General features: G+C 37.8%; 12 protein-coding genes and 3 long non-coding RNA genes across 23 annotated transcripts; 8 read left to right on the forward strand and 7 right to left on the reverse strand.

The window, feature by feature from the left end:
• Positions 1-2,837: 2,837 nt before the first annotated feature.
• Positions 2,838-3,707, reverse strand: LOC112171963 (putative F-box protein At5g55150). The gene has a single exon (XM_024309095.1). It carries the CDS (start codon positions 3,705-3,707, stop codon positions 2,838-2,840), a length of 870 nt encoding a protein of 289 aa, XP_024164863.1.
• A 5,030-nt stretch (positions 3,708-8,737) lies between these two features.
• LOC112181551 lies at positions 8,738-9,944 on the forward strand. Its single transcript, XR_002928946.2, has 3 exons — positions 8,738-9,161; positions 9,477-9,690; positions 9,867-9,944. It is a non-coding gene; the product is annotated as an uncharacterized LOC112181551 (long non-coding RNA).
• An 11,246-nt stretch (positions 9,945-21,190) lies between these two features.
• Positions 21,191-23,895, forward strand: LOC112172968. 3 transcript variants are annotated; one of them, XR_005804614.1, is made up of 5 exons: positions 21,191-21,977; positions 22,077-22,288; positions 22,820-22,883; positions 22,993-23,091; positions 23,818-23,895. It is a non-coding gene; the product is annotated as an uncharacterized LOC112172968 (long non-coding RNA). The 3 variants fall into 3 exon arrangements; XR_005804623.1 differs by having other exon boundaries at positions 22,077-22,199; XR_005804615.1 differs by lacking the exon at positions 23,818-23,895 and adding an exon at positions 23,296-23,369.
• Positions 23,896-25,080: 1,185 nt separating this feature from the next.
• Positions 25,081-26,334, reverse strand: LOC112181451 (carboxylesterase 1-like). Its single transcript, XM_024319788.2, is given in 3 exon segments — positions 25,081-25,439; positions 25,441-25,814; positions 25,817-26,334. Coding segments are annotated over 3 exon segments (966 nt in total). The 5' UTR covers positions 26,105-26,334; the 3' UTR covers positions 25,081-25,135.
• Positions 26,335-31,108: 4,774 nt separating this feature from the next.
• On the reverse strand, positions 31,109-32,363 carry LOC112173117 (dehydration-responsive element-binding protein 1B). Its single transcript, XM_024310711.2, has one exon. It carries the CDS (start codon positions 32,156-32,158, stop codon positions 31,463-31,465), a length of 696 nt encoding a protein of 231 aa, XP_024166479.1. The 5' UTR covers positions 32,159-32,363; the 3' UTR covers positions 31,109-31,462.
• A 15,051-nt stretch (positions 32,364-47,414) lies between these two features.
• On the reverse strand, positions 47,415-48,618 carry LOC112197223 (ethylene-responsive transcription factor ERF027). The gene has a single exon (XM_024337829.2). The coding sequence runs from the start codon at positions 48,494-48,496 to the stop codon at positions 47,795-47,797; it is 702 nt and encodes a 233-aa protein (XP_024193597.1). The 5' UTR covers positions 48,497-48,618; the 3' UTR covers positions 47,415-47,794.
• Positions 48,619-65,300: 16,682 nt separating this feature from the next.
• LOC121051823 lies at positions 65,301-66,112 on the reverse strand. Its single transcript, XR_005807121.1, has 3 exons — positions 65,903-66,112; positions 65,667-65,765; positions 65,301-65,549 (listed from the first exon to the last, which is right to left on the reverse strand). It is a non-coding gene; the product is annotated as an uncharacterized LOC121051823 (long non-coding RNA).
• A 934-nt stretch (positions 66,113-67,046) lies between these two features.
• Positions 67,047-69,456, forward strand: LOC112173461 (traB domain-containing protein). 3 transcript variants are annotated; one of them, XM_024311126.2, is made up of 7 exons: positions 67,049-67,532; positions 67,739-67,854; positions 68,073-68,161; positions 68,308-68,382; positions 68,543-68,650; positions 68,803-68,898; positions 69,046-69,456. In XM_024311126.2, the coding sequence occupies exons 1-7, from the start codon at positions 67,153-67,155 to the stop codon at positions 69,325-69,327; spliced, it is 1,146 nt and encodes a 381-aa protein (XP_024166894.1). In that variant the 5' UTR covers positions 67,049-67,152; the 3' UTR covers positions 69,328-69,456. The 3 variants fall into 3 exon arrangements, with proteins under 3 accessions (XP_024166961.1, XP_024166894.1, XP_024167103.1); XM_024311335.2 differs by having other exon boundaries at positions 67,358-67,532; positions 67,726-67,854; XM_024311193.2 differs by lacking the exon at positions 68,308-68,382 and having other exon boundaries at positions 67,047-67,532.
• Positions 69,457-78,353: 8,897 nt separating this feature from the next.
• Positions 78,354-79,763, forward strand: LOC112171982 (LOB domain-containing protein 27-like). Its single transcript, XM_024309131.1, has 4 exons — positions 78,354-78,506; positions 78,728-78,959; positions 79,045-79,427; positions 79,611-79,763. The coding sequence occupies exons 1-4, from the start codon at positions 78,354-78,356 to the stop codon at positions 79,761-79,763; spliced, it is 921 nt and encodes a 306-aa protein (XP_024164899.1).
• A 1,314-nt stretch (positions 79,764-81,077) lies between these two features.
• LOC112171990 (LOB domain-containing protein 24-like) lies at positions 81,078-81,613 on the forward strand. The gene is made up of 2 exons (XM_024309144.1): positions 81,078-81,227; positions 81,365-81,613. Exons 1-2 carry the CDS (start codon positions 81,078-81,080, stop codon positions 81,611-81,613), a joined length of 399 nt encoding a protein of 132 aa, XP_024164912.1.
• A 1,174-nt stretch (positions 81,614-82,787) lies between these two features.
• LOC112173862 (serine/arginine-rich splicing factor RS41) lies at positions 82,788-86,729 on the forward strand. Of its 3 annotated transcripts, XM_024311641.2 has the most exons (7): positions 82,898-82,923; positions 83,628-83,736; positions 84,471-84,811; positions 85,034-85,155; positions 85,247-85,482; positions 85,667-86,308; positions 86,415-86,729. In XM_024311641.2, the coding sequence occupies exons 4-7, from the start codon at positions 85,051-85,053 to the stop codon at positions 86,440-86,442; spliced, it is 1,011 nt and encodes a 336-aa protein (XP_024167409.1). In that variant the 5' UTR covers positions 82,898-82,923; positions 83,628-83,736; positions 84,471-84,811; positions 85,034-85,050; the 3' UTR covers positions 86,443-86,729. The 3 variants fall into 3 exon arrangements, with proteins under 3 accessions (XP_024167347.1, XP_024167409.1, XP_040368306.1); XM_024311579.2 differs by lacking the exon at positions 84,471-84,811 and having other exon boundaries at positions 82,788-82,923; XM_040512372.1 differs by lacking the exon at positions 82,898-82,923 and having other exon boundaries at positions 83,720-83,736; positions 84,180-84,811.
• A 4,115-nt stretch (positions 86,730-90,844) lies between these two features.
• On the forward strand, positions 90,845-92,910 carry LOC112174017 (protein DETOXIFICATION 49). Its single transcript, XM_024311738.2, has one exon. It carries the CDS (start codon positions 90,943-90,945, stop codon positions 92,608-92,610), a length of 1,668 nt encoding a protein of 555 aa, XP_024167506.1. The 5' UTR covers positions 90,845-90,942; the 3' UTR covers positions 92,611-92,910.
• Positions 92,911-118,613: 25,703 nt separating this feature from the next.
• LOC112174206 (BAG family molecular chaperone regulator 1) lies at positions 118,614-120,752 on the reverse strand. The gene is made up of 4 exons (XM_024311974.2): positions 119,903-120,752; positions 119,559-119,815; positions 119,319-119,465; positions 118,614-119,227 (listed from the first exon to the last, which is right to left on the reverse strand). The coding sequence occupies exons 1-4, from the start codon at positions 120,132-120,134 to the stop codon at positions 118,838-118,840; spliced, it is 1,026 nt and encodes a 341-aa protein (XP_024167742.1). The 5' UTR covers positions 120,135-120,752; the 3' UTR covers positions 118,614-118,837.
• A 14,379-nt stretch (positions 120,753-135,131) lies between these two features.
• Positions 135,132-137,396, forward strand: LOC112174378 (dihydrodipicolinate reductase-like protein CRR1, chloroplastic). The gene is made up of 9 exons (XM_024312174.2): positions 135,132-135,317; positions 135,409-135,606; positions 135,701-135,766; positions 135,887-135,982; positions 136,128-136,244; positions 136,555-136,647; positions 136,725-136,826; positions 136,976-137,062; positions 137,160-137,396. The coding sequence occupies exons 1-9, from the start codon at positions 135,207-135,209 to the stop codon at positions 137,190-137,192; spliced, it is 903 nt and encodes a 300-aa protein (XP_024167942.1). The 5' UTR covers positions 135,132-135,206; the 3' UTR covers positions 137,193-137,396.
• On the reverse strand, positions 136,425-140,233 carry LOC112174465 (protein COFACTOR ASSEMBLY OF COMPLEX C SUBUNIT B CCB2, chloroplastic). Of its 3 annotated transcripts, none has more exons than XM_040512433.1 (7): positions 139,914-140,233; positions 139,734-139,846; positions 139,570-139,641; positions 139,118-139,261; positions 138,759-138,912; positions 138,042-138,174; positions 136,425-136,886 (listed from the first exon to the last, which is right to left on the reverse strand). In XM_040512433.1, the coding sequence occupies exons 1-7, from the start codon at positions 140,080-140,082 to the stop codon at positions 136,841-136,843; spliced, it is 831 nt and encodes a 276-aa protein (XP_040368367.1). In that variant the 5' UTR covers positions 140,083-140,233; the 3' UTR covers positions 136,425-136,840. The 3 variants fall into 3 exon arrangements, with proteins under 3 accessions (XP_040368367.1, XP_040368366.1, XP_024168042.1); XM_040512432.1 differs by lacking the exon at positions 136,425-136,886 and adding an exon at positions 137,362-137,493; XM_024312274.2 differs by lacking the exon at positions 136,425-136,886 and having other exon boundaries at positions 137,776-138,174.
• Positions 140,234-143,521: the final 3,288 nt, after the last annotated feature.

Raw genomic sequence — 143,521 nt, forward strand, 5'->3', positions numbered from 1 at the left:
CCCCAGCATTTTAGTAAAACCTTGTAAAATAGAGAAAGCAAATTCAGTTTCTCTGTGTGGGTTATTGAGCTCTTACTAGTTTATGTGTTCCATTTCAGAACCCAGGTATGAAATCCTGACTACCCACTTCATTTCTCTTTGAATACCATTTACCTCTGTGTTTTCTCATTCATATTTCAATGTGTTCTTCAAAATATAAGTTCAGGAAGAAATTTGTGCTGAAGATTAGCTAGATACTATATACTGTGTTTGGGTAACTTTGTCTACCTCATCGGTTTGATAAATTTTCAACGGTTGAGCTGTTAATGCTAGAAAATATGAAGAATTAAATAACCCCTTTTGCGTTGAGTTCAAATATGATTTTTCATGTCTTATCTAGACCCTTGGAACTTCATTTTTCTGGTACATGTATCGGTCTTCTGTTCTTTTAAGTTGTTTATTAATCACCTTGTCTTTCTAAATCAAGATGAATTTGAGAGAGAACTTATAACAGGTCAAGGCTTTGCTATCTAATTCAGTAATTCTTATGGGTTAGATTTGCCAAAAAAATTCTTATGGGTTAGTAAATTTAGTAGAAGAACTGTAGAATTAGTTGTGTTTGCTGATGAGGCATCTATGTCCCGGCCACTTTATCTATGGTCATAGTATAAACCTTTGTTAGGGTCTTTTTGCTTATCAATGCCGAAGCGCAGCCCTTCGATTTTATAGGTAGACTGTAGGATGTTCGTAACTTGATAGCTCCCCATGTGTCGATGAGTTCTGTGCATATGATAGACAGACATACATTTATATGCATACAAATGCACTGACGAATTTTGATCATCATTGAGTGGTACATTGGGTATTTATTTTACTAATTTTGATTCAAGGGTGTGTCTATCCTTGGTTCTTTACCATTTTAGTTTGTAGTTAGGCTTAAGAGTGTTATTTATGACTCTGGACTGATTGTTACATTTAATATGTGACTTCCTGTTGTTTGGTATTTTTGTGCATGGTTTTTTCTGAATACTGTTCCTTTAAAGATTGAAACTGGAGATGAGGCAGCAGGTCTTGTGGGTGGATCGGCCACCTAGTTTCTACAACTCATCTAGTTTATGGTCATATTGTGTCATATAAAAGCTATTATTGTATCTGGTTTCTTTCTTCTGAATCCGATGGTATTTTCGGGAGAAGATTCTGAGCAAAATGCATGCTTCAATTGCAACTGATCGATCCGATGGGGATCGGGACCTTTTGTGTACTGTGCTTGAGGTAGGCGCTGTAAATATTCATTTAGTTAGTGCCCTTTGCATCAGTTCTTTTAAGTCTCAAGAAGATGTGCCATTGATGACATTTTGATCTCCATTGCAGCTTCAGATCAATGATTTGTGCTTTACGGATGCAGAAGAAATGGAGCAGGACAATGACAGTTTATGGCCTTGATCTTCTTTCTCCTATCAATATTTCATCATCAAAACTTTGGCCCCATTTATGGGATACTGTATGTTTCTCTTCTTGTGGTTCTCTACACATCTGCTCTTATGCATGTTTTCCTGATAATCTTCTCATATATTACCTTCAAAAGGCCATAGTATTTATAGCGCACTCAGGTCGCTAGGTAATCTTAAATTTTAGTAGTCATTCATCTAATAATCCTCTTGTGAGATTCGTAGCAGTGTTATGACTTCCATTTAATTCATTTGCCTCATGCTGAAAGTCTATGCAAGTCATACAATAATGAATTCTGATATGAAGTTCCATTTAATTATTTATCAACAATTACCACATGCATACAGGTAGAAGAAGTTCCAGAAATTCAAATTTCCCACAGTAAGAAGTAATAAGATCGATCGCTATATATAAGCAAGAGTTTTGAGTGAAAAATAGAAGAAGAAACTACCGATTGATTAGATCGATCAAACACATCCACATATTAAGAAAAATCACTTTGTGTGCTTGTCCTTCACATGTTGCTCTAGATCCTCTTCCGTGTGGAACAACCTCGCATCTGGAAGGCACTCAGAGCAATGATATAGCTTCCTGCTATGCTGATTTGCTGTGAAATCCTTGCTCTTCCTCTCATGAATGACCTGTATGTGTCCGATCTTATCTCCAAACTTTTTCTGACAGTCTTTGCACCAGTACATTTCATTCTTCTTCACTGTGACCTGATACACAGAGGGAGAAACAAATCCGAAATTGAATGCAAATTAAACTGAGGAATTCGAAATTGAGACAGAAATTCGAGATCTGAGGGTGAAATTGTGAAAGATAATCACCTCAGAGATCTGATTCTGCTTCTGATTCTGCCTCCTGTTCTTCGCCATAGCTCTCTCTCTCCTCTGCTCTGTTTTGGCTCTCTCTCTCTCTCTCCTCTCCTCTGTTTTGGCTCTCTCTCTCTCTCTCTAGATTTCTATCTCTATCTCTATCTCTATCTACTACTTTCTGAATCAAGGAAGGGGTAGTGGAGAGGTCTATATATAGACCGGCGAGGTGAGGGGCTGTTTGGGAACGGCATTGGCGCCTTCCCGTTTTTTTTTGAAATTATGAGACCTTGTTCGCTCTCTCCGGTGAAAAATGTGTTTTTTTTTAAACCGGACCAAACAGTATGCGATCCTTCGGGGGTCCCACGCGTCTAGTAAGAAATTTTGTACTTTTTAACACGCTTTTGCCTGAGCTCATGGGATACGAAGTAGAACTTAGTTACCAAGGCTTTCAATTTAATGATCCATGCTTACAAACTAACTAGCAAAATTATTTACTAACCATAAAACTAAGGAAAAAATAGCATCGGAGCCTCTCAAGTTAGAGATTGATAAAGGAAAAATGAGTAAAACAAAAAATTAAAAGCTAAACTTTTATAATTCAATGTTGGCCGTAGCCCAAATTGGTGTTCGATTGCTCATCTTTATCAGGTTTGCAGCTGCGGTGCCAATCCGTGAAAAGCGTTGAGTTTTGAGGTTATACACGCCGAAATTACGAGGTCCACGACTTCCATAGCCAGGTCTTTGACGATCCCAATCATGTACGAAGTATATGCAATCTGCTTGACATCCAAGAAAATCTGAAGCCAACACCGATACTACAGAGTCCCCCACAAAAATAGCAACATCACCTATAGTTTTTATCTCTGTCCACTCATGCTTATCAGCATTAATTTTGAAAACTTGGAATTTTGTTGTCTTACGTCGGCCAATTAGATGACCTCGATTAGGTTCAAAATCCATATACCTCTTAACCATCACTAGTTCTTTGTGATCATTTAACTCTACCAGATATCTCCTAATTAAGTCATCTTCTACAACAGCTCCTACTGCACTATCTACATCTCTCGACTTGAATTGGGTGGTGGTAACGGAAAAATACCAAAGCTGGTTCAGATCATCGACGGCGTAGAATTTATCTTCAAAATAAACAACATCTTCAACATTTCTAATCCCTGCATGAATATAAGTCCATGTTGTGTCTTTATCGAGTCTAATAAAAGCCATTTGACACGATCCTTCGTAAATGACCAAAACAATGCAATCCTTTACATTTGAAATTGGGTCCGCTGACATTGTAGCTTTGAAGACATAAAGGTCACATTGTCTAGACCATTGAGCCCTGGCTCGATCATCCTTTGGAGGGTTCAATGCAGGAAGGCCTATGACTGAATTTTCTTTCGCTTTCCTCCCTTTAACTTTGGATAATGGATTTATAAGCGTTACTACGAAATTCTCATCCATAGTTATTAACCATCCTTTTGAAAACCCACAAAATCGTCTGACTGGCAATTCCAATTCCACATCTAGAACCTTGTCATTGCTGATGTCGCATAAACTCCATCTCTCTTCTTTGCCTGTGTAAGCCAATAAGAGTGGATGACTTGTTAGCCTACTGCGTGTGTTTATGAATTCTTTTGCTACATAATTCCATGACATACAAGCAAGACTGAAACGCACATAATCTGCCGGTGTCGGTAATCTCTCTAAAACTAAGTCTAATACATCCTTAGGCAGCTTTGCCCAATCCAAGGAGTCCATAATTTGGAAACCTTGAAGAAAAACTTGATCGAATAATCTCAAATTGTTAAATCCGAGATTAGCTTTTTCTTCTTGGCTTTTAGAGTTTTGGATTGATGTGAAGCAAATTCCTCCCTCTCTATATTTATATAGACGTCCTTTACTAGTAGTCCCACGACTCCCACTCCTTCGAGGACTAGGATAGCTGTCAAATTTTTTAGGAAACCAAATCCCATTGGGAAAACTTGTCTCCCAATAAGCAGTGCCGGCCCTGAGACTAGGCGAAGCAGGCCCAGGCCTAGGGCCTCAGATTTTAGGGGCCTCAAAAAAAAAAATTTATATAGGCTTGCAGCTTCTTCATTTTCACTGGATCCCCAGTGCTTCATCTCAATCTATCCACTTGGAAACACAAAAAAGCCTAAAACTTGAAACTACCCAATTGAAATTTACTTGCTGGAAATTGGGAAACAGAGAGAAAAGTTGATACCTTGAATTGCAATTTCATCTAGACAGTTGCTGATTAAGCCCTAAACCCAACAATTGATACCCAAACCCTAAAAATCATCAGAAAAGGAATTTGGGGGAATTTGGGGGGAGACAGAGAGAGAGAAAGAGAATGAGCGCGGTGTCAGTGTGGCGGTATTTTCTTTTTTGCTTTGGTTTTTCTAATTTTTTGGTTTGCTTTGAGTCAGCTTTTCCTGTGGACCGTCCATTTAATCCAATGGTTACAAATAGTTATTCTTTTTCTTAAACCTTGGTTCTCTCTCTCTCATCTTCTTCTTGTTGATGAGATAGCAGCAGCAGCCCCCAAAAACTAAGAAGTGAAATTCTTCTTCTTCCAGTTGTGATTATGAATGGAATTACAAGAAAGTTAACCCTCTGCTTATTATTAAGTAATTTCTCCTACTCTCTCTCTTTCTTTCCAACTAGTTATTTTATTCAGTAATTTCTCCTACTCTCTCTCTAAAAACAGTGTCGTTGGTGCTGCTAGATCACTATCAGGAAAACTATAGATCTGTTGTTTTTTATCTAGATGAAGATTTAGTGGGCATTTCTGAATACTCTAAGAAGAGAACTATTTTTAGTGCTCCTAGCCCCGCAAAGAAAACGAGGCATATGATAGAACTGATGACTACCAGTGAGGACCAAGAACGGGGATCAGTTTCAAACACATTTAGGGATTGAAGAGTTGATTTTATCTTCCAAAAAGCAAAAAGGTAAGATCTTTGAAGCCTTTTGTTTTGTGTTTTGAAGAAATTTTGGCTTTTTTCTTCTCTATTTGTGTTTTTTTCATCCCTGTTTCATTCATTCTCTGTTGAAAATTTGCTATATGCCTGTGGCTTTCTATATGATATTCTTTAGGGATTCAAATCATTCAATTGTTGAATTTGTTGGATTGTTGGTTGGGTTTGAAGTTGTTATCACTGACGCTTTATTTTGGGGCCTCGAATTTTTTTTGCGCCTTGAGCCTCCAATAAGAACTCCTGTTCCCCATTCCCAATAGGTGGGTAGTGCCAGTCCATTTGATCTTCCGAAAGGAGATTTCTCCTTTTTTTAATTGGGTAAGACATCTCTACTATGTGATGCGTGGCTTACGTGTAGATTAAAGTCATTTTCTAAATGTCTAATTTTTTTCAATTTTTCACTGGCATGGTTTTTGGCTATTTCTCTCTTTGGCTGCTTTTCTCCATTCCACCGCAGCGATCTTAGAAGCTATTCAAGGCAATCTTCCTGGATATTCTCCTTTGTATTTTTTTGCTTTCCCTTCTCCTTTTTAGGGGCGTGAGTAAATTTTTCAATGTGATGAAATTCATAATGATGGAAAGTGCAGCTTAAACTTATATTTAGGCCTTGTGGGTAGTTAACCAAGACTAGAACATGTAAAAGGTGGAAGCTGGTCTTGCTCTACGGGGTAGTTAACCAAGAACGTAAACTTCATTAGGAATTTCTGTAACTTTTAGTCTTTTACAATAAGGAAACTTCAGCAGCTAAATGCTTATTGGAGTACCAGAATATACGGCTGTGGGATTTAAGGTATACGCAGGGGCATCTTCACTATCTTGAATGGGGTTTTGCCAGAAAGAGCATATTATATAGCCCGCAATGGGTCGACTCCAACTGAAACAACCTAACAGCCCAATAAAGTACCTACATGGGTACATATACATATATGGATCCAAAACTGGAGACCCAATGCATATGACCTTCATGAACGTACCACGAGGTCTTTACTGACACACCAAACCATATAAACAACGGATTCTTTGCCTCCCGCCAGGTGGCCTACATATAACAAAACGGCGTCGCTGCATGTCGATCCCAAAAAGCTATAAAGGAGTAGTTCGTCACCGATCAAAAGTCCCAAGGAGAACCAAAAGGTCGCAAGTACGTAATTCTTTTATAAACAGCTCAATTTTTGAGTTGAATTCCTAAATTTCTCTATGTATTTATTGGTCCCCATTAGCTGATTCACTGTTTGGCACGGCATTAATTTAGACCGAGATAATGTATAATTGATTCTAATCACCTCTAGTTGATGATGATTTTGGACTAATCGAATGATGATCAAAGAAGTCCGGCGATGAGCCCCATAAAAATGTGTTGATCCGAAATGCAATGGTGACCAAGAAGTTGTATACTTTTAAAAAATATTTAGTATAACCTCATTTAGACCCATAAATATTTAACATGTTGTTTGTTAAGTGTTTGGATATTTGGTCGAGCAATTTAGAACATGCTCGTAAAATCTATATTAAGTAACCAAATTTTCCACATAATAATTCATTGATTAATTAATACATGAAAGTTAAAATAAAAAATAAAAATAAAAACGTAACTCTAATTAACTAGATGAAAATGTTACGATAATCATTTTAATCATGAATGATGCTCGACCTTATTAAGGCCTTTATAGTTTAACTTCCCGTTAGAGGGATCATCGCTTGTTACATCAATTATTACGTATTGTTAGTGAGAGATCCAATTACCTCTGAACAATGGTATCAGTAGCTAGTATGGCCACGAACTGATTTTTCGAATGCAAACCTCTGCTCTTGCAGTTACAACGCTCGTGTGGAAGATATTGTCCCGTATCATCCAAGATAAGGATCGAGACCTGTGATCTTGAGGTGTACCCCGAAAAGCTATTGAATGACTCGACTTGAACTAGCTAGATAACGACTTAACTTCCAGTTCTTGGGTTTGAATGTGAAGACCATAACAGAGGCTTGCTCCAGGGATTATCATTTAGAGAAACACATTTTGTTGCCAATGCTTGCGCTACTCTATACTACTATGAAGACGTTGGAATGATTTGACTTCGTCAATTCACTCCCTTCGCAGGAGAGCTTTTTAGTATGCAACACTAGACAAATTCAGTTTGTAATTTGTTTTAATTCAGTGATTTTCACAAAAGATGATCTTCAAAATGAATTTCAAATTCAATAAGCATTGTGGAAACACCACTAGTGTGCTAATGTTGTAATCCAAAAACTGTGGGGGTAATCAACGATTTTGTCCTACCATTGTGACGGTTCACCTTCACCATAAGTATGCGGGTAATGACGATCGTAAATACAGCGTTAACTACAGTTGTTAATGCCACACCGAAGAAAGATATTAAGCCCGGACATAATAACATGGCATGATGGCGTTATAACGCGGAGTAATGGAGTTATTCAATAACACCGGAGTAATGACGCCAATGAATAACGCCATAACGCCATAATGTGGAGTGATGGTGATGATGAATAACGCCGGAGTAATGACGCCAATGAATAACGCCATAACGCCATAATGCCATAACGCCATAATGCCATAACGCCATAATGTGGAGTGATGGTGATGATGAATAACGCCGGAGTAATGACGCCAATGAATAACGTCATAACGCCGCGATAAGGAGCAATTGCGCTATTGAATAGCAAGTAGCGCCACAATGCGGGGCGATGGCGCTATTAGATAACGCCATAACGCCACGATACGGAGGATGGCGTTAATGAATAGCGCCATAAACGCGGAATGATTGTGATCATAAGAACAGTTATCAAAATGGAATTTAAAACCACTTACGGTGTAATTTCTCATTCACCTATATAAGGGAGGCTCAACGTCCAGGTAATGCATCTGATTCAGACTTGTTTTACTCCACAACTAAGAAACATACTGACTTAGGCATCGGAGGGTTTTCTGCAGGTACCCCCCTTCTCCTCTAGCGGACGGTCAAACTCTAAGTCAACGCTCGAAGGAAGCTTCTCGATTGTTCCCGGTTAGCTCCCGCTCCAGTCCGCATTAATTGTTGGGTCAAACTCCTCAACGGAATTTTTCACCTCCAACAAAAACCCTCTAAGATGAGGAAAGCTAGGGAACTACGTATGCCATTGAAATTGTCCCTGGTTATAGCTTCATAAGAGTGACCAAGTCCTCAACAATTTATTTATTTATTTATTTATTTTTCACAATTTTCAAAGTTAAAAACACATAAATTTCATTAAAAAACTTTGTCCTAGATTTCAATGTTCCATCAATTGGAACACATTTTAAAAGTTATGATCTATGAATTGTAAGTTTATGGTAAAATATCATTACAAAAAAGAATTCCAATGGCTACACTAATTTGCGTCGGCGTATAATTGCCGTCGCTAAAACCTACTATTTTGCTACGGAAAAAGCAGTTGCCGTCACAATTGTGTGAAATATTTGCGACCGTATTAATTACCGTGGCCACTAGTCGTGGTCAGCCATTGTTAGTCTACTTCAGCGAGAATAGCGGTAGCAAAATTTTAACAGTTTGCCACTGCAAAGTAGCTGCCGTCGTGTTAGGGTGGTTTATATGTTTCATTTCTCATACTTTGTATTCTTTTAAGATTTAACAACATCTGAACGATTTTATCTCTTGGAATCCCTCTTCTTTCTTTCTCTGCTCCGCCCTTTTTCTTCTTCAAATCCATGACTCCGTCTCGAACCGATACCGATAAGTACTTTCAGATTTCCTCCTCTTTCCATCACCTCCTTCAGCTATTTTCCACTCTCGATCTGTCTAATTCACGGCGGAATGCAACGCCCTCCAAAGGCGCCAATTTAGGTCAAATCCGGAAAGTTATCATAAGATCTACTAACCAATCGTTCATCAAAAGCGTCCTCTAGAAAACCCAACAAAAGTGTGAGAAAAAGGAAAAGGTTAGGGTTTTGATTTGATTGGGTTCGTTTTAAGTTTCTGTTAATTTGATTGGGTTTTTATATTATGTGAACATTCACATAATCTAATATCAAATTCTGGATAAGATAGGTTAGGTTTTTGTCTAATTTTGCTGATCGAAAGAACTATGAGCTCCCTTTGTAACTCTACTTTACTTTTTGCCAATACATGTGGGCTTTACTCTACATCCTCATCGCTCTGGACTTCTTCAATCATCAATATTTATGTTCTTCCTGATTAATTCCAGTTGTTTTCTTTTTTGAGTTGGAGTTAATCTGAGTATTCTGGGTATGCAGGGATTTTGGGCAAGTTGATTTCGATGCCTTGGAGCAGTTTGAGAATCCCAATTTTCATAGACTCGCTCCACACCATCAATCTCTGCAACAGAATCAAGCAAGTCCTGGCCTTAGTCAATTGCCCTCACAATTTTTCCCTTAAAGATCTCCTCAGACCCGACTGCAATCGCACTGAGTATTTTCTTAGTGCAATTATCAATTACCATCTTTATAGGTAATATTATTTTCTCTAATTCTTCTTCTTCTGTGGGAACTATGGTTTTTCCTCTTTTCAGTTTTAGGGGTAAGTGAACATGTTCATAGATGAGAAACTTGATGTTAACTTTTTACTTTTCATTATCAGAGAAACAAAAGTAAATCTACTCACCGAACTTATGAATCCATTAACAGATATTGAGGAGCGGCACGAATTGTTACAAGTATATCATATATATCTTGTAACAAACTAAAGGGTTCACTATATTCCAGTTACAGATTCCATTTAATGTTTGGTGTCTGAAGCTTGGTAATTGTATTTTACTAGGAGAAGAGATTTGTAGATGCAAAATGAGTTCAACGTAATGGTGGTCAGAAGTTGGAGCTGCACGATTTTGTACGATGGTGGGTTGTTTCTTTTTCTGCAATCTATATCTAGAATTGTAATAATATTGGTGCATATATATTTTAGTCAACAATTCATGTTAAAAGTTCAGTGTCTGAAGCTTGACATATTTTTTTTGGTAGAAGCTACAGGCTCTATAGTAAGAAACCTTACATGTCAACTATCAACATATGCATTCCTCCAACCACTAGTCTGTAGGTAAGCTAGTCATCAAATATAGACATATACATAATTAAATGCAAACAAATTTTTAAAACTTTATGTAATGTCACTTTGGCTTGGCTTGTGTTGGTATACCTTTGGGTTGAGCATGAATTAAATGCAATCAATTTTTAAAGTTTCTGTAAGGTCAAGTTTGCTTGGCTTGTGTTAGTTTGTCACTAGCTATCACTGCATTTCTCACAGTTCTCTAGTGTCTAATGAAACTAAAAATGACTTAAACTTGCAAGAATTAATGATACGTTATCAAGCTATGCTCATCTTAATGTGCATCTCGGTGACAGTATTAGGTGTTTATCAGTTGATGGTAACAATCATGAAGATTTGGATATCTATAGTTGTAGTATATACCTTTTACCCAGAACCTTGTTTCTCTTTATACGCTTATGACTGTGCAAACAATAATAGGATGATGATGCAAAATATCACAGCAAGAAAACCACAGCACACGAACACAGAATTTTATAGAGGTTCGACAAAAACTTTGCCTACGTCCTCTGTGTGATCTCTCTTGAGAATCACTAGCACTATAGAGAATAACAACTTGATTACAAGTACTTATTGAAATCCCTATGCTAATCCCTAACCTCTTTGCTAGATCTCTCTATCACCCTTGGCTCTCCCTGCCCCTGTGTTTGTATGTTAACTGAGATCTCTCTTTGATCTCTTCTCTGATCTGAGGACACATTATATGAGCTCCCTGCAGCCCTATTTATAGATTATAGGTTCTGGTTACAAACATGTCACATTAGGATTCCTAAAACTATTAGAACAAGGAAAGAGAGCTAGCTTTCCTATTCCTAACTAGAATAGAACTTACTTTCCAGGTCTAAATCTATAGGAATAATTCTTCCTATTCCAAAAACCATTAGGATACTAGAAGAATTCCTGTGCGCACTAATCTTCATTTACCCATCTGGTTTTGCCTTGAATCCTAATCAATTTAGGCATATCAATGAGCCAAATTCACAACAATCTCCACCTTGGTGAGTTGATACCAAACTGATTGCTGCAACCTCCCGGATATCTTGTACTTCTTGAAGTAATCCTGGAACCTTCAAGAACCTTCACCTTGGCAAAAGTCTATTTGCCTCAACACACCTCAAGTGAGGAGGTGCTCCACCTCAATCTCAACATGCTGTAAGAATGAGCAAGTTCAAGTAACACTTGAACTCCTCCATGGCAATGATCCTGGTCAAACAATCTGAGACATTCTCCCTTGAATGAACTTTCTCAGTTGTTATCTTCCTTGTGATGACCCAATCTTCGCTGCGATGATCATGAACATCAACATGTTTCGTCCCTGCTTGAAACACTTGATTCCTTGTCAAATTGATGACCATATTCTTCACCACAACTTCTTGTTGAATTCCAAACTCACTTATTAATCCATTAAGCCATAATGCCTCTGCGGAAGCTTCTGTTAGTACCATGCAATCTACTTCAGTGGTAGACAACGTCGTAGCCGATTCCATAGTTGTTCTACAGCTCACTAAACCTTCACCACAAGTAAAAACATAACTTGTTGCAGGTCTTGTCTTGTCTATGTCTCCTGCCAAATCTGAACCCTCAGGACCAGCAATGCATGCTTGATCTTGTTGTCTTTCAAACACAGATTCATGCTCCTTGGTGTCTCTCAAGTAATACATAATCCACTTCACTGCTTGCCAGTGTCGTCTACCCGGATTCACCATATACTTGGACATAATGCTCAATGCTTGAGCTAAACCTGGTCTTGTGCAGATTCTAGCGTACATAAGACATTCCACTACTCTTGCATAAGACACATTCATCATCTCATCTAACTCCTTCATAGATGATCTCTGCACACTCAACTGGAAGTGTGCTACTGGTGGAGTAGACATGGGTTCAAATAATAGCCCTATTTTTCCCGCTTCTCTGTCCCTCCTTATCTTCACTCCTAGGATCTGTTGTGCAGCTTCTAGATCCTTTATGTCAAATTCCTTCCCTAGTTGTGTCTTTAACTTCGGAATTCTAGACATATCCTGACATGTAGTCAACACGTCACCCAAATAAAGTAGCAATAGTAAAACCATACTATCCTTGAACACATGATGATAAACGCAGCTATCCACTGGTGAGATTTGGTCATAATCGACCTTTACTTTCTGCGAATACTCCTTGGCCAATACCTGAGCTTTGAATCTCATGGCTTCCTCATCATGCATTCCTTCCTTTTTCCTATAAACCCACTTACAGCCAACCTGATTTCTTTCTATGGGCTTAGGAACCGACTGCTGAACCAAGTCCTTCTGTATGGACTTCTTCATCTGTTCTAACATAGCTCCCCTCCAACTTTCCCGTACATCATTTGCTATAGCTTCCTGATACGTGGTTGGATCTTCTGGACTGAAACTTAGAGCATACTTGTCCAATGCTATGCTTCTCTGGAACTCCTGCCCAAGTGACTGACGAACCGAGTCGTAGGTTCGCAGTGCTAATTGCTCCACCTGAGCTTGTATTAATGACTGTTTTTGTTGCTCTAAGACTTCTTCCTCGATAACCCTTTTATCATGCTCCACCTGCTCAATTTGCTCCACCTAAGCTGGAGTTTCTTCCATGATCCCTTTGGTTAGAGGAACTTTGGTTGCTTTCTCTACAACATCAGTCTTCTTTTTCACCTCACTTGTCTTGACTTCATTGAACGGCATTGTCTCCTCATCAAAAATGACATGTCTACTTAGAACCCTTTTCTTGCTGACAATATCCCATAACTTGTAGCCCTCTACTCCTTTCTCGATACCGAGAAATATGCACTTGCGTGACTTTGGCCTGAGTTTGGTTCGCTCATTGTTGGAAATATGAGCATATGCACTACTACCAAACACCCTTAAGTTAGATTAGTCAACTGGTTCTCCAGACCATACCTCCTCTGCACACTTGAAGTCCAAGACTTTTGATGGTGACCGATTAACCAAGTAACACGCATGGTTAACTGCATCTGCCCAAAACGTGTCCGGTAATCCTGCATGCAACCGCATGCTTCTTTCTCTCTTCAAGAGAGTTTTATTCATCCTTCTAGCAGCCCCGTTTTGTTGGAGATTCTCTTTCACCGTGAAGTGTCTTGTGATTCCTTGATCCTTGCAAAATTGTAAGATCCTTTTCATTCTATATTCACTGCCACCGTTACTTCTCAAATACTTGATTTTTCTGCCTATTAGATTTTCTACCTCTGTTTTCCACTCCTTAAACTTGGTGAAAACCTCGGATTTCTCCCTCATAAAGTAGACCCAAATCTTCCTCGAAAAATCATCTAAAAAAGTAACAAAGTACTTGAAGCCTGTCATAGCCCTTACTGGTGCCGGGCCCCATACATCTAAGTGAATATAATCCAGCAATCCTTTGCTTTTGTTCTCACAATTTGCTAACTTGAATGCCACCTTTTGCTTCCCAAGAATACAATCCTTGCAAAAGTTCAGTTTGCAAACACTGATACCTTCTAGCATACGTTTCTTGTGGAGTTCTTGCATTCCTCTTTGACTCATGTGCCCAAGGCGATGATGCCATAGCTCAGTCTTGTCTTTTACCTCAGTAGACATTGCAACTCCACCTATTATTGTAGTCCCTTGAAGCTTGTATAAGTTGTTAGGTTGAATGTCGCCCTTCATCACAACAAGTGATCCCTTGAGAACTTTGAGTCTTCCCTCTTCAGAGCGATACCTATATCCGGCCTTGTCCAAAGTACCCAAAGATATCAAGTTCTTCCTTAACTTAGGAATATATCTGACATTCTCCAGCGTTCTAACAACTCCGTCATGCATATTGATTTTCATTGATCCAATACCTAGGATCCTACACGATGAGTCATCTCCCCTAAAAACGTGTCCACTGCTACTGTGCTCAAATGTGTCAAACCATTCTCGGATTGCACACATGTGGAATGTACAACCGGTATCCAAAATCCAATTTTTGAAAGCATTTGAGCTAGCTGCTACCACAAGGAGTTCACCGTCATCTTTATCTTGTTTGATGACTATATTGGCTGTGTTTGAATTCCCTGCCATCGCCTCTGCTCTCATCTTCCCTTCTCTGCAGTTTCTTTTCAAGTGGTCGGTAGCACCACATTTGAAGCAACCTTTCTTGTATTTTTGTTTGGATTTTGATGTACCCTTGTTACCAAATTTATCCTTCTTACTCGTCAACTGACCTGTCTCATTGCCTTTGACATGAAGGCCTCCTTGAGAGCTTTTGGTCTCCCTACTCATCTTAAAATAAGATTGAATAGCTTTGGTAATCTCATCGTACTTGAGAGAATCCTAACAGGAAACGAGTCTGGTGATGAAGTGCTTGAATGAAGCTGGTAAAGATCTTAGCAGCATAAGTACTTTCTCCTCATCTTTATACCTCACATCCACCTTTGATAAATTGGCAACACAAATCTGAAATTTATTCAGATGATCCTGCAGATCCCCGCCTTCTTCCATCCGAAGACTATAGAGTTCGTCTTTCAAGAAGAGTTTATCCGCGTCAACCTCTTTGACATTGTCCAATGTCTTACTGCTGTCCATATTCTCACCAATTTGAACCTTACCTGCGTAAACCTTCTCGAGATAATCCCAGGTCTCTTTGCTATTCATATTCTCACCGGCACTAGCCAATACATGAACCAATACATGATCAGCAAGATGTAGCTCTATAAAGCTCCTTGCCTTCTTGTCCATCTTCTGCCAAACCTTGTCTGCCATATCAGCTGCCTTATTCTCTATCCCGAGAATAGCCTCATACAAACCTTGTAGAATCAGGACACTTCTCATCTTCCTCTGCCATAATGTGAAGTTATCCTTCCCATTCAACATAATGGGCATCACATTGCTGCCTGCGTCTGCCTTGTCATCTGCCATCTCAGAAACACCTTGAGCCTAAGCTCTGATACCACTTTGTAGTAAATATGCACCTTTTACCCAGAACCTTGTTTCTCTTTATACGCTTATGACTGTGCAAACAATAATAGGATGATGATGCAAAATATCACAACAAGAAAACCACAGCACACGAACACTGAATTTTATAGAGGTTCGACAAAAACTTTGCCTACGTCCTCTGTGTGATCTCTCTTGAGAATCACTAGCACTATAGAGAATAACAACTTGATTACAAGTACTTATTGAAATCCCTATTCTAATCCCCAACCTCTTTGCTAGATCTCTCTATCACCCTTGGCTCTCCCTGCCCCTGTGTTTGTATGTTAACTGAGAACTCTCTGAGATCTCTCTTTGATTTCTTCTCTGATCTGAGGACACATTATATGAGCTCCCTGCAGCCCTATTTATAGATTATAGGTGCTGGTTACAAACATGTCACATTAGGATTCCTAAAACTATTAGAACAAGGAAAGAGAGCTAGATTTCCTATTCCTAACTAGAATGGAACTTACTTTCCAGGTCTAAATCTATAGGAATAACTCTTCCTATTCCAAAAACCATTAGGATACTAGAAGAATTCCTGTGCGCACTAATCTGCATTTACTCAGCTGGTTTTGCCTTGAATCCTAATCAATTTAGGCATATCAACGAGCCAAATTCACAACAATAGTAACACTGAGGAGACGTCTAGGCATTCACTTTATAGCAAATACTTATAAAAAGAAGGAACAAAAGAAAAGAAAATGTTGTGCTCAAATAAACAAAAATAACTGTGACAGTAAAGGCTTTCAAAGTTTAAAGGTTCACCAATCATCATCCAAAATGTCATACCATTGTACTTGATTATTGGACAGTAGAGGGAGGGATTGTGCTTGATGAGAGATTTGCTTCAGGGATTTAGTGACTGGGTCTAAACTTGATTTCAACTAGTTGATAAAAAAGTAGTACATGTTTCTTAGTTTTCTCTTTGATTTTTGCCCTTCCATTTCATTATCAGTCGGCCTTTTTAGCGGTTTTTCTTTTAGGTTTTCTATCTGATAAAAGAAAATCATAACTGATGTCTTGTGATGCTTCTATACAGATATTTCGTAAGGAGCCATTCTTCTATGGACATGATAACTACGATCAGCTTGTGAAACTAGAAAAGGTATGTATGCCGTTCACGAATCTGTCTTGTATATTTGCCTTTATTTATCTTATATGATCAATCTACTGCCTCTGTCCTGTTCAATTGCTTCCTATGCCATCACTCTCCTAGCAGCAATCAGAGTTTAGTTGATTTATGAAGGCATAGCAATAAGACCAGCTAGTGAACTACTCACACTTGCAGAATGCTGACTCAAAAATTAAAAAGTAACTAAGAGTTTGATTATATGCATTTATATGCGTGTAATTATATCTAAAACACTATAAATAAGCAAATCTCCATGTCAATTAATATGTAATTAATCCATTTTTATTTACTTTGTAGAAAATAAGCGGAATTGCGAAAACGATATAAAATTGTGTGAAATTGGAGCAAATTGGAGTTTCCGACAAAAGGACTAAATAGTCAATGCGGGTCAACTGTGGTCAGCACCATTAAAGGAGCGGAATCCAATTATCTCTGATAATATGTGTGGAAGTGTATTGAGAAAAGAGAAGAAAGAAATAATGGGGAAACCGGAAAAGAAAGAAAGAAGAAAGGTGAAGAAAAGAAGAAAGAAAAATAATAATAAAAAATAATAATAAAAATTCTGCTGTGCTACATCATAATGACATCAGCATTGGCATCATATCTCCATCTCTTTTCTTCTCCCCCACGTGCTACCTCTTCTTCTTTCTTTGTTTTTTCTTTTTCTTTTCTTTTTCCTCCCTCCTATCCCATGCTGCCACATGTCCCTCTCTATTCTTCCTTCCTCTCACACCAGCCACACACTCAATTAAACCTAATCATCCACACCCATATATATGCCCTATCCTCTCACCTCTCTCTCCGAACCCCTCTCTTACCCAACAGTGCCCCACCAAAAACAGGGCAGCCCCTTTGGGCTGCTCTTATTCTCTCATCCTTCTCTATTATTTCCTTCTCTATTATTTCCAGATTTTTGTTAATTTTATTTTGAGATTTGAAGGATTTACTCACCCAAAGCTTTAAGGATTTATTAAAGGGCTCAACCTCTACAATATTCAATATTTGGGTATTTTGTGGGAGTTGTAATTCAAGACTAGTCATACTAGCTTTTTAGCTATTTGTGATTATTCTTGTTTTCTCCTACACTTCTCTACTCTTTGCTATTTAAATTTTGTAATCTTGATGTCTATACTTATGGGTTGTGAGTAATTTTCTTGTTGGGTTTTAGGGTTGTGTCCCTAATCCAAATTTTGTGTAAAAGATGTTTAATTTAATGTAATGATGCAATTTTCATATGATGGATGCTTATATCTATTTTTGTTGGGTTAGAATGCATGTCTAGGAGCCTAGTCAACTCTAGGGTGTGTATTTTGAGCATGTCTAGGACGGAGTTAGCGGCTTGACCCCCTCTAATTCCTAAGCTAGAAACCTTCAATTTCATATTCGAGGGGTTATAAGCATGGTGATTTACACCCGTTGCGTGATTGCACGGGCGGGTCGCTTAGTAGTCTAATTCCTCGATCTCTACGCCTCTTGATGTGAATTAGTGACTCTTGAACCGGCTCTAATTCATGCCAAGTGAGTCCCTACGGCCCTTGAACCGGAGTAGGAATACCATGAAAGGGAATTTAGGTCCTTGAGCCTTGAACCGCCTTGGATACGACTACCGCCAAAATAGGAAATATGCATCTACATTAGATTAGCTTTCGACACATGAGATTTGGGTGAAGGAATCTCCCTAGCACCCGACATTCCCATTTATTTGGTTACACTTTTATTAATTTATTTTCATTTTTATTAATTGCTTTACATTCTGTTAATCTAAAATCATCTCTCAAAATATTGAATTTCGACTCATTGTAGATAATCATCACTAGGTTCTTAGTTTTGATTAGGTTTTGGTGAAAATCAAAGCCGAGCATTGCTAGGGCTTGGTGCCTTAGATTAACATTTTTATTTATTTTCCTTTTCTTTTCTTTGTTTGCTAAGTGTCTTTATTTCCGATTACCCAAGGATTGTGGGTTAGCCACTAATCCCCGTGGTACGATAAACTTTGGGCATAATATTTCCCTATTTTGACAATAATACGTACGCTTGCGTAAATGTGTATCAAGTCAGAGTTCGAGTGAAATATTGAATTTACAGGTATGAACAATATCTGTGTCATGTACATCTCCCATTGATTTTCTAGCTTTTTTTTTCCTTCTTTAATGAATGCTTGAAGATTTCTAACTTTCTTTTATAGGAGGCTAGCAACAACACTAGAATAATTGGTACGTGAATTACATAGATCGAAGAAGATTCCTACAAAGTTTATCTTGAAGTAGAGGAAAATAACTAACTTAAAAAATTTAATTATCTTGTAAACTTTGGTAGAAGCTTCATTCCTTTTTGTATAGCTTTTATCCATAAAAAAGAAAAAGAAAAATGGCATGTAAATGCTTCATTCCTTTTTGTATAGCTTCTTATCCAACAATAAATAAATAAAATAAAATAAAATTGGCATACAGATCTGCATGCCAATTTTTTTTTTAATTTAAAAATACTACCTTTGCGACGGCATTTTTGCCGTAGCAAATTTCTTTTGGCGATGGCAAAAAACTTGAGTAGCGATTGGTGTAGTCGTCATTGGTATTTGCGACAGCATTTTTCAGTCGCAAAATTCTTACGACGGCAAATGGTTTGCCGTCGCTAATAATCTTGTCACGGTGCATTTGCCGTCACAAATACTATTGGGGACACCACCAATTGCGTCTGAAGCATTGCCGTAGCCAATGCTCTTTTGTGACGGCAAAAGAGGCTTTGGCCACGGCATGACGCTGTGGCACAAAAGAGGCTTTGGCCACTGCATGACGCCGTGGCTGTTGCAATTTTTTTTTGTAGTGTATAGTTTCAAGAAAATATACTGTTAACAAAGTTTAACATGTTTCAATATGATCTTTAGAATGTCATTAAGAAATTTTTGACGAACTTTTTTAATGATTTTTAAAAATCGAGAAACTATCAAATTTAAGTGTAAGTTCGATACAAGTTTTGACTAAGAAGAAACACCTCGAAAACTAATCTGGACTCTTCCCCATGTAATCTAACCAGAATCCCTTATGAAATTGTTGAATTGAGTTTGGAGGGAATTTTATTTTACCCGACCCGGCTAAGTATCGGTTTAGCCCGGGTAGAAGCAATTAAAGCCTAAATTGAGTTTTATACCTCCAATTTTATTTTACCCGACCGGGGTAAGTTAGAAGCAATTATACATATACTAAAGTTAGTCGCACTGTTCATAAGACAGTGAAGTGGCGGTTTTACCCCGACTTTTGACTAAAATTACAATTATATCTTCTTTTTTTTTACATTTCTGCCATATCCTTTCAATATATATATATATATATATATATATATATATTTTATAGGAGAACAATTTTGTTTTGTATTTGTAAATTTCTACAAATCATGGAAAAAGTTTATTGTTATTATTAACAACAAAACAAATCATATTCTAAGTACCGCCGATGTTTTTTAGATTACGAGTATTCATCTATTATGTATGAAACTTAGAATTCAACCCGCAACATCACGTGGGTCAATTTGCTAGTAATTAAAGCCTAAAGCCCAAAAGGCCCACAGTGAGAGTGTTTTTCTCATTCATATTTCAATGTGTTCTTCAAAATATAAGTTCAGGAAGAAATTTGTGCTGAAAATTAGCTAGATACTATATACTGTGTTTGGGTAACTTTGTCTACCCCATCGGTTGGATAAATTTTCAACGGTTGAGCTGTTAATGCTAGAAAATATGAAGAATTAAATAACCCCTTTTGGGTTGAGTTCAAATATGATTTTTCATGTCTTATCTAGACCCTTGAAACTTCATTTTTCTGGTACATGCATCGGTCTTCTGTTCTTTTAAGTTGTTTATTAATCACCTTGTCTTTCTGTATCAAGATGAATTTGAGAGAGAACTTATAACAGGTCAAGGCTTTGCTATCTAATTCAGTAATTCTTATGGGTTAGATTTGCCAAAAAAAAAAAATCTTATGGGTTAGTAAATTTAGTAGAAGAACTGTAGAATTAGTTGTGTTTGCTGATGTGACATCTATATATGTCCCTCTTTATCTATGGTTATAGTATAAACCTTTGTTAGGGTCTTTTTGCTTATCAATGCCGAAGCGCAGCCCTTCGATTTTATAAGTAGACTGTAGGGTGTTCGTAACTTGATAGCTCCCCATGTGTTGATGAGTTTTGTGCATATGATAAACAGACATACATTTATATGCATTGAAGAATTTTGATCATCATTGAGTGGTACATTGGGTATTTATTTTACTAATTTTGATTCAAGGGTGTGTATCCTTGGTTCTTTACCATTTTAGTTTGTAGCTAGGCTTAAGAGTGTTATTTATGACTCTTGACTGATTGTTACATTTAATATGTGACTTCCTGTTGTTTGGTATTTTTGAGCATGGTTTTTTCTGAACTGTTCCTTTAAAGATTGAAACTGGAGATGAGGCAGCAGGTCTTGGGTGGATCGGCCACCTAGTTTCTACGACTCATCAAGTTTATGGTCTCATTGTGTCATATAAAACCTATTATTGTATCTGGTTTCGTTCTTCTGAATCCGATGGTATTTTCAGGAGAAGATTCTGAGCAAAATGCTTCAATTGCAACTGATCGATCCAATGGGGATCGGGACCTATTGTGTACCGTGCTTGAGGTAGGCTGTAAATATTCATTTAGTTAGTGCCCTTTGCATCAGTTCTTTTAAGTCTCAAGAAGATGTGCCATTGATGACATTTTGATCTCCATTGCAGCTTCAGATCAATGATATGTGCTTTACGGATGCCGAAGAAATGGAGCAGGACAATGACAGTTTATGGCCTTTGTCTTCTTTCTCCTATGCAATTTTTTTTCCCCCGAATGACTGTTTCCTACAAGTTGATTTGCTAGAGAGATGATAGGTTTTGCTTCATGATGTAGATTTGCCTATGCTGTGTTTTAAAAAAAAACGCATGAATGTAAAACATTAGAAAAGAAAAATTATAGTTGCATGTAAACTTTCGATGAGAAAGAGGCAAAGATCATATGGTATAATTAATAAAAATTTAACACACTGAGTATAACAAAACAAATACTATGTATTACTAAACCATCCTTTATGACATAAAGTTGACCTCATCTTAAAAGTATAGAAAGAACTCTTTACCTGAAGAACTCTGCAAAAGTCCTCAAGGTTGTTAAAAGCATTGGAAATAGAATTTCCGATCTTTAAAAATTAGGAACCGAGAAATTGCGTCCACAAGGACGTTGAGCCTTTAGAGCAGTGGATTGTAGCTGCCCATGAGGGGCGCGGTGCAGTGAATTTGCATAAACTGTTATAGAAATGTTGGCAACAGAAGCGTCAAATGGTTTAGAATTTCTTGAATTTGGGTGGCACAGTCAGTGAATATATAACTGTCAATCTGTTCATACTATTCCATCTGATTTTTAATGTTTGGGATGACCTTTGGAATCATTTTATCTAGATTTTTTTAACTTATATATCTTTCAGTTTTTTGTTTTCATTGTAATAACATAACATTGTCTGCATTTGCTAGGGGTTTCAATAAACAGGAACGGTAGGTGGCAGTATTGCTTCGATCATTAGGTTCTGTTGTTTTCTGTTTCCTTGATGCAGTTGCCCTTCTCTTGAGGTAGAATTGGTTATAACTCTTGCCTCTAGCCCTTTTTACTTTGGATGGTTATTTACTGTTGGACCTTTTGCTATGTATTTATACCTGTCTTATTTGCAGGAACAACGTTGACAAAGGGGAGGCATTAGATAACTTGGATATCATATATCATATTTGTTCCTTTATTTGAAGGGTGAGTGGATTCTAAATAATGACAAATGGTTATGGGAAGTTCTTTGTTAGGTCATTAGATTAGCCACCGCGAAGTTGGAATCTGTTTCGCATTTAGATTGAGGCTAACCTGTAATCTTTATTTGCAGAAATTTCTTTTGGTATGAGGCATGCTTTTTGGGATCGTTGAGTCCTTTGAGTTTTTGGGTTTCCTATGTTTGCATTAGGAGATGATACCAAGGCTTTTTTTGCACTTGATGGATATTGACTAATTTGAATGTTGATGAATATTAATTTGGTGTTATGAGTTTCTGTTTTGTTATAACACACACTTGATGTATATTTACTAATTTGAATGTCTGTTCTTGGATGCATATTATATTTTTATTAACTTCATAAACTTGGTACATTCACTTTGATACTTAGAAAAAATATGTGTGATTTCTGAATTCCTTGGCTTGGTCAGACTGAAGGGAGCCATGTTGGCATAGGTAGGCTTTGGGTTTAGTCTGTCCAAGAGGTGTGTTATCTTCTGTATCGTTTTATAGTAGGATTTACTATTATTTAAAATACCATATTCTTAACATACTAGAAACTAACATGTGTTTTTCTTGATTGGTTCTGCATGTTTCTCTATTTGTTAGCGTTTTGGAGTCTTCTTTTTTGTCTTCTAAGTCACTGTTTTGTTGCAGTTGAACAAAGATGTAAATGGAACTAGGAGCACTGGAATAATTGGTGATAGAGGATCCAGAGAAAGTGAGTGCTCATGTTGCATATCTCTTTTTGTGCTCATGTTTCTGTTTGATCAAAATCTAAATTCGCAACCGTCAATCAGATTAATGTCCCAATCTCCTTTGATTTACAGGTCAGGTTTCAGTCAATCACCCCAATCTCCTTTTCAAGCACAGTTGCTGCCCTGTTTTGGCATAAGTCGAGTGCAATAGAGCCTATACTTAATATCCAGGTAACCTTCAGATTCCATCAAAAACTAATTTGATGAACTTTGCATATGCTTTTTGGCAAAACCGGAAGGAGTTTGCTGACTTTAACCCTATATGTACTATCATCAATTGTGATCTTTTGTGTAAAGGGTGATATTCGATATATTAATGCAAACATATATCAAGAGTAAATTGGATGTGCTTTATTTGTTTGAATGTTTCTCTAGGTTGCAGTTATTGTGGTGTAAATGATGTTATATACAGCAAGACAAGCATGTGATATACATATATATATGGGGAGTAAACATATAGATATATGTATAGTCTGCTATTGCAGAGGGAGATGGATAGCTTTGACAATTGTACAAAACGACTTCAATCACTGGATTACAAAAGTGCATGTAGAAATTGTTCCCCACGCATCCCACTTCAATTTTCACCTTTTTGTACTACTGTCTTATTAATTTTCACGTGCTTTAGTTCTGTTTGAATCAATTTTATGCATCTCTGATTACTGGAAAGTGGAAACATTAAAATTGAAGATGTATAAACCATATCTTCTACAATTTCAGCAATCAAAAGAAGCATTAGTTTTTTTTTTAATCAAATTTTAATTGAGATAGAACAACTAAAGTAGAAATTGATATCGCTTCAAATATTGTTTATCTATCAAAACATACAAACATCAAATTACTCTTGGTTGGAACAACTTAACAAGTAGTTGATATTACTTCTAATGTTCATGTCAGGGATTCAAGGGAGGTTCCATTGAAATCAAAATTCCTCTGTCTCTTTCTGGATAAAGGTCTTTGCTTCCTCAAACTAAGTTATTTCAGTTGAAATTTGCATTTTTTTTTTTACTTTTTAAAAAAGATGATCAAAGAATTTTACTCCTACCCCCATAGTGATTCGAACATTTGACTTCGTCATTAGGTAGTGGGTGCTCTAACCACTGAACTAACACCACTTATAAGTTAACTTATAATAGCAGGCACATAAAGGCTATTATCAAGATCCACGTATTTTGATTAACTGATATACAAATTTTATCTCCAATGTGTTAACTTATTTAATTGTATCCGTTTTTGGTGTACACGACTTAATCAAAAATATGTGGGTCTTGGAGATAAAAATTTTGAATGTCATAATTGTCATGCGTTATTTTGGCAAAAATATGGGCATAACAATAATTCTCTATGCATTATTCCGAATTTTTTCACCAATATAAATCATATGTTCTCTGTCATTCATTAAAATCATTGCTGTCCAGCTAATGGATTAATTTTTTTTTTTGGTGAAAAATTCCCGTGATGCAAGGGTTTATGATTGTTATATTGGATTTGTCATAAACAAGGAGAAGGAAGGTGATTTTTGGAATTGCATTGAGGGAAGCAGGAGAGCTGCAGGTTGGATACTCCTTCCTACATTATCTTCCCCTGTTTTGGTTTCTGAAATTGGTTCAATTTGCGTATGAGTTAGACCTCACCTTAAGTATTCAAGCGATACTGCAAGCTGAAGCGGCAAATGATTAGGATACAGTAAGCGAGTATACTCATGAATTGAAATAAATTTTCAATGACTAACATGATAGAATTATGAAGAAAATATACACAGGCATTTTTTGAACTACTATATCTTAGTGTGATGTCAAAGATTACCACTGTTTTCTTTTGTGTAAGTTTTTAAGAAGCTCTAGATAATAAACTCAAACATATATTTCACAACACTTTTTGTGTAAGTAGGACTGGAGGAAGCAACTTTTTGGATAACCTCTACCACTGATCATCACTAAGCTAACAACTTCTCAGTGTGCATATATGTTGATGGACATCACCACTTATTTTTTGACAAGTAGATCAGGCAGTTGTTGTAACTAAATTAGCCTATAAGTAGGACAACCTATTTTTGGCTAAATTTCAGTAAAACATGATGTATGAGTTCTTAACGAGATGCTCTATCCTCCTAGACTTTCAGATTTCATTCCCACAGCAACACGCGGGCATCCATGCTAGTGTGTACTATATTTTTGATATCATAGCATTATTGGAAAAGAACAAAAGTTACAAATTAAGGAAATATGAAATGTTTAACAAGCACAAACACATCCTTGGCTTTGGAGGGTTCAACCTCTTGAGCCCCATGATAACCTCCTTCGATAAATTGACTCACCACTTGTACACCTTTTGCCTCCAACATCTTCACCAGCTCAATCTGACGATCGATCAGCGGGTCTCCATCGGAGCCACTCACCAAAATTTTCCACCCAAGTGCTTTCACTTGATCAAAGCCATTAGAATCGCCACCCGCCACTGGATTGCAATACACGTGATCACGGTCAGCCCCGATAGGCAACGACAAGTCCCACATGAGACGTCAACTCTGAACTAGTCCTTCGATTCCCCCCGAAATACGGTTGCACCAATATCAGCTCTCTAATCTTCAACGGGTGGAGAAGGTCAATGCCCTCAGCAGCTGCACGAAGTCCTGCATTGTAGGCTATGTTACCCCCAGCACTGGATCCCATAAGGAAACTATTGGAGAGGTCAGCGTAGTCTCTCAACCAATCATCTTGGCAGGTTTTGATCCAGTGAAGCGCCTCCACTGCATCATCATAAGCCGCCGGCAGCCGGTGCTCAGGAGCCAACCTGTACTCGACAGATGCGACGATCACGGGGACGCCGGCTGAAAAGTTGAAACAGAAATCATGGAAAATGGTTGAGGCTGCCCTAAGTAATATGAAGCCTCCAGTCCTCCACCATGGTAATAAACGACGAGAGGGAGCTTGGTAGTTGGTGAGATTTGGTCCAGTACATGGCGGGGGAGGAACAGTCGAAGCCAGGTGTTATTTGATTGGTTGATGGGGATGTCTTTGGTGAGAACTGGAGTGGGAAGCTTGGGATCAGATGAGGGCGGGGCGTCTGGGCATTTGAACAAGCGCGTGATGCTGCCGTCGGGATTGCGTGCTATCTGGAGGCGCTGGTAAGGATCAACGCCGGAGTTGGGATCGGAATCCGCTGCTGCCCTTTCATTTGACATTGTTGATTAACCTCTATCTTGTGCTTTCCTGATTGATTGGATGAAAATTTTATGAAACATGGTCTCACTGCGCATAATTATATAGTGGTCTCCTCATCGATCTCTCACCAAAGCTAGAATAAACAATTTAAAGCTGTTGATTATTGGTAGAATAGCAATCACTGACTCAGAGGCGCCCCATCATAGCTAAGAGTCAGACCTACCATACTCCTTCACGAGTGTTATATAGTGATTTACGTAGGTATTAATTAGTATTAACACATATTGTAATCACCCTGCAATTAATTCTAATTGTAGGTGAGTTGTAACATGTTAGTTATCTAGAATAATGGACATCATGGAATTTACAAGTTCAAATCTCATTACCATCAGTTCAGGGGTAAGGTGGGGTGAAAAAATAATAATAATCATAATTGATACATGTAGCACAAACAACGGTCTACTGACTCAATGCCGGCCAATACCACGAGACAAAATGTAGATGCAAGAGCCCTTCACTCATTGACCTTGCTTATTAGTTTCTCAATCCTCGCTTTAGAATGAAGTGATGAACTTGGTTGATACTTCAAAAAATGGTTTCTTACTTTCAAAGTTTTGGTGATTGATAATCTTCATTTGAAATAGCAATATATCATTGCCTACAAAAAGAAAAAGAGTAGGCATGGATTTCATTGCTTTGGTACAATTTTTCATCGAGTATTTTGCCCATTGATATATGCCCTAAAAATACAACATTTTTTTGTAATTATGTTCGAATCCTCATTTTCTTTCTTTATAATATACACACATATTTCCAATCTTTATTTTTTGTTGGATACACATCAATCTTTCACATTCATGCATTGTTATTGACACACAAGTTGTCATGGTTTAGAAATAACTGACCCGTCCAAACCTCCGGCTTTATTTGTCATCATGAAAAATTTCATATACTTAGTGGAGAAACAATGTACATTTTAAACTAAGTGGCTGCTCGTGGGCTCCACGCGTCACCGGCAAATCCCCTAATTGGGTTATGAAACCTATGCCAAAATATTCGCCACAACAAGCCTAACAACTTCTTCAACTATCACAAAGTCCAATTTTAACTATAGAAGCCGGAATTTACCTCGAAAGAAAATGGGCTAATTGAAACCCTAGAATTTCAAATCCTCGATTCGACCTCCACACTTTAAATTGCTTCATGATGCTTGGAGGGATTCATGTACGTCTCAACAAGCTTCAAAAGCCCTTAAGAATCGGCGCCGGAGGTGGCCGAAAACATGAAAACTCTCGATGGGTCGGAGGTCGCGTTGCCACCACCTTCTACGGATCAAATCATGCAACCAAACCACCAGAGACTTGAAGAGGGGGATGACAGCTTTCCAACGATACTTAAGGCGCTCCAATCAGTGGTCGAATGATGAAGATATCGCCGGCGAAAGAAAATGGGTTGGGTTTAGCTCTAGGAGAGAGAGGAAGGGTCAGGGTTTCCAAATTTGGAAACCTAGGTTTTTCTGATATTTTTTTTCCAATTTTTTCTGTTTGTCTAAAAATGGCAACTTTTTCAGTTGGCCATAACTTCTTCATACGAACTCCGATTTTTGCGTTCTGACTGTCCACAAATTCGTATTGACACGCTCTACAATTTTTGGGAAAGAAGTTTTCGGAGAAACTCAATGAATAAAAAATCAACCCTTTGACCCCTCGAAAATAAAACGTTTCGAGTAATTATTCGTCCGAAACATTCCCGCTTCACATTCAAACCACGAAATCGTACTAACGAACATTATATTAATTCCAAAAAATTAATAACGAATTTTCGGGGTATTACGGGAAAAATAGTTCAATCTGTATCTGCTGGTGCTATAGAACATCTTTCAGTTTAATACCTGAAAATGAAATTATTTTGATAAAGGAAACAAATCATTTTTAGCCTAATTTGTGATCTCAACTAAACAAGTGATCATCATAGAAAAAGAGATAAAAGTATGATCTCAGTGGAATTTCTCATACAGCTGACAAATTTGCTATATTGGAGTAGGGTAGTAAAATATTAAGAAGTTCTAGTATAGACAACAAAGTGACAAGCCTGATACATATCTTCAAACAAAGCGTACATGTTCACATGACCATTTTGATAGGTATAGACAACTTTTCGCTCTTAGGCCTCGTTTGGTTCGCTGAAAGTAAGCATTAGGAAAAGAAAATTGTTCCTTTCCTGCATTTGGAATGCAAAGGGAAAGGAAATACTTTCCTGAAATAAAGGAAAATAGGGGAAACGTGGTTCATTCCATACTCCAAATGAATCACTTTCTCCCCTTCTTTCCTTGGAGTTATTATTCACAACATATTATTCTATTGCATTAATTACAAACATTTTAACAACTTTCCGGAGGACTTTCCTTATGTTACCAAACATTGAAATGGAAAGTTTTTCTGAAATTTCATTTCCCTTCCCATGGGAAAGACAAAGGAATTACTTTCCCTTCCACGAACCAAACGAAGCCTTAATAATTGCCTATAATATTCCATAGGTAACATAAGGGCTTTGAGAAATGTTCAACATGTCTAAATGAGTTACAAAGCTCTTTTGACTTTTCACCTCTATCAATATAAGCAAGAGTTTCAATAAAAATAGAATAAGATATTATAAGAACGTTGATGGCAAGTTTGGCGAGAGATTATAAGTAAATAAAATTTACTAAATACCAAATTCTATGTTCATATATATTACAGCACTAAGCCACTAAGCGTGGCCATTACCAAAGTGAACATTGAAGAGTCATGATGGTCGTTCGCCAGTTATGCATAGTAAAGGAATTTTATTTTTAGAATTCAATTTGTAATTAATCGGGTCTTAACAATTAAAGCTGAGATTGTATATATTTCATTATCTTTATTATGTAATATAAAAAGGGTGTAGACATCTTTGTTAAAAGGTCCATGACCAAAAACACAACAGCTCAATACAAATTCAACATTCTCAAATTTTCCATCGCATCTCTACTCTCTATCAATCTACAATATCTCTCGTGAATTATTTTTCTTACTAGTATTGTTCTTGTCTTTCCTGCAATTTATATTCTTGTAATTATTTTGTCGTTCTTTATTTCTCTTGCTTGTTATTATGCCGGCACTCAATTTCTTTGTATCTACTTTTCTACATTTACTTTTTTACAAATCAAATTAAAAAAATCATAAAAACTTTCTTAAGGATAGGTGTAAGCCAAGAAGCTCTCAGCCGAGTGACACGTAGCTGTGACTATTTTTGAGCGAACACCTTATCAAACTATAACTAGTTCTGATTCACATATCCCCATAACAAATTTAAACCAACCTTATCACACCATAGCTAGCTCCGATCATATATCCACATACTAACATATCTAATTAGTGAAATTAGTACACATAGAAAGTGTGACAACAACAATAGAGAGAGTCTGCAATTACATTTTTCTTGATTCAAAGCACACTTGTGATCTTGTCAATCCGGTGCTGCTGGTTGAGAGCCTCTTGAGTTACAAACACCCTGGCAAGAGGCACACACTCTGTACACACAAACACCTTGAGTTTACCGTTGGCATCAAGCTCTTTTGGAAGTCCAACTACATGAGCAATCCAAATGTGAGCCTCCAAAGAATCCACGTCGAATAGAGAGAGAGAGAGGCTCATCTGGTCAGTAGTTTGCTTATCTTCTTCTTCTTCACCATTTTGGTTGAGCTCTTTCTTGTTTTATGACTGGAAAACCTTAGAGAGAGGAGAGAGAGAGAGAAAGATAGATTTCAAAATTTGAAATGAAGTGTGAGAGAGGGGTTCGTTTAAATAGTAAGGTCTCATGACGATGTTACTATGATGCCAGATTCGTTCGGCCACAAAACATAAAACGTAAAGTTTAGATTCTGTTACTCCACGTTGCCAGTCATTTTGCCTTTTGGTTCAAAACAGCATGTCGTCCTAGTACCCCGCCTTCTTCTTCTTCATATTCACAGCCCTAACTAGTCACTCTAAATGGAGAAAACCAGAAATGGGGTGAGAGGGGAGAGAGAGAACGTGAGAGAGATGTGTTTTATGTGACTGATTGTGTGGCAGAGAGTCACTAAATGAAACGGGGCGGATCGGATTAAAAAAAAAAAAAAAAAAGGTCAGCAATCCGAAAAAGTAAGTGCTACTATCTATTAAAACTTAAGTCTAGTTTTCTTGCTATGGTTCTTGTCTTGGTTTTTGATTCTCGAATTTGGTAAGTTGTAATTTGAGTGAGGCTTTATAATGGAAGTAAGGATGAGACTATGAGACTATGGGATAACTATTCGAACGTGAACGGCATCACGTTCTTTATAAAGTCCAACTACATGAACAATCCGAACATGTGCCTCCAAAGAATCCACATCGAACACACGGTTGCAATCCAGACACTTCTTCTTCATCTAATCAAATGAATCTCAATCTAATAGGTGCCTATCAGGTTCCAGACATCTTCACCTTCCAAAATCGCATTCACAACCGCTTGTGCATCCATTTCTAAATGTGTTGAAAGCCAAGTCCCAATACCAATTGTAACATTTTTTCACTTTTCACACATCATTTTGCAACTCAAATATATCCAAACAGAAATACTCCTTTTCTCTGCTCATATATCATTACAACTTTGACTGATACACATAGCTAGTTAAGCTAAGCTTCCTTCATAACTTTCACGCCCCAACCCACTCCTTGATCATTCCTGAAAACACCACCATAATATCCAACACATAAACCTCTTCACCAAGCACCATCAATATTAACCTTCACCCATCTGGAAGGGAGGAGGGTGCCAACTAACCTCAAGAACTCTAGGAGCTCTACAAGAATTACAACTTGCCCCAAAACACTTAAAGACTCGAAGATCAATAATAGAGTTATGCATGATTCGAGTAACAAAGCGACTAGAAGCTTGAATATGCCCTACAATAACACACTTCATTAGCTACTACTTAAACTGCTTAAGCAATAGGTTTTCACACATCGTTTTGCAACTCAAATATATCCAAACACAAAAACACTTTTTTCTCTATTCAAATATCACAGCAACTTTGACTGATACACATAATTTCTTTTTATTACATGACAACTACGGATACTAGTCACGATCTCCTATTTACCGAAAAAAAAATCTTATGCCACTAGATTCAAACAGTACTAGACTTCCTATACACATAACTAAGCTAACTAGCTAAGCTAAGCTTTCTTCATAACTTACACTCCCCAACCCACTTTTTTTTATTTTTTATCTATTTTTCTCATATATGCAATCCGTACTTCTCAAAAGAAGTTATAAGTACGGTGAAAATTTGACTTTTTCTAAATCAAATTCTCCAAAAAAATCCAATACTAGTAAAGCTAAATGGAGTAACTCCACAGTGACACGTCAGCATAACCTTCCATGTCATCGCCGCCGTAGCCATTGTAATGAGGAGGTGACAGCAGCATCCCTTCCGCCATGTTTGCCAGCAACCCCGGCATCCCAAACACATCCTCCTCGTCCATACAAAACACCGGTTCCGATTCCGCTTCCGTCGCCGCGACCGATCCCGAAACAACTTCCGATTCCTCCCCGGTCGGCCGGAACGCCTCGGCCGCCTGAGCAGCCGCCGTCTGTATGTCCTTAGCACTAGTAGAAGCCGGCACCGGCAGCCGCCACGCCGAGTCCGCGAAATTCAAGCAAGCAGACCGCCCCCTCAAGGAAATCGCCGCCACGTCGTGAGCACGCGCCGCCATTTCTGCAGTGGGGAAAGTCCCGAGCCAGATTCTCGTCTTCTTATTCGGCTCACGAACCTCGCAAACCCACTTCCCGGAGTTCCTCCTCCTTACGCCGCGGTACACCGGGTGCCTCGTCTCCTTGAACTTCTTCCTTCCCGCCCTCTTCTTCGGGTACGTCGCCGCCAGCATGACCTCCTCGTCCGACAAGTTCATCCTACCAACGCCATTACCGCTGTTGTTGTCAGAATGAGACGATGATTCCGGCAAATCCGAACCAAATGGGTACTGCGTGTTATGATCATAGTACTGAGGGAAAGCTGAAAATCCACCATCCATTGCTGTTGAACTGAGCTGAAGATAGAAGCTGAAGACTTAAAGTACCTGACTGAAATTAATGAGTAGCAGCTTTTGAAACTTAAAATTAAGTAGAAGTTGTTCTGAGATTCTATTTATGTACTTAATGGATTCGTGTGTGTATATATATGTATATATTTAAGTGTGCTTTTCAGGTTTTCTTCCTGCGAAAAAACGCGAACACGGAATGGGTGATAAGCTGCCAGCTATGGCGGATGGGTTAAGAAACAGCTGGCTTACTTAACTAGGCCAGGTGGCTTATTATGGGTTTGGGGGTTTTTGGCTGTGTCTGTTTTGTGTGGGTTCAGTGTTTTGACTGGTGGATATTATTGTACTATGCTAAGGAAAGTGAATCTCCAGGGAGGATCGAGGAGACGTCATGGTCAAGTGGTCGGTCTCCATCACTCGTGAGTCGTGACTTGGTCTAGTTCTTTAACATTATTTTTGCAAGCCCAAACTTTATATCGTTATCTATTTGACTACTTCTACCTCCTAGTTGTACACTTGTTCTACTTGGAGGAGACATGTATTACTCGTCGATTCTTATATTTTGTAGTATTGTGTGTTCTAGTTGCTTCTAAATCGTGTTTTGATTTGTCTTCCTACCTGCTACTTGTCATGTAACTCATATAGGAACGAGCAAATATCAAAACGTAGTTTGTTGAAGTGTGTCCACAAACTAAATCATATACAGTTGTATATTGCAATTGTCTGTATAGTTTTGACTCATTTTTTGGTCTTCGTTCACAAAAATTGTGTATTTCAGGTAATAATTGAATGAAATTTGAGGTTACACTCTAAGAATTAAGAATTAAGAATTAAGAATTAAGAATTAAGTTATAATTAACTAAAGCTTTGTGTTGACGACCATGATCACTTTTGATTGTTAATTAATTGTATTAACTGAAAAACTTATAAGAGTAAAAATTGATAAACAAACTCGTGCACATGTATTTTCATTACTTTTTTTAGTTCACCTCTCGCCAGTGATGCTAATTGATCCATTAATAATATGATTAGGCCTCAAATATAATTATACATAAAATAATCATAACACAAATGAGATTCATACAAAATCGAGAAAATATCAAAAAGTAGCTTATCAAATCATGTACGCAAATTGAATCATTATAATTTGTTGCATACTATAACAGTCTGTAAAGTTTTGACTCATCGTTTGTCTTAGTTGATGGAAATAGTCTATTCAAGACATGATGAAATTCTAGGTTACATTCCAAAAATTAAGCGATGAAATTATTAACCAAAATTTTATGTTGACGAGTTCTCTTTCAACTAACTATCTATCATATATATTAAGAGAGCAAATTGTAACACTAAAAATACATGCTCTCGCCACCCGTGATAATCTAGTTGTTAATAATATCATTGGACCTCAATACATAAATTAATCATGACACAGTATTATAATTAGAAGGTGATGAAACACAAGCTTGAATTCCTTTCACACATAAATACTCAATAAGTTAAAATAACACATTAAACCAGTCTCTCAATGATTTCTAATTTTCTAGTGACAAAGAAATATAACCAAGAGTGTGAACATATCTTTGTAAAGAGAATGGGGGAGGGTTGACCGCCGAGGAAATGAAAAGATCGGGAAAGTAGGGGAGACTGGGTGAGGGAGCGTGCAACGAGCGTCTGAGAAGGTCGTTGGAAACTACGGCGGGAATGGGGCGGTGGTGACGTGGCGAAAAGTACAAGCAATCCTTTTGGCAAATGAATCTAAAATAACTACCATCCACACACGGTTTTGGCAGTTAATAACTGCCTTTGGATTACAGTACCAATCCAGTTGGGATTTCATTTCATTTTTCCGTAAACGCGTGAACCACGTGCTTTATTGAATGTTTCATCCAACATTACTGGGTCCTCACCCAGATTTCCCATTTCCCTTATCGTCCTCTTGTTGGGCCCTACCCATTCCTAGTTTGGGACTTGGTTGGAAAGTTCAAGGGAAAGTGGGAGTGTCAATGTCTTCACTCTATTGGCGACTTTGATGAAGAATTCAATCCTTATCCTAATAGATAGATCATAGATAGACGGATAGATAAATATATATATATATATATATACACACACATACGATTATAATATTTAACACAGAAAATTATTTTATACACAGTCGGTGTAAGTGAACCAACAAATTTAGTAGATGTCAGCTTTAGATATTTATAGGTACACTTTTTTTTTATAATAAAAACATATATTTGATGTTATCCAACCGTCAATTCTTCTTAGTGCAAGTGCACGTCGGTGCATTAAATATTCTCTCAGTAAACAGAACATCTCCAAGAGTAAAAATTATTTTCTTAATTAATTTGTCTAAAAGTTCAATATAGCTAGCGATTTTTTTGTTTTTACTTTAGCAATCTAACTTTTTGTTACTTTCTCTCTCCTTTTCAGTTTAATTTAATTTTTACATGTGTATTCTGTTGGAGACTTGGAGTAGTAAATAAACTAAAATTAGTCAAATTTCTAATCTTTTGTTAAAATAGCTAGTTTTGTTAGGTCAGGAATATTATGTAATTGACTAGTCCTTGATTCTTTATCCATAAGAATGAAGACGATGGCTTATGGCCTTATGGGTCATCGCGTCTGGTGTTGATGGGGATACATGACGAGGATGATGATGTGGAACTCAGTGGAAGCGTCAAAGGTTCACATTTGCTAAATTGGGCTGTTGGAGAATCCGTTCAAAGCCCAATATTTGATTCTGGGCTGATGACTGGGACTTTACAGGTTTGGTGAAACTACAGAGCTGGCCTTCTACAACTATTGGGCTTAGGACATGCCTATTAGACTTTGCCTAAAGCTCGAAAAGAAAGAGATCATTAGAAAAGCACACCCATGCTACCTACTTCAACTAAATGTGCATCAAAGTTGGGGCACCGAAGACCTAAGAACCCCTAGCTCGACCAAGGCAATAACGCTTCCAATATCCAGTCTTTGCAGCCACCTACATTTTTTTTCACCCAATCAGTCCACGGAAGGGGGGGGAGGTTTGATGATATTTTAGCATTTTATCATTCATTATATTGTCCAATCACGCCCTTCAAATAAGTCGGCATAGAAAAATTAGCCCAAAAATTGGTGTCATTATTGCACTAAGGTCACCATCCATGGTCTCTGTTCTTTTCTATCTTTTCTAGCAAAGTCATCATAAGCCTCAAAACCAAATGTGTCAAACACGGCCTACTTCAAGTTCATGATCATTCGTTTGAGCTCGGGTTTGGCAAAATCATTCGCGTAGACTTTTTGAATTGGAGAAAAATGAAAACCATTCAAGATTGAAATTAACACTTAATTTTTTTGTTTTCTTTACGAAGAGTGACTTTTATGAGCCACCAATCCCCCAACCCTCTATCTTTTGAAACTTTCAATCCGATCTCGATCATTTTAGTCCCTTGAGCCAGGAAAAATCATTGGTGAGTTAATGTCACTGGTTCAAGTAAGGAATTAGAGGTTATAAATTTTTTTGTGTTGGGCAGGTAGATGGAAAGAAGCTAGTTGTTAGCCTCAACTCCCGGACAAGTTGTCCTCAAAACATCTTCATCTTCAACACAAAAAGGGTTTTTGTCATAGGTAGGGTCTAAACTTTTACGGACCGGACAGAATAGTACCTAAACTTTCAAAGTGATCAAATAGGTACCTGGACTTCCAAAATCACATCAATAAGGTGCTTTCATTTATTTTCCGTTATCCCTCTATTAAGTGCAAGGACAATTCAGAATACTTTATTGTTTAATCACCTTTTTATTTTGTTCCTTAATTTTACTTCATAAAAATTAATTGCAATTTTAGGTTAATTTTTGAAGAACAATAAAAATTATTTAAGAAAACATGATGTTGAAATGTTGGATATTGTTATTATTTATCGACGACAGTAATTTGAGGTAAAATTTGATGGAAAGTTTCACATGAATAGTGTTGGGGGGAAGAGTCAATTTTTTATGAGGGAACGTAAGAAATGGAGGAGGAAAATGTGTTTATCCCATGTCATATGAGGTTATGACTGTCATTTTAGCGGAGGAATAACCGAAAATAGATTGAAGCACCTTATTGATATGATTTTGAAAGTCCAGATACTTATTCATTCACTGTGAAAGTTCAATTATTATAAAGCTTTTTGTCTTTTTCCCTATCGTCCTTTGTTTTGTTTTGCTGTTATGTTTTCCGTCCACTGAATTGTCCTCCAGATATAGCTTATTGGCCGCTATAGCAATAGTGGGGCTGCACTGATGAAAAGAAAAGCAGAGACAGTGACCAGAGACCCAATTGTAATAGTTTCTAAGATTCGACAAAATTTGGAAAGCATGATGCGTTAGTCGGCGTAAAGCTTCTGGCCCCTACACGACCAATGCCACTACTCGTCTACTCCTAACATTTAACCTGGTTGAACATTGGACCCCATCTTCTTCTCGTACCCTAGGTTTTGGCCAATTTTCTCGAGTTTTCATGGAAATGTTTTTCCCTAGAAATTTAATAATGAGTGCCATCTATTAAAAGCATATATAGTGTGAGAGGACAACACATTTCGTATAGATTCCTTTGTTGTAGGACATGTTTGATCTCGTTCTTTTTAAGAAATTATCTTTTCGTATAGCTTTGCTGTAGATATATAATTCAAAGCGAATTATTATTTTTGGATTGCAAAGTTGTAGGATATATAACTCAAAGCGAATTATTACTTTGGCAGAGTAGTCATATGGATACTATGCGGGAAGTAGGGAAAATAAATTGAACCGACAATTCTCGCATGACATAAAATTTAACCGACAATCTTCTTATCACTTATATCGAGTGACATTACTTACATGCAACATATAGATAATATGTCACTCTATATAATGTATGTCAAGTGATCAACAACTACTTTGGATCTTTACTGGGAAAATAATTTATCAACCACCGCGGAAATATCTTATAGAATTCACCCTATGAGCAGTGAGAGAATGAATAGATCAATCAACATGCAATTATTACAGAAGTTACAATTTGAGATTTTGGGGTCAAGCAACACACAATTCAATCATAATATACCAAGACAGTTAGCTGCCCGTTTTATTTTTTGTTTATTTTTTGTTTTTGAAAGGGGGCTGGTGCGGCTGCCCTCAAGTCTTAATTAATGAAACTGTAGAATACAATGGGGGACGTAAAGCATGAACCCCATATTACAATAAACATCAAGAGAATATCCTGAAATAATATCAAGTGTCTTCACTAAATCTATGTATTCTAACAAACACCAATTAGCAAAGAGTGCACATAGGGCTGCCATTTGGTTTGGTAAATACCGAACCGACAGAATATTTGAGGTTTGGTAAACCGAATCTTGGTAACCGAAATCGAAATAACCGAAATCGAAAAATACCGAAAAAGTTGGTTTGGTTTTGGTAAATACCGAATTTACCGAAATGCTAGGGTTATATATATATATATATATATAATTATGTAGTCATTTATTTTAATATGTATGAATATGATACATTGATATGGAAGATATATTTAATTTGACAAAGTATGTATTTAGTTTTATAATGAAAGATTATTATCTGTTTTGTGATATATTGCTATCATATGATTTATTTAATTTGTCAGTTTTAATTTTAATAAACTACATTTCTTAGTAAGATTTTTAATTTTTTAGTTAATTGAAATTAAATCACATACATTTTATTTATATTTTTAATTGATTTAGACGTTTATATCATTTTAAGTTACTGTGTTTCTAAGGGTAACCAAACTGCAATGATTTTTCTCCCCCAAATTTTCTACCCAGGTAAACGTATATTGATCCCATGAGAGGGTAGGGGTGAACCTTGTCCTTGGTAGGATTTGTGATAGATTGACTACTGGTATTTTAGTTGTAAAGGTAATAACGCCATTACAATTGACCATGTGGATCGAGGTTAATACGAAGATGAAATCGGCTTATATTTTTACCATAGGCGTATCTTATCCCATTCTTTATATCCACCAGTCGGTTATCCAATGTATTGATTTTTTTCACTTGTTGGTTTTGATAGGTATACATTTCTTCATAACCGATGAATATGGTAGACAACACTAGTAGACATATAAACATTTCGTGCGAGCTGATAAATAAAAAAAGTCTGATGGTAAATCTGACTTCATCCACGTATTCATAGCATAGTAATAGACATGATATGAAATAATCGGTCTCGTTTGTCGTCGTTTAGGTCTCGGTCAATGCAGTCAATCTTCTTTTATAGTCATTTACCAAAATATCCTTTTCGCAAATTTGGCCTTAATAATTCTTTCTCAAATCCGATTTTTGTGCCCTTTGAAACCACAGGCTCATATAGACGAGCTCCATCTACCAATGTGAAAAGTTGCAACTCAAAATCTTGTTTCAGTGTGGTTACCCTTTAAGAACTCTAATTAATAACTATATGGACAAAAACGACTATTGTTAGTGATCATATGGATTGAAGTCGAAATGAGAACAAAAATGATCAAATTTTTAACTGTATGTTTAAAATATTTAATCATCAAATCCAATCAACGTAGGAAATTAGCATAAATTAGCATTTTTGTACCTTGGAGGTAGCTTTTGTTTATATCAGAAAGAACCATGGATGCTCATATTTAGAAAGAACTTAGCATCCTCATTTCAGCAGCAGAAGCTGATCCTTTTGTATTTTGGAAAGTAAAGTTGCACAAAGATCTCTAGCTATGTATTTAAGGACAATATCTTTTGTATATGTCAGTTATGAGACTCTAGATATAAGAGTGTTATTCAGTTCGGTAAAGTCGTATTGTTTGATTCTAATTTATATTTTGAAAATATATTTGTTGTAAAGTTTGGTAATACCGAAAACCGAAATACCGAATTTGGTAAAAATAATTAATAACCGAAAGTTTTGGTTGGTAATTGGTAAGTCAATTTCAAAACCGAAAGCTTTGGTTTTGAAGTTGGTAATGCCCATAACCGATTCGAACCGACCGAGTGGCAGGCCTAAGTGCACAACTAGCTACTCCATTTGCTTTAACAAAGCGGTGACATAACAAAAAGATTACTCTATTTCAAATAGCATAGTTTTCCTATTATGCTGCCGCATGAAAACAAATCCGGCAATACTCAATTTCATCCTACCACTAGAAAGTTGCGTCCATTTGATCAAGTAAACAGCTCACCGCCTCACTAGACCAGACAAGGCACAGTGAGTATGCATACCGGGACCAAGCCCATACCACGTCACTCTACCATAGAGTAATAGAGACTTATTGCCGGCATAAATCCACATCTTACTAAAATAGAAAGTAATAAAACATAAAAGAAAAAAGAAATTGAAACAAGAGCCCAAGTACAAGCTCAGGCCCATGAACCACCTTCCACACAAAAAGGGCCCATCTGTTTAATCCAAGCCCAAGTTTCATCTACCATTGCAGAGAAATCCAAGCCCACTAGCCCAGCCCAACTCCATCCTCCTCGCACACACACTACGGCCGCACTCCCTTACCACCGGACTCCACCCATCTATTTCCCACCACCGTTAGTGAATCCTTCCTCAAATCAGGCCGACCAAGCAATACCCAACTTGTGGCTCTCTTCACCAACAAAGACCATACCATATCTGCTTAGATCCAGAACTTGTAACTAATAGATGAAACTAGACTTGTAAATTGACTGGATTTTGATCCAGATCCGTGACTATTAGACAGGTTTGGATCGAAAATTTTGATTCATTGATCCGTTAAATAATCTGAATCCATTAACCATTTATTTAACGGATCAAATACGGATTTAGGTCAATCCGATCCGATAATGATCTGACTCGTTTTTGTAATAATAAAATAATATTTTTATTAACATATTATTATTTTAAAAAATATAAAATATAAAATATGAAGAATTTCTAATACAAATTGTTTGTAGAAATCAAAGCGATAGTCCATCACCCAAGATTCCAAGAAGCATTAAGAATTTTGATAATGTAATTCTACTTTTAGCAAACAGATTTGGATTGAGGTCGATCTGGTCCAATTTACAGGTCTAGATGAAACCTATTGATAACACCAGATCCGGCCACCCCATTGCCTCCCTCTTACAGGCCAAGTATCATCCCGTCCATGCGGTTGAACCCGATCCACCCATCACCACCATCAAACCAAACCGTCCTCGCAGCCTCTCAATCCACCAGAATCTCCCATGACACCATCCTAGATTATAATGAGGACTTAAATCAGCCAACAACTGACCCAAGAGAGTTTGAGGAGCTGCGACCAACGAAGAGCCCGTCCAAAGATAGAGCGTAGGGGATGTTCCGTCGGACAGGGCAAGGGTTTGCGGCAAAGCACTCAATCGGGTTCTGTTAAGGGTTTAGGCTAGAGAAAAGCTTCTTTAAGTTTGATCCTGACCCCTTTTTTTTTTTTTTTTTTTTTTGACAAGTTATTCACTTACTTGTTCTTAGTTGGTTATTGAGAATTTGACTGATCGAATTTTGAAATGGAGCAGAATAAAGAAACTAATTAACTCTAGGAAGAGGAATGCTTGCAACCATACCTACCTTCTCTTCTAACCTTCCCAATTCATTGTCTGCCAAGTGTACTCTAACTTCACTCAAAACTATAAATTCAATGTTGTGAAAGTCAATTTTGTTTTCTTTCGCATTTACCCATAATTAATGCAATTTATCTTTTACAATTAGGCCTCGTTTGTTTCACAGATTTGAGGACTTGGGAAATGAAAGTTATTCATTTCCTTTGTTTGGTAACCACAAAGTCCATAGATGCTTTCCTGACATAGGGGAAAGTTGGAGGTAAACTCATTCCACTCAAACTTCAGGGGATTGAGTTTCCCATCTCATTTCCCAGCATTAATTGTAATAATTTTGGGCAATAACATCCCAGCATTAATTGCTTGAGTACCCTTGGTAGTGTTGAAAATTCATTATAGGTTGTTTTTATTTTAAAATAGAAGGATATTATTGAAACATTGATATATTTTTATTTTCCTTTCCTGCACCAACCAAACATTGGAAGGGAAATTAAATGGTATTTCCTGAATGCTTTCCCTACTTTACCAAACATAGGAAAAGAAATCTGACAGGAACTTTAGATTCCCTTCTCCACGGGAAAGACAAGGGAATTGATTTCCCTTCCGTGAACCAAACAATGCCTCAATGAAAACATCTTAACTTTTACACTTTTCTTTTCCATTCGTTTTCTCTTCTTCTCAAATTTTGTCCCTCTTACCATTTTTTTTATTTCAACCTTTATATAATGAAGCATAATTATAATCTCTCCCAAAATTTAAGCTAATTGTTGCCATTGTTGTTCTGGAATGGAAAAAATCTACTACGTTCCTATTCTAGTGACTCTACATTTGTTTTTCAAAACTCAATTTTTTTTAGAAATCTTAGAGATCAAATCATTGCTAAATTAAGATTAAAATTATTAGTCAAACCCAATTCTGTCATCTTATATGTATCTCAATCGAAGTGATTGTTAGTCTGCCTTTATTATTCATCAATTCTCTTTTCTTGTTCTTTTAAAAAAAATGAAAATGAATTTCAATATGGATGCTAGAGAAATACAAAGAGATAAAAATTTGAGAGAGAGGAAAGGAAGGTAGTGGGGAAGTTTGATCTAGATGAACTCAAGAAGAAGAAAAAATCCCAACCCAGATCCTAAAATAAGAATTAAAAATGCCAAATTAATTAAGAAAAAAGAAATGTAAAATTATCAAACATCTTATGGAAAAAAATCTAAAAGAAAGAAAGAAAAAAATATAGGACATTTATTAGAAGGGCAGACATGGAAAAAATAGAAAATATTTTTCAATGTTATAAATATTGAGTTTTATATTGTAGTGGAATCCATGTGTTATTTGTTAAGTGAGAAAATGTGAAAGAGAAAGGTAAAATAGGAAGGTAGCTAGCATTCCTCCTCCAAGAATTACCAACCCGTTGCAGCACACTATATTTGTTTCAGTTAATTACCAAATACATTGTTCTGTTTAATAACTGTTGAACTACCCAAAAAAGACAAATTAATTCGAACATACATATTTGGGGTCGCAGGAACAACCCAGAAGCGCATAGTTTCTTAACATACATGATACATTTTAGGAAGTGATCAGCTGTTAACAGAGTCGAATACGGCAGGCTGGTAGCAGCGTGTTTCTCTAGCTCAATCTTATGAGTGAAATCCAAACTGTAGCGAGCTAGTACCGATTATCTTGTTTGTTGTTTCTAGCTTTGGTGAATATATATTGGAGTTGTAACCAAAAAAAAAAATATATATATATTGGAGTTGGATTCCAACAGTACGTACACATGATCGTGATGATTGAAGAAATGGAGCGATCTGTTGATTCTTTAGGAGGATATGCACTGATGGGGAACGACAAGGTTGTCAGCGACAATCATGGTCCGCCACCAACGTTTGCTTAATGAGTGACCCTGTACCTCCGCACTGCAAGTCTGCATCTACCTGGTCCGGTTTGTTCATCGTCCAGCTTGCTGCTTGGTTATTAGTTCTGTCAAAAGACTCGAAATTAGTAACCAAATAATACCCCTATGTGGTTCTGGGGTTGAAAGCTCTGCAACATAGAGGACTAATTTATCTTCTTCTAGCATAAAGTCACAACAAGAAATATAATTAATACACAGTTCTGCTCTCTACTAAACCCTTGTGACCCTTATTCATCGATCTATTTCTCCCTTTTTCCGAAGATTGAACAATTGAATCAAAGCAACAGTGACTAGCTTGTAAAGTGAATTGGGGGCATGAAATCATGGGATGCCCTTAATCATGGGCACAAAATTTGCGTCTAAATGTCTGAAGACTTTACTCAGTAGTCGGTACTCTTACCTTATACCTACGACCGGACCGGAGGACCGAAAGGTCATGAGCAAGGTGCTATTATAGGTGTAATTGAAAAACAAAATTAAAATTAATTAATAATTAAGAATTAAATGAAATCATTCAGCAGAGATCTAGATTTGGTTGTCGATCATTGTTTAAAAAAAAAAAAAGTTGGTTATCCATCTGACTCTCAGTTAATTAAACTACTCCAAAGAATCAATACTTTACACCCTACCCAATCTGATGAAGAGATTTAAAGATCGCCACTTTAATAAAATAGGCAAAAACCCGAGTCACTTGAACAGATCAGCAGCAAAATTTATCAGCTTACCATGAATTTCCTATCTACGATAATAGACCCTCTAAAATCTAAATACAAAAAAAAAAAAACAAAAGCAAAAGAAAGCATGGTTATGAATGTGGCGACTATTGGTACGTATGTTCAGTCGGGCGGCGGGTGGCCGCCTATTTTGAGTAACGAAACACAAGGCCAGAACGTGCATGTGTGCCGCCATATATATATATATACATAGTAAACTGAGGGTATGATCTGAGTAGGGTCACCTATTATCAATGGGTTTCTGAACTAATTTTAGGAGTGCATGCATGCAGGAGTCAACTGAGGGAATGATCTGAGTGAGGGTGGTGTCACATATTTTCAAGTTGATCTAGTCACCACCTCGTAGCTATAATTATAATGATGCACTTTCTAGAAAAACAAAAAGGGCATGGTAACATATATACACAGTGAACTGAGGGTACGATCTGAGTGTGGTCAACTCTGATTTGGATGTTTTGAATTAATCGTAGGACAACATACGTACAATAGTCTATCTACAGTATTTCTTTTGCAGCTGCTTTTTTAATATTTCAAAACAGCTGCAAAAATTAAAATAAAAATTAAGAAAAAATTTATTTAGAGCAGCTGAATATTGCAAATAGACTACCGTACGTATGTTGTCTTACGATTAATCCAAAACATGCAGATTAGAGCTCATCACTATCAGATCATACCTTCAGTTCACTACATATATACCTTAACATGCCTTTTTTGCCTTTTCTTTTCTCGAGAACAATTGAATGATATGATGGAAAGTGAAGGAGCAACCTTGAAGAAAAAGGTGAAGCTCATTTCAAGTTTCAATCCATGGCTGCCCTATTTATATACGCTCTCGTCTGCACGTTATTTCCTTATATATATCTATAAAATTGATGGCGGTAGCCGCTTTAGCAACAGTAGTTGTCGATCGACCTCAAAACTAATGGATGAAATTCAAATCTACGTATCCATATCTCATTCATTGGCTATTATTCGATCCGATAGCTGACAGCATTTGGAATTGAAATTGGAGCTGAGCTTTTTTCTTTTTTTCCTTTATTAATTTTATATCATTTCAGTACCCAAATGCGTCTTTTTTTTTTTTTTTGTCAACTTACCGAATGTGTCTTTGGACCACCATTCTTCCATTCTTCCATTCTCATATCCTCCTCTTCTAGCAAGACAAGTTCGACCAGAAAAAATAAATAAATAAATAAATAACTAAACCTAATTTTCAACAAGTTGATGATCGATCCAGACATGCAACTTCTTTCTGCCTACTCAAGAAACAGTTAAGATAGACAAGACAAGTCGTCTTTTACCTTGAAAAAGAATTAATCATGATCCTGGCGAAGTCCCTCCATATCTTTTTTACTGTTTTTCTGAACAGAGAAAGCTAATGAATGCTTATAGCATAAGCTGAAATAAAGCAGGGCAGCCGTACTAATAATGCAGTAAATTTTTCCTTTTCCCCCTTGGAGTGATTCCTTGATAATATTGTACAACATGGTCGGTTAGCTCTCATTATTCGATCTCGTAAGATATTTTCTGCATCATACAATCATGTCATACCATCGAACATGTATAATTCAAGCAATTTTAATACTCGTCTGACTAATTATTTATATATGTGGTCCTTCATCTGAACTCTTGTGAGGCAAGTTGGGGCAACAGAATTATTAAGAGCCCTCAAACTCTAGCTAGCTAGAAACAGATCGATTTTCGATCAGGTTTACCAATTACCACCAGATCCGGCCATCATCATGAGAGGAAGGGCTTCAGTGTCGTTAGATCGAAACAACTGAAATCATTGTCGGTACAAAATGTTAGACGAAAGCTTGTGTTAGTAGTACCTTTATGATGACCGATAAAACGCAGTTTCTTAGCTAGAGAAATTATTGAAAGTGTATTCATCCTTTAAAACTTTTTTCTTCAGACAAAAAAAGCAAGAAGAGAGAGATATGGCATATGTCTGTATGCAATTGAAATTTGTTGGCTTCGGGAATTAGATTAGTTATTGCGGAGAGAAAGCGAAAGATGAAACTACCTTTAGCTTTAATTGTTGACTGTCATCCTGGCTCTCGCTCGTTAACCGAGAAAGTAACTTTTCCGGCCTCTGCCTCTGTGCATTTTTGTTCTTCGGGCCTTCGGGTCTTGGGGGTCTATATGCTATATATACTCTCATACACGTGCATATTCTGCTCTTAACATAGTTTTAGTCAATTATACGAGTCTCTGTGTTGCTTCAATGTATAGATGATGATTGTGGTAGTCCACTCTAACTTGTTTGTAACCACAAATTAATTTTAATAAAACCAAGCAGACAGTGGATGAATCACGTATGTATAAATTTTGTGACGTTATGTTCAACATCCCATGATTTTAAAGATTTTATTTTTAAAATTTACATCTCAAATTTGTAATTTTAATTTATTATTACGAACTGTCTAATTAGCCTACACTCGAAATTAGTTTAATTATTGAAAGTACAGGTATACATTATTGCATCTTTCATAACTAAATCCGAAGTGAGACTCCTTACCTCATACTAGTCTGGCGGTAAATTAGATCATTCACCAGTAATCAAAGATTGGAATCGCATCTCCTCAAACCAAATCCAAAGGCTCTGGCCTCAATGAACCATGTTTCATTGTTTTTAAGTGCAATTTTAAGATTTATTTTTACAATATGAAGTATAGAGTTTGAAATTTTGGCACTGGAAACGTCTCCTAGCATCGATTTTATCGCCTAGAATTTGTAGCATGCTTAAATACAACGACTAGAAAATATCTACTCCAGAAGTAGAGCTTGGAAGCTTGCCAAATTTGGATGGCTGTGGGAGAACGACAAAGCCACACTCAGATTGTCAGTCAGCGGACCCCTCCACACACGCAGCAGTATGTTGTATTTTTGTGAGATTTCACATGGCAGCATGATGTTCTTGTACATATATATACCAGCCTCTACTAGCACTGCAACTACTGAAACCGACTACCATGTTAACACACTGCTTATCATCACCTAGGTCTAGGTCTAGTAACACTGTTTATACACTTACGTACGGCACTAGCACCAGGCCCCTAACCTCTTCTAGCTGTATCCATCACCTGCATATCTTCTTCTCCAAGTTGTTCGAGACAAGTCAAAAACCCACCCACTTCTCGATGAATAGAGATATTCATATCGATCATGAGAATTTCTAGATCTGTTTTTTACAAACTTAATCTAATTGGTATACGTTACATGTTAACCATCAATTTTTCATTTAATAATCGGTTATTTGTTATAAGAAGAAACAAACAATAGAAAGAAAGGAACTCATAATCGTGAATACACAATAAGTATATATCCGTAATTTTGATATCTCTATTTCACTAAACTCAATGAAAGTTATTTCTGATTATCTGATGACACTTAGACGGTTCAAAACACTTTCAAGTTGACTCACCTTATTTGCATCTCAATAGCGTGCGGTTAAAATTGAACTGAATTTCCTCTTTCAGACAGTTCAATTATGCTGAATTTCATCTTTCAGACAGTTCAATTATGTTTTTGTCGTAGCACACTAGCCCCCTAGCTAATTCACACATGAAGATGCTAGCTAAATGTATCATCTTTGTTTGACACAGTGTTAACCTTCAGATGCTATGTATGTTTCTGTGTGAGTAAATATCTACTAACATGTGGACTGCTGTACACTTTCAGTTATTCAGTGTTCCCATCTCTTTCACAGGTGATCAACAAGTCCAAGCGGACCAACAATTATATATACATATATCTATATCCACCATGTATGCCCTAAATCCTGGGCACAAAATTTGCCTCCTGTCCGGAAACTTTGACTTCTTCAGTTCTTCCTAGCTATATTGAAGGAAATATAAGATCAAAAGGAGCAAATTTGGTCTGAATTAAGGCATTTGGTCAAGAGAATTAAGCAGCAAAGCACATACAATCAACTAATAAAACAACAGCGAGCAAAAGATAAATATATGCATATCATATATAGTCATGATAATTGATAAGGTAGTAGCAGATAGTATGGAAGCTGCTGCAAATAATAAGAGATAGCAGCAAAAGCAGAAGCAGTGACCAATAATTTCTGGCTAGTTCTACACGCAATAGTACAAATTAATCAGCTGCAGAAAAAAGCAGTATACATATATAGCTAGGCAGCAGCTGACTGCAGATCGATTTCAGACCCATAATTATCGGTCATCGATCCGGCCACCAAAGAACACACAGAAAGAGACTCAGACTCAGACACATTTACATCCAGCCAAAGCCAAAATGAAACTATGAAGTCTGCACACACCAGTACTCAATTAGCTAATAGCTACTTATTAGTAATGCAAATCAATCATATGTATCATCACAATACATACCCTTAATTTTGATCCAGAATGATGTTGATTACTTGAACTGTGAGATGAGCTATGGCCAATTGATTAATAGCTCCACAGACTTTCTCCGTCCGAATTTCCCGGCGAATCATCAGCCGGATCTCTCGGCGGACTCACCAGCATTCCCTCCGCCATGTCCGCCAGCAAATTAGGCATATTCAGCAGCGCTTCCTCGTCCATAAACTCCTGACAGCCGCCACCGTCATCTGACGTCACTCCAGTACCACGACCACCACCTGACCTATGCACATTTTCAACCCGACCCGCCGCACCACCGGATGAGCTCTCTCCCGGCTTAATGTTCTCCGCCCTAGACGCGGCTGCCCTAGCTGCCGCAGCCCTTATGTCACTGGCCGCCGAAGAAGCCGGGATCGGATAAGTAATTAGGGCGTTGGGGAAATTCAGGGCAGTATCAGGCCCTTTAAGGGCTATGGCCGCCACGTCATAAGCCGCGGCCGCCATCTCGGGCTTGGCATACGTGCCCAGCCATATGCGGTTGGACTTACGTGGCTCTCGAATCTCCGACACCCATTTCCCGCTCCGGCACCGGATCCCTCGGTAAAGCGGGTGTCTCCCTGGCGAAGAAATGGAGCCACCGGTCGGAGAGCGGAGGCCCAAGAGGTCGTGATGCTGTTGATCATTGACATCGGAGGAGCTGCTGGTTGGAGGAAGTTGAATAAAGAAAGGTGGGTTGGAGTTGGATGGCTGGTCGTCACTTTTGGGCACGTTGCCATACGGATCCGCCATAAAAATTCACCTATCACGTACGTACTTATATAAAATATGAGTCAATTTTCAAATTGACTGGCGCAGATTATATAAAAATGGATCTGTGGGAGGGTTAGGTTAAAACTTAAAAATGATGCAATATATATACTGATATACATATACGTTAACGGGGTTGGAAGGGCTATGGGGAAGAAGCGTGGGAAAGTCGCGGGAGCTAGGCGAGCTTTATATTTTGCCTTGGTTCTTATTAAACATGATTTGTACTTTTTGATGTGATAAATGAGGCTACAAAACGCACACGTATTAACCGCTGGGAGGAAGAAAAAGCAAAGCAATTAGCTAGTGTCTGCTGTATTGCCACCAAGATCACTGTTTGTTTCCATTTTTAATTCTGGTTCTTTGCTAGTTGCAATGGTTGAGGATGATGCTGTTTTGCCAAATGGGGCATTTTGATCATAGTTTAATTAGATGGATCATGCTCGCCACTTAGCTACTTGTATTTGTTTTGGTTGACTGTACAGATATTGTGTTCTAAACCATGCCAAGAGAGATTTATGCACATGCTATGATCTCTTACACTCCCATTCAGAGAGAATCTCTTATTTTAGTTCAAATGTTACTAATTCTAGTAACTTCAATTTTTTATCTTTGATTTTGATCATTATAAGATCAATTGATACGGCGGTTGCTTTGCAATCGTACCTTCGAGCATTAGTCATTTGATTCTCCGATCCAAATATTTAGAGCCTCGATTTTATGATTTAACAATTTATATTCTAAGAATATTACTTTTATTTCACCAATTTAGTAAAACATCAATTTCTTGAGTTTTACATACTCGACTTTAGTTTGTTTGTTAGAAATGAGTGAGCTATTGCGTCCCTTAATTTTTTCTTAGAGTTCCATTTTCTTTAAATTAGAGTTTTAAGAGAAAAAAAATTTCCTACAGTAAAACCGTACATGTCTTTAGTGTTACCTTATGAAACTAGCAACGTGTAATTTTCCAATGCCAACTGCTTTATTCTGGACTTTTACCCATAGAGGGTAACAAATGAATACATGCACTATGCGCGTTGAAGTAATGGGATGTAAATTAAATCAATAAACTGTAATTTTCCACATACAATTGAATAACAAAATAATAATAATTCCTATATTTAATGAATACAATGGCGGCGTTGGTAATCCAGCTACGTTATGACTTATGACATGTAATGTCTAAATATGGCCTATGTAGTTTAATGCCACCAATTGTAAAGGTTCCACTGTATCAAAAAAGAAAAAGTTTGTAAAGATTCCCACTTGTTCTATACTAGCTACTAATTTGTCATTACTGGAGAGTGGATTTAGTGCTCCAATTACATGTACAGTATACATTAAATTTGATATGTCTTGCATAATATCTTTAATTAAAATTAATCAAATAGTAATGAAAAAACAAGTAAATAGTCAAACAAAATAAAATTAGATTATGACATATAATCAATGATCGTTTAATAATAAAAAAATATAATTAACGAATATGGTTCTCACTATTCTCACTTTTTTTTAGAAGAGGTTAGCCATTTTATTCAATAAGAAAAAATAATATTAAACAATGACATGCCCTAGCGGGTCAGTCAGAAAGCGACACCGCTAAACGCAATATCACTTCACCTATTTCACCTATTGAGTGAAGCTTAGGGAGAGTAAACTAATAAAAAACTAAAGAAAAAGTTTTTATGCAACACCCATCAACAGAGCTGTAAAGAATTTCTGACCAATAAGTAGGGGTAGGCAAAAAACCGATTTGGACTAAAAAACCGGCGGATAGGAATTCTTGTTCAGTAACGGAACCGCTTGCCAAAAACACTAAAAACTGCATTTATCGAACTGAACCGAACCGGATCTTTCCGGTTTTGTCACTAAAACAGACCGGAGAAAATCGAACCGCCTGGATTAAAAATATATGTATATTTTTTTAATGTGCTATCGAATTTTTAGTGGGTAAGGCTTATTTCTAATGCACCTTACCACACACGATCTTAACACCTATTATAAAAGCTAACAACCTTGGAAGTTGTTGAGTCACAAATTACTTATGCAATTGTGCCTTATAATTATGAAAAATGATTTATCTTCCATGCTATTTTGCCCTTTTTAATCTATTTCCTTTTATTTATAGGAAATCTTGCATTGAGAATAAAATGAACATTTGAGGCTTGAAATGCGGAGATTTGAAGCTAGGGGAAGAAGACACGGAGATTGGAAGAAAATTGCATATCGACTTTTCAAACGATTTTTCCAGCAAACTTTTATGGCGAGCCGCCACTCATGGAGGGTCTTTTCTCCAGCAAAGGAGAACCATGGTGGTGAGAATCTCCTATCACTTGAAATTCAAATATCTCCCTACACCTTGTCTTTTTGTCACCTTGCCAATTTGGGACCATTGGGGGGACAATGGTGTAAGAGCATCTCTTGCACACTTTGGGACCAAAGAGTACACACATAGCTGATCAAAGAGAGGCCAAAGACTAATTATTCAGCATTCTTGACTCCATTCAATCATCTTCATCCTATCCAAGATCTATTTTTCTCTCTAGAGAAGACACCACAATTTCCACCACTAAAACCACCATTTCCACCACTACAACCTCCATTTCCTCCACCACTCAACATCACAACTCACCTTAGAGATCCCAAATTTCACTATTCTTACCAATATTAAGAGCTTGGAGCAACGAGAATGAGGTGACTACCACCACATCATGTTCTTGGAGACCCATCTCCACCACCTCTTCCGGCATCATCAATAGTCACTCTTTACTCTCTATCTCTTTATGTATTTGATGTTTAATAGAATGTTGAAGCTTGGGTATCTAGCAATGTGAGAGTAGTGAACTAGTTGGGGCTAGGGCTAGCCAAACTTACTTGTATTGATGCTTTTGTTTATAAATTGATGCAAATTCATGTTGTCATTCTCACATGCTAAGTCAATAGTTGAATGCATCACTTAGACCTAATCAATTTGAGTTATGTGTTTGCCATGACATGAAGTTTTTCCTAGAGATTGATTACCTTTAGGCAAAAAGGGAGCATGAAAGCACACCATGTGTGCATGTGAGGGTAGTGAGCTAAAATCACCTAGAGATAGGATTGGTTCGCTTGCTTGGTCATCTAAACTCTAAGCTTTATGTATTTAGGGGCAAAGGATTGAGACCTATCCGGTAATCAAATTTGTCTTTAGATAGTTAGCTCTAGACTTATCCGGTTAGAGTTAATAAAATGAAAGGGGTTTAAGCCTTAGTAGTCCTATCCGTATGCTAAGTGGGTAGTTGGACAATTAGCTTTGCATCATTCATATTCAATTGCTTTAATACTTGCAAGGGAGGAAAAATGTGAAACCCGATGCCCTAACTCCCATCTATTTGATAACAACTTGTTTAGTTTAGCTTAGTTTATATTACTTTCTTTCATTGTTTCAATTTGAATAGAAACCAATCTCAAAATCAAAATCAAATCTCTACACACCATCTTGCACATACTCACCATGAACTTTGGTTCACTTGTGAGCGTTTATTTGTGATTGTACATTTGCATATTCTTCTAGTTTTTCCTTAGGTTTTCCCTAGCTATGAAAGGATTTACCAATCCTCATGGGTTCGACATCCTTACTTAATCTCCTATTCTATAAGTTGTACCTCTTTCACTTGAGGGTGGCTTCAATGCTAACAAGTTTTTGGCACCGTTGTCGGGGATTGGTGTGAAATTCAATCCCTAGCTAAGGTAGCCTTAGGGATTAGCTAGAAATTTCCCTTGTTTTTATTTTATCTCTGTTTACCGACCAGTCGTTTGTGCTCATTTCGTGTGATTTTTGTTTCGCCGACCAGTCGTCATAAATTTCCGATTAGTCTGCAAGTGTCGTTTTAGGGGGTTAGAAGCTCACCGACCAGTCGGCAAGTGCCACCGACCGGTCGTTTCCCCTGTTTTCAGCAATTTTTAATTTCTTGTTTTTGGTTTCTTTTTGTATCTTAACTTATGTTCTTACCTTTGTTTTGAAATAATATAGTTGTTTATGTCTCACGAATCACCTACAAGTATCCCAAGGATCAATTCAACATATTCTACTCCATCATCTCTAAGCACACCAAGTGGAGACAACATATCTGTTGATCAAATCCTTGAAGATAGTGGTGAAAAAACTCGGATACCGCAAGAAACTATTGATCTCATAAAGAAATTGGCGGAAGAGTTGCAAGCTAAAATAGTTTGGATACCCACAATGGATAAACCACACCCCATGAAGGAGTACACTTTGCCAACAATCTCCAATCATCCAAGTTGCATCATGCTTCCACCATGTGCCGTTGCTTTTGACATAAAACCAAGGACTATTGCAAACTTAGCCCTTTTCTTTGGCTTGTCAAGTAATGAGCCATACTTGCACCTCCAAGAATTCAATGAAGCATGCTTAACTGTTCAACTTTTGGTTATTGATGAAGGCAACTTGCGTCTTTGAGTCTTTCCTTTTTCATTGAAGGACAAATCCAAGAAATGGTTATACAAGTTACCCCCAAGTAGTATCCACACTGGGAAAGAGATGCAAAGGGTATTCCTCAAATTCTATTTCCCTCCTCACAAGTCCAATTCATTGAGGAATGAGTTGATGAACTTTTGAGAGCTACCAAATGAGTCATTCTATGAAACATGAGAGAGATTCAAGGATATAGAAGATGGTGTTCTCAATCATTGCCTCTTTAAGGCAGTGGTTCTAAGTGCCTTCTACACCGGGCTTTTACAAGACACAAGGAGGAGAGTTGACAATGCTTGTGGGGATGTTTCATGAACAAGACTGAAGATGAAGCTATGAAGATCCTAGATGAAATGAATGAATCTTCTCAACTCTATGATAGTACCTTGGATAGAAAGCCAATGATGATGAACAGTGCACAAGTACCTATGAGGGAGCAAGAGCAAAGGAGATGCATGTATACTGTTGACATTTCAAGTGTTCAAATGCAATAAGAGTTGAGGCAGATAGAAGGAAACATGCAAAAGAAGCTTGACATGATTCTACAAGCTCAAGGAAGACCCCTCAATCTAATGGCATCACCAAGCCGAATTCGGGAGCCAAGTTTGGGAGTCAAAGCCATGGAGCAAGCTTGTTTGATTTGTGAAAGTGTGTATCATAGCACAATGGAGTGTTCACAAAGCGATATGTATCCAGGCTTGATAGAGCAATGCAATCTCCTTGACTACCAAAAAAGCCAAATAATGATCCTTATAGCAACACATATAATCCTGGGTGGAGGAATCACCCTAATTTTGGTTGGGGTGGAATCAAAACTGTGAACAAGGTCAAGGTTACCAAAGGCAAGGAGGTGGATATCAAGGTGCAAGTAGCTCACATTTCAACAATCACCCTAATTTCAACAATCACCCTAATTTCAACAATCAAGGTATAATCCTGGATTCCTCCACCCAGGATTATAGCAACACATATAATCCTGGGTGGAGGAATCACCCTAATTTTGGTTGGGGTGGAATCAAAACTGTGAACAAGGTCAAGGTTACCAAAGGCAAGGAGGTGGATATCAAGGTGCAAGTAGCTCACATTTCAACAATCAAGGAGCAAACAATACTTATCATGCTCCTAGACCACCTTATCAAGCACCATCTCAACAACCTCTACCTCTACAACAACCCCAAGTACCAATACAAGAAGCAAGAAAGACACCTACCTTTGAAGAAATGATGACGGCCTTTGTGAACAATCAAACAAAGCAAGATGAGAAGATCAATGTCATCTAACAAAGTGTGAGCAAGCTTGAGGTACAAATGGGGCAACTAGCACATAAGTTGAGCCAAAGGAAGAAAGGCGTGTTTCCAAGTCAAGTGGTCAACAATCCAAGGCATGAAGCCAAGGCTATCACTATTTTGAGAATTAGAAGGCAAGTTATGAACAATGTGTACATGCCCACTAATGAAGAAGTTGTAACTCCAAGAGAGCCACCGGGTTTTGAAAGAAGATAAAGTATGAGTAAATTGTGTTGGATTACAATGAAGGACAAGATGAGGACTTGAAAAACAACTCAAATTCCAAGGCCAACCATGAAAAAGAAGTGTCCAATGATTATCCAATCGATAGACCATTCCAAAGAGGTATCACTTTCAATCTTCATTTGAAGATTGTGCAAGAAAAAGAAGTGTCTCTCCCTTACCCTCAAGCTATATGGCAACAAGAGAAAAAACTCAAGAAAGAGAGCCAATTGAAGGAGATGATTGATTTGTTCAAGAAGGTTCATATAAACATTCCACTCCTTGAAGCCGTGAAGATAATCCCATCTTATGCTAAGTTCTTGAAGGATATGTGCATGAAAAAGAAAAAGTTCAAAGAACATGAGCAAGTGGCTCTTTGTGAAGAAGTGAGTGATATCATTCAAAGAAAGCTTCCACCAAAGCTCAAAGAACCGGGAAGTTTCACTATTCCAAGCAAGATTAGAGAAACTACTTTTGACAATTGCTTTATGGATCTTGGGTAAGTATCAATTTAATGCCCTATTCTGCTTTAAAGAAGCTTGGTCTTGAAGGAGCTTTGAAACCAACTTCAATCACTCTCCAATTGGCGGATAGAAGCGTGAGGCATCCTAGAGGAATCTTGGAGAATGTGTTTGTCAATGTTGTAAGGTTTGTGATGCCGGTGGATTTTATAGTCCTAGACATGGAGGAAGCCCCCATGGTTGACACTTGACAATGAGTTTTCTATCATCTTTGGAAGAGCTTTCATGGCCATTGCCGGTGTCAAGATTAATGTGAAGAAAGGCACCATGAGCATGAAGGTACTTGGAGACAAAATCAAGTTCCAAATCTTTCATTCCCTTCAAATTCTGGATGACATGAATGAATGCTACTTTTTCGGTTACTATAGAGAGGCAAGAGTAAGGGGAGATGAGAAAAATAAGAAAGAAGTTTAGGCACCTCTTCCAGTCTTACCATGTTCACAAGGCTTTGAGTTACTCCTCACCCCCATCAAGAAGAAGAAACAAATTGGAGGATTGCTTAAGGGAGCACTTGTTGACATGGGAGCTTGCCTTGGAAGTTCAAAGAAGTTACACAAGGGAGATGATTGTCTCAATAAGCCCCCTTGAGTGAATGAAGAATCAATGGACATGCAAAATGTCCTTAAAGCAAATCCCTAATTGAAGGTAGTCAAGCTCATAATGCAAGTGAAGGAGGAGGAAAACCCTTAGAACCATTCTTGAAGAAATGACACATTAAAGTTTAGCTTGGAAGGCAAGGGCTTAAAGCCTTGCATGTTGGTGATTGTTGGTGAATTGAATGAACTTCATGGTCTACAAGGGGGGAGCATTCTTAAACCTTTTTCTTGCTTTATGTACTTCATTGTGATTAAATTCGGTCACTTATTTGTTTTTGTGACAGTTTGCATGCTCCTTCTTACCATGCTTGACTCTTTCATTGCAAAACTTAAAAAAAAAAAAACACTTTTTAACATTGAGGACAATGTTAAGTTCAAGTGTGGGGGGAAAGTCTAGTTTAAATTCAATAAATTCAAATTGTTAGAAAAAAAAGAAGAAGAAGTTGTTTTTAGCTTTTAGTTGTTTCTAGTTTTTGTGTGTTTTGTTTGTGTTTAGTTCCTTCCAACTCCTATGATGAAACTTGAACTTGATGTGTAAAGGGATAGAAATCATGTCTATGTCTTGTGAACTCATTTTTTCAAATAAAGGTTACGGGACTTATGTTTAACTTCATTGTTACTTGTGATTATCAAGTTGATGCATTGAGATATGGTTGGCATAATGAGATTTGTGAGAACTATTTGCACCACAAATGTGAGTTGAGTTTTGAGCCTAATGAAAGTGCATCTAATACCTCTTAGCACTTTATTCTTCATGTGTGATCAATTTTTTGTGAATTGTATCTCTAGAACTTGCTTTATATCTCTCAAAAATTTTGTCAAGCATGAATACATCGTAGAAATGATTGAGGCAATAGGAATTCCATCATGGCCAAACAAGCTCCTGTCCTAAAAAGATAATTATCCTTAGATTGCCAATTTGTGCCTTTTGTTAGCCTTTCATTTATTTGCACTACAAATGTCTTACCTTCTAGCTTAAACACTTGCCTTGGAAGTTCAAAGAAGTTACACAAGGGAGATGATTGTCTCAATAAGCCCCCTTGAGTGAATGAAGAATCAATGAACATGCAAAATGTCCTTAAAGCAAAGCCCTACTTGGAGGTAGTCAAGCTCATAATGCAAGTGAAGGAGGGGGAAAACCCTTAGAACCATTCTTGAAGAAATGACACATTAAAATTTAGCTTGGAAGGCAAGGGCTTAAAGCCTTGCATGTTGGTGATTGTTGGTGAATTGAATGAACTTCATGGTCTACAAGGGGGAGCATTCCTAAACCTTTTTCTTGCTTTATGTACTTCATTGTGATTAAATTTCGGTCACTTATTTGTTTTTGTGACAGTTTGCATGCTCCTTCTTAACATGCTTGACTCTTTCATTGCAAAGCTTTCAAAAAAAAAAACACTTTTTAACATTGAGGACAATGTTAAGTTCAAGTGTGGGGGGAAAGTCTAGTTTAAATTCAATAAATCCAAATTGTTAGAAAAAAAAGAAGTTGTTTTTAGCTTTTAGTTGTTTCTAGTTTTTGCGTGTTTGTTTGTGTTTAGTTCCTTCCAACTCTTATGATGAAACTTGAACTTGATGTGTAAAGGGATAGAAAGCATGTCTATGTCTTGTGAACTCATTTTTTCAAATAAAGGTTACGGGACTTATGTTTAACTTCATTGTTACTTGTGATTATCAAGTTGATGTATTGAGATATGGTTGGCATAATGAGATTTGTGAGAACTATTTGCACCACAAATGTGAGTTGAGTTTTGAGCCTAATGAAAGTGCATCTAATACCCCTTAGCACTTTATTCTTCATGTGTGATCAATTTTTTGTGAATTGTATCTCTAGAACTTGCTTTATATCTCTCAAAATTTTTGTCAAGCATGAATACATCGCAGAAATGATTGAGGCAATAGGAATTCCACCATGGCCAAACAAGCTCCTGTCCTAAAAAGATGATTATCCTTAGATTGCCAATTTGTGCCTTTTCTTAGCCTTTCATTTATTTGCACTACAAATGTCTTACCTTCTAGCTTAAACACTAGCCTTACCCTTTCCAAGTTTTCTTAGTGAGCAATGTGAGATTGGATATGTCAAGATGCTTCAAGAAACAAAGTTTGGGGGTACTTGAAAAGAAATAAGTGTGGGGGACTATTATGTTTGTTGTGCAGTTGTAATTTGTCTTTACATTTCAAGAAAGTCAAGAAAGAAAGTAAAAAAAAAAAAAAAGGAAAGAAAATCTAAAAAGAAAGTTTCTCTAGTTCAATAAATAGTTTTTATTTTAAAGTTTGGGGGAATGGTTAAGAGAGTGAATCATATGAAGCATCTTAAGGTCTTAAGTTCGTAAAATCTCAATAAAGGAGTTGCTTGCTAAGTTGCTTGAAATTTGTGTTGTCCGATCCAGTTCATTTCTCTAACCCCTTACCCGAAGCCTCATTACAACCTAATAAAAGTCTTCTTTGATCCAAGATGGTTTGTGCATGACCTGTGGAGATGAGATTGAAAAACAAGCATATGGCGGCATTTGCATGAGATTGTTTGAGTGATAGTGTAGCTAACCTTTAAACACTTGTGTGAAAATTAGAGTGAAAATCTAGTGAGTTTATGGTTAGCATGATTTTGTTGTGCAAGCATGGTTTTGGTACATCAAAGTGACAATCATGGCATGGCATACATTTTACTCTAGCATTTGTCCCATAGCTACATAAACTTTTGAGACATGACTTGATTTTCTTGCCTTGAGCAAATTGTGTTCTTTGAGGATAATGTTGGAAGAATTAGGTTGTGTTAGTTTTGTTATGTTTCGGATTTGAGTTAATGCTTTTACTTGAGGACAAGTAATATTCAAGTTTGGGAGTATTTGTTGAGTCACAAATTACTTATGCAATTATGCCTCATAATTATGAAAATTGATTTGTCTTCCATGCTATTTTGCCATTTTTAATCAATTTCCTTTTATTTATAGGAAACCTTGCATTGAGAATAAAATGAACATTTGAGGCTTGAAATGCGGAGATTTGAAGCTAGGGGAAGAAGATACGGAGATTGGAAGAAAATTGCAAATCGATTTTTCAGGCGATTTTTCCAGCAAACTTTTTTGGCGAGCAACCACTCATGGAGGGTCTTTTCTCCAACAAAGGATAACCATGGTGGTGAGAATCTCTCATCACTTGAAATTCAAATATCTCCCTACACCTTGTTCTTTTGTCACCTTGCCAATTTGGGACCGTTTGGGGGACAATGGTGTAAGAGCACCTCTTGCACACTTTGGGACCAAAGAGGACACACATAGCTGATCAAAGAGAGGCCAAAGACTAATTATTCAGCATTCTTGACTCCATTCAATCATCTTCATCCTATCCAAGATCTATTTTTTCTCTCTAGAGAATACACCACAATTTCCACCACCAAAACCACAATTTCCACCACTACAACCTCCATTTCCTCCACCACTCAACATCACAACTCACCTTAGAGATCCCAAATTTCACTATTCTTACCAATATCAAGAGCTTGGAGTAAGGAGAAGGAGGTGACTACAACCACATCATGTTCTTGGAGACCCATCTCCACCACCTCTTCCGGCATCATCAATAGTCACTCTTTACTCTCTATCTCTTTGTGTATTTGATGTTTAATAGAATGTTGAAGCTTGTGTATCTAGCAATGTGTGAGTAGTGAACTAGTTGGGGCTAGGGCTAGCCAAACTTACTTGTATTGATGCTTTTGTTTATAAATTGATGCAAATTCATGTTGTCATTCTCACATACTAAGTCAATAGTTGAATGCATCACTTAGACCTAATCAATTTGAGTTATGTGTTTGCCATTAGATGAAGTTTTTCCTAAAGAGTGATTACTTTTAGGCAAAAAGGGAGCATGAAAGCACACCATGTGTACATGTGAGGGTAGTGAGCTAAAATCACCTAGAGATAGGATTGGTTAGATTGCTTGGTTATCTAAATTCTAAGCTTTATGCATTTAGGGGCAAATGATTGAGTCCTATCCGGATGATAAGAGGGTAATTGGACAATTAGCTTTGCATCATTCATATTCAATTGCTTTCATGTTTGTAAGGGAGGCAAAAGGTGAAACCCGATGCTCTAACTCCCATCCATTTGATAACAACTTGTTTAGTTTAGCTTAGTTTATATTACTTGCTTTCATTGTTTCAATTTGAATAGAAACCAAACTCAAAATCAAAATCAAATCTCTACACACCATCTTGCACATACTCACCATGAACTTTGGTTCACTTGTGAGTCTTTGTTTGTGATTGTACATTTGCATATTCTTCTAGTTCTTCCTTAGGTTTTCCCTAGCTAGGAAATGATTTACCAATCCTTGTGGGTTCGACATCCTTACTTAATCCCCTATTCTATAACTTGTACGTCTTGCACTTGAGGGTGGCTTGAATGCTAACAGAAGCTTCTCTCGATCATTTCCTCACCTCATCCTTCTCTCTAGCGGTCTCAGCTGCTTCTCTCTCACGTCTCAGACTCTCAGCCCTCTCTCACCATTTTCTTTCGCACCCTCTTCTATCTCATGTTGTCAACATGAGGTCCACCGTGTCTACTATGTCATCCACTGCAGCCTCTTGAATCCAAAGGTACTTCTATGTTATACTGTAATTCTTTCATAAGTTTCATGTTTATAGATCTGATCTCTTTCAGTTTTTCTTTTCGCTTCATGTTTTGGATTCGTTCAAATTACTATAAATTCGATTAGATTCATGATCATAGATTTGCTATTTCTCTTTCAATTTTGATACTTTAGATTTGATCAATATGTAATGGTGAGATATGGGTTTGTAAGCCTCTGCCTCCCTTTAGATTGCATGGGTTGAGAACAAACTATTTAGATCCGAGAGGTTTTTATTTTTGTTAGAGAAATTAGTTGCTTGCATATTTGGCTGGATTGGAGTTATTATAACTGATTATTTACGTAATGTTTCTAATGTTTGCAGAGAATTAATAAAACCTTTGCCAAGGAATATATAGGCGATGGTGATGTTAACCAGCAAATTCCAATTTTCAAATGGGAGCACTTGGCAAGATCTGCAAATGATTTATTGTTTATAATAGTCTGCAAAATTGGGCTAATAAGCTCAAAAAATTATAATAGGAAAATTTGAGCTATTAAGCTGAGAAAATACCAATTCATGAATCTCACGATTAGTTCATGAATTTCACTTTGGAACAAAAAAGAAAATACCAATGTCAGAAAACTGGTTTAGTATTTGTTTGTTCTTTTAATACCTTTGCTAAATATGAAATTGGGCTTGAAATTGGGCCAAAAAGCAGGTAAAACCGTAAAACGTAAAGACATAAAACCTGGGCCTTCAAATTGGTCCAAAAATTAAGGAAACTTAAAAGGAAAAATGGGCCAAAACTGAAAGTTTGGCAATTGGAAACCGAACCAGTCCGACCTGAAAATTCGGCCCACTCATTTTTTATTCGGTTGTCGATTTGAAATTAGGCCCAACCAACTACTTCGGGTTAGAAATGGTTTGGGCTTCAAACCGAACCAGCCCGACATATGCTCAGCCCTACCAAGAAGCCATGCTATTCCTCGTGGGTATTGATCCTATAAAAAGGGCTAAATATTGTTTGGTACCCTGTGGACTTTCAATTTCATCAAAAACACCCCCACGATTTTATTTTCTCGTCCAATAGGTCTCTCTGTCAGGATTTTGTCAATTTCTTACGTTAACTACTGACGTGGCATTTCTAACTCATCAAAAGTGGGGCACACACGGAAGTGAAATTCCCAAACTGATTATGGCCAACAGAATATGGAAAAATCCAAAAAAAAATTCAAACTTGCCCCTAATTCTGGTAAATGAGTCTAATTCTTATGAAGAAAATGAATCATAGTCCTCTTCTTCCTCTCCGGCAACCATAACACCCCCGCGCTTCTTTCTTTATTATCATTATAAACAAATCCAGAAACAAACTTCAATTTCTTTATTATCATTATACAAATATATATTATTTTTGTTTACAATATGCTAAAACCTTACAAGTGGTCTGATAGTTGGGTCATTCAGTTACATACCCTATGGGAGGGGTTCGAGTCTCCCCAACCTCAAAGCTGGAATTTATTTTGGATTTTTCCATATTCTGTTGGCCATGGTCAGTTTGGGAATTTCACTTCCGTGTGGCCCCTACTTTTGCTGAGTTGGAATGCCATGTCAGCAGTTAACGTCAGAAATTGACGGAATCCTGACGAAATGACCTATTAGACGAGAAAATCATATCGTGAGGGTGTTTTTGATGAAATTGAAAGTCGAGAGACTTAATTGATGTTTGACCCATACCACATGGTACAAAACAATATTTAGCCCCTACAAAAAATAACAAATTAGTTATCACATGGAAAATCATCCTAGATCCCAAATTTTTATAGAAAAACCACTGGAATCCCAAATTTGGAAGGTGGGCCTAATTAGTACTGCCACAGTTCACCTAATAAGGCCTAATCCCAAATCTGAAAAACAGATCCAGGGCCAATTAAGGGGTCCCCTAGTAGCCAATCCAACAGAGCAATTGCCTTTGTCGCCACAGCCGCACCAACTCTGTACCTTGCCCCATGCCCGTTAACTATAGAGATCCATAGAGCTCGAAAAAGGAGAATCTAACCCCTGCACCAACAAGCGACCTAGCCCGAATGAAGCCACACAATCCAGCAACAACTTTACAAATAACATAGAGGGAGTGAGTTGATTTGAAATCACGTCAACTTTTGTCGACATTTCAAAAAATCCCTAAATATGGGGTATGAAATTAAGGGAATAAAGTGACAAAAGGTTCTAAATTTGAAATGTAAAACATAATAAAACACCCCAAAAATAGTCAAAAAATCTCTAGAAAGCGTCTCCGAGCTTCTCGGAGCAACTTTGGATTTGAAACCTAGGTTTCGACTAGCGGCGTCCGTGGTGAGGCAAGATACTGCGGCGGCGCAGAGGGGGTCCTCGACGTCTATTGTGGGTTGCGGCAAGAGATTTCTGAATTGGAGGCCTCTCTGACTGTGTTCTTGGTTCAATTCAGCCCTTGAGTGCCTTGCGGCGTAGGCGGTGGTTGTTCTTCAATCTCTGTCGAATCTAACAGGCGAGGGTCAACGTCATCTCGCAAGTGAGGATCAAAGTCGGGGTTTTTATTTTATGGGTGGCTAGCTTTGGCAGGTTTGGAGGCGGTAGGTTGAGGGCAACTTTGATCTCTTTGGTTTTGGCCGCTATGCAGTTGCTCGGAATTTGCAGAGCGGCATCGTTGAGTCACCTGCCGCTGTGCAAGTGCTTGGATTGTAAAGCTTCTATTTTGTGATCTCTGCAGGATTGATTTGGATGGTGGTCAAGTTGGCATTTTTTTTTATTGGGTAATACATGCGGGTAATATACCCACCTAGCAACTAAAATGGGTAATACCCATCATACCCATACCCAGTCTTATTTTTCATGGGTATTTCCATACCCACCTATTGGGTAAATGGATACCCAACTACCCATATGTTTTCTTTAATTTTTTTTTCCTGAGAAAAGCATCCGTAAGAAAATAAAACAAAAAAACCCATCTACTCTCTTGCGCTGGGATTCTGGGAATACTGAAATCAACTCCTTCAATTCTTCATCACGTGTGATTGATCAGACGGCTCTCACTAAGCTCAATACTTACCACATCACTAGTCCTGCACTCCTTCCAAATCCTTGTCTCCGATTCTAGAAGGTACAGCTCGCTGGTGGCCACCGAGTTCGTGAAGAAGATGCGCGTGTAGGACTCTGCCACCACCCCAGCCACTTCGGCCGGGCCAAGAGCCACCGGCGCTTGCTCTGTGACGTTGATGGCATCGAAGCGGTAGATGATGAAGATCGAGAGCTCAGTTCGAAATCAAAGGAGGAAGAAAGAGAGTTGTCCATCAACAGTGAAGATCTGGAGCTCTATTCGAAATTAAAGGAGGAAGGAATGAAGATATGGGATTTGAGAAGATGAAGATCTGGGATTTTGAGAACTTCATCTTAATAGAGATACGTGAAAATTTTTTTTTTTTAAATCATAAACTTAATTTTGATTGAAAATTGTAAAAAAAAAAAAAATTGTGTAAGAATATAGCTTAATAAGTTTTGATTAAAAAAAAAAGTTTAATAATTTATATGGGTATGGGTACCCGTGGATATACCCATACCTAAGTGGGTATCCAAAACCCATTTACCCATGGGTAATTTACTGTTACAAATATCCGAATAGTTTTACCCAAATAGAATGGGTACCCGTGGATACCCATACTCTTGGGTTTTTATGCCATCTCTAGTGGTCCTAGCTTTGGGTTGCACCAGTCTTGAGAGGCCATGGTCGCCGAGGGTCGAGTTAGAGGCAGCGGCAGCAATAGAGGCGTAGCAGAAGATGGTCTGTGCTTCTGCTAAGGTTGCTCATGTTTAGGCTTGGGTTGTTGGGCCTGAGCTCAGATATGAGTTTCTTGGGCCTAATCGATGGGCTTTCGAGGAGGTCTAATCGATGGGCCTAATCATTAGGGCTCGTCAACCGGCCGGGCCGGGCCTTATTACTTTTTCTAAAAATAGCGGGTTTAGCCAGACTTTATTATAAATGGCAAGATCCAAGCCTTGCCCCATAAGGCGGGCCTTTTCGGGCCGGGTAGCCCTCGTATTTACAGGCCGAGTTGGGCTTTATTAACAAAAGAAGTTTTAAAGATATGATATTTTTTTTTTAAGGGGTTTGGACCCAACCTACTTGGGAGGCTCATCCCCACGCCCGATTTAATGTATTGAAATAAAAAGTCGGAGAATACAAAGTATAGGAACATTCCCAATTACAACTTAGAACAAAAGCAAATTATTAATACAACTTATATGCAGCGAACTTGGACGTCAATGCTTCTCTAAATGCAATGAATGCTTATCTACTCTTCCCTTTTATCATATGCCTGCAGCCCTGCATAATTGGTACAGGGAGTTAAAAATTGTCCCTTGGTTATCAAACATAAATAGAGTAAGATTCTCTCCAATCAAACATCTAATTTCCACCAAGAATGTATGTCAAAGCACATAAAAATCGTTAAAAAAATACATGGGATTCAACTTAAGAAAACTTAAGAATGTATGAGAGTTTCTGCTTCTCTACTGACCTTGAAAATTAAGGGTGCAGATTTGTTGATATCTCATGGGATTCAACTGATCTTGGTACCTACACAGTTAAATAGAGATTTAAAGAACCAGCAAACATGTTTTGGTAAACTGAAGCATAAAAAAATAGGAGCAATGAACCAAAAACAATGTACCTGTTCACCATACTCATTTCCAGAATCATTATTAGTTTCATTTCTAGCTTCATCTTCACTATTTCCCATCCAATCTGGTCGTGCTTCCCAAAAAATTCCCAAACATTACTAGTGAACCTAAATTTCTTAGAAGATGCTGAAATAGATGAAGCTCCAGTTTCAGTCACATTATCAACATTAATATCATCCATTTCTAGCTGGAAATAAACAAGGTTCAGATATTACTTGAGAGTTTTGAATGAACAAGCTAAAACAGTTATGAGGCACAACTTATTCGCAGAGATGTTACTGTCAATTCCTTAGTTTGCTCTTCCTTGTCCTATAATATTAGAGATCACTATCAAAACAAGAAAAAAAATAGCATACAACAACTAGATTGTTACTAAGAACTAGTAGCAGTTATTCATTGTGACAATAAGAACTCAAAACATGCATAAAACAACATCTAATCATTCTGACCTTAACATCTAATCAAAGGAACAACTGGGTTCTTCAAAACGCATAAAAAAAATTAACTCTTTCAACTCCTGTCCAATAAATCAAAACACCAACTTCAAAAGAAAAATAAAAGGAACAAATAAGCCATAACCTTGATTCAAAAGCCATCGTTTCAACTTGATTAAGTTTCGTTTCAGTCCCTGCTAGATTGCAAATATATGTATTCTGAAGCATGAACAAACAAATAAATAAAACTCAAACTCGTCAGATTTTCCTTTCGCTCCATTACCAGAAATTGAAAATGAACTAATAAAAAAGAGAAGACATGATGTACTCCATTACCAGCTTCCAGGAGTTCCACAAGAATGTCTACAAGATTGGAGATGTGTTCAGGGTATCCTTGCAGAAAAAGGGAAGCCCCCGAATAGCTTGCACTCGAACCTGCACATTACAATGATAAAAAAGTCAAACATGGAAATGGGTTCTTAGTCTGAGATTCGAACCGATCTATTTCACACCGTTCTATTTCAAAACAAACAGAAAATTGAAGAAACGGGTTCTTAGTCTGAGATTCAAACCTCGATCTGAGAGAAGAGGTCGCAGTAGCCACCAGATTTAAGGTGATCGATGGCGTCGTTGACTAGTTGGGATTGCCGCAGAATTGCAGATCTACCAAAGCAGCGGAAGAGGGATGGACCGCTGGAGGATGAAGCTACGAGCTAGAGGAAAATCGGGGAATAGTCTCACAACGGAGGCAGCGGCTGAGAGAATGAGAGAGAAGAGTTGAGTTGTTTTCGAAATAGGTCAATTGTGAGTCGAGTGGTGAGAGTGTGAGAGAGAAAGAGAGTGACTGACTTAGTGGGGTTGTCAGTTGTGGGCTGGTGTGAGACAGCTAGTCTCCACTTTTCAAATCCAACAGTAGGATACTCTCATTCTAGCCTAGGATTCCTTTTTTTTTTTAAATAACCGTAGAATTCAGTTTCTTGAAATTTGGATTATATATATATATATATATATATATAATTTTATATAATATATATTTATTTGCGGGCTTTTACTAACCCCTAAACCAAGCACGGCTCTCTACCCACCTGACCGAGCCTATGGCGGGCTTTTTGGCGGGCCTCCGTCGACCCACTAGGCCCACGGGCTAAATGATGACTCCTAACCCTCATGTATCACTCAGTGATGAGTGCGCCTGGCTTAAGAGGTGGACCTTCTTAGGTAGCTGAGTCATGTAGATGGTCCAGGACCAATCGTTGTCAAATCAAGACTGCTGTGGGAGTTGGTAATTATCTTAAATAAGATTAGCGCTAGCCTGTGTGAGTTTGGATAAGCTTATCTGAGTCTTCTATGACATTTCTAGTTTTTTACTTGTACCACAAGTGTGTGATTTGCAAGGGATGACTGGTTGAATGATTTCATTTCCGTAGAGGACGAAGTTTATTCATTCTTAAATATGTTTGCTGAAAAGCGAGTGTCCCAGATATTTTAATGAGCTGCTTTAACTTAGATAGGTTTGTTTAAATTTTCTTACCGAGTTTTGCTGATGTAACTTATGATGGACTCTAGTCTTTGGTTGTTTGATCTAATGAATTCAACTTTTATTTAAAAAAAAAAATAATAAAACACCCCAGATATTTTAGGGTCCGAACGTAAATTACTGATTTTGTTCTGCAAAACTACTGTAGAATAGAGTACAGTGGTGAGTCGTGACCGTTAAAAGTTGGATAATCTAAACCACTTACTTTTATTGGTCAAATTATCTGAAACACTTGAACGCTAAACACGTACAAGATACAAGAACCGAGCTCATTCAATCTCATCCATGGAGACCATTCACTCAAGCTTTTCAATTTTCCACACAAACCCAGTTTTATTCACCCGCAAGCCTCGTAGACCCATCAAGGTTTCCATCAAACCTCCACCACCAGACTTCGATTTCAGGTCAGAAATATTGGAAGACTCGAGAGCCACAATCGCAAAAACTTACCCTGAATTGCTTGATTTGGCTGAAAATGGGAGCTTGTTCTTGGTCGATAAGAGCCGGTTCGGCCCGGTTCCCGCATGGAGAACCGAGTTCGTTGAGCCTGAGGCGATATGGTTAGTTGGAACCACTCATATTTCTCAGGACTCTGCTCTGGAGGTTGAGCGTGTAGTCCGGGCAGTGAAACCTGATAATGTGGTTGTGGAGCTATGTAGAAGCAGGCAAGTAATATGACCAGATTTAGGGTTTTAATGATTGGTTTTGATATGATTTTCTGAATTAATGTCGACCCAATTCCTGAAATTACTCTGTAAATTATTTTAAGCTGTGATAGACTGTTGGTGTAAGAAGGGTGACAAAAAAGAGTGGATGAATTTATTCAATCCACATCGATCTTAACTTAAGTTGTTGCAGAGCCCATTTTCAGAGCTGGGATTATGTATGCTTCCATGGATGATGAGTCCGATCATCAATTGAAGTCTAACATGTTCTCTTTGAGTGGAAATGGATTCTTTGGAGCCGTTGGTCGTAGCATAAACTTGGGTAAGAAGTAAATTTCTGATTATAATGTCCTTGATTGCTCTGACATACAAACGAATCAAACGGTGAAAAAATAATGTTTACTCTTAAATGGTAAATGGAGAAACTCATCGATCTGAAGGTTTAAAACAGGTCGACCTTTATGTCATACCGACCAATATGGTGGAGATTTTCGTCGTTTATGTGATCTTGAATTACTCAACTGTGTAATAATATGGCAGGGGGTCAAGCTGCTCTGGCATTACGCGTACTCTTGGCGGTTTTCTCTTCAAAGATCTCGTCAGATACCAACCGTCCTTTCGGTGATGAGGTAGTTGGCTTGAGTTAAGAATATTATTAGTGTAATGTACGACTGAAAATGGAATTGGAATTGTTAGATTGTAGTCATGATGATGCACTCTGCATATCAATTACGTATATGACGTTATTGGTGAGCTCTAATTGAATTGATTGCAGTTCCGCGCTGCTCGTAAAGCCTCTGAAGAAGTTGGTGCTCAAATTGTTTTGGGGGATCGCCCAATTGAAATAACTGTATGCACAAATTTAGACACTTTTCAATGTTTTGGTTAATGCTATATATAGTACAGCTTAAATTCTGAATCTTTGATGTGGAAGTTGGATTTGCAATACTTGTTGACGACATTAAAGAACAATATTGCTTCATTTAGTTATATACAACTTGTTTTTGTAGCTTGAAAGGGCTTGGAATTCTCTGATATGGACAGAGAAACTGAGCTTAGTGACGTCGGTTTTTCGTGGGATAACATCACCATCTGATATGTCCCAAAAGAGTCTCAAGGTTATTCTCTTGCTATTCTTGAATTAGAGACGGTCAGTAATTTATGGTTTCACAGCTAAGAGGAATTATTACTACTAATTAAGTGACAGAGTGATACAAAAGAAGCATGAACTTATTATTTTTGAATGTTTTGCTTCTATGTTGTATTGTAGGATTCAAGTACAAGTGACAGCACATTTCAGCTGTATGAGCAACTAAGTTCTTCATATCCCTCACTCCTGCAACCTCTTATACATGAACGAGACACCGTAAGTATCTTTAACCCTTCATAACTTGACCTTAGTGATTGATGTGCTTTAACCCTTCATGAACAAATCTTGGTTGTAATGAGTGACTATTTAACAGAAAAAATGCTTAGAAGTTGCGTGCATTCTTTTGTGCTATTGTCTTTTCAGTATCTAGCATGGTCTTTAAAGAGAAGCAAAGCTGTTAATAAGAGTAAGAGAGTGGTGGGGGTTATCGGAAAAGGCCACATGAATGGTGTAATCTATGCACTATTAGCTGACTCGGGAGACCTACGGTTTCGAGACCTTGTTGGAGGACAGAGGCCTTCATGGAGTTCTAACGATGCTGCTTCTAATGGCTGGGTTGTCAGGTTGCTCAAGGACTTGGTTAGAGATACTATCATTGGCATTGTCTTGTGGGCATTATATGAGCAGATCAAAGATGGGTTATAGAGTAAAGTACAATTTGCTGGTGTTAGAAACATTTTTATACCGCACAAAGTTGTTTTGGAATCACAAATTGGTGAAAACTTCTGTCTTATAAACAAATTTTCATGAAATAATGGGATACAGTAAATTGGGGATTAATTGCTGCATCCAAGCTTATCATGTATGGATATTGTTCATGTATAAATTGTTTTCATTAGGCAAACAAATTACCTGTTATATTGATACTAATACAGCAATTGAAATCAATGGCATATATGAATGGTACCAAAAGAATATACATTACAACGAATATGGAAATGACCCGATTCATTTCCATAATTTAATAGCTACCAAGAAAATTGAAATTTGAAACACCTCAAATCCTCGACACCTTCCAAATTAATCAGTTCCTCCTTATCCAACAAATTCATACTTGTAACTGTGTTTATACTACTTTCTCTGGAAAAGCATGACTAAGCATATGAGTAGTATTTGTCCAGGAGGAGTATGCATACAACTAAGAAATTCTCCAACTTCCTAAACTGGAGATGTACAAAACAAAACCTGGGATAAGAGTAATAATGTAAGATTGGGAACAGATTCCTGCAGTTCGGTGACAACTTATAAGGGACAAGGCTGTTATATTTGGTAACAAAGCCATACTTATCTGGTAATTATAATCGTTTAAACTTGAATCTGTGGGCGGATTTGTGGCTTTCCTATTTAGGTTTTGGCCAGCCACTGGTATTATGTGAGCGATAATCCAAAGCACCATGTAATTAATTATGGGATAAGGATGTAATTAAACAATATATGTGACAGTTTTCCAGCCAGGTAAGATGGTCAAGTTTAGAATGCAATCAGAGCTCCAGGATTACTTGTCACAAGTAATTGTGTTGAGAGCTATGCAGTGTGTTCCTTCTCTGTGACAAAAGGAAGAAAGAAAAAGTTGACGTAGGTAATTGGCCCTTTAAATTTAGTGCGTTTAGCGGTTTTGTCATTTATACAATGGATGCTAGTATTGACATTAACATCTAGTGGACTTCTAAAACCACAAGCCTGATACTCTAAAACCACGACTGATGCTAGATTGAATTTGGTGGATTTCTAAAACCGTGTCGGTTTAGTAACTGTGGTTTTAATAGAGCCAGCCAAATTATAATGACTACATAGTAACTTTAATTAATGGTAAAGTTATGGTGAGACGGTGAGACCAAGCCAACCACGCCAGCCCGCCAAATGGAATAGTTCACTCTGCTGGTTGTAGCCAAAGTATGCCGGACATAGATTCCCACCGATTCAAATCTAACGTTTCTTCCTGAGGTTGTAAAGTTCACATTATCAAAACCAAATTTTACCAGCAATTAGATTCAACATTGAGAAAACAAAATCAAAAGGAAAAGTGGAATTTTCTTCACGTTTCTCGCACTGCAACTCTGGGCTTCATTTTCGACTTTTACATTATGATTTTAGTTGTCATTCACCTTTAAAAAAAAAAAAAAGATGTAATATTAATTGTAATGCAAATGTACCCCTAAATTTGTTTTTGCTTGCTTCCCTTGGGTTGGTATTTAAACAATAACTTTGGCAGTAATTTTTCAAAAACCCTAGATTGCTGGTGATGGTGGTGATTGACATTATATAATACTTATGAAACACAATAGTTCTTCTAATGAAGAGCTTATTTTATTAAGTAACGCATGGTGCCTAATGCCACCGCACTTGTGTGAGACAAATAATTGATCGCTAACAGTTACGTTGGTTAGGTCGTTAGTTGTTGGGATACTATCGGTAGTTAACCGTAAAACTTTTGTTAGATCACTAAACCGGCAGTCTAGGGACATTCCCTTATCTTTAACTCTCTTTACGTCAACTAGTTCATGTTTTAGTACATTGACACATCTTATTTAAAATCAAGATGGTTTAACTCAAACACTACTAGAGATGTGAAAATTTTTAAGAAGAAACTAGCTAGTTTTGAATAGGAACATATGTAACAAAACGTAGATACACTAAAACTAAAAAATTGCTAAACACTCTCTCTACAATTAATCCCACCCAATTATTCAAATGTTTACAATAAAACTTGAAAATTTAAAATTTTACTCCTAAATTGGTATATTTATTCTATTCAGAAGAATGTAAATTAGAAGATTGCGAATCTTCTTAGGGAAGAACTCTATGTAAGAACCTCATATCTTTGGTAAAAATGTATTAATTTCTTTTTTTCACTCTAGATTCCTCCATTAATTAGTGTGCAATGTGAAAGGGGGCGATTCATGCATATCCTCCGTGTATCTCAATTTTTGCTGCATGCAATCTGTCTGGGAAATACAGTGGAAATAACTCAGATTTGATTTTTTTTTTCTTTTTTGAAACAAAAGAAACAAAAAAACAGTAGCCCTTTTACACTTGTAACAGCTTAATTTGGTGTGGCACCAGACCTAAGCATCTTCTTGTATTATATATAGCCCTCATTTGGGATCAAAGGGTGCACCAAAGTCATACAATTTAAGCATAAATGGATGCAGAGGGAGTTGTTGATCGAGGGAGGCAGTACTCTGCCAATATCAATATCTTGCTTGTCGACGATGATATCACCACTCTAAACATAGTTTCTGCAATGCTCAAAACATGGAGCTATGAAGGTATGCACGCTATCTATGAGGACTCCACAATTGGCTTTGTAGATCTAGCTTTCTTATGAAATTCTTTTTGGCTTTTTACTCAATTCGATTTTTGCTTCCGATTTTGATTAGTTAACCTTAATTTGCCCAAGTACAAGAGTAGATTGAGACTTTACGTCATGAAACTGGTGTTCTTTTATATATGTTTGTATCTAGCTAGTTCAATTCATGAAAATTTCATCTTTAATATTCTCTTTGTAATGGACTAGTAATTAATTTAATTTGATTTCTTCTTAGAATTATATATTGGGTTTTTTGTTGTTGTTGTTTTTGTTTGTTTTTTGTTTTCCATGGAATTTCTAAATAACCTGTGTGATTTTTCTCGTCAGTTTTCATAAATGTGGATCTTCATCACATCTGTAGCACGGTTTAATTCAAAAGACTTTTGCATGTCTTTAGTTCTTCACTATAAGCAAGATTTCGATTAATGTTTTATGTTCTTAATTCTTTATAATTGAAGTCGGTTATTTCTATTATGTTTGGTCGATCAGTTGTGGTGGTTTTATAAACTAATTACACTTTCCCCTTCATTAGATCTTAAATCCCCAGTAGATATATTTGCGTGTGAGTGGAAATTGAGGATTTTGCAACATCTAGTCCTTTTTTTTTTAATTGACTTGGTGGATATCCAAAAGAACTTTTCATTGTCAGCCACCCTTTTTTTTTTAATCGGTTAAAAACTTTCATTGATAACAAATGGTCAATACAACCTTCGGAGTTAAGGTGGCCACGCTAAAAACCCTGCTTGATCAGAGCAAGTAAAAAAGAGCACCACCCATATCATCAACTTCTACATTCATCTAAAAGTTGGCCCTGTTTCCAGTCTATCTTCGTCAGCCTTTTTTTTTTTTAAATTTCTTTATTATTATTATTATTTTAGAACTCAAATTTCTTTATTCTTTAATAAAGAGGTGCAAGCTCTCTAAAACATTCGAGGTTGAATGAATGTGAGATCAGACATTATTTTCTGTAATCTTGTGTGATGATGATGATTGCCTTCATTGTACTTTTTTCCAGTATCATTGTTTTGAAACCTTTTTTTCTTTTGGTAAAGATAACAGCATAGTTCATATTAATTAGATCGATGGTGCATGATGAGTTTTGTTAAACTATTTACACTTCTCACAGTAATATCTTTTGTTTGCCCTACATGATTTCAGTTGTGACTGTTCCGAACCCTATAGATGCTCTTTCTATCCTTCGAAAGGGAAAATGCTCCTTTGATCTAGTTGTTACGGATCTCCACATGCCTCAGATGAATGGTTTGGAATTGCAGAAGCTAGTGCATGATGAGTTTGAGCTACCCGTCATTAGTGAGTTCATGTCTATAGTTTAACTCACCAATTGAATTAATTTCTAGTCTAGTTTGATCGATTAATTTAATTACTCAATGGGTGCAGTGATGTCTGCGGATGACAAAGAGAGTGTGATACTGAAGAGTCTAGAGGGAGGAGTTGTGTACTATATAGTAAAGCCTGTGAGCAAAGACGACATAAAAATGGTCTGGCAGTGTGTTGTTCAATCCAGGAAGAGCAGGTGCTCCAGTGTCACCATCGAGGAGATAGTGCAAGGTGCTTCGGGAGAATTTGCATCCGGCCAGCTGCTGCCGGGTCCTGGTGAGCTCGAGGACTTAGATTGCATATCCTTCAACAATGACTTCAATTATAAGGAGGATCACAAAAAGGAACACTCCAGTAAGAAAAAAACGCGTAAGAGGGATAGGAATGTGGACGATGAAGAAGATGACGGTGAACATGATCCGCGTGTGCTTGCCAAAAAGAAGGCGAAAGTGGTGTGGAGTAATTCACTACACAATCACTTTCTGTTGGCCATCAGACATATTGGCTTGGACAGTAAGTTTATATTATATATTTCACTGTCTGATTAATTTTAGGTCTACTAATAACTATTGTTTACCTTTTGGCTTTACTTACAGAGGCTGTGCCAAAGAGAATCCTCGAGTTCATGAATGTGCCTGGCTTGACTAGGGAGAACGTAGCAAGCCATTTGCAGGTTTGTTACTCTATAAGTATATATATATATATATATATGGATAGATGTGTATAAATTTAATGATTATATGATTAGACTTCCTTTTTAAGCCGTATAGCTAGCTATTAACACCAATTCATGCCACTTCCCATTTCAAGCAAAGAAAGTTAGTATATTTTTTTTCTTTTGAATTGTTGTTGATCATTTCCGTATTCATCAGAAACATAGAAAGATCGTTTAACAATGGTGCATGAATGCCAATTTGCAGAAGTACCGCATGTTTTTGAAGCGAGTTGCGGAGAAAGCTAGATTGTCAAAGTGCTTGTCTGAGAGGGTATTCAGGTCAAGCTTGGCATTTGGCCTTCCAGCCACACCGTCTTTCAACCATGCCCAACGGGAACAATATGCTGAATACCTCAAACAACAACTGCAGATGAATGACCTGGGACTCGCACCGCCGTTGCAGAATACCCTAGCACCTCTTGGCACTGCTTCCCACCTTGGCTCGAGCTCGTTGCAACTTCCGCTGAATTACAATCAGCAACCAGCAGCTCTAAACCTAGCTAGCACCAGCAGCGGCCCTCAGTGCCACCAACTCTTTGGTTCGGGGCAGTCGCATCTCTTGGTAAACAATACTGTTCAGCAACAACGTCTAATCCAGCTTGGTAATGGAATGAACACCTTTTCTCAAGCAAACCACGGCTCCGATTTTGGAATGCAGATGATGAACAACAACGTTGGACGCATTGGAAGCTATGGCGGTCTGATGAATAATGGTGGAAATGGCCTTATGAATGGTGGTACTAATTGGATGGATATCTACTCGCAACAAAGTCAAGCCAAGCAGCTTCAACAAGCACTCAATTTCACCTCTAATCCGTTCAATTTTGGGACCACACCCAGAATTTCATCTCCAAGCATTGACAACCTGATGAGTCCCTTTAACAATGCTAATCTGGGGCCAAACCTCGGCGGCAGAACCAGTCAACCTGCTGGTGGTTTCAGCAACATTATAAACGGTGGATGTAATGGATTGGTCATCAACAATGAAGTTGTCAATGGGTTGACGAACGGAGTTCGTAATGTCAACCTAAATGGTACTACTTTCAATGCACCCACACTGGGGCATATTGGGAATAATGCTTCTTCTTCTTTGTTTGAGACTGGTAGTGCAAACCCATTTGCACCAATTCTCCCTAGGACCAGTCAGCAGCAACAAAATGCTTCACTATTGTTGTCACCACATGGGCTGCAACAGAATCCGTATGGTATGTCATCAACTTTTGGAGGGGGAAACAATGATTTTTCCGTTACTGCTCTCATGAACAACGCCACGAGAAACATCAACAACATTTCTCTGGCCAATGATGACGATGACATCATGGTGATCAATAATCTGGTCTTGCAGCAGCTCGACAACTGCCAGCCTCCTTCTCATCAGGTATATATGAACTTAACCAGCTAGATAAACATTATTTCTCGTTTTTAGTTTCAAACGTACATTATATTGAATGCCTATAGTTAAATCTTGCCATATTCATTGTGTGTAGACACAAGGTGGGGAAGAAGTTCCTGTCAGCTTCACTAGCATGTTATATCAAGATGAAGATCCTGCACCTACTCCTACAATCGATGCACAAGTTCAGCTGAACACTAATCGTGCTGCAAATGGTCTAGTTCAGCTGACCCCTAATCATGTTGCAAATAGTCAAGTTCAGCTGAACCCTAATCCTTCTTTGAATGGCGAAGTTCATCAGCTTAACCGTAATCCTTTTGCGAATGGTCAAGTTCAGCTGAACCCCAATCCTTTTGTGAACTGCCAAAATCAGCAGAACCGTAATCCTGATGCAAGTAGTCAACTTGAGCTGAACCCTTCACGTCCTCCTACTAACAACTCCCAAGTTCAGCGCAGCCTTAACTCTACTGTGAACGATGAAGCTCAGCTGAACCCTAGTCTTTATATGAACGATCTAAACTCTAATGCTGCTGCAAACCGTCAGCTTGACCTGAACCCAACTGCCAACCAAGTTGGGAACCCTAAATTTTTTGGCTTAGGCTCGTACCATATGGAAGATAATGCACCTGATGATGAGCAATCTTGGAGCCTGGTAATAAGACATTGTACCCATTTAATTTATACATCTCTAAATGGGGCATTCCGAACCCCTGTTATGTATCCATATTGTTTGTGATATAATAATTTGGGCAAATATACTATAACTGTGCAGGAGGAGCAGGGTGGTGATCAACAGATACTCAACTCCGAGTTCAATGGCAGCATGTTTCAGACAGATGACTGTTCTAGTCTATTTGATCAACAATTCGCTGCTCAGGCAAGTCAAGGACTCAAACTCTATACCGTAAAAATTACTAAATATAAATAAATAAAGGAATTTATAAGTACTAGCTACTTCAGTAAATACCAATTAGTAGTTTCAACAAAAAAAATTTACTTTTAGCTCTTCTCATTAGTTGCCAAATTCATGTCAAACCTGATCAATTTTCTTTAGCATATGTTTCACAACATCGTTTTTAGCCAACTCTGAGTGACCCATTTTTTGTGATGCACTTATATATAAATAGAGGCTTTCTCAGGTAAGGATATCCTTACCTAAGCTTATGGATTTCCAGTTTTTGGCCACTTTTCGATCACATATTCACATTTTAGCCGTTCAATTTTTAGGTCCTAATGTATAAATCACTTTTGCAAAATTTCAGCCAAATTGATGATCGTTAAGGCGTTCAAAACTGCAATTTACACAAACGAACCAAATCTGTCAAACCGGAACCGTTTGTGTACATTGTTGTAAATTGCATTTTTGAATGCCTTCACGATCATCAATTTGACTGAAATTTTGCAGAGATGATCTATATATTATGACCTAAAAACTGAAGGTTAAGATGTGATCAGAAAATGTCCAAAAACCATAAATCCGTACCTAAGCTTGGGTAAGGATGTCCTTAGCCAAGAAGGACATATATATATATATATATAGGGCTTCTTAGGAGCGGAGGTCCGTTCCTTAGCTAAGGATCGGATTTTCATATTTTGATCACTTTTCGATTACATTTTCACATCTTAACCATTCAGTTTTTAGGTCATAATATATAGATGACTCCTGTAAAATTTCAGCGAATTGATGATTGTTAAGGCATTCAAGACTACAATTTACCATTATAAACATGAACGGTTCAGGTTTGACATATTCGGTTTGTTCATTGATTTAATCGAAGTCGATACCTTAACGATCATCAAATTGGCTGAAAGTTTACATAAGTGATCTATATATTAAGACCTAAAAACTAAAATGTTAAGATGTGAATATGTGATAAAAAAAAATAGTCAAAACCTTAGCAAATTCTATATATATATATATATATTTATATATAGACACACACACACCAATCAAGCATGGAGCGGAGAAATCATAAACTTTAAAGTGGGAGCTTTTATATATATTGAAACGTCGATGTTTTTGCTAACGAGCATTTTGGTTTCACTCATCTTGCAGGAGGAAGATGATGATTTCCTAAATGCCCTAATTGGTTTTGGTAACAATTGAAGGGAGTATGAAGCGGGCAAGTATCGGTCTAAATTCAGTCCTGGAAAAACTTACTTTAATATTAGATTGGATTTGGATTATAAAGAACTACATAATTAAGACGTATGTTGAAGTACAATGTTATATATACTAATTATAGTCATGGTAGACTGGTGGAAAATTTGAATTTGGTTATGCCTTGTTGAGACTTAATTAGTGTGCTTAATTTCTTTTCTACATGGACATGGAGCATATACTTGTGCCTTGTAAAAAGTGTTTGCTCTCTCGAGCTCCGTCTTTATGCCTTGTACTTTGCTTGGATATTAGCCCACGCATTATGGTAAGGCAGGTTGATAGAGGGAAACAAAAAAGAATATAAACAACAATTTTCAAATTTAGTCAATTAACTTAATTATCAATTATATGTGAATATGTATCAGCTAAGCTTCCTTGTTAATTCTCTCCAAACGTAATACATATCCGTTGCTTAACAAATTAAGGACACCACAAAAGTTTCCAAAACCAGTAAAAATTCTTCAAATACAATGGTTGTGAGAAGTAAGAAATCTGAATTGAGAAAATTATACCCTAATTATAAGTTCTAATTAGACAAACTTCCTAAAAAATCTTCAATTTGAAAAAAAATAGCCGTTGCAATTTTCTCTCCATATCTAACACAAAATCCACACAAATACCATATTCATTCCCTCTGAACAAATCAAGACACCACAAAATCTTTCTAAAAGATCGATTTCTTTCTTGAGGAAGAAAAAAGATTGAGAAAATCCTTGTGAGTGAGATTTTGGGAATCCTCTCTAGATTTAGAATAATGGTTAATGGTCGGTGCGCTGCTTGCAAGTATCTGAGAAGGAGATGTCCTTCAGATTGCGTATTCGCTCCCTATTTTCCCTCCAACAATCCTCAAAGATTTGATTCTGTTCATAGAATCTACGGTGCCAGCAATGTTGCCAAAATGCTTGAGGTACTGTTCATTGAACACTATATATACTCATTTGCAACCAAAAATACTCTATTGCAATATTTAGTCATAATTTATTTGCGGTCATCATCAATCTCTCACTAGAGCAATGTACTTGGGAAGCAATAAACACATAACCAAACTACATTATTCTTCATACTCAGTGCTTTGGAGAAATTGAGTTACATTTTTATCATGCTCTGATTTTCTCTGTGATTGATCAGCCACTGACACCATATTTTCGAGCTCAAGCCGCCGAGACTTTATGTTATGAGGCTGAAAGTAGAATACACGATCCTGTGTATGGCTGCGCTGCGATTATTTTCCAATTACAGCAGCAAATATATAACACAGAATCTGAATTAGCCAAAACACGTGCTGAGATTGCAGTTATTAGATCTAATGGAAAAGGAAAAGAACCAGAGGTTCAGCCGAGTACTGATCAAGTTCATGATGGTAAGCTGTTCCTGTACGTTGAATTATACAAAAACTGGCTGATAAAATGATAATGACAGAGAAACTAACTATGCGTATTGTTTAGGGTTTAGGGCCTGCCCTCAGAGTACCATGATGAGACACTTACTTCCCCCTGAAATGGCTTCATTAGATGTAGTGCAGAATATGGTAAACAATGAAGCTATGGTTGTCTTTCCTCAACCGGTGGTCCCTTATAGCTATGCACAAGCTGCTGCAGGAACATCAAATGGCCTGGCTGCACGATCTGAACCTCCTTTTTCAACCTGGACTGCTGTTTCTCGCTGGCGTGGTAGCGGTGCTGGGAAAGTCTTTGCTGGAAGAGGTGCTGGTAGTTCCACCATGGGAAACCGCACTTTGCGCATCAATGAAGAAGGTAACAATCAACCAAGGGATATGCGAGCTGTAAACAGAAATGGCAGTGTGATTGGCCTCTTTGATCGTGAGATTGTAAGTACTCTTGAACCTTCTAACTTTAATAATACCATGAATATACGTAATGATCTGCACAGCATAGGTAAGAACTTTAATTAAACCTACAATTTCAATAGTCTTATGATATGTGCCCAACCTTTAACGTATATTGATTGCTATATCTCTGTTGGAGAACTAAGAGATAGATTGGTACATCAGGACCAGTTCCAAGGTGCAAATGAGGAAATTAATCTTGATTTGGACTTGGCGGCTAACCACAACAGTATGCTGCTTGATCGAAACAATAGTGAAGGCACTGAGGAGGACCAGTTTGTTGAAAATGCTTTAAAGGACCCTAGCTATGATCTTTGAGGAGGCCCTGGACTTTTAAGAGCCCCAGGAAAAAGTCTAGCTCATCATATGATGCAAGACTTTGATGATGAAACTTTGCAATTAATGTATCCAGCTCTGTTAACAACCTCAACACATGGAGATAATGTGCTGGAACGCCCTTGTGGTTATTCACCGGATGGTTTTGAGTCCCAAACTAGATTTTATGATTCTGCCCACCACCTAGCTAGTTATATATCTTTTGTATCTTAGATATTGGAGCTTCCATTGATAAGTCCAGGTCCTTCTAAGCTATGTCTTGATGTACACCATTTGTTTTGGAAATCTCGGTTAATAAAACTCATGTTGTAGATTGGCATGAAAAATTTGTGCATTATGTGACTGTGGAAAATAACTCAAACCACTCCGGGTTTGCTGCCTGTGTTTACATATACCCTCACAAAGAAAACAGCAAGCACTTTAATTAATTGGCAGAAATCCTAACTTACAAATTAACTTTAGAATGATGAATCTTGGTCTATTATGGGTGAAAAAATAAGTAGCTCTTACACTTGTAAAAAGCTTCATTTGATGTGGCCACCTAAGCATCTTCTTGTATTATGAAGAGCCCTCATTGGGGATCAAAGGAGTGCACCACATTCATACCATATAAGCATAAATGGATGCAGAGGGAGTTGTTGAAGAGAGGCAGTACTCTGCCAATATCAATATCTTGGCTGTGGACGATGAAATCATCACTTTAAACATATTATCAGCATTGCTCAAAACATGGAGCTGTCAAGGTACACACACTAGCTATGAAGATGAAGATTCCACAATTGATCGACTTTATAGATATAGCTAGCTATCAAGGTAACGCAGGCTGATCGAATTCTAAGGATGATATTAGGAAACAAAAAAGAATATAAACAACAAAAATCGAAATCCAAACAATTTGAATAAAAAGTAGCTGTTGGAAATTCTCTCCCAAACCTGCTAATATATCATAATACATATCCTACGCTTAGCAAATTAAGGGAACCACAAAAGTTTCTAAAACCAATACAAATTTTACAACTACAATGGTTGAATAGGGTAAGAAATTTGAAATTGAGAAAATCATGCCCTAATTGTAAGTTCTAATTAGACAAACTTCCCTGAAAATCTTTAATTTGAAAAGTAGCCGTTGGCATTTTCTCTCCATATCTAACACCAAATCCATACAAATACCATTGTCTTTTCTTCTTTATAGATCAAGACACCACAAAATCTTTCTAAGAGATTTCTTTCTCTAGTAAAAAAGATCGGAAGAATCTTTGTGAGTGAGATTCTGAGATCCACTCTAGATTTAGAATAATGGTTGGTCGTTGTGCTGCTTGCAAGTATTTGAGAAAAGGATGTCCGGAAGATTGCATTTTCGCTCCCTATTTTCCCCCCAACAATCCTCAAAGATTTGAACATGTTCATAGAATCTATGGTGCCAAGAATGTTGCCACCTTGCTTAAGGTACTATATATTCATTGAACATTATATGTACTTGGGTCATTATCAATCTCTCAGGTACTTGGGTCATTATCAGTCTCTCAGGTGCTTGGGAAGCAATTTAAATTTACCCTGATGTGTTATTCCTTATGATTTATCAGGAATTGGAATCACTGCAACCGTATTTTCGAGCTCAAGCCATTGAAACTTTATGTTATGAGGCTGAAAGTAGAATACAAAATCCTGTGTATGGCTGTGCTGCGCTTATTTTCCATTTACAACAGCAAATACATAACATAGAATCTGAATTAGCCAAAATACGTGCTGAGATTGCAGTTCTTAGCTCTAATGGACAAGGACAAGGAGCATCTGAGATGCAGCCGAGTATTGATCAAGTTCATGAGGATTGATTTGGTTCTTCCTCTGAAGCTCCTAATTGGTTTATTTGATGAAGACAAGTTACCCAAAATAATGAAATCAGCTACAAAGTGCATGCATTATTTGTTTCCTTACTTTTGTTTTGGTTCTTAGGTTTGAATGTATTTCAATCTAGTTCATAAAGTATAAAAAAGTTGGCTGATAATAAAACATCTGTACTACATCAGCCCAACCCAACACAATCGAAAAACGGGCCCAAACCAATATGAACCAGTGAAGGTAATAGACAATAAGGCCCAGTCCATTGAATCCAAAGTGCTTAACAGGGTCTTCCTTTATACTCCTCAAGCCTTAATTTAGCTACTTTATCAAATAAATTTCATTTATCTTTTTTATTAACACACAATAATTTAGAAACAAATTGTTCAAAACATGAATCGATGAATCACTCTTCACAAAAAAAAAAACATTGACCAAATTATCTCAAAGGACCTACAACCATCTAAGTTGCAAACACAACAATCAAATGTAAATGTAAAAACATTTTACCTTATTTCGAAAGCATCTCTTATTTTTTAATATCTGAAACTAATATAATTGTCTGATTCTTTGCAAGCATCGGCTACATAATTTCCAACACTAGTATTAGACCTAGGGAGATTCTCTCTCTAAATTGTCACTCAACTCTTACCTATTCGACACTTTGGTTACTCAACTTTAACTCTGTTATTCACTTTAGTCACGTCTTTAATTTTTTTCATTAAAAAAAAATTATTTGCCACAAAATTAATAATATTTTCGTCCAACTAATTGTGAAAAATTGAGAAATATGTATTAGAATGATTGAGAGAAGTGATCAAAGTGAGATAAAATGCTCGTTGGGTAACTAAAGTAATTGACAGTGTAATAGTTGAGTGATCAAAATAATATATTTGAAATTTGAGTGACCAAAGTGTCGAATGAGTCATAATTGAGTGACCATTTATAAAATTCTCCCTTAGACTTAATGATTTTCCTCCACAGACAATTTCTTTGTTCCAATTTGATAAATCCAAAAAGAAATTTAAAAAAAAATTAACCATAAACAATAGAAAGAAAATTAACCATAAGAACCCAAAAAGAAAAGAAAAAAGAAATTGATAATAGAGGACAGAAGGTACAAATATATTGAAAGTACAGGGCCTCTTTCGACAATATCCAAATTTCCAAAACGTGGATTTTCTCCTTCTACTATTTATTTCACTAACAAGGGCTTTATTTCGGTCAAATCGAAGAAACTGATACTTTCTTCATCGCTAGGGTTTGAGCTCCGTCACTTTCAAATCGCCGGCTCTGATTTGAGGTAAGAACCCGCTGGAATTCGATCTCTATTTCCTTAGCTCTCCGCTTGATTACCGATCAAAATTCGAAACGAAACGCTTTCTTATAGCGTGCTTCTTTGTTCGCAAAATTGGGATCTGGCGATTAGGTTATGCATAATTGCAGATCTGACTTTTCTCTTGGCTCAATTCGTTATCGGATTCGAGTCTGTGTTGTTTCTTGATCTGGTTTTGGATTAATGTTGATTTGTTTTCGTGGTTTTGATTCTTGAATTGGGAATTGTTTTCGTTGTTTAGATTGATAGAATTGTTATTGCTGTATATTTTGCTCTGGTTGAATTGAATTCGGAGGTCGGGTTTTAGTGTAAGTGTGTAGGTGAGTCTAACAGAGTGATTTTCAGTAACTGTTGAGGTTTTTGTGACTGCTGTGTTAGTTTTCAGCTGAAGAAGATTACGATATGAGGTTTTGATAATGAAATTAGTCTCGTAATGTAGCGGTCTGTTAAGAAAATGAAATGTTGATGTAATTCTGTTTTGAGGAATGATTGGTGTTAGGTTTGTTTTTATATAAATATATGTTAATTTAGGTAATGCTGAATTGTTAGTTTGTTTTCGTTACGATATGATATGCTTATGGTGGACTGATTGCAAAGTGATGTAGGTCTTATTTGAATGGTGTGAAATATTAATTAGTATGTTGATGAACAGTTCATCTTGCTTGTTCCAGGAAATGAGGCCCATTTTTTGTGGGAATTTTGAGTATGATGCTCGACAAAATGATCTGGAGCGGCTTTTTGGAAGATATGGGAAGGTTGATAGAGTGGATATGAAGGCTGGTGAGTTCTTTTGCTCATCATTTGTTGGTTACCTTTCTATCTGTCTGAAGCTTATTATTTATTAACTGTTGGTCTTTCTCATTTCCATGTTCTGGTTATTTGGCCAAAGTCACCCTTTCCTTCACTTGTAATAAAAATAATAAGTTGCAACACTTTTGAGATAAGAGAAAAAAAACGAAGCGAGACATTTTCATTAAAAATTGTACTTTAATCTGTATTTTTGGGCTATTAGGTTTTATTATAAACATGTATGAGCTTCCAAAATCTGGCATTTATTTTTCACCAGTCTTGATTTGCCTATCAGAAACCATTAGGAAGGTTAGTGTGTTGCTAATATAATTTTGGAGATTTGAAGAATCGACTTCATTTAGGTTGTTTGATGTAGTAATTACTCATGTAGTCATGTGTCTGGTTTGCTATTCATTTCCAAACAAGGGATCCAGATCTGTGCATATGCATGTAATCTGCACTGATTGTCCATTGATAGTAAGGATTCTGTAAAACTATTATCCCCTGGAGGTTACAGAAGCAAGGCAATTCATCCGAGCCGTATCCACCCGTCTCACCCATGCCCTGCTTCTTCGGCAGCCCAACCGAATAATCATCCCGAACACATGCTCCGCGGCAGCCGTCTTCCGTTGTTGAGTTCCTGTGGGGGTTCAGGATACGTTTAAGAAACAAGCATGTATTATATGACGCATAAACCCCCATACTCAACATTTTCTTTGACGCAGGATTATCTTGGGATATCCATTCTCTTCCAGGCTAGTGGATGGGCTCTACAGAATTCCGTTTCTTGCCTGTGACGAGATCCCTCTTCTTGTTTTCAAGAAGAGTCATTCTGACCTGCAATGGCACTACCACCATTCCACATTTCCACAGTCACCATTGTCTTTCATTCCTCATGACTTTCGCCCAGCCCTCAATGTCAGACATGTTTCAAGATTGAAACACTGCTGATTCGACCGCAAAGGCAGCAGATTAGATGGAGAAGGCACCATCTTTACACTGACCCACCATGAGACATTCACTTTTGGATTCTTGTCCCTTGACATCACTTAGTTCATTATACAAGGTCTGTTACTAATTTTATTGGTCACTTAGTTTATAGATTTCCAGGAGGTTGCCAAACTGTTAAATAGGATAGAATTCTGGGTGGCTTGTTACATTGCCAAAGGGAAGAATGCGGTCTGTTGTTTAAGAATCCTTGTCGGGGGAATTCTTACCTTCGTTTCGTACAACAGATATGGGATTTGATTTCAATCTATTCAGAGTATTTTACCTTACTATTTTATAGGTTTTGCATTCATTTACATGGATGACGAGAGAGATGCTGACTATGCAATACGGGGACTCGATCGGAGAGAATTTGGTCGAAAAGGGCGCAGGCTTCGTGTTGAATGGTCAAAGGTATCCAGTGTAAGTACCCTTCATCACTTTTCGCTATGTAACTGGTTGTCAGGTCTGTTTCAAGTGTATACAGTCTTGAGCACATTTATGTTCGTTGCAGCATGAGCGTGGTTCTAGAAGACCTGGTGCTTCAAGAAGGTCTTCAACTAATACAAGGCCGTCAAAGACCTTGTTTGTTATAAATTTTGATCCATATCACACCAGGACCAAGGATTTGGAGAGGCATTTTGATCCATATGGGAAAATAATAAGTGTAAGGATCCGAAGGAATTTCGCTTTTGTTCAGTATGAGTCACAGGAGGATGCTACTAGGGCACTGGAGGCTACAAACATGAGGTGGGCATTTGATGATGCAACTTTGTTTTTTTTTTCTTTTTCTTTTTTTTCTCTTCTGGAATTGGTGTTCTTGCTTAGATGCCAATATTAGAGCAGGCCGTGATTGTTCCCCCCTGTTAATTCTTTGCTAAGTTCAATATGAAGTTGCACTAATTTTTGTTTTCTGGATTTGTCTTCTTTGCAGCAAGCTGATGGACCGAGTTATATCGGTTGAATATGCAGTTCGTGATGATGATGAAAGAAGAGATGGCTATAGCCCTGACAGGAGAAGTCGTGATAGGTCACTAGAGAGAGGCCGTGACAGAAGAAGATCCCCAAGTCCCTACAAAAGAGAGAGGGGAAGCCCTGATTATGGCCGTGGCCCTAGCCCTGGTCCATACCGGAGGGAGAGGGGTAGTCCTGATTATGGACGTGGCACAAGTCCTTACCGAAGGGAGAGAGCAAGCCCTGACTATGCCCGTGGGCGCAGCCCAAGTCCTTATAGGAGGGAGAGATCTGATCGTGGGAGGGTCTCCAGTCGTAGTCCCCGAAAAGAGAGGGTGAGTGTTGATCATGGCCGTGATCGCAGCCGCAGCCGTAGTCCTTATGTTGGAAGAGATAGGGCTGTTGCTGAAAATGGCCATGCTCCAAGTCCTAGTCCTCCTCCTTATAAGAGAGCTAGAGTTAGCCCGGAAAATGGTCATGGTCCCAGCAGTAGCCCTTATGAAGGAGAGAGGGCCAACAGCCCCGAAGAAGGTCGTATTCCAAGTCCCAACTCTGTGCCCGATGGCAAGGACAGCCCCAATTATGGTGGGCCTGAAAGCCCCATGCATGAGAGATATAACAGGTTTGAATTTCAATCCCAGTAACCAACTGGAGTTGTCATAATTATATGCTTGCATATCTTTTGACTTGTTATTAACACATCTCTGTTTGTCTATTGTCAACTGCAGCCGTTCACCCCAAGCTGAGGAGGAATGATCTTGGTGGTCCGTATTAGTGTCTGGTGACGTGTGGAGTCAAGCTTTGTCTGTTGCAATTTGTAGTTCCCAGGACATCCAATGTGGGTTTGATCAAGAGATACAGCTTGTGTAGTTTCGTGTAGCCTAGTTTTAGCTTTTAGATGCTCATGTGTTGTAGTTTCTGCTTAAAACCTTGAAGGAACTTACTATTTTCAGTTATTGTTTCTGAGCAAGACTCCTAATACAGAATTTGCCCCCATTTGGCACCAAATTAATGACATTTTATGTCGGATTTGTTAAGTTTCATTTGCTGTAAGTTGATGCTCTAGCTATATTGATGTTTTCATAGCCAAATTTGTCTTAAACACTGTTACTACCACTACACGACCCTTGAACGGTAGAACCAAGACGTTAACTATGACTTGAGATGTAGTATCTTTGCATAATTTGTCATAACCATTAAGACAAGTACACACTTTTACATTGAGGATCTTAACTTTCGGTTTCCACTATTCACTATGCAGTGTATCCGAATTCGGGTTCCTTTTTCTAACTTGAAGGAAAGAACCGAAGACGCTTCTTTAAGAATCTCAGTTCATATTCTCTTGTTATTACCTTTCCCAGGTCGGCAAATGATTCTGTGTCAAAGAAAATGACCGTTTTACGCGTTTCCGATCAGATAACTTTAAATATGAACAAATATATTACGGACTGCTGACACGTGCGAATTAGCCATGTGTGAACACTTATCAATCTTATCGTTCCTAATCCTAATGATAATTCCAAATTCTCATTTCACACCCTGTCTGAGTGTGTCTCTTCCCACACTACCAACCAATGGGAATGGCTTTCGGTGAACAAGACAATAACCTACAAAGTGACCTCAACAATGGCTTTTGTAAAGATGACCAAGTCAAAAAAGGAATTCTGAGATGCTTCTCTTCGAAGTGCTTCCTAAGTTAAGATGAAAAAGCACTAGAGTTTAGTTTGATCAACTTGATATATACCAAGGAAGACTGAAACTTTAAGACGTTGATCTAGATAACATCCCTAATTTCTTTGACCAATCAATGTTCAAGCTCATAAAGATTATATCTAATCTGATCTTGACCCCCTAGAATTTGGATCCTTAAAATTTATTTGGTTTGTTAATGTTCGATTCAAATGTAAAAGAACCGACTACGAGATTCTGATGACTCATTACCTTTCATTAAGCTTATCGTTTACTCACTAACTGTTAAGATGTATAGCTTTTCCGACATTGAAGACGAAGAATGACAAGACTGATTATAGTTGAACTAGCGGTTTGCACAAGAGAGCTTTGCTTACTTGTAATCACGCTATTTGTCTAAGAATGTACCCTAATTAGTCTAACAATGATTTCCTCCATTGTTAAGATAATAATAAGATTATTTTTATGGCTGTTACATAGGATTTAGTTCATTATTACAACTTTCTTGGATCATGTTGAGATCATGATCAGCTTTGGAACAAAAAAATCGAAGTTTGACAGAAGTTTCAAAGTCTGTAGCTTTTGTCACTTGGTGCGTGGTTTCTGTTGCTATCGTTCTGGATCCCTTTGATTTTCTGAAGATTGCTCGATTATGATTGTTATTCATAAGAATTACTCAATTGAGTAGCTTGGAGAAAGTAGTCAAGAAAGTAAAAGAAATACGACTAAAACTAATTGTTCATATATAAACATCATTTTCATGTATTTATTTCTACTGTATAAACTATAGTTTGCTGTAAAAAAAGTCTCTCTAAGGTCAACAAAGAGTTATCGAGGATCTGAGTCATTTTGAAACAGATTGAAACGAGTGCCGTTGCTTTTCTTGCATGCCCTAGAATTTTATGGCATGCATGCTTATTGTCGGCAAAGATTCATTATAACATTTATGTATTATAGGTTTTAGTCGGTGCTGAATTGCTTGAATCTGTCATCTTCATCATCATTAGGATTTGAAATGAGCCGATTTTATTGGATGCCTTTGAGTTCCACAATGAAAGCATTTCTGCCTTGAGGTTTGCAGTACGTCAAGACCAAATCAGTCTTTCAATGTTCGTAATGATACGACACCAAGTATTGACCGAAGGGATTTGGTTTTTCTGCTTTTTAGGGTTTTACAGAAGCAGCAGCTAGAACATGTTAAGCTAACATGGTCTTTCACTCTTTCCTTCTTTGGGCATTGACAGTTGTGTTGATTGTGACTCTTATTTTTGCCATATTTAGCGATTCCCATGTCTCTCCCTGCTCTATATTATTCTTTTCCAACATTCTGTACAGGAACTTTTCTTCCTTCTAATCTCTATCTTTTCTTTCGGGGAATGCAATCAATTACGACCTTTATTCTTTTCTAGAATTCTAGTTTTTTTCAATCAAAAATTAAATTTTACGTGTTCGGATTGTTGATTTGCAAGATCACTTTTCTAAAATTATTTCTAGCAAAAGTAAAAAAATCCAACAATTATCAAATAAGAGACTCTTATTGGATTATAGGTAATCAATAGCTTCCGTTTATGATATAGGTAGGTGACGAATCTATTTTTAATTTTAGTGTTTTTTTATAGCGATGATCTTTAATCAGTAATCTTGAACGTAAGTTGTTCAAATTACAAGAGTACAACACATAATGAGAATGAAAAATATGAGGTATCAATGTAGAATGTTGAAAAGAGAAAGTTGGTATTTTGTTATGACCTTTTTCTTGGTCTATTCGGGTATCTTCTAAACCTTCACACTAGGGTTCAACCGAAAGTTGGACTCATATAATGACAAAGAGAACATGAAGAAACATTCTCCAAACAACTACAAGAATGAGGTCGATCGGACGCACGATTGCTCATATTGACACCAAACACATTCAAAAGCGTGGAACCCAAATCTCGGGGGTCAAAGTAGATGTTAAAGACACTGAATATGAAGCATGTGAAGAATTTTCTACACGTTTTTATGACTTAAAGACGATGGTTTGTCTTAATAATTTGACTCCAAAAAGAGGGCCTTGCATGCACTTTTCATTAGAGTTTTAGAACCTCCTTTAAATTATCTGATATTTATAAAGATCTAGAAACAGTGAAAGACCAACCCACTCAACACTCAATTCATGCCGTGTGGAACCATGAATGCCATCCACTTGGCGGTGTTTCTCTGTAGAGGAGCGACTTGTATCAATAGGACTTTCAACGGCTTCATCAAATTTATATAAAAACGACTTCAAAGGGGAAAAAACCCAACAATAGCTGACTTTTCTCTTTTCCATTTTCATTAAGATACTTACCATTTTGGTAATGGGGTTCAACCAAAAATAGTGCCATTCAACCCTATATATTGTCCCATCCCCCAAAGGGGAGATGAATTAAGATACCCAATTTCGACATGGTTTTGAATGAGCGGTTCCGTATGAGACCCAGGTACTTGTGAAGTTGTAGCCTGCCCTTACAGGTACTTTCAATTGTTTAACTCGGTGCCTGCAGTTGAGAGTTAATGAAATGCTAATTACAAATAGTAAAGTTGAAAGCGATTTGGATTCTTAAAATAGACGGATTTTATATTGCTTACTTACTTAATTATTAATACTTTAATTTTTTTAAAACATTTCATCGAACACATTATCTTTATACTTTAAAATTATCACGATTTTTTTTACTGTTAGTCAACAGATAAACGGAATCCTTCTTTGGACTTATCCATCCATCAGTCATAAACTGTTGAAATAAAAAGTAAAAAAAAAAACCCTTGTCAAGGCCAAGGCGGTGGAGCAGTGCAACTGTGCAAGCCTTGCATTAAGCCAAATGCGTATATCCATGAAGCAAATTAGCATACAATTCTGGGCTGGCAACGGGGTATAATATATTATTCCCCTTAATCCTTGGCTTGTCTAGCTCAATATTTTCGAAAAATTTCCCTGCATCATAAATGGGTCCCCTGAATCAATGGGCTTATTTGGCTTCTACCTAGAAATCAAGTCCAAGTACAACCGGCCAAATCATTTTTGTCTCATTTCCTTCTTGTCTAATCTTTCCTAACCGAAAACGTTACAAACTTTGACCTGATTTATCAATCTAAAATTCTAAATTGATATGTAATTAGTGTTGGGATTTGAGGATATAAATTTAGAACAAGAAACAAGAAACAAACATACACCAGCTTATAAATTAGATCTAGCTCAGCAAAATCTTAGTGCTGCAGAAATATACTGTATTTCTTATTTTATATTTTTGCTCATGGTGTTTGAGAAATGAAAGTGGATTTTACACCCATCTCTCACTGGGTGTTGCTGACTTGCTGGCCGGTCATTACAAGGACACAATAGTTCCTCCAAAAAAGCACCCACTATATTCAAAGCTCATCCCTCACCCCCCCCCCCCCCCCCCCCCCCCAAGCCCTATATAACCTTCACTTCTGCCTTTAAAGACCCCCACATATCTCTCTCCTTCTCATTCTCCCTCTCTCTCGTTTTCTTAAGCTTGATTCCAATTGATCCTCAAAAACCCACAAACACTTATAATAATCATAATGTGCAGGATGACATCTCCTCCTCTCTGCTGCTCATGCAATGGCAATTCAGACTATGTGTCAAACTCAGAAGACCCTAAACCCCTTCTCACCACCCCATTGATCTCCAAAACCACAGCTCATCCCAGAAAGGAACAAAAACCCCAGAAATCCCATCTCTCCTTGGCTCTGAAAGAAGCAAAATCCATAGCTAGTATTGCTTTCCCTATGATTCTTACCGGCCTTTTACTCTATTCCCGGTCCATGATCTCCATGCTCTTCCTCGGCCGCCTCGGTGACCTGGCCTTAGCCGGCGGCTCCTTGGCCGTTGGCTTTGCCAACATCACCGGATACTCCATCTTATCCGGTCTCGCCATGGGAATGGAACCCATTTGCGGCCAAGCTTTTGGTGCCAAAAAACATACTCTGCTCGGCCTCTGTTTGCAAAGAACAGTTCTTCTCCTTGTACTTACCTCCATACCCATTTCAATTCTCTGGCTCAACATGAAGAAACTCCTAATCCTTTGCGGCCAAGACGAGGCTATTTCCATTGAAGCCCAATCATACCTCCTCTGTTCACTTCCCGATCTTCTTGCTCAGTCTCTGTTACACCCTTTGAGAATTTACTTAAGATCTCAATCCATCACTCTGCCTCTGACATTCTGCGCAACTCTGGCAATCATCCTTCACATTCCCATCAACTGCTTTCTGGTTTCGCACCTAAATTTGGGAATCCAAGGTGTTGCCTTAAGCGGCGTTTGGTCGAATTTCAATCTCGTAATTTCTTTGATACTCTACATCATTATCTCCGGCGTGTACAAGAAAACTTGGGGAGGTATTTCCATGGAGTGTTTCCGAGAATGGAAGACTCTTCTCAATTTGGCCATACCAAGCTGCATTTCTGTTTGCCTTGAATGGTGGTGGTACGAGATCATGATCTTGCTCTGCGGTTTGTTACTGAACCCAAGAGCAACAGTTGCATCAATGGGGGTTTTAATCCAGACCACTTCTTTAATCTACATCTTCCCTTCCTCTCTGAGCTTCAGTGTGTCCACACGTGTTGGGAACGAAACCGGAGCAAACAACCCGAAAAAGGCAAAGCTCGCGGCCATTGTGGGGCTTTGTTGCAGCTTCATTCTAGGCCTAACAGCTCTCATCTTTGCAGTGATGGTAAGGAACATATGGGCCAGCATGTTCACTCAAGACAAGGAAATCATAGCCCTCACATCGTTGGTCCTGCCCATAATTGGGCTCTGCGAGCTGGGAAACTGCCCTCAGACAACAGGCTGCGGCGTGCTGAGAGGCACGGCGCGGCCGAAAGTTGGGGCCAACATAAACCTGGGGTGCTTTTATATTGTGGGAATGCCGGTGGCGGTGGGGTTGGGGTTCTTTGCCGGATTAGACTTCATGGGACTATGGCTCGGACTTTTGGCGGCGCAGGGTTCCTGTGCTGTGACCATGTTGGTGGTTTTGGGTGTTACAGATTGGAAGTTTGAAGCCCAGAAAGCCAAACAGTTGACAGGAGCTGCTGGAGTTGTGGATGACAGCGCAGAGGTTAAGGCAGACAAGACAGACAAAGCTGAAATCAAGGGAGAAGAAGATTGTTTATTTTTATTAGGTGATGAATTAGATTTCGCTAATGATAATGACAATAATAAGAGTAGTAATAATAGTGATTCAAATGTTTAGTTTATGATTTTTTTTTTCGGAAGTCTTCTTTTTTTGTCCTAAGGTGTATATATACTTATATAGTAGTCTCTAGGTGCATGTAGATCAAGAGCAGGGGGGTCTGTCTTGGTTTTGGGGGAAGGAGGTTATTTGTGTCTGTCTCCATGAGTTTCATACTTGCAGTGAAATTCAACTCTAAGCTGTAAAATGTTGAATTTCATAGGAAGTATAGCTAGAGACTGTACGTGGTCATCTCCACCCTTTTTCTGTATCTTGTACTCGGAGACAGTCATTGAAGAAGAATTACTTTGCAAACCACAATCTGTCCCTTGGTTTGAATTTGATTATAAGGAACAGAGAAGCTGCCAACTGTTTTCAATTTTTTTCTTGCAGTTTGATAGTTGATGCAGTGGTAGTAGACCAGCTGTAAGAAGTTGGCTAGCTATCACTACATGGACGGTTTTGAAAGTGATGTGACTACCATTACATCGAAGATTTGATATTAATGTATCGATCTATTAATGTATCATAAAATTTTTACTTACTAAAATGTAAAAATCTTAAATTAGATATAAATTGGAATACTGACTGATAGATAGAACAATTAAATATATTGAAATATAGAATTCAAATATATTTTAAGTTAGATTAAGTTTTTACGGACAAGATTCTGATATCATTGTAAACAATCATTATATTCTAAATATATAAATTAATTTAAGTTCTCTAATTGACCAACGGTGTATATTAAGCTATGTGATACAAATTAGCATTATTTCCAAAAAAAATATTTTTTTCATTCTTAGAACATGTTTACCCAAAATAACAATGGTTCAAAGGTCGATGTTTAAGAAAAATTGTTTAAGGTTACCAAATATTTTGAAAAATTGTTTATACCAAAACCAATTTTCAATTGGTGTTGATCGAGTTCTTAATACTTAAATGCAATATTACCCAATCAAATGAAGGATTCAGATGGATGCTTTCTGGGACTTGAAACTTGATCAATTGGTCTGCATTGATTGGCCGGAGTCAGCTGACCGGTGCAAAAGGCCGGCCGGCTACATTTGTCGGACTTGGTCTGAGAGGTACATGATCAATGCACGTTTTTAGGTAACATGATCAATCATGATGTCGTCATTCACATGCAATCAATTAATAAGAACAACATGCAGTCTAGCTAGCTAGCTTTGAGTATACATGAAACCAGGAATCTTACTATTACTACTGCAGATCGAGAAATGGTGGCAAGCGATAGCCAAAAGGAGCAAGATGCTCATCAGAAAAGAAGTTCCAGTTGTACCTCAACTTGCAAAACTTGCCTCATCCAGATGTAGTCATAACTCCACTCATTTACAGATCAGTTTCAAGACTTGACTGGACCTAACTCCTTCATCCCCCAAGCTCTGATCTGTTGCTTTTTCTTTGTTATTAATCACAATCAGATTGCACACATAGGAACTACGTGTATATATAATTACACACACACACACACGCCATTATTCTGTGTTTGACACCTATATGCCATTATAGCTACAGGAAGTTAATACCAAAACGCATAAAACAATTTTGGTCTGCCGATGCACAAATCGCTTATTAGTTTTGAATTATATGCATTGGCTGACCCTAAACAGGGTGCACACGAAGATTATGAATTATTTTCACTCTAATTTCTATGACCTAGTAAGCTCTTCAGCAACTCGATCTATATTATTTGACATTTTAAAGTGTTTAATGAAATTATTTCAAAGAATTTAAAATAACTATAATTATGGACGCAAAACCTTATCAAACTCATTTATCTTGTTCTCAACACCAAATTCATGCTTTAATTAACTTCACACCAATTGAGAGAAGGTATTGAAAGAATATTCTTATATCGAAAATCGTATTTATTCATTAATTAATTTTGAGTTGAATACACTAACTTCAACAATTATTCCTTAAATAGCTGAATTCATCATTAAATTCAGCAATGCCACATGCTAAACAAGAGAGTCAGAGAGTGAGTAACAAAGAAAGGTTTTATAGATTAATAGAACATCTATTAAAACCTCCCCCGTTTTAATTGATTCCAAAGTCCTCCCCGGCCAATATAAAAAGTTATCATGAAATTCATTGAAAGTTATTTTACGCACGTCGGTATACTGAATCCTCCCCAAAATTCATTTAGTTTTCTCATTTTGTATTGTCATGTAATAATATAGTTCAGTTATTCTATGTTGAGCCCCCATAACTACAATAGCAGTCATTCAATATTGAGCTGAGCGAATAACGACAACGAGGTTTGACTTTATATTGGATTATTGGGTTACACAACAATTTGACTGCCTTTAGGTTTATATATTTTGTTGCATATAAGATCAACATCAATAGCACGGTAATGAAATTTCAGAATTAATATTATGCATGCCAACTGCCAAGGTCAGAATAGAAGATAAAAATTGCATGTTGTACTAATTAATATTAATGACGACTATAATACATTTTTACAAAAGATTCTAATGTAGGGTGCATGCATCAAATGAAAATCATGAATTATACTGTTGTTCTTTACTTAAAAAACTATTTCATCATGTGGTTGGGCTAGTTGATTTGTTCTTTACTTTCTATTACTTGAAAAATTCAAAATAATATTTACTTTCAAGTGTATAAGTAATAAAAAGTAAATATTATAATATATCAATAAATGGTTTTAGATTTGGGAATGCTTTGCATGTTCACAGCAGCATGCATAATCTCAGTAATATAAATCGTAGAAGAAGATGATATTGAGATGCTGGGCTTGTAAAAAGGTAGGAAGCCAAGATGAAATAGATCAGAGGTAGGAAGCTAAGATGAACACGAAGGTAGGAAGCCAAGGTGAAAGACCCAAAAAGGTCTTTTTCCCCTATAACAAATCAATTGTATATTAATTAAATTAAATACGAATCTAGGTGTTAAATTATCATTGAGAATTCAAACCATGTCAGCATTGTGACATGGCTTGACTGTAGCATAGAAAAATTTATCGTAATTGTATATAAAATTGCTTCAACGTACGATTGTAATTTTCAGTAATGATTAATGGTGGTGGAGTGACTTTTACTTCTGGAAATTAAAAGGACAAGGACACAAGCTAGCAGTGCATGTTTTGCATTATACGTAGTTGACTGATCGAATTGTATTATGTTGGTGCCGATGTCCATTATTTTAGTGAGTGCCTTGCCTTGCATAAAAGTTGGTCAAACTCAATTGAATTATAGAGATCCATCCCCATGCAGAGATAACAATGCTAGCCAGCAAACACTAACGAATGCATAAGACAGATAATATATAGTCCCCATGGTTGACTTTGATCGATTTGGTTTTTCTTATATAGTATGATGCTAGTTGTCTGTAGAAGAGAATAATTATACAGATTATTAAATACAGTACTAGACATGCATGCTTGGTAATTAATATACACTAATACAATATTTTCTTTCATCAGTATTGCGCCATTTGTAATGATCTCGTGTAGTTCTTTCATAATCATCAGCTTCATTGTAATTAAGTTGTTATATATACTTCAGTCCGCCTGACCTTGACTTGCTTTTGGTCTTTGTGAGCAGTTGATTAAGTTGATGTTAATGATAAACTAATTAAGAGAATATCTATTTCTGTTGGTTGACAATAGATTGAGTGACCCAAACCTTTATAAACTCATAGACAATGTCTCATTTTTCCCATAACACACTTCATCACGTGTAGCGAATTTTCAAGCCATACACATGAATAACTTTGGATGACGTGGAACCCGTGTGGCCGTGAGACATACACACTTGAGATAACCTGCTCTGATACCTTGATAAAGTAATATGGGGTTCACATCAAAAACCAATTGGCAATAGATAGAGTGGCCCAAACCCTTATAAATTTATAGGCAATGTCCCATTTTTCTCATGTGGGATGTATATATTCTCAACATGAGCCAATTCCATCAATCCCTACATCGGTATAATTTCCACAATATCCCAAAGATCTCTCACAATGTTCTTTGACTAGCATTATTCTTGGCTAAATTTAAAGATGATTTACGTTTGGACGTGCTTAGATTAGAGGGCTGAAAGCGCAGATCATGCACCAGTCTCCCTACTATCTATATCGATATGATTCCAAGTGCAAGATCTAATGTGGAATATACAAGTTGAATCCTGAATTGTCGACGGTATATATATGTATATGAACTTTATCTCTTATTCAAAAGGTTAGGGACAGTCAGACTCAGACCTGATGATGAAGTGCATTATGGAGTAGTGGGTATGCAATAGTACGCAGCTCTTAAAAGCCACGAAAGTGATTATGATCGAAGGACATATTGTCTATGGTAGCAAGGGTACGTATGTGATTGCATATACTTTGTCATTATATTACAGGACAGCTCATGATGCATGGGGATCACAATTGACTATTAGGTCATTTGTTTGAGTCAAAAGAATATGATGATATTAAAATAATAAAATAATTGTAGTGATCTTAGTTCCTAAGTACTAAGATTGACAATGGATTGAGTGACCCAAACATTTATAAGCTCATAAGGAATGTTATATTTTTCAAATGTAGGAGTTATATTTTTCACATTCTTAGCAAGCTCCCGCACGTGTGGCAATTTCTCAAGTCATACACGTGGACAAGTTAAATTGGGTGACGGTGAGCACGTGTGGCCATAGCTGAAAACAAACACGTGGGTAACCTGCTCTGATACCATGATAAAATAATATGGAGTTCGTATCCAAAACCAATTGGCAATTGATAGAGTGGCCCAAACCCTTATAAGCCCATAAAGAATGTTATATTTTTTCAATGTGGAAATTATATTTTTGGGTCCTTGACCAAAAACACTAAAATAGACTAAAACTATTCCACTTACCCAGCAACAAAATTTTATTCTCACTATCACAATTTAAGATAAAATGACAATTTTACCCTCAATGTAATTAATGAATTACAAATGCCTCTCTCTCTCTCTCTCTCTCTCTCTCTCTCTCTCTCTCTCTCACGCCAACGCATGGCCTTCAGCTCCTATCTCTGGTCTAGATGGCCGGCTGGGAGACGAGGCCGACGATGACGTCGACGGAGAATATACATTGGTGATGGTGCAGATCCAATCGATGACCTCAACCGCCGCTTCGTCGTTTCACAGCAAAACAACGCCGAATAGCGCAGCGAAGATGACCTGCCGTTTATGGTCGACGAGCTCTGCAGGCTCCGAGTCGAGGAGCTCTGGCACGAGGTCCGCCTTCACGATGTTTCGATCGTGCCTTAGACTCCGACTGAAATTGATGTATATCATCGGTCAAACTCAATCTCGAAACGGCGTCGCCTTGAATCGAGCTACATCATCAACGTCACGTATCTTCCAGTGCTCGACCTAGGTTGTGTAATTGATTGGGTGCTCAAATCAATTTTTGGTATTATGTTTTTTTTTTTTGGTAAAATGGGGGCAGAACTGCAGAAGGCCCAGAATGGAAGAAAAAATGAAAAAAATGGTTCCCCCAAAGTGTGTTAAAAGTATATTGGGGGGCTAGGCCTCATCATATGGCCCTTGGGCCCAAAGCCCGCCCGACCCTTTTTTATTTAGGGTAGGGTATGGGTCACACAAATAAAGCCCGACCCTACCCTACGGCCTGGCCCGATTGAGCCCTTAAGGGCTAGGCCCGGCCCGGCCCTTAAAGCCCGGCCCTACAATTTATATTTTATTTTTGTTATTTTCTATTACATGTGTTATATGTATAAAACTATGGAAGTGTAGAAAATTATTTCAATCTGCCATATTAGGAAATGAGTCTTTTAAATTGAGCCATATTTTGAGAAGAAAAAAATAATTTTTAAAGAATTAACCGTTAATTCGGCAAAAACGCCGCTGTTTTAATATAATTTTATGGGTATTTTAATATTTACCAATAATTACTGTTAACTAATTAACTGTAATAATTACAAAGCTATTATTTCAAATTGGACAATATATTCATGTAATACCAATTTTGAAATAAATCAAGTAATCAACATAACTAAAAATAATCAATTGGTCGAGTTGAAACCTTTTTACCAATGTAATGTTAACTTCTTAATGAGCAAAATGGGGGACGAAATGGAATTTTTTAAAATGAACCGCTGGATGTTGTTTGCATATGAATATATGTTAGTGGTAGAAATTTCAATAATTTCCGCATTCGGTTGGACCTCAATCTACCCGGTCAACTCAATACCCTAAATAGAACATAAAACAAATATGCTCTTAACCGGTCCTTGGCAATTAACTTTTTTCGATATTTCAGCTCCCACACTCTCATGGGTAGGGGGTCTACTTATGGATGTCAAAATTCCGCAACGTTTGTCCGCGCATGGTACCGCTCCCCTTAGGGAAGTTTGCTTGTGCAAAGCGTTGACCGCTCCGTTAGGTGCCTTATGCACGGCGGATCGGCCTAATTTTTTTACACAATACCTATCACTATTGTATAAACATATAAGAATTTTCCGATTGATCGATTTTCATTTCAAAATTTTTGGATCGCACATAATCCTTATATGTCTTGTAATGTAGTATAACTAGTTTATTAGGCTTGTTACCCTCCATGAGCAAAATGGGGGACGAAATGAAATTTTTTAAAATGAACCGCTGGATGTTGTTTGCATATGAATATATGTTAGTGGTAGAAATTTCAATAATTTCCGCATTCGGTTGGACCTCAATCTACCCGGTCAACTCAATACCCTAAATAGAACATAAAACAAATATGCTCTTAACCGGTCCTTGGCAATTAACTTTTTTCGATATTTCAGCTCCCACACTCTCATGGGTAGGGGGTCTACTTATGGATGTCAAAATTCCGCAACGTTTGTCCGCGCATGGTACCGCTCCCCTTAGGGAAGTTTGCTTGTGCAAAGCGTTGACCGCTCCGTTAGGTGCCTTATGCACGGCGGATCGGCCTAATTTTTTTACACAATACCTATCACTATTGTATAAACATATAAGAATTTTCCGATTGATCGATTTTCATTTCAAAATTTTTGGATCGCACATAATCCTTATATGTCTTGTAATGTAGTATAACTAGTTTATTAGGCTTGTTACCCTCCATGAGCAAAATGGGGGACGAAATGAAATTTTTTAAAATGAACCGCTGGATGTTGTTTGCATATGAATATATGTTAGTGGTAGAAATTTCAACAATTTCCGCATTCGGTTGGACCTCGATCTACCCGGTCAACTCAATACCCTAAATAGAACATAAAACAAATATGCTCTTAACCGGTCCTTGGCAATTCACTTTTTTTCGATCTTTCAGCTCCCACACTATCATGGGTAGGGGGTCTACTTACGGATGTCAAAATTCCACAACGTTTGTCCGCGCATGGTGCCGCTCCCCTTAGGGAAGTTTGCTTGTGCAAAGCGTTGACCGCTACGTTGGGCGCCTTATTCATGACAGATCGGCCTAATTTTTTTACACAATACCTAATTACCTATCAATGTTGTATAAACATATGAGAATTTCAGATTGGTCGATTTCCATTTCAGAATTTTTGGATCACATATAATCCTTATATGCCTATTAATGTAGTATTAACTCGTTTATTAGGCTTGTTATCCTCCATGAGTAAAATGGGGGACGAAATGGAATTTTTTAAAATGCACCATTGGATGTCGTCCGTATATGAATATATGGTAGTGGTAAAAATTTCAGTGACTTCCACCTTCGGTTGGGTCTCTATCGACCCGGTCAACTCCATACCCTAAATAAAACCTAACACAAATATGCTCATAACCGAGAATTTGCAATTTTTTTTTTTTGATCTATCAACTCCCACACTCTCATGGGGAGGGGGTCTATCACCTGCTGTCAAAATACGGGGATGTTTGTCGGCAAAAGGTGCCGCTCCCCTTACGGAAGTTTGCTTATACAAAGTGTTGACCACTCCGTTTGGCGCTCCCCTTACGGAAGTTTGCTTATACAAAGTGTTGACCACTCCGTTTGGTGCCTTATTTAATGCAGATCGGCATAATTTTTTTACACAATACCTACTACTGTTGTATATGCATATGAGCATTGTCATGTTATAAGTTACCAGTGTGTGTGTATTAAATATGTTCAATAAAAAACAATGAGTCTTTTATTACCAATATATACCATTAAGCCATATTTTGAGAAGAAAAATAAGGCCCTTTTTGGCCCATTTCGGCCCTATTTGACCCTATTTGACCCTATTTGAGGGCCTGCCCGACCCGGCCCTTTCGTCCCTAACGGATCGGGCTTTTCGGGCGGGTAAGGGTTAGCATATTTAAGCCCTGGCCGGACCCTACCCTGCCCTAGATTTTGTTGACTTTGACTAGGCCAGGCCATGCCCGACCCTAAGTCCTAAAATTTAGGGTAGGGCCGGCCCTAGCCCGGCCCATGATGACCCCTATGGGGAGCAATAGGCGCCTATTGGCCTATTGTTGGGCAATAGGCGCCTATTGGCCTATTGTTGGGCAATAGACTTTTTTAAATCGATATAATCTCTTTGTTTTTTTTATTTAAACAAAGTTTTATTTGTCTAAATTAAGAGAGATTAGTTCATATTCTGACAACTGAAAATTTTATTGGGGGACAATAGATGTCTATTGGGGGCAATAAACATTTCCGGTGAGGTTTTTAGAAAAGTCCAGTGGGCGGTAGCCGGTGACCAGAATCCGGCAACCATTGACGGGATTCCGGCAAAAGTTGGCAGGAATCCGGCAGTCGGTGACAGGGCTCCGGCGAAGTCTCTCTAAGTAATAAAGAGGTGAGGGTAATATGGTATTAAAAAAATAATCTTAATAGGGTATTAGGGGAGACCTCCTTAGAGTGTTTTGAGTAAGAGAGAATTAAAAACATTTAATGGGGTAAGTGGGAAAAAAATTTCTAGAAATTGGGTAAATGGACAAAAACCCTATATTTTTTACATTCTCAACACGTACACGACGCACATCTTTTAGTTAAAAACTTAAAAATCTAAAATCTAAGTAAGTTAATAGAATTAGAACAAATCTGAACAGAATTAAAAAAGAAGAAGAAGAAGCAGAAAAAAGACGATACGAACAAGTCGAGAATTAATATATATCAATTGTGGGCTGCCGCCCTGGTATGTACATGAAACGTCTAGCTATTTGTCTGTTTATGTGCTTTTCGATTCCCTTTTGCTCAATGAGCAAAAAGATTTGAGAAGTCCACGTTTTATTAGCTTATGTGTTGTAGGAAAACTAGCTATCTCGAGTGCGATCGTATGTGTGATTCAGAAAAGCTTGTAAGCTTTTAGAATGGAATTTGCAGCATTCCGAACTGTTTATAACTTTATATCTTGTCCTGGTTGAAGTCCATGTCATTATCCATTTATATATGATATATTCGAATTCAAAAACAGCTGTAATATTTGAATTTTAAGCCCAGATTCTGCCCTCATACTGCATTTTAATTAAGTTTAGATTGAATTTTAAGCAGATCGACTTGCATATACAAGTCGCTGCACCATTTAGATGCTAAAATAACACATTTCGAAGAGCTCCCGTTGTCTGCATGTTCGTTTGTAGAAATGAATTATGCACAAAAAAGGGGAAAAAATGGAATGAACTTACTAGAATGACCTTCTTGTCCAAAATTAAAATTAAATGAAAATGTTATCGATAACTCTGAATCAAACTTTGACACAAACTTAGTAATAATTAACTACTACTAAAATGTTATTTATGCGTTGTTATTTTGCTGTTCAAGTTTGGTCTTCAGTTCATACTTTAAATCTTTTGTATTGGAATCGATCTTTTTTAGATTGGCTTGATCATATTGACAATAATTCTGCTTTGTCCTCAGATCATTTTGCTACAAGTCTCTACACTGCTTGGGCCATTTGGCATAGCAGAAATAAACTAGGTTTTTAGAATATTAATTTGTCTCCTGCCTCGTGTGTGTTTCAAGCTTATGCTTTAAGCTCTAATTATTTGAAAGCCAATCTCAGGTTCTCTCTCCCAAAGATTTCGAAATACTTTCATATTAAGTGGCAACCCCCTAATGCTAATCAAGTGAAGTTGAACTTTGACGGTTCTGTCAGGAATGGTTTGGCTACTCTTGGGTTTGTTATTCACAATGAGGATGGTAACCCTCTTTTTGCAGCTAATAAAAAAATTGGCAATGCATCAGTGCTGGTTGCGGAATTCACGGCTCTACGAGATGGACTCCATATAACTTTACTTCAACATCATTCTAACATCATTGTGGAAGGCGATTCAAAGTTATTAACAGACTGTGTTCAAGGTTGTTGCCAGTTTCAGTGGCTCATTAAAATATTATTACATGATATTAACGAGCTTACACTACAGTTTTGTTCAATTATCTTCAGACATGTGTATTGAGAGGCTAATTTTGTTGCGGACCATCTAGCATCGGCAGCGCATTCTTCTCATAATTCGTCTGTCTGGTTTTTTTGTTTGCCCAATTATGTGTCCCCAGCGTTCCAGTTTGATCAGCTGGGAGGAGGAATAGTACGTGCAGGGGCGTAGGGACACTAGGGCGAGAAGGGTCAATTGACCCTTCTCACTAAGTTGCCATTGGTTGAAACATTTGATACTTACATACATACTTACATTTAATATATTAGTTTGACCCTTCTGACATGAGAAAATGAAAAGAAATAGTAAAGCTTTTGGACTTTTGTCCCATTGATCACCCATAACTCCACAGTTTGGACGTACACCACCATCTTTTAATTTTTTTTTATTATATTTTATTCATATGCTCTTCATTGATCAATTAATCAATGACAGTTTCGTTACATATATATTTAGGTTTATACACTTATTTTCTTCTCTCCTGCTCATTCTCTGTTCTGTCTTCTCTCGTCTTTCCACTTCTTCTCCTACGAAACGCAAGTCGAAGTCTGCTACTCTTTCTTTGATTTTTAGTAGATTTATGAATCAAGGCAACATTAATCAATAAAGATAATTCATCAAATCTTAATTATAATTGTTTTATAAATTTTTTTTTATTTTTGACTATTTTATGACTTATGATTTTTTTTTTCTATCAAAAGAATGACATATAGATGAATATATGTAATTTCTTTTTAACAATCAATATATACAATTTTATGTTATTTGATGAAGTTCATTTTTGTATAATCATTACTATTTGATTCTGACCCTCCTAGCTAACATTTCTGGCTACGCCATTGAGTGCGTGGGGTTGTTTTTTAGTTTCTGTTTTGTTTTTCAATCATAAAAAAAAAAAAAAAAAAAAAGACTAGAGTAGCGAGTATCCTTTTTCATTTGGAAATCCTTGAGTTGACCAAGGACTGGTAAATTTGGAATTTGTCCCATTTCATCGTCCTGACGATTTATTCAACTTGATTAATTATGATGGTTTAGTAATTAACTATGACGATTACCACTAATACTAGGGTAGGACAGTGGATATATGAGAGATGTCCACAGAGATATAAGTTATCTACTTTTAAAGATTAGGTCATATTTTTTTTTCAACTTTTAGGATACGATCAACACTATTAGAACTCACCTTTGGACGTTAAGAAGGTCTAATTAAGAAGTTTACGTTTTGGTCAATAATTAGACAGATTTTAACATTTCCTACACTTACAGATCTCAATGGCATGATGAAAAGACAGTCAATGAGTCGATGACATGAGACGCAATAGTTGAGACGTACACAATTGAGTCCAATTTCAATTCATGTACACATCTTTTTCAAAGTTCTCAAAAGATAATGGGCCACAACGATATTCACCAGTTTTAGTGCTTAAATATTTTTAGGCTAATTAATTAATATATTACCTCAGAGAAAGTGAGTAATGAATATCTCCATCAGTCTTTAATCAGCTGACATATGTCACCTGTGAATGCTTTAGCAGTTAATTAGCCACAAGCTTTTCGGAGCTTCTGCTATCCACCTAGGTGAGGGTCACCTGGAGACGTGGCAGAACGACATAGGAGGAAACCAAAAGGAGAGCTCGGTGCTCTCAGACCCGAAGCACGACCCGAGTCACCCGACCGAGGAAACCCAGCCAGGACGCCGACCTCCGCCCACCGATCGACGACGCAAGACCCCCAGTCTCTCCGACTGGTCGTCTCCGTCACGCCTGTGGCCTTGGATAGCCCATGCATGGGACGAGGAGGGCGACTCGATCGACGGTGAAAAGTGGTGACTGCTCCGGCGAGTTTCCGCCATTTCCGGCCACCGTCTGAGCTTCTTGTGCTTTTCCGGCTATCCTGGCCTTGGCTTCCACTTCGATGAGCTGACCCATTTGAATGGTGGCGATGGAGGACCAGACCCAGCTCAGAATGAGGTCGTTGCTGGCGATGGCCGGTAGGGAGAGGTTGGCGATGGAGGACTCGAGGAGGTTGGAGACCTTGCGGAAGTCGGCGGTGGTGGTGATGGAGAAGACCTGGCGGAGAACGTGGAGATACCACGGCCTAGGTGAGCACCACCTAGGTGGATAGCAGAATTTTCGCAAGCTTTTACCCTAAACAAATAATTACCTACTAACTGTTGAGAATGTGATAAAATATAACTCTCACATTAGAAAAATATAATTTTACTTATGGGTTTATAACCCTATATTACTTTATCATGGTATCAGAGTAAGGTTACCCACGTGTTTGGTTTCAGCGATGACCACACGTGCTCACTGTCACCCAATATAACTAGCTTGTCCACGTGTATGTCTTACTTGTTTTGTTTCAACGATGGTCACACGTGCTTAACGTCACCTAATATAATTTGTCCACGCGTATGACTTGAGAAATCGCTACACGTGTTGAGAATGTGAAAAAAATATAATTCCCACATTGAAAACATATAACTTTATTTATGGGTTTATAAGGATTTAGATCATTTCATTTATTGTCAATTGGTTTTGGATGTGAACTGCATATTACTCCATTCCATCTATTGTTAATTAATTTTAGATTTAAACCTCATATTACTTTATCACTAGCCAGCTTGAATCCTATCCAAATCAAGCTGTCCCCGCTTTCTATTGTAATGGTCATTGTAAAAATGGTGGAACCAACTGATTTTTCATAATCTTTATAGATATTCTGCAATCTTATATAGTGCGCATAGCTTGGTTCATATTCCAATAAGAATTAGGGGGACCGTTCTTATATTTGTTTCAGTGATGCGACATTGGAATCTACATTTTATAAAATTAACAGTTTGTTTCTCACACACACACACATATATATATATATATATATATATATATTTTACCATTACATCCGATAAAATTTGTGGACTATAACATGGGCAACCTGTGTGACTATACGTACAGGACCCTGAATCTTACAAACCCATCAACTTTTTTTAATTAAAAATTATTATTATTATTATTAGCTCATTGCTTATCTTTTATTTTAGTTAACAAATAGCAATCAAGGCCGACTCTGATGCATGCAAATAACAAGATTCCATATGACTTAAAATCTTATAAAACTAACCGCTTCTTCCACTAATATTTTATTATGATCGATTAGTTTGTTTGTATTTTATCTTACATTTAATAACAATCAGAGTCAACTATGATATATATCATAGGTGCGACTCCATAAGATTTTGAATTTCTTATATAACCGATTACTTATTTGAGGGAACTTTCATATCAGTGCTTTTTTTGTTTTTGTTGGACAACGTAATCTGAGAGTCTGATCAAAAGTAATACAAGGAAAAAGAAAGTTCTCGTTTTTGCGGTGTAAAAGTCCTGTAATGTCAATCCGAATAGTTTGAAATATTGTTTTCATCCATACATTCGTTTGATTTATTTGGAGGTGTATATTGCATGCAGTCTGGATTCGAGCAAATCTAAAAACCTAAAGGAGCCAAAATTGAATGGAACAGAATCAATGTCAAATTGTCAACAATGGCCACTAAAACTGACTGATTGGACCGAAAAGAGAGAGAAGAGAAGGCGGTGGCATCCTACTGAGGAGACAATTTGGAACGATGAAACCCTAAACCAATTAATCACCACCACCCAACCCAGGGAATGATAGCTTTAGCTCCCCATAAACCAAACTGGAAAGATCGTCGATGCCAGTACTATATAATAAATAAAACAGATAATGGCTTAATACCAAGTATCTTTATCTTGTTTGTTAATTAGTTGCTTAAGCATGTTTGCATATTGGTGAATCTGAATGGCCACAATTCCGTGTCAACTTCAACTTCAACTTCCTCTTGGAGGCCATCAAAAGCCAAAAGCCATCTTTTCTTTTGCATTCTTTATACACATTTGGCACAAATTCTACATTTCTATATTGAACTTATAATGTTGTACGTAATCCGCTTAAGCGGGAGCTGCCGGTGCAATTTTTTTTTCTTTTCTCCTCATCTGTATTGAGGTAATTGATTTGGAGTAGAAAGTGGAGGAGGATCGAGGACTAATTAAATTGCTTAATTAAGAAACAATATGCATGCTAGGGCATAAAAATGCATAATTAGAGAAAAAAGCCACTCTTCCTTTCCCTCTCGAGGAGAACAGCTCCATACACGGGCGTCTAGGGTTTCTTCCATTGTTCTGTCGCTCTCGTCCGGTAGCCCAGCGTTGTGCCTGGCCGGTTGGTCTAGGTAGGGAGTGTTGGTGTGCTGCCGGACGAGGGACTTTTGCGGGAGCGCTTATGTTCCTGTTTGGAGAGGCTTGATTGGACTGGTCAAGGCTATGCTCTCGGTGGATAGGTTCGTCGTTGCAGATCTGGGTAGGTGGAGCGATCGTGTGCTCCGTTCTGGGGGTACTTGCTGGTTTGCATTTGGGTTGCGGTACAGTTTTGGGGATCGGGTACTGGTCTTCGTTAGTGACGACGTTCAACGGTTCTCTCGGGCTTTGGACGGCATTGACTGGTGGCTGGAGGCTCGGTGGCGGCGGCAGCAGATGTCGCCCTCGTTTCTGCTGATGGAATCCGAGGCCGATTCATTCTTGGGCTAGGTCAATGTTGGTCCTATTTTTTAGTTTAGTTTTATTTTGTTTTGTCCATAAAGCTCTTCCTTGTTAGAGGTTGTAGTGGGCCTTGGCCGTGTTTATGTCGTGATCTTTTTGTCGTAATAGTGTGTTCATTCCAGTGGCCAATATTGATGTACACCAAGATGGTCTTAGGTGGATCCCTTTTTTTTGTCCTTTCTAGGGATAGGGCATTAGACCAAGTTTTTTATCACATTTCGGCATCTCAACCGTTCAGTTTTTAGGCCCTAACGTGTAGACCACCTCTGCAAATTTTCAGCCGAATCGGTGATCGTTAAGGCATTCAAAACTGCGATTTACAATTATATGTATGAACGGTTCATGTTGGACAGATTCGGTTCGTCCATTGATTTAATCTAGTTTGATACTTTAATGATCACTGATTTGACTGAAAATTTGCAGAGGTGATCTACATATTAAGACCTAAAAACTGAACAGTTGAGATTGCGAAATGTAATTGAAAAATTGGTCTAATGCTCTATCCCTAAAAAAGACCAAAAAAGGGATCTCTTAGTGGAAGGGCCATATATATATATATATATATATATATATATATATATATATATATATATACAGCGCTTCTCCACTGCAGATGTCCGCAGTTTTTCTTAGGTACGGATTTTAGCTTTTGACCCACTTTTCGATCATATTTTCACATCTTAACCGTTCAGTTTTTAGGTCCTAATGTATAGATCACCTTTGCAAAATTTCAGCCAAATTGGTGATCGTTAAGGCATCCAAAACTGCAATTTACAACAATGTACACGAACGGTTCCGGTTTGGCAGATTCAGTTCATTCGTGTAAATTGCAATTTTGGATGCCTTAACGATCACCAATTTGGCTGAAATTTTGCAGAGGTGATCTATACATTATGACCTAAAAATTGAACGGTTAAGATGTGAAAATATGATCGAAAAGTAGGTCAAAAATGGAAATCCGTACCTTTTTTCGTAGGTGCGGACATCCGCACCTAAGCAAAGTTATATATATATATATATATATATATATATATATATATATATATATATGCCCGATCACAGGCGGACGTCCGCACTATCACTAAAGTGCGGATGTCGACGCTGTAGTAGCTTTCAGGCGGAGACGGCGACGGCTGGGCTTGCTGGACAAAGGCCAGAGTCTTCCCAGACCGCTTCTGGGCAACGATCAAGGTCGGAGGAGATCGAGGTTGAAGGTACTGGGCAGTGACCTCACATGCAACTGCAAGGTTTCGGGCAGCGCTGCAACCTGGTCGCCGACAACTCCACCCGACTACAAATTGGTCCATTCAACCCTTGGCATCCTTCCGGTAAGCAACCGGAATAGAGTAAAAGCATCGACGTTTGCACTTTAGCGATAGTGCGGACGTCCGCTTCCAAACGGTTTCCTATATATATATATATAATAATGTTCATGATTAAGGAATTAATCAAATGCTCCGACCATCCATTATGTTTCAATTTTCTTGATGATACGAAAAGGATTGACAATGCAGGAATGACATTTTTAATTTTGGTTTCATACTCCAATTAAGACAGAAAAGATTAATTACACAATTAAAAACAAAGTGATACAAAATTTTCATTATTAAAAAGCAAGAAAAAACGGTTTCAAACTTTTTAGTTGCAATTGGATCTATATTATTCTCATTATAGAGCATGCATTGCTATAATACATGTCATGTAATGAAGTGGGGCATATATATAATAATGTTCGTGTTTAAAGAACTAATCAAATGCTCCAACCATCCATTATGTTTCAATTTTATTGATGGTACGAAGAGAATTGATGGCATTTTAAATTGTGATTCCAAACTCCAATCGAGTCGAAAAATATTAATTATACAATTAAAAACAAAGATACGTAGATTTTTATTATTAAAACGTACGAAAGAAGAAACGGTTTCAAATTTTCGAGTTTGCAGTTGAATCTATATTATTCTCATTAATTATAGAGCATGCATTCCTATAATATATGATGTGGAATCCCCTGTCCCTATCTGACGAGCCAGACGACTTGAACTAAGCGGTGATAAACAACTCAATGAACCCTAGGAAGGCAACTCCATCGTATTATATATTAAACTGTAGAAACTTATAGTTTCACATTCTAACTACAAACCATAGTGTCACGTTTGAATGAATAATAGTGGAAGCTTCATCTGCTGACATAATAATTCACATCACTAAGAGACCCAGTAGAGGTGAAGTTGGTGTAATCAATTAAGTAGTAGCTGGGATTTGGGACTGGAACATTTAATTAATTAGGGGACTTTTGCAGGAGAAGACATTTCAAAATCTCCAAGCATGCATTGCAAGTAGAAGTAGCAAGCTGAAACATTCAATGTTAATATTAAACGAACTATAAAGTCCCACGTATTTGATGGAACCCTTAGAGCAAGTTCACCCGTTGGGTCACCGGGTTACCTACTATTCACTACTTTTTACTGTATATTTTCATTATCTGGGTCACGAAATACACTGTACATAGTGACCCAGAGCATGAAATATACTGTGCTCGTGACCCAAAGGGTGAAATTAACACTAAAAAGTAGTAAATAATGGGTGACCTGGTAATCAAACCAGTGAACTGGTGAATTTGATCTTACAAACTGAGTGTGGGTGACACGATACCCACCCAAACTCTGGCCAAACTTGAGAACATTCTACGGCGCCGACGTCTACTTTTCAGAGCAAAAGGATGGGTGCGCTGACCACAACAGGGGCTACAGCTAGGCCTAGTTTGTGCCGTTTTAAAATCACTTTGCAGCACAGAATGACTGGACTAGAAGACGACCCTCCCTTATAAACTCTAATTAAAGTACAAAACGTGTTTTATTTTATTCCATCAAGACACAAAACGCATGCAGTACGAAACTACGAATTAACTAGATGGATGACGTCTTGGCTAGACTGATACTAGTACGTGCAAAGTCATTTTTACACGTTAGCTTAGCAACACCTACTCATATCTTCTTCTTTGATTCCAAGTCGAAGATATGTATAATGTATTGGGAATTTTCGGTTTGAAGATTTGATCAATAACATACTGTACAGTACTTTTATTATTTAAATATAGTTTATGATCCGATTCGATCATCCATAGTTTTTTTTTTTTTTTAACTATAATTATTTGCTGCCTCCTTTGATGCTACATGCATGAATTTGTGTTTAATCTATCACTTTTATTCTAAAGTAACACCTTTATATCTTATATAGATATCGATCTTGTGCATGTTATGTTTATCGTTAAATATATTTGTAACTTGGGAGATAAGGATTTGTTGTGCCTAATAGAATGATCGAAAAGCCAATTGTTGTAGTACTAGTTCTAATCAAGCTGAAATTTATGGAAACAAATATATATATATTAGCATCCCGTAATTTCTTTATTTAACTTCAATTATTTGCTGCCTCCTTCGATGCTACACGCATGCATTTGTGTTTAATCTATCACTTTCATTCTATAGCAACACCTTCGTATCTTATATATATCTATCTTGGTCGTGTTATGTTATCGTTAATTATGTTTGTAACTTGTGCGATAAGGATTTGTTGTGCCCAACAAAATGATCGAAAAGCCAAGTAGTACTCGTTCTAATCAATCAATCAATATATATATACTATTATTAAAAGAAGAGACAAAATTTTGACAGATTTAACCCTGAAATATTTAAAATCTTTAAGAATAAATTAAATCATAAGCATAAATAGGACAATTATAAAATAAATTTTTATTAAAAAAATTTAAAAAGAAATGATTCCACAACCCCCACTATTTTCTCTCTGCAATAACTACTAGTAAATCTATTTCTTCTGCCACAACTACCCACCTTTTTTTTTTTTTAAACGAAATTTTTTAGTACACATGCAAAGCATGTGATTGCAGACTAGTATTATATATACTAGCAGGACTCACCCACTATGTGCGTGGAGAGAACACAGAGAAGTTAAGGACACATTTACTTACTTGGAATTGGAGGGAATGATTACGGAGTAAAAACACTCATGTGTTTACTAACACATAAATGAATCGGAATGATTTTGGGTAAAAGAATTCATGTGTTAGTAAACACATGAAGGAATCAGAATTGGTGTAGGTCCCACCTATTTATCAGAAATCAATTCCTGAATATTCAAGAATTTGATTATGAAGGAGGGAGATGAGTTTAGGAATCAATCATCCGGAATCAATACCGATTCCTTTCTTCTTCAATTTCACTTGTCTTTTATTCATGATTATTTTTCATTCCAAGTTAGTAAACGTGCCCTAAAGGTAGTGGGAAAACTTTTCGTACAACTACCACATTTTCTGTTATTTTATATTTTATTTTTATTCTTTTGTTTTCTATATTACAATTTACTATATTATCCCTATTGATTAATTACATTTCATAGGTTTTTAATATAAAAAGGTTAAATTGGTAAAAAAAATTAGTTTTGGAGAGCAAGCTCTCTTCTCTTAATAATATTATATATATATATATATATATATATATGAGGCCCATTATAGAGAGGACCTTCTTACTTTAAAAATTTGAGGATTTTTGTTATTTTACACAAGTATGTGACATAGTTCAATGATCTCAACCGTTGGTCATTTAGATTCCTATGTAAGAATGATGTCTACAAAAAATAATCAAATCCATAATCATTTGGTCATTTAAAATTGTGTGAACAAATATAATCCGTTAGATAAAATTAAAACGAACATTGTGTTAATTGTTAGCATTAAAGCCACCCTCAAGTGCAAGAGGTACAAGTTATAGAATAGGGGATTAAGTAAGGATGTCGAACCCACGAGGATTGGTAAATCATTTCCTAGCTAGGGAAAACCTAAGGAAAAACTAGAAGAATATGCAAACGTACAATCACAAACAAAGGCTCACAAGTGAACCAAAGTTCATGGTGAGTATGTGCAAGATGGTGTGTAGAGATTTGATTTTGATTTTGAGATTGGTTTCTATTCAAATTGAAACAATGAAAGCAAGTAATATAAACTAACCTAAACAAAACAAGTTGTTATCAAATGGATGGGAGTTAGGGCATCGGGTTTCACCTTTTGCCTCCCTTGCAAGCATTAAAGCAATTGAATATGAATGATGCAAAGCTAATTGTCCAACTACCCTCTTAGCATCCGGATAGGACTACTAAGGCTTAAACCCCTTTCATTTTATTAACTCTAACCGGATAAGTCTAGAGCTAACTACCTAGAGACAAATTCAATTACCGGATAGGTCTCAATCATTTGCCCCTAAATGCATAAAGCTTAGAGTTTAGGTAACCAAGCAAGCAAACCAATCCTATCTCTAGGTGATTTTAGCTCACTACCCTCACATGCACACATGGTGTGCTTTCATGCTCCCTTTTTGCCTAGAGGTAATCAATCTCTAGGAAAAACTTCATGTCATGGCAAACACATAACTCAAATTGATTAGGTCTAAGTAATGCATTCAACTATTGACTTAGCATGTGAGAATGACAACATGAATTTTCATCGATTTATAAACAAAAGCATCAATCCAAGCAAGTTTGGCTAGGGCTTTCAACCCTAGCCCCAACTAGTTCACTACTCACACATAGCTAGATACACAAGCTTCAACATTCTATTAAACATCAAATACATCAAGAGATAGAGAGTAAAGGGTGACTATTGATGATGCCGGAAGAGGTGGTGGAGATGGGTCTCCAAGAACATGATGTGGTGGTAGTCACCTCCTTCTCCTTGCTCCAAGCTCTTGATATTGGTAAGAATAGTGAAATTTTGGATCTCTAAGATGGGTTGTGGTGTTGAATGGTGGAGGAAATGAAGGTTGTAGTGGTGGAAATGGAGGTTTTAGAGGTGGAGATGGTGGTTTTAGTGGTGGAAATGGTGGTGTTTTCTCTAGAGAGAAAAATAGATCTTGGATAGGATGAAGATGATTGAATGGAGTCAAGAAATCCGAATAATTGGTCTTTGGCCTCTTTTTGATCAGCTAGGTGTGTCATCTTTGGTCCCCAAGTGTGCAAGAGATGCTCTTACACCATTGTCCCCCAAATGGTCCCAAATTGGCAAGGTGATAAAAGGACAAGGTGTATGGAGATATTTGAATTTCAAGTGATGGGAGATTCTCACCACCATGGTCCTCCTTTGCTGGAGAAAAGACCCTCCATGAGTGGCGGCTCGCCGGAAAAGTTTGCCGGAAAAATCGCCGGAAAAGTCGATTTGCAATTTTCTTCCAATCTTCGTGTCTTCTTCCCCTAGCTTCAAATCTCCACATTTCAAGCCTCAAATAGTCATTTTATTCTCAATGCAAGGTTTCCTACAAAGAAAAGGAAATGGATTAAAAAAGGTAAAATAGCATAGAAGACAAATCAATTTTCATAATTATGGGGCACAATTGCGTAAGTAATTTGTGACTCAACATTAATCAAATGGTTTCATATGTGTGTAGATAATTAGCGAATGAGTAGTTGTGATTATTAAAATACATCCTAAAAAGAGAAACATCCTCACTTTTCAAGTTTAAGGAGGTCCTCTAGCTCTTGATCCTCTATATATATATTCACTGATTTTAATCATAAATAAATATCTGAGTTGAAAAGATAAAAGTGAAACTAAAGGTAAACATTAGATCCAAATTATCATCTTTTATCTTTATCATGTACGTTGATGCATAATGAGATAAACTAAGAAGACATCGGAGAAAGATCTGTGTGAGAAATTGATAATATAATTTCTAAATAGCAAATATATATGTATATGTGGGATTTACTCGAGAAGAGAGTAATAGAGAATTAGGGATAATGGTCGTGATCAGAGACGACGTCAGGCCATGGATGGTGGAAAAGAATAAAAGAATAGAATCCGGAAAAGTAAATAAGACAATGTTAGTGATGAGATTAGGTTAGGAGATTGATGTTAATGGTAATTAGAATAGTTATAAGGGGGAGCGGGGATAATGGCAACAACAGAGGTCGTGGCACCCTCTGTGGAGACAAATGCTAACACGACACCGTACGGAACGAGCGCCACTTAGCCAGGCTCGGTGACCGAAGCAGTGGCCCGATCCCGATGCTCCGAGATCCAGGCTTGGTCGTCGTCATGGAATTCTCAGACAACTTTAAACTCGATCAACCATTCCCTTGATTCCGTGTCAACTTGGGCCTCCCTTTCTTTTCTTTTTGTTTTAAAAAACAACCCAACTTGTACCTCCTTTTCTCAAACCATTGTTTTTGTTAAATATCTGAACTTGATTAGATTAGAATGTTCTCTTGGGGATGCTTTTAGGATGAACTATGGCTTTGCGATCACTATGACACCTTGTGGTGTGAAATAGACAGAGGACAGATTCATGTTTAAGCGAATAAAGTGTGTGTGATAGTGTTAGAAAAATTAATGAGAAGTTGAAATTATGAGTCTTTAGAATATTATATCGTCTGTTCGAGTCTCGTAATATATCATTTGATATTAGAATTTTGCGTTTGATGCAAGTGTAGTTTTAATAGTTTTTAGGCCAATTGAAATTTTGATCTTTTTTTATCATGATATCTTTCTTCTCCCTTCTCTTGTAGTAATCAAAAAATCTTAGGATTTTTTTTTTAGAGTTTGTTTCGAACTTTGTAGTTAATTTATATAAGCACGAGACATTCTATATACTTTTTATTCATCTAGTTGATAAATAAATAAATAAAATCAAGAGTTTCGTCCAGATATTCTCGTGTTCATGGGACTAACGATGGCGCCCGCAATTTTTATTGATAGTTGTCGCTATGTTACCAACTTACCACGAGAAAGAAATGGAAGAAGGACACGACCTGTGATGTTCAACTTTTACCCTTTCAATTTAATTACAACAATCAAATAAAATTCATAACTAATAAAGAGTAAAACGAGACACCAAAAACATACTACAAATTTTTTTATAAAATAATTCAAAAGTTGAGAATAGCTAGCAGTTGGCTAGAGTCGGAATGAATTCAGACAAATATATAATACCTGAAATTTTGATTTTCAAACTTTGCACGTATATAATTATACTTACTGCTAGAATACAACATTGTCAATCGCTAGGTCCAAGATTGCAGTGATAAAGAGGTTGAAGAGGAGAACTTGAGTTGCATAGGGATTGGGGGACATTGATTTTTGAAAACAAGACTTGGGGGAGAGACATTCATGGTCAAAATATGCTTGCTGTTCGTTCATTTTCAAGCAATCGATTTCCCTTTCCGTTAAGTTTTACCACTACACCGATCGAATCAGTGCGCTGATGATCGATCTGCGCGTGGTTTCATCATCATTTTTTGACACTTTGATCGTCTCCGTGTGCTGCGATATTGCATGTCATTGTTTGGTTCCCACTTCTCGATCATGACAAAAACCACCACCTCCATCAATATTATAAGGCAGTTTCTTCGCATCTTTAGTTTACTGAGGTAATAATTCATCAGCATGCACTTGCTTAGGTGCTTAATGGCTAATGCATGGTAATTCACAGTAAACGCTAGCTAGCTTTAGCTCAGGCAGGCTTAAGGTCCAATATCATACTTATATTATGGAAGGCAGCCTAATCTAAAAGGCTGTACCTACTACAGCAATATAGTAAATCTTACATCTCTCCAATAAGATTATGAGTTGGTAAGGAATGGATCAACTGGTTTAATCTGCCGGCAACGATGTTCATATAAATATCATGAAAAAAGTCGGTGTGTCAGCTAGTTATAGGTACATTGAATGAGATAGATAATGCACTTAATCATTTAGATTTTGAAAAAGGACTTCTGCTACTTACACAAAGACACATACAGACTGAGAAAAAGGGATTTCACATGGATCTAAAACCCTAATTCCTTTCGAGGCCGGCTATGAACGTCCAATCTCCAGAGACTGGAAGGTAGGTGCAAAGCAAGAACTAATTTATAAGAGCAATATAAAGCTCGTTAGGTAGTTTTATATCTTTGGTTTGGTAAGTATGATGTCGTTATTTGATTCCGGTCACCATTTCTGGTTGAGGACTAGCTATCACTCCATGATCTTTGTTTATTCTAGAATGTATATATGTTGTAAACTACAGGGAAAAGAACATTGGAAAAATTATAGTTATCATCTTTTCTTGGATAATTTTCTCTCCGAAGGTAGCGGATTATAAAAGAGATGACTGTTTGATTGAAAGATTAGAGATGTTAAGAGGGAAAATTTTCAGATAAGTAGATAACGTACTAGGATTATGTGAGGAACTAGCCATGCATAGGCGAGCTTGCGACGTCATTGAAGACCTTGTTAATGGGAAAATATATGATCATATATCAACATCATCAATAACAGTTGGGCCTTAGACTAGTTAGCAGGCGATCTAAGTGGTTGGGCCCTAAAGTAGAAAGTTAGAAACGATGCCATCCACATTACTACCGAATAATAATGGATCGATGTTTTATAGATGGTGGAATTAATTAAGAAATATGACAATTGGAAGACATTTGGATGAATGTTTGATATAGCTTGATTCCACCACCCTCACTTCCCTCATACTCGGGCAAGCCGGAAAACGTCTCTGCTTGGTCTGGGTGAATCAAGCTCACCACCGCCACTTCACAAAACCCTCGGTTTCGCCGCTACTCACTTCCCTAGTAGAGAGTGCATCAAGTGCATATATTTGTTTTCGTGTGAAATAATGAATAGGTGGAACCTGTATGGCTGGCCGGGCAGACCAGGCTATAGCCCAACAAAGATTATTTTACGATCACAAAATACTCTTATAATTCCAGTCCACCTTAATGCCCAACTATCCAGTTTCCGAGCCCATTCATATAGTCGAGCCCGCCCAGCTTCACTGTATGATCCGAAACTCACTCCATTCCTGCGTTACACACGAGCCACGAGGCCTAACCTCAAACTAGCATCTAAAACAGCCATCTAAGGAATATTCAGGTGTCTCAGTGCTGGATTGCTAGCTAGCTTCACGATTCAGGTAAGCTCATAAACCTATCTATCTCCTCCGTTCAGTTGTTTATCTCTGATTTTCTCTGATTCTATCTTCTTCATCAAATTTTCTTGAGAGCAAGATTGGTTCTTACAGTGATATATGTAACACACAACTCGGAGCCTTTCAGTATGGCACACATTTTCTAGTGAAGAACAATCTACACCCTAAAGAAGGAGAGAATCTGTCCGATCCAAAAGTTTCCCAATCAGAATGGTAGAAATTTCTTTCGCAATATCCGCACCCAAAACCCCCCGTTTCATTTTGGATATCTCACAGCTGACTGCACTTGTTTAAAGGAAAGAACCGGCATAAACAGAACCAACAGGGAAGTTATTTCTACATTGAATAATTTGTGAACTTGAAACTTGATTATTACCGACTAATCGGTTTTCATTTTAGTTGCAGACTTGCAGGGTATGTAGCAAAAATGGAGATTATGCACTAACATTCTTTGCAAGCAATTGGAAATGGTGGGCTGTCCAAGACCAAGCAGGAAAAACAAGGTTGAGAGTTCACATCAGTATGCTTGTCCCAAATTGAAAAACTTACTATATTCAGCACCATCATATCTTACTTACATTACTAAGAAACAATTATAGTTAGGTCAACTGTTTTTATCATCACTACTATGGCCCTGTCTGATTAATGCACTATATCTTATTAGCGTAGTAGTTATGATAGCCTCAAGCTTTATTTGGATTCTGGAGGTTAAACAAGAAGAAGGTTTCTGATAATGGAAAGGGGAGTGTGTAAAATAATCATAACCAAGGACACAACTCCTCTAATCGAGAATAGTTTATGGCTTTATGCAATTCACTGAAATCATTGGAAGGGTTGTTAGTCAACTTATTTCATTACTAGAGCATATAGCTTTCATCAATACCTTTCTTTTTGTCAGTTTGTAGCCTCTGCAGGAAGCAAGGTATAATTCATAAACAAAAATTGTGTATGATTGAACTGCTTTACTGGATTTCAAGGAGTCCTCAAATTTCTGAGACTAATTGCTCTAGTAACGAATATACAGATAGCCAAGTTTATAGTATGGAAAACCAAACCACAGAGATGGAATTCAAAGAAAAAAGAACAATATTGATATTAATAATCACTATTGGAGTAACCCCATTTATTTCTGGTGAACTGAATGACAGAGAGTAAAAGGGGTCGAAAACATTTTCTAAGTACAGAAAAGAATGTAGAAGAGAAGGCAAACCATTTAGGATACAATATCAAAACACATCCACAGACACACACACACACACACACACTCAAACACAAACAATAGGTATACGGGCTTACTCGAATGACTCCCAATTAAATTTAGGGTAGGCAGAACCATTGGCTGCTGAGGTTGTTGATGTAGATGTTGACGAGATTGGGATCAATGGCGGCATATTATCAAAAGTCTCCCACTGCGTGGTAACGATTGGCCCTGATGTAGAATGCCTGGATGGTTGTTGTTGTTGTAATTGCTTTTGCCCTTGCTGCTGATGTGTAGGTAAATTCCCAAGTGAATTCCTTGGTTGCTGCTCTTGAATTGGTGTTAGGATACGCCCATTGCCGTTGGAATGATTTTGTCTATGACTATGAGCTTGCTTTGGAATATGATCCCCATTGCTACTAGGCATGGAGTTTTTAACTTTCAAAACATCCAGAGTTTCAACATACTTCTGAACTCTTTTCACCTACAAAACCATCCATAAACATTATCTAAACTTGTACTCAAAATTCAAATTGAAACGAACAAGACCATAGGTCCATAACAATCAAACTTACCTGCATTTTCCTTTGCAACTTCACATCTCCATCCCCCATAATTCCGTCTAATTTAAGCAACTGATTCATCAAATGCTCAATCACTTTAAGCACATCCTGTTCTGCAACTTTTGCACCTTTAGTAATAATTGTTTCAAGAGCAGACACCTACAAAATTCCCAACTCCCAGTTCACTTTTCCGAAACAAGATGATTACAGTACTACGTTACTTATACTTTTGTAAAGAACTGAGCACAATACCTGACCGGCGAGCCGGTCCACTTCCAAGCTGATTTCGGAGATAGACTTTGATGCCTTCTCCATTTTGGCATTGCGCCTCATCTCAAGATACCGCTTTTCTTGGCTAAGAGGGTCTTCAACACACACCATCTTTGACCGGTCTTTCACTCCGGAAATGTCAAGAAACGCCTTCGAATCCCTCTCCTTGTCTTTGAATAACAGCTTCATATCCAGGTGGTGCAAACCCGTCGGCCCGACCAGCATTTTCTTCAAGTCCCCTGCACGCAAAAGCTTACATTTTCACACACCACAAAAACAACACAAATCTCAATTCTCAACGCACAACAAAGTAGGATGAAACCTACCAAACGAAGCTTGGGCGCCAATACTGATTTCATGGTAAACGGACCCGTGCTTGACCCGGACCCGAACTGTCGGCGGAGGCGCCAAGTTCCGATCAGAGTCCGGATTCCGTTTCTGGACCAACATTCCTCCGGGCCTGACCTCCCACTCCCCCGGCCCAGACTCGCTCCCTCCATTCATACTAGACATTGACACTTGCACCCCTGAGCTCGTCTTGTTCTTCATTCTCATCATCTTCTCACACCTCTAAGATCCCTCGAAGATCTGCTTCAGATTCCACCCAATTGAGACACACCCCTTCTCACAGCACACAACAACAACAACAACAAGACACTGTTCTTTAATTCACCGAACCCCGGCATATCACGCCAGCAGCCACGTGTTTTGCAGACACACGACACACACAACAAAAAAACCAGTCTTTGCTTTACACCAGAATCAATGGCGTCTTACAGAAGGAAGTCGAGACACCCCATGTATTCCACCTAATCCAAAGCCGATGCCTTTCCCTTAAAGAAACAGAAAAAAAAAAAAAAAAAAACCAGCAAACGGCTCTGACCCAGAAGAGTCCGAACCCTTCTGAGATCTCTGCGGCAAAATAACGTAGTCCCCACACAAGTCAAACAGCTGCGACAGAAACTTTGCCGCAGAGATTTAACATAAAAAGTGAAACCCTGAGGAGAAAGAAGAAGCAGAGGAGGCTTGAACCTGTGGCGGCGTGTACAAGGATAGGTGGCCGGGAAAACCAATGCGAAACCAGAATCAAAAGAGTTCTTCTGGCTCTGTTTTTTCTGGTTCTGGAGAAGTCGACGAGGGGAAGAGAGAAAGTGGAAAATAAAAATGAGGTAATATAGAAGGGGAAAAAAAAAAAAAAAAAAAAAATCAAGTGGCTGGCCAGCTAAGTGAGCTGTTGAAAATGAATATTATATAGGGGAATTAAATGATTAAAATATAGCTACCATAATTATGCGTAAATGATTATTATGACGCATAAAAAAAAAAAAAATGAAAGCCAAAGCCATAGAAGCCGCCAAAATGGTCCAAAAGGTTAAAAAAAAAAAAACACGGACGGGAAACTTGGGTTAGGTTCGGGTGCGGTAAGAGTATGCGTGGGAGAAGATCCGGAACGGTGGTAGGGATTGACACGCGTCGATTTTAGGGTAGTTTGGGAAATGAAAGGGTGACTAATCATTGACTTGCGTTACACACGTGGGAGATAAACCTGGAGGGCGCGGCGCTAACTTTGTGGTTACACGATGGTTGGCCAGTTTAGTCTCGGCGCCACACGTGTTTCCATTTTTACTTTTAGTATAATTTTCTGTTTCTGTCCTTTTTATGTGGCTGAAAATTCAATGTTTTGATAACTTCTTATAAAAAAAATGTTTTGCTAATTAATTAAAACTATATATACGAGTTGATAAAAAATAAAAACAAAAATTAAGAGAGTAATACTAACGGGAATAACAGTTGGATAACATTAAGTATATTTTTTTGTTATTAAAAAAAAATATTATCTATAAATATCAACGACTCTGATCTGTTAGAATTGTTTGTTCACTTGTATTGCTGTGTATAGACAAATTTTCCTATATACAAGAATTTTTAGTAAAAATGAACTTGAAAGATTATCTCAAATGAGCCAAAAAGGAAATAAATCAACCTAGATATGAGCAAAAAAACATGAAGAGTTTATAGATTTTCAACTCGTTTTGAAATTCCTGGCTTAGTGGATCATTCTCCATTTAGGGCTATAATTATATATATATATATATATATAAATAACACAGATATTTACATTGACAATTTGAGATCATGAAAGATTCTGATCGATAAAGTGATGTTTTTTTGTTAGATATCATTAGTTGAAAAGTTATATCATTTCTTCTTCTTCTTCTATAATGTATTTTCATATTTCTAACATATTCTTCTAAATCATGAAGTTCTTCGGTTTAATTGATGCGTTAGTTGCTAACAGTGTTGATATGGTAGCCGGAATAGACCCTCCGTCATGCTGTAAATTTAGTACAACTACTTTTATAGCATTAGTACAACATTATTGTGAAGAACTTGGCTTGTCGGTTCCTAACTTTGCATCTTTTTATAAATTTTAGTACTATCACTTTTGCAAGACAAAGAATAAACTGTTTCAGAGAAACTGAAGAGTGAATTGGTGAGTCTTCTTCTCATATTGAGGGGGTTTATATAGGGTTACAAAGTAGTGTAAATTTGCCCTACATACATTAGTATATTTGCTACACAATTTCTCTACCTCTCAATGTGCATTCCATACAAACCACACATTCTCCACTTCTTAAGTGCATACTCCATGATATAGACATTTTACCTATTTACTACAACACTCCCCCTTGGATATATCATGTCAGTAGTATTGTCTTGGAGGTGCGCTTCTAATTTGCCTCGTTAAAAACCTTGCCAAGTAATAAAACCCTGTGGGAAAAACAACCTTGGTCGAAGGAGAAAAAGAGCACAACGCGCGTTGAGTGTGGAGTTTGTTTCTGGATAACATGGTGCTTCTCTTGTTGCCTCATTAAAAACCTTGCCGAGTAACAAAAACCCAGTGGGATAAAAATAACCTCGGTCGAAAGGGAAAAAGAGCACAACACACCCTTCACGCTTTTGAGACGAACATGTAGACATCTCCCCCTGATGTCTGTGCCTCCCCCTGATGACAACGATCATGGGAGTTCAGATAATTTCCGCAAGCCAATTCTTGCCACATGTTTCTCGAACGTGGATTTGGGCAATGACTTAGTGAACAAGTCTGCCACATTGTCCTCAGATCGAACCTGGTTCACCTTGATCTTGAGGAGCTTCTGTTGTTGCTGATTGTAGAAGAATTTGGGCGATATGTGTTTGGTGTTGTCGCCTTTGATGTAACCTTGCTTCATTTGTTCAATGCAAGCAGCATTATCTTCATAAATGCTCGTAGGCTCATCTGTGGTAGACTTCAAACCACAATTGCTTCGAACATGCGTAACTATGGATCGAAGCCATATACATTCACGAACTGCTTCGTGAAGAGCAATAATCTCTGCATGATTTGAAGAGGTAGCGACTAGGGTCTGCTTTGTAGACCTCCAAGATATCGCGGTTTTTCCCATGGTGAAAACATAACCAGTTTGGGAGCGACCTTTGTGTGGGTCAGAGAGGTACCCAGCATCAGCAAAACCTTCCAAAACACTTATATCGTTTTGGGATGGGGAGAGGGAACGTAATCCACCATGTGTGGCGTTCCTGACACTTGATGGGTCCGAATCCATCTTCTTTCTGTAGGGATAGAACAAGCCCATATCGATCGTACTACTTAGGTATCGAAAGATATCTTTAACACCAGTCCAATGGCGTCGTGTTGGCGCAGAGCTATATCTAGCTAGCAAGTTCACAGCGAATGAGATGTCTGGTCTCGTGCATTGTGCTAAGTACAATAATGCACCTATTGCACTTAGGTAGGGCACTTCTGCCTCTAGCACTTCTTCATCGTCATCTTTTGGACGAAATGGATCCTTCTTTGGATCAAGACTACGGACGACCATTGGGGTGCTTGAAGGCTTGATTTTGTCAGTGTTGAAACGCCTAAGCATCTTTTGGGTATAAGCTGATTGATGAATCAGGATACCATCTCTACGGTGCTCAAGTTCTAAACCGAGACAAAACCGTGTTTTCCCAAGATCTTTCATCTCAAACTCGGATTTCAAGTGTTCAGCGGTTTCCCTTAACTCTTTAAGGGTGCCAATTATGTTCATGTCATCGACATAAACCGCTACTATTGAAAATCCGGAACTTGTCCTTTTTATGAACACACATGGGCATAGTTCGTTATTGACATATCCCTTACCAATCAAGTAGTCACTTAGACGGTTATACCACATCCGTCCGGATTGTTTTAATCCATATAGTGAGCGTTTCAATCTAATTGCAAACGCGCTCCGTGGATTAGAGCCACTTGATTTGGGTAGTTGAATTCCATCTGGAATATTCATGTATATCTCTGTATCTAGATCCCCATATAGATATGCAGTAACCACATCCATAAGCTGCATGTTCAGTTTTTCGGAAACTACCAAACTGACAAGGTAGCGGAACGTAATAACGTCCATTACGGGAGAGTATGTCTCCTCGTAGTCGATTCCAGGGCGTTGTGAGAAGCCTTGCGCCACAAGACGAGCTTTGTATCTTACAATCTCGTTTTTCTCATTACGCTTTCTAACGAATACCCATTTGTGACCAACTGGTTTGGTGTTGGGTGGTATTGGTACAATTTTGCCAAATACCTTTCTTTTCGTTAGAGAATCAAGTTCTGCCTGGATCGCATCTTTCCATTTTGGCCAATCAGCTCTACGTTGACATTCATCAACGGAGCGTGGTTCGATGTCATCGGTCTCAATAATCTCACGCGCCACTGAATACGCGAATACATCATCAATGATGATGGAGTTTCTTTCCCACGTCCCATGTACACTAGTGTAATTTACAGAGATCTCTATGTTCTCATGGATAGGTTCTGACACTGAGGCGTCCCCCAATGATGTCTCTTGGACATAACCATAATCCGGAACATTCTCATGGGACGGATTTTGAGTATCGATGATCAAAGGATTTATTTGTGCCTCATTCGCTCTTTTTCTAGGGCGAGTATCCTTCGAACCAATCGGTCTACCGCGCTTCCTTGCGGGACCTACAGCCATAGATGCCACATTATTGCCATGTTGAGCAATGGTGCCATCTCCTAGCGTTAAAGGAGTGGCGTTATGTCCATTATTCGGGACATCAATCCTTGCAGGCACGTTTGCAGCAGGTATGTGTGATCTCGTCACTTTAGCAATATCAGAAAACGCATCAGGCAGAGTGTCTGCTACGTTCTGGAGCTCGATTATTCTTCGCACTTCAAGTTCGGACTGTGCGGTATGGGGATCGAGATGAGACATAGTGGGGACAGACCACGACAATTCCTGTCGTTCCTGTTGAACATTTGTGTTCTTATCTCCCCCTAATGATGGGAAGACTGTCTCATCAAAGTGACAATCCGCAAATCTAGCGGTAAAGAGATCGCCTGTCAAGGGTTCAAGATAGCGGACGATAGTTGGAGATTCATATCCAACATAAATGCTTATTCGTCGTTGTGGACCCATCTTAGTACGCTGTGGCGGCGTAATAGGCACATAAATAGTACACCCAAAAATGCGTAAGTGCGAGATATTAGGCTCGTACCCAGTCACTAGCTGTAACGCAGAGTAAGATTGGGTTGCAGTGGGTCGTAGACGAATTAGCGTCGCTGCATGTAATATTGCATATCCCCAAGCAGAAACAGGGAGATTAGTGTGCATTACCAATGTCCGTGCTATCATTTGTAGTCGTTTGATAGCAGCTTCTGCGAGACCATTTTGGGTATGAACATGGGGAACTGGATGTTCTACATCAATCCCCAGTGACATGCAATAGTCATCGAATGTTTTCGATGTAAACTCCCCAGCATTATCAAGTCGAATTGACTTAATTGGATGGTCAGGGTAGTGAGCCCGTAGACGGATAATCTGGGCGAGGAGTTTAGCATAAGCAGCATTTCGAGTGGACAACAGCGCGACATGTGACCAGCGTGTCGACGCATCAACCAATACCATAAAGTATTTGAAAGGTCCGCATGATGGTTGAATTGGTCCACAGATATCCCCTTGGATTCTCTGTAAGAACGGAATGAGTATTTTAGGATCCTTTGCGTAGGACGGTCTCGGTCCTAATTTCCCGAAGGAACAGGCTTTGCAAAATGAGCGAGGGGCCTTAGAAGCAACCAATGAGGATTTTGGTTGGGCCTGAGCGTCTGTAGCGCTATTAGAAGCAAAATGTGTGACTACATCTCCTTCTATGGCATTGTAGCTATTTGGAGGAACAATCATGGCGTTATGCTCATGGTTGGTGTCATCACATGGGACTTGGCCAGCCTTATGGCGCCCCAAGACGGCTGCAGCACCAGATGCTGCAATTGTTGCGGTCTTGTTAAGTCCAGGAATCAATTCTCGATTCTTGCTTCTTCTCACTCTGAAGAATGGATGTCCGTGTGAAGTCTTTAGTATACGGAGCATCATATCACGACCAGGGTGCCCTAGTCGGTCATGCCAAAGCCAATATGTGTCAGAATCCAAGAGATCTTCTCTTATGACATTATTGGATTCAATTGGTCGAATTGTAGTGACATAAAGTCCACTAGATTGACACATAAGTTTCTCTAAGATGCGCTTTCGTCCGCAATCATTAGAGGTAATGCAAAGGAACTCTTTTCCGTTCTCAGTATGCGTTTCCGCATGGAATCCGTTGGCTCTTAAATCTTTAAAGCTCAATAAGGTTCGATTTGCCTTAGGAGCATAGAGAGCTTCAGTGACTTTAATCAAGGTGCCATTTGGCAATAGGAATTGGGCCATTCCATGTCCTTGAACTAAACCTGATGGCCCAGCCATCGTAGTCATAGTGGAATATGTAGGCAACATCTCCAAGAATAATTGCCTATGTCGTAGAATGGTGTGCGTAGTCGCACTATCAGCGAGACATTGTAGTTCATCCATTCCTTAAGAGAAAAGCTCGTAATTAAAAAAAAGGAGTCATAAAGGAAAGAACTCAACTTTTATTAATAAGCCAAACGGAATTACATCATCATTTATTTCATCAAAGAAAGCGTAATCCAATAAACTTAGTTAATGCAAAGCAATGGTAGTCGTCTAACTTCTTTCGGTAATTCCAATGCAAAGGTGACCAGGTGAGTAGAGAGATGTTGGTGGAGCAAAGGCTCGCTTAAGTACCAATTATCTCAAAACCTTCCTAGACATCACAATTACATTGAGTACGCCTACTTTTGAAGAAAGATTAATCCCATTGGCATCTACTATAGGATAATGTGGCGATTGCCTACATCTCTTGGAAAATGAAAAGACTTAATCAAAATCGCCAGTTTCTGGGTTTTGATTTTTGTCGTCTTCCACCCTTAGATCGAGATTGCCATCTTGATCTTCTTGTTCCATGTAATTTGCCTCCCTTGCTTCACGATACATTTTGTACGCGTTTGCAACATTCTGGGATGCTTTACATGCCCTTGCCCAATGTCCAGGTAGTCCACATCGGAGACAAGCATCATTATGGTCAGGTTCCCTTGATCGAGGTGCTTTAGGAGCACTTTGAAAACGGTTGTTTCCATTGGTGGTGTTACCACCATAACCGGAGGCTTGGCCTCGCTCTCTCTTCACACGTTTACCTCCACGGTTCCGTGCACGCCTATCTTGGCGGTTTCCTTCCTCTTTAGGGCGAGAATATGGACCTGAACGTCCATAATTATCCCTTCTTTTAGGGTTTCGCTCCTTGCGTCCTCCCTTGGAGGTGCGACTATAATTAGACTCCGGAATTGACTTGGTTCCCACGGGTCTAGAGTTATAGTTCTTCACAAGTATGTTGTCGTGCTTTTCAGCTACGTTCATGACACCAATTAGCTCATGAAATCTTGTGATGCGTCTAGCATTGATATCAATTCGATAGTTTTTAGCTATCATTAATGCAGAGACAGGGAAGGTAGAGAGAGTTTTCTCGATCAACATCGTATCAGTGATTTGATGTCCACAGAATTCCATCATAGACTTGATACGAAGTGCTTCCGAATTGTAGTCAAGAACTGTCTTGAAATCACAGAAGCGGAGGCTTTGCCATCTCTCTTCTAAGTCGGGAAGCAGGGAATCACGGACGTTGCCAAAACGCTGCTCGAGTTCTACCCATAGCTTTCTTGGGTCTTCCTCATTGAGGTACTCATTTTGGAGCGCGTCATTCATGTGCCTTGTCATGAGAATGATGGCTTTTGCTTCATTAGCCTCTCTCTTTGCTCTATTTGCTTCAAAAGCAAGAGCTTGTTGAGGAGTAAGCACGTCCTGACTTGGCTCTTGGATCGTACTCAGGATCCCATCAGCCTTAAGATGCTGGCGCATATCACGGATCCACCTGTGGTATCCTGCGCCTGTTGTCCCTAGTGGGTTGAAGCTCAACTTGTTCAGGTTACTCATCCTGAAGAACAACAAGAAAATAGGGTTAGTTTCGGAGCGAAAAAGGCTACCACGAAAAACTATAAACTTTCTGAGCGTAATCGCTTTCAAGAAATTAGGGATTTTCTGAGCGTAGTCGCTTCCAAGAAAATCTTGATTCCAAGAGGGGTTTTGGATTAAATCGAAACAATGATGTATGTGGTCGATTGTTTTCTTCTCAACAAATTCTAAGTTTGGAGGACTCTACAAGCTCCAAGCTTGGAGTGAGCACGAACCCCCACAGTTCGGCCTTTTTGGTCTCCCCTATGAAGAAGAAAGGGGGGTAGAATAAGGGATGTTGGAAGTCCCCGTGAAAAGAAGAGAAAAGTAATAAAAACTTCAAAAACGGGAACTTTTAGAAAAGTTTACCTTAAGAATTGACCGGAAAAGTGTCCGGAAAGTCGCCGGAAAAGTGTCCGAAAGTCGCCGGAAAAGTGTCCGGAAAGTCGCCGGAAAAGTGTCCGAAAGTCGCCGGAAAAGTGTCCGGAAAGTCGCCGGAAAAGTGTCCGGAAAGTCGCCGGAAAAGTGTCCGGAAAGTCGCCGGAAAAGTCGCCGGAAAGTTGTCGGAAAGTCGCTCGACAGATGTGTCGACAGCTGCTCGGCAGCAGCTCGGCAGCTGCTGCGCAGGTGCTAGGCAGGCTGCTCGGCAGGTGCTCGGCAGATGGCTCGGCAGGTGCTCGGCAGCTGCTGCGCAGGGCCTCGGCAGATGCTCGGCAGCTGCTGCGCAGGGGGTAGGCAGGGGGTAGGCAGGGGCTCGGCAGCTGCTGCGCAGGGGGTCTGCAGGGGGTAGGCAGGGGCTGTCGGCAGCACTTCGGCAGGGGCTCGGCAGCACTTCGGCAGGGGCTCGGCAGCACTCGGCAGGGGCTCGGCAGCACACTGACAGCGGTTCAGAACTTCCGGCAGCCGGTTCGGCAGGTTTCCGGCCGGTTCTGGGGGTTCTGAAACCGGTTCTGAGCTTCTGGGATCAAGGGCTTTGATATGTGATAGGATTTGGGGGTTTCTTGTAAGGTTGGTAAAATGACCTAGTTCGGATCAAGAACTTTCACTACTCTAATCGATTTCGATTCTAATTCTAGAGCGATTTCGTGCTGATAACGTGTTTCAGAGAAACTGAAGAGTGAATTGGTGAGTCTTCTTCTCATATTGAGGGGGTTTATATAGGGTTACAAAGTAGTGTAAATTTGCCCTACATACATTAGTATATTTGCTACACAATTTCTCTACCTCTCAATGTGCATTCCATACAAACCACACATTCTCCACTTCTTAAGTGCATACTCCATGATATAGACATTTTACCTATTTACTACAACATAAACCTCTTTCTAATGTGATTGCAATATATTCATAATTTAATAACACAAATATGGAAAATGCGCCAACAATTATTTTCCGGGGCCAAAAATAAGCGCACACGGCGCAGTCGTCATTAGCAGGTAAAGTACATACCAAAACAAAGTCCCCCCAAACAAAAACACAAAAAGACCAAAAAGTCCACCGTACTCTCGCACCGACAATCCCACACGCGCCAAGATCTTGCCACGTGGCGAAAGGCAAAGCCATAGAGATTAGGAGGCAGACGCCGCCAAGTAGGAACCCCAAGAGTAGCTGCGGTTCGATGGAGATGGTGCAACCTACGTATAATTACGATTTTCTTAATTTTAATTTATTTTTTATTAGCCAATTATTAATATTACTTAAGTAATGAAAACTTAGTCCAGCTTAGAATTTAATTATTTCTGGGTTTTTGGGAGTAAAATAGGTGGATCTTGTTTGTGATTGGGGACAGGAAACCGACCATTTGGTGTTAAATATTTATGGAATAGAGAGGACCGAGTTTATTGGTTAGGACGCAGTAGTGGTTTTATAGAATTTCTGTGGGTCAAAATTGTGAGGCACGTGAGAACCAGGACAAGCACAGCTTCTAGCTCGACGACTTGTTCTTGTTCTTCTTGTTGTGGCGTGTAGGGTTTTCTAGAAAGAAAAGGGTTTTGGACTTTTAAGATGCATGGTCCCTTTTGTGAAAGGACTAATGAAAGCTATATACTTAAATTCGATCGTTTTAATTGTATTACTCATTTATTTTTTATCATGAGTTATTTAGTGAGTTTTATTTTAAATGTATAAAAAAGAATACAAAAGAGAATGATTGGAAAAAAAAATTATCCGAATTAGCATATGGATTGTTTTTTGTCAATAATCGCATGCCTATTGTGAATGTGACATAAATTACTCAAACAATTCTATCTTGCTTATTTCTTTCATTTGTTTTGTTTTTGAAGAGTTACTTTACAGCACCCCATCATTTGGTGGTAACAATCTTTTGGACACGTTTTGAAACCTAAATAGCCACATAAAACTTAGGGAATAAGGCAAAAAAGCCAAGCTATCATAACAGGGGCAACGGTAAAAGGAGGGAAGCGTATAGAATATACATGAGATTTTACAAGTGTCACTCTCAAAATATTATAAGTTTACAGGTACCAGCCGGCACCAACATCCACACACAAGAGTCTGCAGTACGATACATATTCATAAACACATAAACTTGTATATCATCATCACATTCATTGCAAAATGATCACAGTATATAATAAAAACATTCGATCATGGCCATTGATGAATAACTTGGGCAAGCTTAATTAGAAGTTAAAAAGTAGGCTATTTATAGCTAAAGCTACATATTTCAACCCGTTTTGGGTATACCTTGGACCGCACACGAATTATAAGCAGGGCAAAGTAATCATGTGCTGTTCATATACATGTTAGTATGTTGCAGAGCACTACCAGCGAAATGGGGCATGCATGCTTTCAGGGCTCCACGCAGACGGGAAACTGTAGGGTTTGGTGTTGTTTTCCAAATTAGATGGAGGCACGTGGAAGGTGCAATGGTGCATGCGTCTAAAGTCTCAAACTTTAATTATTCTTTGCTATATTTGTATACAATGGGAATGATTAGGGTTCTTCACAAATTATAATACTCTCTCCTTAATCAGTACATGTAATTAGTTTACTATAGTACTCTAATTGTTTTGTTCCATTTTTAAGGTTTTATAATTATGAATAATGGATCGAGGGGGCATTTCTCGACACGTATTGTGTAAGAGTTAGATTTGTATTTGCTAATTGTGTTAATTATATGTAGGGATGGATACATGATTTGTAGAATCAAAGGATGGTGGAAGGTCTCTGTAATGGTTAGTTATCCTTATAATTTGAAAACGAATACCCAACTGCTCAAAATACAAATCAAACACGAGGTATATATATAGCTAGCTAGCTAGCTTAGCTTCTATTTTTTGCTGTATTACTGTTCTGTTTCGAAAATGATGGGGCACTAAATTTGAACCTGCAAGGAAGAGCATCGCTTTGGTTGAAATGCTTCACACACATGCAATCTAAACTCCACCCTTAACACTCAAGTCAAATAATACGCCAGAAATAGGCTTGGTTTCTTTTTAAAGCTTTACAATTTTGGTTTTGCTAGATTGATTTTGATGTTCTACATGTTTTGTGGTGCGCTATCAAATTCTGACACCACAAAAATCATATCAGGATGAATGACTAGAAACTACTCTTCCCTCTCATATTCTCATAGACTTTTTGGCCGAATTGAAAATAGGGATGAATTCATTAAGATAATCATGTAGGTATAATGTCATGTACTTAGAAGGTAGCGACATCATCATTGGTAAATGAAGCTATTGGGTTAGCCGGGGGTCTCATTAGATCGCCCTCCTTCTCGAAGTAATTGGAGGATTAATTAATATAAAAATATTTGCTTCTTTGCATATACTAATTGCCTTCAATAATTATTATTCATACCAATTAGGTCTTTTTTGACACATGGCCAACTCAACTTAATTAATTCGATCTCTTGTTAATTAGAGGTTAATATGTGATATGAGCAAGGTTCAAAATCTCTGCGATATATCCGATATATCCCCCGATATCTCCTTTTTTCGACGGACCGATATATTTATGGGGGTAAATATCTTATCTGTCACCGCTTCTGCGAAATTTCTCCGACATCGTTAAATATCCTCGATATATTAGATATTTGCGATATATCCCGATAAAGTGAAGAAATATCTGTAAAATTTGAGGTAAAAAAAAAAAAAAACTCAATAATTCTCTACGTTATAAAAAAAAAAAATAATGATTATATATATAGACTACGTTATAGTACTTCTAAAAAAAAATCAAACATATATAATATATATAAGTATATAACAAACTGCAACCGACAATTCTCTATTTTTCTCCCATTTTCTCCTCTTTTCTGTCGTCCCCTCCGGCCCTCCCCACCTTTTCTTCCCTTTTCTTCTCTTTTCAAATGGTTAATGTAGATTGTATGCTTTAGAGATGCAAATGAATCATTTGGGTCAACCATAGCAAGAAAAACAAGAGAAACCAAAAATACAGGTTTGTGGTATATCCGTATATGTATACATTAAAACACACACATACACACACATATAATTTCTTTAATAGAAAATGTTGATCTATTATAGTAGTAACTCATTGTAGTAGCTTTACAGCTGATTGGTGGACACAATTTGGGTATTCTGCACCAAACATGCAGAAAATTGCAATGCGTATTTTGGCACAAACGGCTTCTTCTTCTGCATGTGAGAGAAACTGGAGTACATTTGCTATTATTCATACCAAGCAAAGGAACCGTTTGGCATATCAGAAGTTGGAAAAGTTTGTATACTGCTACTACAACATGAAGCTGCGGCTGCAAGATAAACAGGCAAAGAATAATGTGGTCAATGAAAACAACTATATAGATCTACTTCATGTTGCAAGCGAGCCGCTTGATAATGGCATTGATCCACTTCATGATTGGATTATGCCTACACACCTCGATGATGAAGCTGGAAGACCTCTTCCACAAGTTGTAGAAACTGCAACTAATGCTGGAATCAACGTAGAGAGAGTCTTATCTGAAGAAGTTGTTAAAAACCCAGAAGATAATTCAGATAGTGATGATGCGTGGAGTGGTACAGCAACTCCAGATAGTTCTGATGATGGTGGAGAGGGTGGAAGCGGAACAGGTGGTGGAGGTGAAAGATATGAATATGGACAATCTTCTGTGGATGAAAGATTCCAATTTACCTGTGAAGGTAATTTTGATCATGCCACCCAAGATGAAGACCACGGAGTGAGAACAGCTGGTCATGGTGCTGAAGAGAAGACCCGATATGGGAGGAGGACTAGAGGTGCAACTGATGATCAAAGTACCCTATCTGATGTTTCTTCAATTGCCTTAAGTTTTGACTCTATCAGTTTAGGCACAGAGCGCAGTGGGATCTCAATTGAATCTCATGAAGGCAACAATCAATTGGTTATGATGCTTATGGATATAATCAATATGGAGAACTATATGATCAGTCATCTAGTTGGGTTCATCCTTATTATCCCCTTATAGGGGAAACAATCGGTAGCTCTAAAGATATCTATAACTATCATGTTCATCACTACAATTCGCACTATATGGGTCATATGTCTTGGTCTGATTATTGCATTTTTGTAGATCAGCGAGCGGCTTTTCAACCGCCTAGAGTCTCTTTTTGGATGTAGATGAAGTTTACATTCATATGTATTTATATGTAGTTCTAAATTTCTAATAAATTGACTTTTTTCAAAAACGATATTTTCGTACACTGTATCCCCGATATATCCCCGATATATCCGATATCTCCCTTTTTCAAAGTACCGATAGATATGAAAATACCGATATTTAAAACCTTGGATATGAGGATATAAAAATGCTTGTCAAACGTCAAATCTCATCATTAAGAGTTAGTTTAAGCGTTGGTAGGAATGACTAATCCATTTTAGTTATCATATCATCATGTGCTTCAAAGTAAACTGAACATGACTATGTAATTGGATCCAAATGAATTTGACTGTGTGCGTTGATCAGAATGTACATCTGAACTGCGAATCGAACCCGTCACTTCCGCCTCTCTCTCCCTCAACATTCGCATGCTCTTCTTGGCCGAGAACCCCAACAAGGTCGGAATCCAGTACGGTGAGTATGTACCCCGGCATCCCATTCCCTCAAGGGCATAAGAGGTGGAGAGTGGTTTGAACAATGAAGATGAGAAGAGGAAGGCCAGATTGATGAGTTTTAGATCGTTAGGGAGAGGAAAGGAGGAAGAAGCAGAAATTTTTTTTCTTTCTTTTGGTCGAGTTTTTATTTTATTTTTTAATTTAAAAATAACCATTTTAGCCTTTAAAATGACTCTCATTGTCGGATTTAACGTCCAATTTAGACGGAGAATGAGACATTGGACATGGTTAAGGAAAATTAAAAAGCTCAAGGGGTAAAAATTTAAAATTAAGAGTATTTGGAGTGACATGATGACACTCCCAAACCTCAGAGAAGGGAGAGTAAACTGAAATTAATCATTATAAATAACAAGCATTTTCTAGAAGATTTTTATTCAATTGGACATACAAAATTAATATCAATTCTGCATAAATTGTTTAATTTTTCCTAAGCATCCAGAGTGCACAAATTCATGAACTGCTTCCAGATGCAGACCAATACGGTAACACCAAAATAATGAGCTACTATTTTTAATCTTTCACATGAGGTCACAAGACTATTAATCCTGTACAATTCAATCGTTTACACAAGGTGCTTGAAATATACATATACTTACAAGTCTTCGTCAACAATGATATTAAAAACCAGCTTGCTAGCTAGTTGCAGCTCATGGACTCATGGAGCTTACGTGCTTCGTTACTTCTCGTTATTTCTTGTATCCAAGAAAATCAAATTCACAAAACTACGAAATATCATTTTGTTGACAATTACTTTGCTTCTTAGAAATGAAAACGCCCTACCATTGACCATTTGTTTGCATTTTTCCTCTATCAGGAGGTCAGCACTTAGCGTCTAATTGTTACACCACCAATGGAAAAATGCCAATGAAAAATAAGCAAATAAAATGAAAGCATGTGAAACCGGAAAACAAATGTTGCCCTATTCCTTGAGACACATGCGCAACATGGCCCCAAAAGAAAAGAGGCACAAAGGAAAACATGCATCCCTGTCATTGTCTATTGGTCACAGTATGTCCTTCCAAACAAGACCAATCTACAGCACGAGAACCTTATCTTAGAGAAAATTGACTACACCAATAACCATATGGCTAAGGAAAATAGGCTTATCATCTTCCTGTGAACATAGGCACTGTGTTTGAGCTGAGAAAAAGAAGCCATGGTAGCTTTGAGCTGCCAGTTTCAACCTGTGGTCTGCAAGAGTTATCGGAATGGTAGAGCTAGACCTTCTGCTCTTTGCTCAATGCAACCGTCTCAAAACAATATCAAGGTTACATGTTTGGTTCTACATGAAATGCTCTCTCTTTTCTCTTTAACAGTAAGATGCATTGGAAAAAATCAAATAAAATGTATTGCTATAGGTAATAATAAATGGAGCTGCAAAGGAAATAGGGAGGGCAGCAGTGATGGCCGTGACCAGAGCTCGAGGGATGGAGGTGGCCGGTGCAGTGGATTCGTATCTTGTTGGAGAAGATATTGGGAATGTATGTGACATGGCGGAGCCATTGGAGATACCGTTAACGAATGATCTCACCATGGTCTTAGGTTCCATATCGCAGGTGACAAACCAAAATGACACATATGTGTGTAATGAGAGTGTGGTTTTGTTCATTCTGTCAATCTGTTTATCGTGTCATTGATATCGATTTGCAGTCTAAAGCAACAGGAGTAGTTGTGGATTTCACTGACCCTTCCAAAGTTTATGACAATGTGAAGCAGGTAGAGGCCACATTCATGAACTTTTTAGCTTCCATCGGTTTATTTTTGACAGAGATTTAATAATTAAGTACGAAGCATTACCAAATCGTAACTGTGTTTCATCATTTTCTTTCCTACTAGGCAACAGCATTTGGAATGAGGAGTGTGGTTTATGTGCCAAAAATTAAGTTAGATACAGTATCAGCATTATCTGCACTCTGTGAGAAAGCCAGCATGGTGAGCACAGGGTGAGATGCTCTACAATAAAGTTTTCATAAGATTCTGTGTTTCACATCCCCTTCTTTGGATTCTAAGTACCTTGAGTTTCTGGGGATTATACCATACTTCTCTCACCTGATCATGAACTTGTTACTGTTGTCAGGGTTGTCTTGTCGCACCGACTCTTTCTATTGGATCTATACTCCTCCAACAAGCTGCAATTTCAGCTTCCTTTCACTATAACAATGTAGAAATTGTAGAATCAAGAGCTAATGCAACGGTAAACTCTGTCTCTTTTAATTGCAAAAATCAGATAATATTGGTGCTCTATGCTTGAGGAAGTTTGCAGCAAATTTAGCTCAATTCCATACAAAAAACATGAAATGTATTTTTCAATAAGATACTTTAGTTGGCGAGCACAATCAGGAGATAAGACTTGCAACATTTTGTCAATCAACGATTTTGACCTGAAAGGTCAAGAGTAAATTTACTTTTATTAACATCAGTAGTTCAGTACCCAGCAGGCTTAAGAGATGCAGAAAATACAATCTCTTGCAAATGATGTTGCTAAATTCATCTTTCGGAAACAGGATCTTCCATCATCAGATGCAACCCAAATTGCCAACAACCTCTCTAACCTTGGCCAGATCTATAACAGAGAAGACATTTCAACAGATGTTAAGGTAGCTAAAATACAAAACTTAGTCTTTTCATAGTGTCATTTTATGCCTTGGAACTCATTCTTGATTTGTCCAATAAGGCAAGGGGTCAAGTTTTGGGTGAAGATGGAGTTCGTGTGCATAGCTTAGTCCTTCCAGGGCTTCCCTCCAGTACAACAGTCTACTTCTCTCGCCCAGGAGAGGTGTGTTTCTGAGTTTACTCATCTCTTCTCAATTCAGAAGTGTACGCTTGAAAAATATACCTATAAGTGAGTCGGACAAAAAAAGATAAAGAAGAAAAAAAAAGCTCTCGTGAGATGATAATTTGATGAATTAGCATTGCTTGTGACAGGTTTACACTCTGAAACATGATATCACAGATGTGCAAAGTCTCATGCCAGGCCTAATCTTAGCTATCAGAAAGATTGTTCGCATCAAGGTAACAAAATGTAACAGCATTCTTAAAATTTTTCAAGCATTCTGCTACAGTCAATACTAGCTGACTCTCATCTCTCAACTGTTTTCCTTTATTGCAGAGCCTGGTGTATGGCCTGGAGAAACTTTTATGAAACTCCAAGCTTTCTTCAATCTCATTGATGTGTACCTTAACATCATATATGCCCCCCACAGAAGGTTCCTAAATGAAAGCTTAACGGGAGATAGTTTGTTAAAAGAAGCAGCAGAGAGAAAAGAAAGAAGATTTTGTTGACTAGCTTTCTATTGATGTAAAGTATTCAAATGTGATCAGTGAAATTTTAGGGGAACTATTGTGATCTTCAGTTTGTACTAGGGATGTTGAATGATATCTTAGTATGTCCATTCCAGGCATCAACTTCACATGGTTTGGCATCAAACGGTTGCTGGCAAACCCTAGGGCAAACAGAACAGATTAGACCTTTTGGCTTAGATCTCATTGCTACTGAATCATGGAACAAGAGAGACGTGAATATCATAGAGAAGTCACTTAAACCCAAACCTAGTTAATCCAATTTTTTGGCATGTGTTATGTAGGAAAACAACTTCAGCTTCAGTAAAATAAACTTGCAGTTATATGAACTATCTTGAAAAAACTTATGAGAGGACACACTTATGCTTTATGTTGACAGTAGTTGACATTCAAAGTGTTGTAGCCTATAGATACAATACAGAGGATTTCAAAATTCAAGAATTAATCTCATATCTATTCCGAATGTATCAGAGCAAAGAAACATAATGAGGTCAAAAAACAGCTTTTAACAAAGGTTGCTGTCTAAGTTCAAATGTAAAGAAGTTCAAAATCCTTTACAAATCTACATATATCTTTGTGCCTTCAGTTTTTTATGGTGAGAGCTCCAATTCAGACTAATTATTTTCACTTGCCTCTGAATTTGTTTGCAAGAGCTCCAGCCCAGGCTCTATCTTTATCACTATATGCATACCTCATGCTTGAAGCCAACAAGACAAATCCCTGAATTTGTTCATTTCCACTGTCACTTGGGTGCAAAACTTGCAGCACTGGTTGTACGAGAAGTGAACGAGTCCCCTTGGGTAGCATCTCCCAGAGTCCAGAATCTGAAACAATGATCAAACTTGAAGTAAACAAAGTGGTGTCAGAACCATAACTCTAGAATTAATTAACAAGTACTTGATCTGGATTGTATCACTCCAGCAAGCAGCATTATAGTTAGCCTCTCTTATTTCTTCTTCATCCTCAGAACATGCATTAAGTTAGGAATCTACATAGAACCCCGTCATTCATCTATCATAGAAGCGCACACACACCTCCCAGAAAAAAGGAAAAACACTTGCAGGCAATATGTTATAATAGGTTTCAGTTGGACAGACTACTTCTTTTAAAGTTCGCCGTGCAAACCAAAGCACAGAGAAAGTTGGACCTATGAAGTGACATATGGAATTTGCCATACTAATCAGATTAAGAGTAGCTATACAAGTCAAAAGGATCAAGCAAGATCAGATCTTCGAACAATTAGAAATTTTTCTTAGTTTTGAATTTGAATATCTATTGTCTTTCTTTATAATATATGCATGGACAAAATTCTAATCTTCATGTGAGGCTAATTAATATCTGCAAAATTCCACAATTCTAACTACAATTACTTTCTGAAAGATATAAACAAATGTCATATAATTGCTACCTTCAATTTGAGGAAGGTATAGGGTTTCCTTCAAATTAGAGAGGCCAATGCTTCTGATATGTTTCTCAAACCAATCAAGTACATTGGGTTTTGAAACATCATCTGGTATGCTCCAGTAACCACGCACACATAGTTCATCTCGAACTGATATTATCTGGAAAATCAGCAAATAACATTTTTGATGAGCTTATGACAAAAAATCTAAAATATATAAACATTATTTATTTATTTATTGGATTCTAGTGTACCAAAACAAGTCACATTTTCATTCAAATTAGTCGACTTTTCCTCTGGTTCTCTCTGCCAGTATACCATTTCAACTGTGTAATTCCAATTTATAATAAAAATCTGCTGCATACCACTGATATGCTGTTTGTATTGCGCAACAAAATGTACGTAGCCCAAGCCAAGTCCTCCTTCCGAGTATTTGAGGTAGTTTCTGATATCATAAATATTTGCTCACACCCCTCTGGGATACTCGTTTGATCCATTGGAGTAGCACCCTATAATAAAACATGAAAAATTATGTATTAAAATATGCTGAGCAAGCAATGCAAACGCACAGCTATTGCCATATTCTAACACTTCTGTGAGATAAAAATACTAGCTCTCTACCGATTTGAGCATTTGAGTATATCATAAGTTGTTTCATCTTAAAAATGAAAAAGGAATTGATTGTGGTTTAAATCTCTTTCACAATACAAGAGGCTTATAAATCTGATTTTCACCTTCACAATCCTATACTATGAGGTTTAAGTGCAAACTTTTCACAGCTCTAAAAGTAAAAAGGTAAACAAAGAGGGAAAATGACCTTGAGAAACTTTCCAAGATAGGGAAGTGCTATGGAGAAACCAGCCAAAGATAGACCCAAGGCCTCTGTTCTCTATCCAAAACCCAAAAGGAATTCACAAAAATCAATATAAACCCAGTAAAATATGAATCACACAAATTAAGAAAATGACTTTATCTTCTTACAAGCTGTGCTAGGGTAGGTGAACCAGAACCAGCAAAATGGTTCAAGAGCAAAAGTGAACCGAACCCGTATCCGATCCATCTGGGTAAGTAGGACTCGTCCAGCCCAGGTATTCCTGCACCACCCGCAATAAACCCATCAATTTTCACATGCAAATCTCAGAGAGAAACAGAGAGAGTTACCGAGTGTGAAGCGGAGCACAGAGAGATTGAGTTGTGGGTCTGTTGGGTTGGCCTTGGAATTGTCAAGACGAGCTGAGAAATTGGCAGTTTTCTTTTTGGCGCGAAATTTAGGTGAGGCTTTCAACTGAATTAACGGATTCGAAGACAGAGCGGTGCCTGCGGAGCTCATCTTTTCTTTTTCTTTTTGTTTTTCTGGGTTTGGGGAGCTAAGACAATATATATTAATTCTTGTCAAAAAAGGATTTATGATTTCTTGTTTTAGCTAGGAGACTTTTCTTTATTCTTTTTTGTTAAAAAGAATGTAACCGCTAGCTTAGTTCTAACTCGATAAATTTTCAACTTCCATCACAATTTGAGCTAACCTAAAATGCATACCCCCAGTTAAATATATTTTAGAAAATTACATAGTAGCACATGACCAAAGATGTAAACACATAAAACTCACATTTAAAAAGATTTACACAAATAAGGACATGAGTCCAGGCCCAAAAACTAAATGCCTGACTCTCAATTTTAATGAAAAATGACCAAAATGCTTGAGTTTCATTACAATTTACGGGTATTGCCACTGACCCAATATCCAATACCCAGAAACGGAAAACCCAAGGAACCAACGCCAAATCTAACCACCTCCGCTTCCCCTCTCCTCCTCCCACTCTTCTTTCCTCTTCAAACCCAACCACCACCGCTTCCACTTCCCCTCGCCATGTTCGTCTCTCAAACAAACCAAGAACAAGACCAGCCACCTCTAGAAGACCACCACTGCTCTGCCACAGAGCCTCAAGTGGCTCTTCAATAATCCCAAGAGTGACGGCGGCGGCGAGATTGAAAAAATCGGCGGCGGAGGTGATGATGATGATGAGGGCGAGAGTGGGTTGGCGCTTAAAGGTATTGTCTTGGTGGGGCTGTTCTTGGTTGGGAATTTTTGGTGGGTTTGGGGCGGCTGGGTATTTGTACAAGGATCAGGTTAATGCCTTCTTGAATCAGTTTTTGACTCTCATTGAAGGTAAAAGTTGACAAATTTGAGTGCCCTTTTTTGAGATTTTAGTGAGCTGCGTAGATTGAATGCTTGTGGTTTTTGATCGAGTTGATTTTGATTTTGGCGGTGTGTTTAGCATCGTGCAATTTCTATTTGCTAGCAGCATGTTAGATGGTGATGATGAATCAATGATGATCCTGATGGATGTGTGAAAATGTGTGTTTGGATGAAGAAATGGGATTGCATGTCGGTGAAAATCTTGGTAGTTTTGCATTGATAGATCTAGGATTGGTGTTTTGGAGTAATGAATGCACATTAGAGAGATGTTAGTACTATTAATCTATTATTGATTTGCTCCGCGACAAAAGTCAAGTCTAATTTATAAAGGAAGAGTTTGTTGGTTTTTGGGATTTTGGAACCTTTTGAATCTGTATCGTTTCTTTGTTCATCATTCTAAAACTAAAATCTAGACAATTTTAGTTGGTGATGACTGGTGACCCAATATAAACTGGGAATGCTATGTAGGTCGAGCAGAATTAGAGTGCATCACGGTACTCATTGAACTCTGGGACTTGAAGCAGTTGCAAAATGATTCAGATTTCTATATATGAAGTGTGCGTTGACATATAGTTCAGAGTTTCACTATAGTTATAATGTCCAAATTCCATTCGAATCTTGTCCATAATGTAGTTTCTTCCACTTTTGACAAGGTTTATATCATTAGGTTTGCATCAGTATTGTATTATGATTACCTTAAGTATGAAGTTTGCTTAATACTACTGTGTCTACAATTCCCCAAGTGAAAAATGCATTTAGATTTGCTAAAAGCAAATCCACTCTACGAAAGATTCCTCAGTTAGGAAGGATTTTTGAAAGGCCAATTATTGTTTATGTCAATGTCTCAATGATATGCAACTGCTGTTGTGCTACTGTTCAGTGATATGATTTGCTAAATTGAATTGATATGCTACTATATAGTTTATAGTTTATGTCAATGATATGCTCTGCTACTATTCAGTGTTTTGATCTGCAATTTGGTTCAATGATATGATCGACTACTGTCAATGATATGATCTGCTAGTGTTCAAATTGAATTGATCTGTCATTCATGGATTGACAAATCTAATTGCTCCTGCTCCTGCTACTGCTACTGCTAGTGCTCCTGCTACTACTACAGCTCCCTGCTACTGCTACTGCTCTTGCTACTACTATGGCTCCCTGCTATTGCTAGTACTCCTGCTACTACTATGGCTCCTGCTACTGCTACTACTACGGCTCCCTGCTACTGCTACTGCTCCCGCTCCTGCTACTGCTACTGCTCCTGCTACTACTACGGCTCCTTATACTGCTACTGTTACTGCTCCTGCTACTGCAAATGAAGCTACTACTTAACCAATGACACTTTTAGCAATACCGAAGAAAAAGAAATTTGCTAGAGAGCTCTAAGATTTTCTCTCATAGCAATGTGTAAAAAGAAGAGATTTTTTTTTAGAAGTAAAATAAAGGTATTATTCTCAGAAAAAAAAAATAATATAAAAGAATTATTCTAAAAAAAAAAGAAGTAACATAAAAAAAAGTCAAAATAAGTGATTAATGATAAAAAAAAAAAATTAACTCATGACATGTGGCAAGTGGAGAACAGATTGTTCTTATTTGTAAGATTTAGTCCTTATAAAGGGATTGAAAGTCAAAAGAAGTATTTAAGGGTAAAAAAGTAAATTAACTCATGACATGTGGCAAGTGGATAGTAAATTGTCCTTATTTGTAAGATTTAGTCCTTATATGTTTAGTTCAATCTTTAAATGATGTATATGTTAAGTCATATTTTGTCAATAACTTATATGTAATTTGTCATAATTTTATTGAATGCTGTCCCCAAGTCCCATCTAAAAAGCATTAACCTTTTTACCCAGTTAGTAAAAAAATTGGCTGAAAGTTACAGTGCTAATTTATTGAGTGCACAATAAACACATAAACAGAAGCACTTGTTCACAGAGAAGATCTCTCTTCTCTATGTAGCAATGTGCAATAATGGTTACTGCAACACAAAAGTATAAAGTATTTATGAAGACAAATGCCCCTAGAAACTTCAACCTCAAGCTACTGTGATCATGCAAGCTTTCTGTTGGAGATTAGAATGAGCCGTTGATTCATAACCCTTTCTAATAAACCGATGACGCTGACCTGAACCTTGGGATTCCGGTGGGTGATGCCGTGGTGGAAGGCACGATGACCAATTCTAGTCAGAAGCAGTAGAAATTATAATGAAAATCCAGAAATCTGTCATCAGAATGCACCAAAGGAATCAAAATCTCAGACCGAAACCCTTAGCATGCATATATATGGGTACAACAAAAATGCAAAGCATAGAGTAGTGACATGAAAGACAATCCCCGTGTAAAAGCAAAAACTAGAACCCAAGTCGCCAATTGAACCATCACGAAAGCTTCAAGTCACAAAAGAACCAGTTGATTGAAAGTCAATCTCCAGAATTCAAAACACCAAAATCCACCAATTCAAGACACCCAAATCAGCCGATTCAAGACCTCCATTCAAGACACCCAAATTTGATAACATTTACTTCAAGTTCAAAAGCAACATACCTTTACAAGGTTTCAAATTGCAGGAA

The sequence above is a fragment of the Rosa chinensis genome, chromosome 1 (genome assembly GCF_002994745.2).
Source record: "Rosa chinensis cultivar Old Blush chromosome 1, RchiOBHm-V2, whole genome shotgun sequence".
NCBI classification, from domain to species: domain Eukaryota; kingdom Viridiplantae; phylum Streptophyta; class Magnoliopsida; order Rosales; family Rosaceae; genus Rosa; species Rosa chinensis.

Coding starts and splice junctions, on each gene's coding strand:
- LOC112174206 (XM_024311974.2), bottom strand. CDS start 120,134: ATGATGAGAATGAAGAACAAGACGAGCTCAGGGGTGCAAGTGTCAATG. Junction 119,466..119,558: donor TGGACCGGCTCGCCGGTCAG/GTATTGTGCTCA, acceptor GGAATTTTGTAG/GTGTCTGCTCTTGAAACAAT. Junction 119,228..119,318: donor AGTTGCAAAGGAAAATGCAG/GTAAGTTTGATT, acceptor ATGGTTTTGTAG/GTGAAAAGAGTTCAGAAGTA.
- LOC112173461 (XM_024311126.2), top strand. CDS start 67,153: ATGGAGACCATTCACTCAAGCTTTTCAATTTTCCACACAAACCCAGTT. Junction 67,533..67,738: donor GTGGAGCTATGTAGAAGCAG/GCAAGTAATATG, acceptor GCCCATTTTCAG/AGCTGGGATTATGTATGCTT. Junction 68,651..68,802: donor TGTCCCAAAAGAGTCTCAAG/GTTATTCTCTTG, acceptor GTTGTATTGTAG/GATTCAAGTACAAGTGACAG.
- LOC112174378 (XM_024312174.2), top strand. CDS start 135,207: ATGGTAGCTTTGAGCTGCCAGTTTCAACCTGTGGTCTGCAAGAGTTAT. Junction 135,318..135,408: donor CGTCTCAAAACAATATCAAG/GTTACATGTTTG, acceptor GTATTGCTATAG/GTAATAATAAATGGAGCTGC. Junction 135,767..135,886: donor TTTATGACAATGTGAAGCAG/GTAGAGGCCACA, acceptor CTTTCCTACTAG/GCAACAGCATTTGGAATGAG.
- LOC112171963 (XM_024309095.1), bottom strand. CDS start 3,707: ATGGATGAGAATTTCGTAGTAACGCTTATAAATCCATTATCCAAAGTT.
- LOC112174017 (XM_024311738.2), top strand. CDS start 90,943: ATGTGCAGGATGACATCTCCTCCTCTCTGCTGCTCATGCAATGGCAAT.
- LOC112173862 (XM_024311579.2), top strand. CDS start 83,631: ATGAGGCCCATTTTTTGTGGGAATTTTGAGTATGATGCTCGACAAAAT. Junction 83,737..85,033: donor TAGAGTGGATATGAAGGCTG/GTGAGTTCTTTT, acceptor ACTATTTTATAG/GTTTTGCATTCATTTACATG. Junction 85,156..85,246: donor AATGGTCAAAGGTATCCAGT/GTAAGTACCCTT, acceptor TGTTCGTTGCAG/CATGAGCGTGGTTCTAGAAG.
- LOC112197223 (XM_024337829.2), bottom strand. CDS start 48,496: ATGGCGGATCCGTATGGCAACGTGCCCAAAAGTGACGACCAGCCATCC.
- LOC112171990 (XM_024309144.1), top strand. CDS start 81,078: ATGGTTGGTCGTTGTGCTGCTTGCAAGTATTTGAGAAAAGGATGTCCG. Junction 81,228..81,364: donor ATGTTGCCACCTTGCTTAAG/GTACTATATATT, acceptor ATGATTTATCAG/GAATTGGAATCACTGCAACC.
- LOC112174465 (XM_040512432.1), bottom strand. CDS start 140,082: ATGAGCTCCGCAGGCACCGCTCTGTCTTCGAATCCGTTAATTCAGTTG. Junction 138,913..139,117: donor ATACAAACAGCATATCAGTG/GTATGCAGCAGA, acceptor CTGATTTTCCAG/ATAATATCAGTTCGAGATGA. Junction 137,494..138,041: donor TTGTTGGCTTCAAGCATGAG/GTATGCATATAG, acceptor TGTTTGCCCTAG/GGTTTGCCAGCAACCGTTTG.
- LOC112173117 (XM_024310711.2), bottom strand. CDS start 32,158: ATGGATGGTGGATTTTCAGCTTTCCCTCAGTACTATGATCATAACACG.
- LOC112171982 (XM_024309131.1), top strand. CDS start 78,354: ATGGTTAATGGTCGGTGCGCTGCTTGCAAGTATCTGAGAAGGAGATGT. Junction 78,960..79,044: donor TACTGATCAAGTTCATGATG/GTAAGCTGTTCC, acceptor CGTATTGTTTAG/GGTTTAGGGCCTGCCCTCAG. Junction 79,428..79,610: donor GCCTCTTTGATCGTGAGATT/GTAAGTACTCTT, acceptor TTGGTACATCAG/GACCAGTTCCAAGGTGCAAA.